Source organism: Anguilla anguilla, chromosome 13 (assembly GCF_013347855.1).
Source record: "Anguilla anguilla isolate fAngAng1 chromosome 13, fAngAng1.pri, whole genome shotgun sequence".
Classification (NCBI taxonomy): Eukaryota; Metazoa; Chordata; class Actinopteri; order Anguilliformes; family Anguillidae; genus Anguilla; species Anguilla anguilla.
Window position 1 is genome coordinate 14918562 of NC_049213.1, and position 135592 is coordinate 15054153.

Genomic DNA, 135592 nt, shown 5'->3' on the forward strand with positions numbered 1-135592 from the left:
ACATAGATTTGCTTCATGAAAGGCTTTGCAGCGCCCAGAGCTTGTTTGCAGCGACGTGGAGCGCGAATCTGCAAGCTCGACATAAACACCCCGGGCAGGACTGTAACGAAGCGCCGTCTTCCCGCCATCGCCGCGGACGCCGAGACGTCAGGGCGCCGGCTCTACAAGAAACCCGCGTTTTGTTCTCGCCTATTTGTTTACGCTTTCTCGGAAGAAATGTCTGGGTTTTTTTTTTCCAGCTTACTTTCCTGACAGAACACCCAAGGTACAACAAAGCAAAGTATTCACAAATGCATGTTATGTTGATGCCGTGCTTTTCTGCATTTAAGTGGCATAAAACGGGCTCGTTCGAAAGCCCGACCTTCTCTCCTGTGTAAACTAAAAGAGGCAGCGATGGCATTTCTTTCTGCTTTCATTGTAGCACCTTAACATTCATTCCATATTAAAGGTTTGTTTTTGGGCAACTGATAACTAACACCATTGTCATAGCATTCTGAATACAAGATGGCTTTAAAGGGGCTTTTTCAGTCAATTCAATTCATTAAAAAAACTATCAATTAAAATATGTGATATTTGTATTCACAGCAGTGAAAAAATATTGCAATATTTGAAGTTGGAAATAATCCATACAAGACACTGTAGGTAGTATCACAATATTTCAATAGATTTTCAGTATACTCAGCTTCCATAGTATTCTGATTTGTTTCTTGCTAAATGGGTATCACATGCTAACATCTATTTAGCTGTCATGCTCGCCTAGCACTATGGATCAGCAAGGTTAGCGCACGCTCATTATACTGAGAGTAATGACAGTATCTCAGTCGTAGCCTTCTCGGTCTGGCTCACCCCCATCGGGCTTTGGAAATAGCACGCGGCCATGCTGGATGACGGTCCTCCAGGGAACCTGATTTGGGAGCACCTGGACGCTGTGACAGGGGAGTGATTCTCCTGGCGCCATTTCCCCTGTGATGTGGCATTTACAGCTCCCGGTGTTGAGAGAAACAATGCTAATGGTGTGTCTCTACAGTGCCACTCCATTCTGAGAACGGGATTGATTGTGGTGTGAGGAACCCAGAGGGTTCGGTGTCAGTGGTAAGGCCAGGTGATCAATGCGATTCTAGAGACGATGGCGAGGGGGATTGGCAAAGTCCATGTCTCAATGCCAGGTGCTGTGCCAAGCCTAAATACCCGGCAGAGAAAATCAATACACTTCTATCTGGCTTTCAGTATTCATCACTTCTGCTTGTATATTGATGGTGCACACACATGCACGCGCCTACACACACACACACCAGTGTCAAAAAAATGTCAAAGAAATCTTTTTTATTTGCCTTCTGCCCTGCCGTCATTCATGTGCATAGCTAGGCCAACAAGGATGTGCCATCATGTTTTGGTTGAGGTCGGCAAACACTGCAAATCAAGGGAAACCTTCCTATCGGTGGCCTGCTTGCTGAAATACGAAGACAATTATTCTCCAGCAAGACCCGGGAAAACAATGTCACTCGGTGAGAAATTCAAGGCCAAACGTCAGTACGGGTAGGAAAGACACTGGACAGGAAAATGGCACTGTCAAGTTTTTGCATTTTTACCCCAGACAGTTTAGATAAAGCCGCCAGTACGAAGTCCCTTAGAAGACTCGTGACCCAGGCACGTCCAGGTTTCCGAACTGACAGGATGACAGATTAATCTACCCACAGGAACCCCATTCTCCAGCAGCACTGATAAAGAGAAGGGCCCACAATTACAGGTTATCGCCTAGGTGACTCTCCTGGTGCGTTATCTTGACAGTTAACACAGAAAGGGTTAGGCACAGCTGCTCTGATTTCTCTACATCAATCACTGAGGGGAAAAAAAAACATCTGTGAGTTTCTGTCATCAATATGTCTGGGATTTTTCACTATCGCCTTTTTTATTTATCGATTCCAGGACATTTTTCTTTATGATTATTTTTCAGGAACTGGCAGGGATGGGGAAAGTTCACAGGCACGGGCACTCAACAGGAGATGCAAGAACGAGCCAAACTGAAAAGAGGGGGTGAGAGGGGAAGCCACAGACATTGGGCCTCATTCACAAAACTTTTCTTATATTTATTCCTACTTTCGTTCTTAAAAACGCTCCTGTGAAAAACCAATTTGGTGATTCGTGACACGTGCAGACCTTTGTTTTAGTGCGTATCCCAGGAGTATAAGGTGATGAATGCTGACTGAAAATTTTGTGCAATCTTGTTCGCATAATTAGCATAAGGAAGCAACCATGAACAAATACAGATAAGGAAAACAATAATGAAACGTTCTTAGAAACTTACACACAGTTTACAATCAAATGTGATCATAAACATGTTTCTTGAATGAGGCCCATAAAGTATAAGATCAAAGAAATGTATCACTCAGTCCACAACATGGTCTCTGTATTCTCATAGTTAGGGCTCCATTCGGTGTGACAACACAACCTACAGTAAAATACTGTCTTCATTTTGAGCAGCACATTTAAATTCATTTCTCATCGCTTACAGATCATTGTGATTTACATCCTCTAAAGTTAACAGTCACTTTGTGTAAAGAAAATAATAAAATTTTCCAAAGATTATTTCCTTTTTCAGCATAGCTTCTATGCGAGCATAGTAAAACGGTACAGTGTGCAATTCAATGAAACTAAAAATAAAGTTTGCTACTATATCACAAGTTTTACAGCTTTTCAGTGAAGCTATTGAATGAAGAGTCAATAAAACCATGCCATTTCTGAATGTTTTACAGACTCTTCATTCAATAGCTTCAATGAAAAGTTATAAAACTAATTTATTATACAGTAGCCAACTTTAATTTTAGTTTCTAAAGCACACAATAGGGGTGTATATGTAGTTTGTGGAGCACCCATTGTGAGCCTCTAGTTCTTGTATGATGATATCATAACTTTACTCATCACAGAATAAATTGAATAAAGCTGTCGCAGTCTTTTTTCATATCAGTTTAGTATGATACAACTACAGAAAGGCCATTGCTTGCAAGGTCTTTAATTACTTTTTCAACTGTGTCAATGAAATGTACAACACAGAGAAAGAACTGCAGGACAAAGAAGGAACCTACACACAAAACACTGTGCCATTCTGTTTTGCCTCAGAATATCAGCTCATTGAGAATGGAACTGATGGCAGCCATTTCTGGATGCCAAAATAAATGCTTTCACTGCGGTTGGAGCACTCCCAGTTTTATACCATACAGTGCTGTATTTGTGCAGATGATCTCATTATTATGCAAGGATGATAGGTTTTTCCCCAACATATAATGTTGCTTAACACAGTAAAATGTCCAGTGTTAATTCAGCTCTAAGAAAGCATGTACGAGTCCAACAGGACTAAACATTTTACTGTGAAAGAACCCTTCTGTTAGAGGACTGAAGGGACGATTACCATATACTGCATAGGCCGAGCAGCAGCTTGATCTACCTCAACTGACAATTAAAACATGAAAAATATATTTAGTTTAGCCAATTTTTAATTTATCGCGCTCCTCCTCGGAAGATATCGCGCTCAGAATGGAGCTTAGGTTCTGACTACTCGGAGCCAGATGGGGATACAGGCTTAATTACACTTGGAGGGGAGGAGGGGAGGTGGATCCAGCCATTTTGAAAATGTTTTAACAGATGCACACTGGTGGGACAGAAGGCTGGCGCTAATGGCTTCCGGGGAACTTTGTACAGATGAATGGCGCTGCAGCTCCGAGTCGCGCCAGCGCCATGCAGCCCGGCCGATTCTCCTCCTGACTTTCAGATCGCAAATGATCTGTGATGTTTACTTCCTGCCCTTGAGAGGAAAAGGTGTGCTTGTTTTTTTTTTTCTCGTCTGAAAGCTAGCAGGAAAGAGAGCCTTGAGACATCAAAGTGCAACGCCATTAGCCTCGGTTCTGAGTGCACTTGAACACGGACACTCCCGCACATTCGAGAGTTTAAAAAAAAAAAAAAAAGATTTTTATAAATAATCTGTCCTGTCTGAGGGTGTCACATGCTGCAACTTGTGCAACAGTAGGACTTATTATAGGGGATAGCTTCTGTGGCAATGTGCCTGCTTGTATTGTTAGCTGGAATAGTTTCATGATTTCTTTTGTGAATTTATAAGATGCCTTTAGTATCTGGAAAATATTCTTAATGTAAGCCTAAGGTGAAATAAGTCGATGAAATGTGATTTTTGTATATACATTTTGTCATTCCCTCTCTCCTTCTCCCTTTTCCTCTCACTCTCCCTTTCCCTTCCCCTTCCCCCCTCTCTCTCAGGTGATTTTCCATTTTTCTGATTTAAACTTGACTAAAAATCCAGTAAGATGTTTCATACAAATTGGAATCTGTGCGCAAAGTGTGTTGCAAGATACATTCAAATGCATGCAGGTACCAATCAAATGGCTGACACTATGTCAAGAGGCTCTCAGGGAACATTTCATGAAAGTGGTGGTTTGTATAGCATGTAATTTCCCTACAGATTTTGAGCAGGTTGTAAAAGATATCTTGAAAGTACTTTGTAATCAAGCTTGCTGACTTAGCAGGAAAAAGTCTTCCTGTGGCATTACTGATAACCTGCTTGCTAGGCTAGCCATCTGCGAAAATGGTATTAAAATCCATTCTTGTATGACAGGCTCTGATTGCAGTGACTAGTTAATGGTGTGTGCGTGTGTGTGTGTGTGTGTGCGTGCGTGCGTGTGTGTAAGCCTGCTGTGTCTTTCATGATAACAAATCCAAAGATTGTGACAGTATAGTGTATTTTCTGCATTAGAATAAAAAAGTATTATTTTTATCCATTTTTAAAGCATAGTCTTTACATATGGATTATGGAATAAATATGTTTTTAATTCAAATCCCGAATCTAGCCTGTGACTAAAAACTCCTTTAATAAACTTTAAGCCATATTAATTTTGCATCATCCATGTTATATTACGTAATTTCCCACTGTGTATTTTCTGCATATAAATGCAGAATAAAAGTTATATGATTATAATTTAATAGATAATTAAGTCTAATACACAAAAACACACTGCACGGTGCACACTCACACACACACAAAGAGATGAGGCTTTTCCTCATCTGACAATGATAAAATCGAATTAATCGTGCAGCACAGCCTTGCAATAGCACTACAGAATTCAGCAAAGATTAAACTGTGGTGCGTTGAGACTAAAAATCCCTGACATCACCTTTTGGTGAATTATAGCGAGTGAAAGGCCAATTTCCTCAATGGAGACAGGGCAGACCACCTTAACAACCGCTTCTAATTTGTGCCGGGGGATGAAATGTGTTTTGCACACGACTCTCGAACGTGTTATTACATATAAGGCTTTGAGCCTGTGCGCTGGGGTATACTGTATGCTGAACATTTCCACCAGCTATGCTTAGCTTGTCTATATGTAAGTTGAGTGGGGGGGGGGTTGAATGAATGGAAAGGCTCAATAAGATCCAGTCAGGCTGAATCATTTGAGATTGTACACATGGACCCTGCTTTGAATTTCCTGCCTTTATCACACCCGGTGTAGACACTCGCAGTTTACGCCCGTTCCTCCCCAGCAAAGAAGGGTTCTGAGAGAAATAAATTGATGACATTTCATTGTCTTCAAAAATGTGCATCCATATCGCTAATGCTAACCTGGGTCAAAAAGGTTTTTTTAAAGCATATTTAAATGCTTTTTATTTCATTCTGGGCCCTGTTTTCCAAAACCATCATAATGGTAAGATCATAGTACGAAATCATCGTAAGATGCATCGTTAATGTTCGGGCTGTTTCCCAAAACCGTCGCAACTGAAATCTAATTACTACTTAAACCTAAACTGTTCGAACTTAACAAGTGTCCACAGACCACTCTAAGGGCAGGTTTGTCAGACATGGATTAAGCCTAGTCTTTAATCGAGCCTAATCGTTTTCCAGTGGAGATCTTCATTTATTTCATTTTTTTGGCTGGACCGCAACAGCGGGGCCAGCCCTACAAATGTGAATGTCTGTGACTGAGTGAGTGACTGAGTGAGTGAGGGATGAAGTTACACCATTGGTCGGCCGCTTCACGTGTGTTAGGTCCAGCCATATACTAGGTTTTAACCTGGTCTTGTTTCTTTAGTCTAGGACTAGGCTTAATTCATGTCTGGGAAACCAGCCCTTAGAGTGGCCTAGTGCATCAATAGCTCATTTTCAGACCTCCCGGTTAATCTACAGCTGGGCGAAGGACTACAAAACACAAAAATAATGTGTTGATCCAAGAATGTTATACTGTTTATCATAGTTTGAACCTAGTGCTGAAATACGTATATATTTATATAATCTGATGTGTTTTCTCTCCTCCCTCCATAATGTTTGGGTGTCTGTGGTTATTTTCCCTTCGGGTGCCTTTAATAGGCTACGCACGATTGGCCAGTTCCCATCATTTAATTGGATGATGTTATCGGATAAATTATTTTTTAGAGCAGTTAAGATTTCCGTTGATATACATATATGTTGATGTTGGCTAATGTTGGAGGAGGGGACCGTGCTCAACCAACTGAGATGAAGCACAACACCAACTATAAGTAGTAAGTTATTGAGTGTAAACAAACTGCAGCACTTGCTCGTACAATTAAAAATAATAGCGTAAACTATTATTATTGTTATTATTATTATTGTTATTATTATTATTATTTGCCCTGCGATAGATTGGCGGCCTGTCCAGTGTTTATTAGTAAATATAGTCTTCAGTAAATAAACCTTATTCGATTGTATATTGATAAATGTATCTCGATTGCATTATGTTCTTCACAGATAGTCTAATGAATGTCTTCCAAATGAATCCCTAAACCTTTTGAGCACCTAGAGCCCACATCTCCCCCCGCACCCCCCGCCCAATCAAATAACTCCAGTCTCCTACGATGTATGTGGTGTCCAGAGTAATGCACATTCAAATTTAGCATGTTACCTACAACGCATCGTAAGAATGACCTATTAAAAGCTTAAGTTCTACTATTATCGGGAAACAGGGCCCTGGTTGCTTGCTAAGCAACTCAGAATTGAATTTGTCCATGCTATTTAAATGGCAGTCATGCCATGTAGCAACGGTGCTAGGTGCTATTATTTATTTTGTAATGATCCATGTACCATTTTTATCATTTGCTACATTATTTACGCAGTAAACCCTAAAGAACGGGAGTCGTTCATGGGTGGAAAACGATCCATCGGCAGAAAAAAAGACAGACTTAATGACGAAGTTGACAGTTGTGCGCTGTAATTTTACATGGCCCCCCTGAAAGCGTTTGTGTGTGTGAAAATAACGAGCAGCGTTAAAGATGCAGGGGAAAAGATGGGACGCTCCTCACATGCGGCCAATGCAAAGCTTTACAACTCAATAAAAATTCTGATTGAATCTGAGGACTACATACAGTAACATAACGGAGAAGCAGAGTTGGACGTACTAATAAAACTGGCAGCAAAAAAAAAAAAAAAAAAAAAAATCCCACACGGAAAACAAGCACCAGCGTCCTTTATTAATACAAACATATAATCTATTTCTTTCATTACATTACATTACATTCATTTGGCAGACGCTTTTATCCAAAGCGACGTACAAAAAGTGCATTTCAAAGTCTAAGGAACAATATGTCATCATTAAATACAAATAAGTCTAGAATGAGCTTCCTTTGTCTCATTTGGATCAGAAATGATATAGAAGGTGATCATTTTCAACTGAGTATGATTTAATAAAATGTGCTTTTCTGCACAAAAAATGCAATCAAAATGGAAAAATTATCCCTTCATTATAATGAACTAATTAAATGTGTGATACTGTCAGCCTGTTTATTTAAAAAGAAAAGTCTAACTATTTTCTTGAAGGTGAAACAACTTCTTGAAGGTGAAAAAAAACAGCTGAATTGCCATAAGATGGGTGCTAATGAAATGAACACCTTTGACATTTATTCATTATGTAAGTCGCATGGTGATAATTTTGCTATTGTTACACCTACGGTGCTCTTCTAAGTATCAACCATATTTGGCCTTTGCTGTTTTAAAACACTAAACCAGAGTTGAAATCTCTCTATCCGTTGTCTATACCTGCTTATTTCTGGTCAGGGTTGCAGAAGGTGCTGGAGCCTATCCCAGCATGCATTGGGCGAGTGGAAGGAATAGACCCCGGACAGGTCGCCAGTTCGCAGGGCACACGCTCACACCTGTGGGAAATTTAGAGTCTCCAATCAGCCTCCCTTTATGTCTTTGGAGTGTGGGAGGAAACCAGAGTACCCGGAGGAAACCCACGTGTACACGGGGCGAACATGCAAACTCCACACAGAAAGGCCCCGGCTGGGATTCAAACCAAGGACCTTCTTTCTGTGAGGCAACACCACCTCGCACTCACGCCCACAGAGTTGGGATTAAACGTTAAATTGGAGACCCCTCACGTTCTATGCTTCAGTTTGGAATTACTGCCTTCAGAAGGGTGAGTATAACTCAAAGCAGGTGTTTACTCCATTTTTTCTCATCTCAGTCATGAGGAACTGTGGGAGGGAGGTCTCCTCCATGGTTGCATGGTCCAGTTGGGCTGGATTGATTGAAATCTTCTGCATATCCTCTCCGGCGATGTGACAAATCCCCTGGGACGGATCCCAGTGATTCTGGCGAGCAGGGAAGGTTTATCTGAAGCAGACCTTAAAAAAGCAAGAAATGAAATTCTGAAATACCCAGGGAAGCATAGAAAAGAAGACAAAAACAGTCCAAAAAAGGACAAAAAAGTACTCTGTTGCCATGGCAAAATGAAGCTTATAATGTGCTGTGGTTTTAAATGTGCCACTCAGCCGCTCTTGTGAAGCCTTTACCACGGGCAGCACTCTTAACGTTGATTGCAGTGCGTAACTGAAAACATTATTCCCCTCTTGGTGTTGTAAAGCTTCGGCTTCTACCAAATGTCATGACCCTTCCCCTTTTTCTGTTATCATACTGTATTTCCCTACAGTAGGTCTGAAGGAAACCAGATAGGACACCTTCGCTCCAGACTGACGGAATTAAGGCCTGAATTCAATTCACAGTTGACCATACCTTTGATTCAAAATACAATTCATGAGATCACTTCACTAACGCATTTTTGTAAGTTCAACAATCACTAAAATTAGAGTTGTGATTGCAGAGAAAACCATAACATTTGCAAGTATTTTAAAACCCAATTCAGGACATTTTTTGAATGGACACACAGTGTTATAAATGAGACTTATATAAATGTTTCTTTCTCAGTCTGACCTTTCAACTGGTACCACGGTAACGACAGGAGGAATGTTTTAGTGGAATTAAACCACTGAAACAGGAATTCAATTCTACTTACACAAATAGGACACAGACACAGGCAAATGTTAAATAAATATTTAAATGGTTGTTTCAGTCGTGAAATGAGTGGTAATGCGATACTTCCACTGCAACAATAGTTTTCCTTATTAATGTAAATAAATTACTGACAGGTATAATCAGGTTATTAATTGAGAAAGCTTTGTTAATTATATTTTTTCTGTTCCAGTTCCACCGAATCATTAATACAAAAAAACCTCTCAATTTAATTTAAATATTTATGGTTTTTTCAGTTCACAAATTCATTTCTGTCTTCAAAGCTTTTCAGTGAGTGGCCACAAACAATTATATTGAAATGGCTAGCAGCAGAGGGTTATAACAAGGCATTCAAATTGGCTTCACATTTGTACATGTGCGCGCACACACACACACACACACACACACGCACACACACACACACGCACACACACACGCACACACGCACACACACACACACACACACACGCGCACACGCACACGCACACGCACACGCACACGCACACACACACACGCACACACACACACACATGCGCGCGTACACACACTCATTGCTATTTGGTACTGTTTTTAGCTCTGTATAGCTATATGAATGGTAGATTTATGCCATTCAACTGGAAAGATTCAGTATTTTTTAAGAACAAAGTTGTGTGAACCACACAGTATGCTTACTTACTCAGAATATATTCCTCATATTTAAAACCTACCGTGTAGTTCTTAGATAATATATTACTACTAAATTTACTACATGATTTTACAAACAATTTGAACAGCATTAATAACAGCTTGCCAAATGCCTTCACTCCTGACCTCAATATCTGATGAAGTTGAGGGATGAATGTGTTGCATTAGCTAAATAGTTTACCAAATGTAGCTACATACAGTCAATAGTATTAACATTTCTGTATAATTTATTGCCCCCTTCCAGATTTGTTCTTGTCTTTTATCTCAGACATCAAAGTAACTGTGTTGAATAATCTTTTCCCTCTTTTCTGCTTAGCCTACAATATTATTTAATGTGGAGGATTCCCTGAGCTGTCATGTGACATCTCTGATAAGCCATACAGCATCTGCTGTGGATAAAATAGGGATTTACTACACCCATAAATCAAACAATTCTTTTCTTTTTTTTTTCAATGCACTGGACAGATATTACTGTAATATCCTTACTATGGTATATACGTCAAAACAGAAGCATTTAGTTTTGGAATCTTGTATTAGCAGTGTTCAAAGCAAAGGGAAGTTGGCAAAGAGAAGTTAGCCAAGTTTGTATGTAGCTCCTCATGTTGTTAAATTCCAGCTTCCAGCTAAACAACATCAACAGCAACCATTTTATTTGAAATGATGTTCACGTGAATGAAATGATATATGTGTAGACATTGCATGAATAATGCATGAACAGTGCTTGAAAACCATAACAATGAAACACAATGTAAATATAATGTTGGAAAATGGTTCAATCATGGTTCATGGACACAAATAAATTACGTGAACACAGGTAAACTAATTAAAACATAAAGCAATGTTGTTTTTTGTCAGTTTAATTGGGAACACCAAAAAGACATAAATAAATTATGTGACCTGAAGGCCCATGTCATATGGCATATGTCAAAACTTATATGTCTTTCACCTGCATCTGCAAAACCGCACCTGGAGTCAATGGGATATCATTCTTTCTGTTCTTCTCATATAAGTGAATGGTGGTATCTTGAATGGGAGAATACTGTGTAATGGCAAACAATCTTATGTTAGTTTTATCTTTAGAACCATGGGATACCAGAATTACATATAGAGACTCTTAATTCATGTATGTTTGATGACCATGTACCATGACTGGATAGCAGTTTTATGTTTAATTAATATATTAATTTGATTAGCTATTCACAAAGCACCTTTTTCCTGAATATTATATGTGCCTTCAGACTTATAACACACATTCAAAGCCATTTCATGTGAATACCATCAAAAAGCTACCCCCCCTCATTTCAAGTTAGGTATCAATGTTAATTTTGAATGAAAAGTGTTGGTGGTGCTTTACACTGGTGGACCTGCGTTGTCAAGTCTGGTGTAGAACACAGCCCAGGGGTTTGTGCTTCAAGCATGTGTCTTGATAATCCATTGTGTGCATTAATGCCTGATTAATATGTCACAGTGTCAGTGCAAAATGTACTTTATTTTCACAAACTAATTTACACTTGATCCCCTGTCTCTCTCTGCTGACACAACACAACCTGAAATAGCTTCCGTAAGCCACTTTATTAATCCCTTAAAAAAAAAAAAAATTATTAATTAAAAACCTAAAACCTCCAAAAGTCTGCTTTTGCTGAGTCTGGAGAGGTACTTGGGGATAAACATAAAAGTCACTGTCAATGTTTCCACGGCGATAGAGGCTGACACCGTTAAAGTGTTCTGATTCATATGCCATGGTTGCCAGCGCACTTAACGGTCCTGCGGCTGCCTGGGTTACTGTCAGGTGCTCGGCGTTATGACACTCCGCCACGCTTTTACATTTGCATGTCATTACAGTGATTGATGAGATGAAGAAGACAACAGTAAAAAGACCACCTGTTCCTCTGTGGTGAAAACAGAGCATATTTTACCACTATTCGAAGACTCGTTGTGAAAATGTGTACTTTTGTGCAGTAAATTTGACTGCGTTTATAGGCTGGAGTGCACTTTATTGTTTTTAATTTCCATGCCTCATAATACCTACGCAAAGCTTTTTAAAAATGCATTAAAAAAATAGATTATTTGCTGTACATATTTCCACAATGGAAGGTCGACTTGATATCTTGAGTTTTGCTGAGAAAGGAAAAATACCTTTTTGAGTGTGTACGGTATCCTCAATGTATTCTGACAATGGTATTGTATAACTTTACAAAGTGTTCTTACAAAACTTGGGGTCCCTAATAAAAAAGGTAACCACTGGTTGTATTTTTAACGGTTTACCGTGAAGACCAACCTATGCTTTACCAATGATACAAACCTGCCTCAGTATAAAAGTGCCTATTCCCCTCATAATCTCATAACCATGCCAACCTGCAGCTATGCTTCACCAATGATGCAAATCTGCCTCAGTATAAAGGTGCCTATATAATCATCCCTTCACTTGACATTTAATCCAATTGAAGACAGGGCTGAGGAGAGTTCTTTTTAATAGGAACCTTTGCACATTTAATATGACTGTAAAACAAGTCAAGAAATTACATGCTGAGGCAGTATTTTACCATGGTCAAGAGGAGCGCTATAATGCAGCAACAAGGCTCGTAATTACATGCGTAAGCCTCCTGTTGCCGCGGCATGAATGCTAACGGCTTCATAACCATTTGTTTTAATCATTTTTTACTGCTCGCCCCCGACTGCACACTTCGTCGCTCAGGACCAAAATCACTCGACAGAATCTCCAAATTAAATCAAATCTTATTAACTATTAGAAAAGGACATCAGCCAGGGAATCGAGATTCTGCATATCCCCCCTCACTTATATATGCCGCAAGAAGCCTTGGTCTCATGCTGTAGATTGCATCCCATAATACTCATAATGCATATAGAACACATTTTAATATTCCACTTCAGTATTCCGTATCCAAATCAATGTAAGGCTTAATTCCCATAATAAGGTGTATATGGAAAATGTTTTAATACATTTTTCAGTATTCTGTGACAACATCAATATAAGCAGTAATAAGGAACATGCGATGTGTAATAAGGAACATGCACATGCAAATGCAAATTTTCAGTAACCGTAAATAATTCTATTATATATAGAACATTTTACCATGTACTCTATTATATGTAATTCTCATAAATAATTTTAACAGTTATTATAATTAAATAATTATATTGGTTTTAACCTATATATTTTACTAAAGCAAAACATACCCTGACTTGTTATGTGGCCCTTCAAAGTTGACAGAGAAATGTTGTGTTTTACACATTTACATAAATCCTCTGGCCTGATCCTTGACCTTGGAAGATATTATGCAAGTTCTGAATCCTGAGAATATGGATCTCTCATCATAAAGGAATGAGGTCTCTCATTCATAAATTTAATAGAATATCTGGCTACATTATCCCAAACTGCTAGCATTTCTAGATGGAGACATTATTCACAATGCTTGGCATAGACAGCCCTCTGTACCAAACGTTTATTGTAGACTCTGACCTAGATTCAATCAACATTCTCCCATAACTTCAGACTGGATTCAATCGAAATGTTGTCTTTAACAATTTGGAACCATATACAGCATGTAGATACGTGTGTGTGCGCTTTTTTTCTTCAATAACACAGGTTGGCTGATATTGACAATTTCTGAATATGCCAAGTTTGAGGACAATGTAGTAATGAGAGTTGTCCAACCTTGGTGCATGCTTTGCGTCATAATTTCTGCTCTCAAGGACAGTTTTCCATCGATTTTCACGCACTGCAAAAGATCACTAATTACTCAGAACAGAGGAGAGTTCAGTAACTCATTCATAACTTTGCATGAGCCAATTTCTAACAAAATGACTCCTATGATCTGACTGTGAACTATGAATTTTGAAGAATAAAGGTATGCTACTTCTTTAAAAACGTTGTTTGCATCCCAGGAATTGATCAATTATGTAAAGCCATCACTCTTGTCTTTTTCAGTTCTGTAAAGTTTGGAAACTTCTCTCTTACTGCGTTTGCTCAACAGCCAACAAAGTAAGGGAAAAAAGAAACCCATTAAATAATGTATGATTGCCTCCGCCTTTCACTGCAGCAGTCTCCTTCCCCCTGACATTTAATTTGTCTGGAAATCAGCTACCATACCGGCTGATTATGGGTGCCAGTCTCTCCCGACAGCACAAAATCAAAAGGCGGGATTGCGGGCTTCAGTTCGTTCGCTCCGGTGCAGAACGTTCGGCTCCGACGTCCGAACCGTCGGCCGCGCGCCGCCCCCTCACAGAACACAATCGCGCGCGCGCGCGCGGTCTTCCCCCGTGCCTCTCTTCGTATTGATTTCAGTTCCGGGGGGGCAGTTGGGTTCTTTTATCATTGTGTCAGGCGGGGGTTGATGGAGTTGCTGCGAAAATCCTGTCAGGCTAGCTTGAGCAATCTATTAATGAGTAAAGGCCAGTTTTTTGTTTTTTTTTGCCCCTGTCCTGCATCAAATGGAGTCCCTTCCACCCCTCCTTTGCTTGTCCACTTCTCCATCGCCAGTCATTTCAAGGTCTAACTCAATGCGTCAGTTTTCCCTCAGCCGAATCTCATGGTTTTTTAATCTCGCATAAACCCCTGTTGAATCCCACATCTGTGTGGGAGAATCTCGTGAATTGCGTCCGTTTTATGTAGCCTACATGTATGCATCTGATAGCATGCATGCCTTTATATAAAGGATTCATTTTGAGTTGTATCCTGGTTACTATGCTCTATGCTTCCTTTGTTAAATGTATGAACAAAGCGTGCGCATTCATCAAAATGTATTCAATGTATTCAATGGCATTAAAGCTTGACACATAACTTGTTTTATTCAAGTAGGCTAAACTGTTTTTTATTTATTTATAATAAATCATTCTAATTTCCTGTTGTCTAATAACTATTCTCAGCTCACATCTATATATTACAACATTCTCAGCTAAATCCCAGGTATTACACTTCAAATACGCAAAGGACGCATGAATTCCTCTTCATCTTTTTTCCGCGAGTGCTACACCATACACAGGTTTTTTTTATTTATTTATTTTTTTAGTATTTTTCAGGAAGCGTTCTACTTGTAAAACTTTGACAGCGACGGTCGTCTCTGCAGGCAAGGCATCCACTTTCTGCAGAAAATGAACCGTCTGGATTTCCAGCCTGTATGGTTTGCTGTCTGGCTTCGTCACGTAGGCTGAAAGTGTGTCCCGTAAGGACTGGGCTCCAGGCCTCATTAAGAAGCACCCCGTTGCTCATATCCAGAGGAGCCCGCTTTTCCGTAATAGGGCAGTTATTTTTTGCTGTCCTTCAGCATTTATGTGATGATCGCTGTGATCTTGTGCAGGTTTTGTCTGTGCTATATAAATGTGCAGTATTAGCTTTTTTTGTGTAGACCCCTAGGACATGGAGAGCCTTCACACGAACACAGATGTTCATTATGCTTTTTTAAAAGTTACATTTCTTTGCAAATACACTTTTAATAGTTTGTCAGTATTATTCATCTTGTTTTAGTTTTACTTTTTTTATCCATTACCACTTGCACTGTATCTGCAATCTTATATGTATCTATATTTTTGTCATTTTGTAGTCATGACTTTAAATAACATTTCAGTTCATTTCAATGTGGGAAGGAAATGTGTTAGGCTATGGTGTAGAGAATGGGGGCCCAGCCCTGGCCCCAGAGAAGTGAAGGGCCGTTTCTCAGAACTTCATCTCCCAAATAATGCATTTTATAAGCAGTGAATTTCGCAAACTGAGCTCACCTGGTTTGTCGGGCTTTTATTTGTCTGGTTTCTGATATTAGGGTGAAACAATAAGCCTCAGACACAGCGGCTTTTCACAACCAACCCATGGTGTAGAGGAAATGGTGGACAGGGAAATTTTTAAATGTTTCAATACTGCCCTCTAGTGGTTACATACCTCATTGAATTACAGAAAGAAAAGGTCCCGGGTTCAGTTTTATTTTTAAATGTTCTTTTCAGACACTTCCCTATAATTCACTTGCTCCTTTTAAACAAAAGGTGTTGTCTTCCACCATGACGTCAACACCACTAATCTCATCCCTCTTTTAAGATCTATCTGCCAGAGTTCATTACAGCCCCCTCCAAGTGCCCATTAATGACTTTCTGCGAGCACGGTTGGCCAACGAACTTATATGGTCTAGAAAGAATATCCTCTTAAATCTAATGGGATGAAAAACACGCACAAAGAACAAACCACAAATTCTTATAGAGTCATTATTTTCTTTAGCATTCCATTATAGACAATCAATTATGTGGGCAATTGAAGGGAAGGAAAGAATTAGCTCAGAGAGTCTTGTTTATCTGGGGCAAGGGCACAGATTCTGCCTACTCGGGTGTATTGATTTATTGAAAGCGTTTGGCATCATAAAAACAGGCCATTTTTTTTCTAATGGCCAGGTAACTGCCAAAATGAAGGGAACACGAACACTAATGCACCCAATTTTAACAAGGATCACAATGGAAAGAAGTGCATGACTTTATCCTTGACCCGTGTTGACCTTTGCTTACCTTTAACCATATTTCCATGCATGCATCTTTGATTCATGCTTTTAAAACTATTAGTTAATGAATGAATCCAAGTCCCTCTCTAAAGTTCTCAATAGACCATTTTTAAGCTGCCTGCTAAGAATTGTGCCTCGGTTTTGTTTGGCATCTCATACCAATGCATGCTCATCTCAGTCGAGGAGCATGCGCTTTTGATTACTGCTACCCTTCGCTGATGATGCCAAGGAATACCAACATCGCCTTAACTACTGTTCCCCCTAAAAAGAAAATTCAGCAGACTGAAGCTCCTGCCAGACATGGCCTAAGCACTACTACTCTTTTCAGTGTCATTGTAGCCAATGAGAAACTGGCAAACAGTTTCTTCTTTGTGTTTATTTCAAACCAACAGAAAGGTGCATACCACCCCCTGCCATACAGAAGTGTGCAATATCACACCATCTTATTATATGGTTGCATTAAAAAAAAAAAAAAAAAAAAAAAAATTACCTCTTTCCCATTACTAAATCCTACTTTATGACCTGTGTCTCTAAGAAAACACCCTACGGACCTCCCAAGAACCATCCCTCATCTGCAAAATTTTACACAAATCCCATCCCCCACCCACAAAATCTCACCCAAATTCTATCCCCCACCCACAATCTGTCACCTAAATCCCCATCCCTACCCAGAAACTGTCACCCAAATCCCCATCCCTACCCCACCTCACACACTCCATCACAAAATCTCTCAAAGGGAAACTGGCCACACCCAACATTTTTAAACACAATCTACACACTCTGGAATGTTACGCGCTCAATTAACTCAGGAACCACACCTTTGTGGAAGCACCTGTTTTTAATATAGTTTGTAACCCTCGTTTACTCAAGTGCTTCCTTTACCTCTGTGGTTCTCAACTTCAGTCCTGGGGACCCCTGTGCATAGCAGTGTTCACTCCTGCCACAATTGCAATCCCAGAATTCTAACAAGCTGTTCATTTTTCTTAATTATGCTTTTAATGCTTTGAGGGATTATTTACCCTCTTAGGCCACATTACATTAGCAATAGCAGTGCATGCCAAGAAGAATAAACGTCCCATGTTCACATTGAGCTATATTGCAAATTATTACATAAAGGGAGGTACAGAAAAATGTACTAATCAAATTGAAGACTCGGGTGAATGAACAGGCTCCTAATTGGTGAAAGTGTGGACACATGGGCACTAAAATTAGCAATTTGGTAGATAATGAAGAACTGAAAGGCAAAGCAAATGATAATGAGCCAAACCTGCACTGTGATAACAAGTTGATGGGAAAAAAATAAGAATGAACTTAAACACAACCTGAACTGAACTTCTGAACCACTGCTTTATTTTGGCAGTTACTTGTAATTCCTGGTGGTGTGCGATTTAACCCGGTATGGTTCATGTGACATGTTGTGGTATGGTTTATTGTCTTTACATTTTTTTCTATTTTACATCTTCTGAATGGCTTAGACCAGTGGTGTCAAACTCGTGCCATGGAGGGCCGTGTGTATGCAGGTTTTCATTCCAACCAATTAATGCTGCCTTAATTGAGTCCAATTACTCATTCAGCCATATGCGTTTAACTGCATTGAAGCACAGAATATAAGAAAATTTTTATTTAGACAATGCAGGTCACCATAGACGTCGGGTCACCATTGTGCACAAACCTGCATCCCTAATTCAGCAAATAATTTAACTAATTATATAGTCAAGATCTGAGGCTGGAATGAAAACCTGCATACACACGGCCCTCCATGGCACGAGTTTGACACCACTGGCTTAGACAATGAACTAAGACTTTCATGATTAAAATTTGCATTAGAAAATAATCTGATAAAACCAGATTATATTACACCTTGAAGATCTCTTGAAATATGACTTCTATGTCAGAACCCATGATGCAAGCTAGACCAATCAGGTCATTTTTCTTTAGGCAACATCACACAATTGTAGGCGCACATTATCCTATATCCAGGGATTTATTTGAACGTTCGGATAAGTATAGCACGTCACCAGTTCTCCATTATATAATTCTGTAGTTATATCGATCACTTATTGTAAAAATACATCTGTCCTGGGCCCACATCTTTGGGTGTTTTGGCATTACGCACAATCTGAGTGCAATAAATCCTTTGCGATGAGATTCATACCATGTATTTTATTTGTCAGGAAATTTTGTTTGAGATACTACTACCAACCTTCTTAAGGTCTTCATTTATTAAGTTGCCGTAGTTGATGTTGACGTTAAATCTGGAAGAAAAAACAACCTGCTGACAAAATATTAAATAACGCAACTTCCGGTTTTGTAAGCGTACGGTTGCTACGTGTAAGATTCCTGTTGTGTGTGAGGTACTTTCACCTGAAGCGACGGGGTGTCTACAGCACTCTTTTCGCAGGGTGATCTACATGTCATAAAATGTAAATTATCCTTCTGTACAGCTTAATAATTAGCCATTCAGAATGCACCTTGTTCACGGATTTAACAGTCACGCTCCGCCCTGGAATCACAGCCCCACTGCTGCTAAGGCAAGCTCTTGTTTGGCTGTATCTAATATAAGGATTGTATAGTGTAGTCATATGTAGTCCTCTTTCAATTATATATTAAAATATAGATATAATTAAGATATATAAACAGAGTTTATGTGATTTCTTTACTTCGGTACTGGACTTGTTCAGCTATTGAATCCTTCAAGGGACTGCAGTACAGAAAGTGCTGTACTGCCTGATGGAGAAGGGTATGCAAATTAATGCAATATAAAAATATGCCATTTGGAAGATTTAGTATTGACAACCAAAACAAAAATGTAAACCTTAATTTACTTTGAAGGTGAAAAGAAGCAAATTTTCATTTGTTGATGGATCAACCAACACCAACCATTTTATATAAAAACACTCACATGTCCAAGAATTTATTTTTATAATTTATTACACAATAAATTAGATACAAAATATTAAATAAGCAATAAGTTTCACATGTGAATAGTACAGTATATGAATCACGGGGTATGGGCTGTGACTTTCTTTCAGGGTGTGGTAGGCCTATTAACTTAATTTAAAAAAAACAAATGCATAACACCCAAGTCACACATACATGCACGTACGCCAAAAGAACACATTCAGTCAGCAGTCAGTGATGGGTACACCTAAGCAAACCACTATTGAATTGATCTACCATTACCTCTGTATATTTATTTTGGTTCTTTGGGCAAATGTAAGTGCACCACCATGTACTGCCTTTGCTAATCTGCGTGAACTGAGATTAGCAAAGTGAAAGCCAATGGAGAGAAAGAACCCAGGAATAACAATGGCGCTGGAGTCCTACATCGATGATACAATGATACAGTTCAGTGCTTGCTTGAGTTCTACAGTTACATCTTTTCAGATTCAGTACAGAGGTTTTACATCCGAGATGTTCACACTGTTTGCAAAAAGGGAGGGTGATTCCACTGTTATAAACTCACGTCCATGATAACCAAGAAAACTGACAGGGAACATAGTAATCTGTGCTTTCCGATGGATAAATATGAAAAATAGAGAAATACAAACAGTGAAATACAACATTAAATACAAAAATAAAAAGTATGTTTTTGTAAAGTGTGGAATTAAAATGGCAAACTGAAAAAATTCACCCTCTGTGGTGGAAATGGTGGAAATATATGTTCAGTCATTTGGACTGTGGCAAAGTCCTCAGGCTCATTTGGTAGATCTGGACCGAGGCCAGTGTCTATGCTGCTCTCACCAGAACAGTCGTGAAGCCCCTTATCACAATGGGTCTGTTTTTCAACACCAGGTTGGCGTGGAGCATCTTCGTGCCTGTCGCCTTCGGGATGAAAAAGGCCACTTCCTTCATGGTTTCCCCCGGCTGCAGGCTCACGCTGAGAGACAAAAAGGAAACAGGTGTTTGTGTGGCTTTGGCTAATGGGACGACCGTTAATTTGGGGCTCGGGGAAGGCGAGGAATCATGAGACACACTCCGTGGGTTCTATATCTATGTTACATTACAAGTTGTGATGGGATTCTATGCAGTAGTATATATCGATGTTAGAGTACATTCGGTCGTAGGATTAAGCTACAAGTGCCTTCCCATATTCGCAATATATTCCATACGGTGAGTGAATTTCACCATGTGGTGGGGTCATATTTTCCATATCAAAACAATTCAACAAAGTTTCCTGATTTAGCAATGATATATATCCAAAGACCTCATCTCAGCATTGTAGTCTCACACCTCACATTTAAATTTTCAAATTCAGTGGTGAAGAGAAGTGTTAAAAAAAAAATCATCGCCGTGGTTGCGCAATCGCAACTGATGCGTCACAGGGACATTCACGACGCTCCACTTTGCAGACTCATAACGTAGACATGGATGTGAACATTGCATGCCTCACCTGCACATCTTGTTCAAAAGGAATTTGTGTAATCAGCTGCCAACACTAACAATCGTGCTCAGAATAGGATGCGTTGGTCCTTCAAGCATGTGACATTTACAACAGGAAACAGAAATTAAAGTAATCGTTTGATAAAAATACAGCTGTGACGCGCTTTTACCTTGATTGCAATTTTCCGGGCACTAAACCGGCTCCCATTACCGTCAGCACGCCGCTCACGGGGACATGGAAGGGGTTTCTGAAGACGAAGCGAGCTTCATTCTTTTCGTTCAGCGCGACGCGATCGCCACCGGTGATCTGGAGGAAGTAAGTCACACATAGCTCAGCCGACTAACTTCAGAAATCAGCTCAGAATTCAAGCAAAAACACATGCATGAAACACGCCGGGGATTCTACTACATTTCTCTGAAAGAGTATTTTTCTCCAGACAAGGAAGTTACAGTATAATTGCAGTCGTCGTGGTAGTCAGTGGGAAATCATTGCAGTCAAACGACAAGTTCACTTAGTGGGTAGCTGACTCCAGCAAACCGCTGGTCCACAGTCATTCACTACTACCATTGTTCACTACCCATAATTATTTTTATATTTATTTCGTTATGTCTTATGCTATTTTTACAACTTGTTAAGTAGGCTCACCTGAATGGAGATCCATGGGCTGGTGATGTTAAACTCCTCTGTGGCCAGGACTCGTTCGTGACTGGCCACGTCCTGCATCACCACAGCGAGGTTCACCAGACCGTCTCCCAACAGCATCTCCTCATACTCGGAGTGGGTAATCTGGTGCACGATGGTCTTGACTGTTGACGAAAGAGAAAATTAATGACTGGCTGATCTAATTCTTATCTGCTCTTATCTCTACTGACCAAGACTAATCTGGTCAGTAGGTTCCAGGAAATTGAACAGAGGCTACATATGGAAAGGTCCCGGACATGTAACCCGAACATCGACGAATCTGCGCACAGGTAGACGGTGACGGAGAGAAAAATGTACGTTCTGCGTGGTGAAATTGCAGCCACACAGTCACGCACACACCTACACCACCAGCGATAACACACTGCAGGGAGGGGTGGGGAGGAATGCAAATTCAATCCTACCAAAGCCCTACCAAAGTAATCTCTTAAACCTGAATTTCCACTGTTATAAATGACCACTGTCCAAAACATGCCCTTCGCAAGTCACCTTTGAATCGGGTGTCAGCAAAACAATTAAATGATAATAAGGCTGCTCGCTGAATTGACATTTACCTTCATAGGGGGCCAGCTGTAGCATGTTGTGAAGCTCCCAGAAGGTCTCCAGTGGGCTGCTGTTGTAATCCTTGGCCTGTGCATTGATGTGTTCATTCAGGGTTCGAGGGGAATTCACCTTGTTGGTGACAGTGACGGAGAATGAGATGGTCTCCCCGGCGACTGGCGTCTTGACCAGCTTCAGGGAAACGGCCAAGGTGTGCTTTCCTCCTGCCAAGGCAAACCGTGAATCCAAATGATTCTCCAGAACCCATACTACTGAATCGCCAGTGATCATTGTTATGCATTCCAACATAAATGAATCCAAATGTATAACATCCATGAATATTCCTACCCCCAAATGCACAATGGGAGACCTCATAATCGGTAAGGGGTCGGGGGCTTACCTCGAAGAGTATATGATCGTCTCAACCTTGGACCTAAAAAAAAAGAGATAAAATAATGATTAAATAAATAGTTATACCATAGTGGTACATAGACATTTAGCTGAGGCATGGTATGTTCTTGTAATACCACAAGCATAAGTGTTTGTTGGTTGATGAAACAAAATAAAAAATAAAGAAATACTCACTTTCATCCGCTCTTCTGTTTGATGGCATAACGGCTGTAACAACATGTAAATAGAAATGTTAGAGCAGCTATTGATACGTATGTGCTGAAATCACTAGAAATCCCATTTGACTTTGTCTGAAATACTTTAAAAAAAAAAAAAAAAAGGTAAATAAATAACACATTTTTTAAAATTCTACTGATATTCAGTAGAGGACAAATGAAGGTTGGAGTCCTGCATATTTCAGTTACCTTTCAGAAAGCCAGAACTGAACTGGCTTCCAATTTACACACTGACCTCATGGCAGCCATTAAGAGTAGACCTCTTTGAATATTACTGTACTAGCTGTACTAGCTCTTTTACTAGCCCTTTGCACAATTCTGAGCGGCACGATATGAGAATGGTGCTAAGGGCTGCACATCACACGCAGGTGTGGATTCAATCAACATCTTCCATTAAAGTCTCATAACGTTTTTCATTTCATTGCTTTGCAAAGGCGCTTTGGCAAGTTGATTTTGGTGAACGCTTCACGCTTTCAATTCATTTGTGAGCCGAAATAGGGGGCGCATGTTGATTGGATCCAGGCCGGAGTCAGACGGGTGATTGGTTGGTGATCTTTCTGCGTTACCTTTGGTGTTTTTGTATGCACTGGTGACGTTGAGGGGCCGGGAGGAGCCCAGGCTTTTGGTGCAGATGATGGAGCCCACTCTCTCAGTGTCCACGCTCCGGGACAGCACCTGGCCGTTCTTCACGATGACCGTGTGCACGTCCGCGTTGACCTCGGCGTAGACGAAGGGGACGTCGTAGATCACGTCCAAATGACGCTCCTTGATGCCCTTGACGGGAGAAGGGCCACAGCAGAATATCCCTGCAGGGGAACGGAACACTGCCGTTAATCTCCTCCCTGAGGCTAGAGCTAATAAGTAGCTTAATATAGGTGGTTTGCTGCGGCACTCTAATATTGAAAGTCCCATTCCTTTTGTTCCATATTGATAGAGGGCCTATCTGCTCTGTGCCATTATTACGCCCAGTGGATCAAGGTGCAGCACCGTAACCCATAAGTCTGCAGAAGTAAACCCTATTATTCCAAAATATAGCCTAGGTTTAATAAATATAGCCATTTCCTAAAGGAACATTTTTACTTGATCGGCCATCTGTGCATGTAGCAGTGAATCCGCTGGTCAAAACCGTCCAATTAGAGAGGAAGTAATTCCATGAATCGTGTTAAATGTGTGAAATGTGCTTTTCTGGTGCAACACAACTACCAATTTTACAGATAATATATTTCATAGTAGATACAAGACATACCACCAAGGACATATACCAGAGAGCATAATGACAATACTCAATACAACACAAATACAGTCCTAAAGTACCTGACGTAAATTTAAAAAAGGCTCCACTCAACTCATGAAATCTGGAGTTGGCAGTGAAACAATAATCAGGTTACAGCTTGCAAAGAGAAACTGTTATTTGTTGATCACACAAACACTGACATTACATGTTTGGCAGTTTTATAACGTTTTGGCAAACGGTCAACTGTGTAATGTCCAAAACTTTGAGAACAGGTTTGATTTGATTGTGGTGCCAAAGCACAGGTCTTTGAACAGCGCTGAGAGAAACGAATTCTCATGACTGTTAATCCGAGTTGTTGATGTCAAGCCTTTGCCAAGGGGAAAACTGAACAGAACGCTGTTGTTTTTCTGCAGTGAACGTATTTTGACTTGCCATTGCTTCGTTCCTGGGGAGTTGGATCCAAAACTTGCCATCCATCAAAGCCAGATCCTAAGTCACGACGGGTCATCCAGCATTCAACCCACACATGGAAATTCCTGGAAAAACGAGAAATACGGGCACATAATTACTGAAAAAAAGAAAACTGGCAGGTAATTATCTTAGTAGAATGAGGAATTGCTGTTTCCATGGCTCCACAAATTTTAAGGACCTCTAAGCAGATAATTACCAAATGCTGTCTTTGCTCATCTGTAGTTTTTTCCCCATCTCGTCATAGTATTCCTCAATAACAAGGTTGCCATTGGTGTCGTGGGCAGAGTTGAAGTTGGTAACGACCCTGCATGGAATTCCCAGGACTCTCATGACTAAAAGAAGAATAGTTAAAAATGTTAAAATAGACTTCTGCTTTCTGTATTCAACATACTTTTCCATTCATTTTAGTACCAATGGAAGCATTACTTTTTAAATGTCTTAGGCAGCATGAGATCAATTGTTGACGTGAATGAACCATGTTATACGAAACTATATCACTCGCATTTTAAGGAATGGCAGTTTCTTTAGCCTGAATTACAGAAGTGCATACTCCGTAAATTTACAGATCACAATCTATTTCAGTTCCTACTGGTGAGATGCATAAGGAAGGTTCATCTCAACAGAGGGATGAACGACATGCAGAACGAGAAACGATATTGGAGGAGGAGCTCGGAGTCAAGCTTACCTGTGCACATGACAGCTGCGAAGACCCAGCACTGGCCATAGTGCACTGGGCTGAACTTGGATTTGGCCCACTGTTTCAGTATGTCAGCACTTCCCGTCCACTCCGAAGGGTTAACCCCGTTTTGGAAGACCCCAGACCAGTTCCCCTTCAGAATCCCTTTGTCGTCTTCACAGTTGATCTGACATAACAAACAGTAAACCCTTGAGCTTGCAAGAAAATAATAATAACAATAAGCAACCCTCTCCACACCGTTCATATTCAAAGGGTGTCCATGAAAAATGCCTACAAAGAAACTCAGAATACGAGTTATCGCATAAAACAAGACCCTTCCCGTTTACAAAGATAAGGACCGGCTCATTTCATCACAAAACACACAACAGCTGTGAACAAGCAACAAGCAAACATTCACTGATGTAAAAATGCAAACTCACTGAGTTTTTAGGATTGAGTACAAAAACATCAAAATAGCATTGTTGAATAAACTCAGTGAACACAGTTATTCCAAGGTCAGGATTTAATCAACAACCGTGATTAAAGCAACTGTGTTCAGCAACCGTGAACCACAAAGCCAGACTTTGTTGATGAAAAATGAGTAACACTTGCATTTATTTTCAAGTTAAACAGAAGGACGCATTGTTCATGGCTCGGAGTGCTTTTCCCCCCCAACCCTTCCCAGGGGTCCTGACTGAACTCTCACCATCGCGCACACCACCCTGCTCAGGTACACTGGGTCTGAGCGGCGCAGGTAGTCCATTTTCCAGTTCCTCTGGTGCTGTGGACTGATTTTCAGAAGGTCAAGACAGATCTCCAAGATTCCTTCTTCATACTACATTTTTGTTGGAGGGTGGAGGGAGAAGAGAAAATGTAAGAGGGCAAAATGATAATATAAATTTCATGTAGTAATTGACAATATTTCAGCTTTTTTTTAAGGGAAGCCTTGTCAGACTGACCTGGCCGAATTCCCATGGTCTCGGTACCACGTTCTTGGAGGTACCCACATACAAAAATCCAATGTCATTTGTCACACATTCTTCTCTCAGTTCCTCGTTTTGAAGGTACACTGAATCGGCTGTGGAGACGTGAGAGAAAAAAGGATTGGGCAATGAAATTAAACTCGAAGTGAACTTTGCGCAACTCTGCAGAGGCTTAGCAGTCTTGGCACAAAGTATGAATTTGCTACATGCAAATATGCGGTCTCTGATAGCAGGGGTTTTCAGATTTTCAAATCTCCTTAAAATTGACCACGGCACTCTGTGGCTGAGGACACAAACTCAAGACTACTAAAGAAGGCTGCAGTGCAATAGGTATTTAGTAAAATATAAATTACTCAAATACATCTTACTAAATTACTAAAGTACATGTTTTTATGAGTTTCTGTGAATATGCACTAACGTTACGCAGTCCACACACAAGACGTGCTTACCGGGACACCAGGGGTTACACAGCAGCACAAACTCTCCGATTTGGTAGCTGCACTGCCGGGGCGTTGCCAGGACGTGTACGTGCAGCTCGTAGAGCCCGATGGGGGCGAAGGACGGGGCAAAAATTTTGACGGTGACAGTCTGGCTGCGAGCAGAGGTACCCGGCTCAATCTCAGCACTCCACTGAGAATAAGCGGGCGGCTTCGAGAAGGTGGCGGGGAATTTCACAAAGAGGCCACCTGCGCAGGGGAAACACGGGATTGGTGATTGACTGCAGCGGTGAAGAAAACAGCAGCATAGTATAATGTTTAGGGAACTGGGCTTGCGACCTAAACGTTGTAGGGTTGATTCCCAGGTATAACACAGCTTGTTTCATTTCAGAAAGCTGAATTGCTTCAGTATCCTGCTGTATAAATGGGTACTACGTAAGAAATGCAAAAAGCTGTGCAAGTTACTCCGAATAAGAGTGTCTGCTACATGCATGTAATGTAATGTGATGAAATCAAGTCTTGCTCCTCTATGGCTCCTGGTTGGCAAAGGTTTCTGATAGTACCTAGCACAGCTTTGAAGACCAGGCTGTCTCTGTCTGGGTTGAATGGCCGACCCTGGAAGAACAGGGTGATCCTGAATGGCTCTCCTCTTCGCACAACCAGGTTTTTGGAGCTCAACCCTTCGGTCTCATGGCTCACCTGGTTGGTCGGGAGCTCCAGGTTAACATGCTTAAGAATCAAATCTGTGCAAAAGTGGGAGGAATACAAGAAAACTGTTATTGCGTACTAAAGCGAAAAGATATTTTGAGAAATTAGACAATGGAAGTTGATTCTATGAGAAAGTATTTTAAATGCATTTTTTTTAACATTTTGGTAAATATGTAAAATCTATTACTGCAAACAATGTTGTTGAAACTGTTTACAACTAATTCAATCTTTTTATATAGACTATGTACATGCACACACACACATATACATATGAGTATTTGTAATCGATGGGTAAACACAGCATGCTTTTGTATTTAAAATAAACAAAAAGGAAATCTCACCTTCCATTAGCTTTTGGGTGCTGTAGTTCCTTGTTTCTAGTTCTTCACTCGTTTAGTAATCTGAATCCCTCCCTTCCCTCCACATGACATATTTAAACCCCAGGAGCCGCCTCCCTATCGGGGCGTGGTTGGGCATGGCAAACAGGTTTCACCAAAGACTAAATAAACTTGCCCAGTCCCTAGTCGATGAGCAATCCCGACCCTAAATTTGGAATATGCGTGCGTCCCAGTGTAGATGACATGCTTGCGTGCAACAGTGGGACCACGCCCCTCGTACCCTCGTTCTCTGAAGCTGCAGACAAAAGAAGAGGTTAAAGGAAAATATATCACACTGTAACGTTAAAAATCTTCATTCCCAGCTTCTGCAACGGATAGCATCTAACACGCCTCCACCAAAGGCAACAGATATACCCTCAAAGGCAAACAAGACTGGACAGGGCTGGGAAAATCCACGTGCTACTCAATGAACAGGCCCCACATTTCACAGTTATATGAAGATAAGATGTTCTCAATAGATTTTATACTGGCATCTGCCATACAGCTGTGACATGCAACAACAGCTTTTCGTGGCATGGCTTGGCATGTGGAAACGTTTGAGACGTCGGCCAAAATCTTCACGTCATTCATGTGTGCTCTTCAGACCGCTCCCAGGCATGCGCTTGTAGTCATAGTGTGTCATTGTGCTCCGTGTCTGCCACTTGGAGATGATTAGTTATGTAGTAAAACAAGATGAAGCTTGTCCCAGGGACATTACACTGGAACCCGCATTGTGAGAGGAAAATTGCTGGAGGTGTGACGGCATGTACTGTACCATACACAGTAAAAGAGTGAGGCGGAATTTGGCCCTTGGTTACATAACATAGCAACGACCATGTTAGTACCAGGGAAAAGCACGTGAAACCAACACACCCTCATTTTTTGACGAAAAAAGGTAATCTTATGATTCATTAATGTTATCAAAAGCAGAGGTATTCAAACTTAGTCCTGAGGATCCTCTGCGTATGCTGGTTTTCGTTCCAACCACTACTGCAATCCCAGAAATTTAATAAGCTGTTAATTTTACTTAAATAGGTTTCATGTTTAGAGGGATTATCTTAAGCCATATTATGTCAGAAATAGCTATACATACAATTAAGATAAAGGTCCCATGTTCACATGGTGCTATATTGCAAACAACTATAAAGAGAGGTAACAAAAATTTTTAACTGATCAAATTCAGGCCTGAGGGGAATCAACAGGCTCCTAATTAGGTTGTCAAACATGTTTAACTAAATCTTTTTTTCCCCCTTAGACTTATTAACACAATGCTTGTTTGGTTCATTATGATTTGCTCAGTCATGAATTTTTCATTATCGACCAAATGGTTAGTTTTAGTGGCCAGTTGTCCATAGCTTCACCAATTAGGAGCCAATTATTTCACCTCAGTCTTTATCTTGATCAGTTAAATAATTTTATGAAGTCGTTTGCAATATAGTAAAACAAGCATAATGTGAACATTGGACTTCTATTCTTCATGGCATGCATAGCTGCTTCTGACATAATGTAGCTTAAGAGGCAGGTTTATTTATTTGTATAGCACCTTTCATACACAAAGGCAATTCGTTTTAGTGGCCAGTTGCTGGGTAAATTATCCCTCTCAACATGAAAAGCATCTAATTAAGATAAATTAACAGCTTGTTAAAATTCTGGGGTCGCAATTGTGGTTGGAACGAAAACCGGCATACACGGAGGGTCCCCAGGACTGAGTTTGATTAACACTGGTCAATCACAATGCCGCCAACGCCAACAGGGAGCGATATCAGGGTGTCGACTTCTCCCACCCAATCTGAGGCCAAGCTATGTGTACTTCTCATAGCTTCAGAGTTGCTTACGGTGGCTTTCACTCGTCACCACAGTGACCAATTATGCCTCCATTTGCACTAAGCGCAGGAACAGTCAGGGCTGATTTGATCCAGCTGCATTTCATCTGCTTACTGAGGCAATGGTTACCTCGTGGGCACCAGCCCAGAGTGCCCCTCTGTTAGCCGTCAGGGTAAGTGGCCGTTCTCTCCCACGACCTTCACTAGGTTCTACTACCTAAAAGCTGACAGTCGCTGTAGCTTGGGGGACAGCAGGGGGAGCGTTGACTGTTTCGTACCTGTGGACTCCAGCAGCTCATTCGGAGGAATTCGAGCCTTGAGGTCCTTCGAATTGGGCATTCCTCTGTCTGCAGGTTCGGTTGGGCTCGGCGGACCCACCTGACTACAGATTGCAGGCTTTGCACGCCGCCTTGTTTTGACTCCTCAGATGAAGTTACTGCTCAAGCTACCACCCCTCATTCACTTTTATTTATTTTTTGCTTTTTTCCCCAGAAACATTTTTGAGCTATTTGTTAACAGATATGGGGAAAATAACAGTCGTACACCCAAGCGTGGGAAGAACTGAGAATATTGTCATATTCTAAGTGAGGCTCAGTTCTTTATCTGTAAAAGCGTGTGAGGGTGTTCATTTCTATGACGCCAGTGACAAAATAATCTCGAAAGGTGTTGGTCTATTGCATATCCCCCAATGACTCACTTGCAATGCTGCTAACCTCATGGGCATGGCATTTTGCCTGCAAAGGTACAAAAGGGACAGTTGTACAGATAGCCTTACTTCTTCAAACATGGCAAAAAATGCTGGGTGCGTCTTTAATTCACTCAGGAACACACAATGAGAATTATCTTAAGGGTCTTATGTATTTGACATGGCAGCACTGAAAGGAATCCCAGAGGTAGAAAATGTTGTTTTCATACCTTGGCGACTGTTGACTTAAAATGACGCAAAGCACTTTTACTTTGGTACACGGTAATGGAACATTGAATAATTCACACTCCTCAGTTTGCGGTTTCTTCTTTCGCAACTTACATTTTTTTCTTGTTTGTGGCCGTGATCTTGAATGGGGGAAAACAAAACAAAATATGGGATGACAGATTTTCCCCCAGGGCAAACGCCTATGACACTGTTTGACTAGGGCCACCAGTCTGTCTCCACCATGACGTGAAGGGTTTTAAACTTGGTTATCCTCCAGGGACACTCTAACAGTAGAGTTAAGAGGCTAATTGTACATCTGAGTTTGCAATTGAGACATTTATAAACAATTAGCTTATTAAATATGGGGAGAGTCAGAAAGAAAAGTGAACATGGATGGAAGTTCAAATGCTCTGATAAGCACATCTTTGAGCCAGTAGTCCACACTCATGGACTCTGGAGACCTACAGGATCTGCTGGATTTCATTGTTACTCAGAACTTGGGTCTGAATTGTCTGCTGATCTTAAGGAAAAAACAAAAATCTGACTCCGTGGCTCTCCAGAACCAGGAATCACTGCAGTAAAAAGAGAAATCCAGTCATATAAAGCAGAGGTGTCCAATCTTATCCAATAAAGGCTACTGTGGCTGCATGTTTTTGTTGTATCCCAGCACTAAGACACATGATTTTTTATCAACTTAGATTATTGAGGTGATGCAGTGGTATAATTGTTTGAGAAGGGGCTCGACAAAAAGGCCATCTGGCTAACTGAGGACTGAAGCACAAGGCAAAAATACAAGGGGAGACAAACTGGTGGCCCAACAAATAGCACAGTGACACTCTGACCGGTCACATTCTGCATGAATGGGTAAACCAACTCAACCACCACAGTAGAAACACAGTAATTTAAACATACAAATCAAGTTTATTCAATCAATAGATTTATTTTATACACTGAAAAAATTAAATTGTTCAATTTTTAAGGAATTTGTTAGCTGAATGACTAAATTATGACTAGCTTGAAAATTGTCATAATGATCAATTTAAGGATCAAAGCTGAATAAATCAGAAAAGAACAGTTAACTCCTTTGGGTGGGGATCCTGATGTTACCTTCATTGTTTTTTTCCAAGTACCTTCAAGAACAATTCATAAATGAAATGCATTTAACAATAGATGTCTTGCCATGCCTACACTATATATTGCACCATGATTACCTGTGTGACAGCAGACAGACTGGGTTGGAAAACAGTGCCTGGTTCTTTTTTTAAGACTCATAGTTATTTCTATTTTTTTGCACTCACACTTTCTACATAAGCCTCTACTTAACATGCAACTTGGTTGTAAGACTGTGAAATAGTTATGATTTTAAAAAGATTTCAATGATCTGAAATGTATATTCCCCCAGTATAGCTAAACAGTAAAACCAGTCCTACCTCGACTCAATCAATGATCAAAGCTTAATAGAAAAATATTTTGTCAGAATATTGTGCTTCCAACTTTGTGGCAACAGTGTGAGGAAGGCCCTTTCCTGTTTCAGCATGACAATGCCCCTGTGCACAAAACAAGGTCCATAAATAAATGGTTTAGTCTGGAAGAATTGGCTGACCTGCACAGAGCCCTGACCTCAATCCCATTGAACACCTTTGGGATGAATTGGACTGCGAGCCAGGCCTTATCCCCCTACATCAGTGCCTGACCTCACTAATGCTCTTGTGGCTGAATGGAAGCGAATCCTCACAGCCATGTTCCATAATCTAGTAGAAAGCCTTCCCAGAAGAGTGGAGAAAGTTACAGCAGCAAAAGAGGGGGTGGGGGGCAACTCCATATTAATGCCCATGGTTTTGGAATGAGATGTTAAACGAACGCTAATGGGTGTGATGTTCTGGGTCCCACATACTTTTTGCCATGTAGTGCACATCCTTAAAATATACAAAAATAAATAACTGGAGTTAATGCATCGTATCTTTCTTTCGTTATTATGCATCACAGCTTGCCTTCTGGTGTCATCTGAGAGAAAAAAAAATATGTTAACCGACCTTATTCATTTGCAAACAATGCCTCAGATGGTTCTATTTAAATTCACTGATAATGATACTAGGTGGACTGACTGGGATGTTGAGCGGCTATAATGAGCTATCCAGTCTATTTTTATATGCTATTCACAAACACAATGCACAATCTTGTTAAGGTGGTAAATTTACACTCCCACAGCCAGTCTTTCTATCAAACTATTGCACTAAATAACCATGTACTAAATACACACTATTTGACAGCCATATAACATTGGATTTAGAACTAGACACAAGAGTTGCACCTGCTTGCACAGTAGGGAAGGGGTTCCCAAACTGGGGTCCAGGAAGGAGTCTCAGATCTTCATCTATTATCACTTCATTTAACCTCAGGTTTGAAAGAACAAAAAGTACATCCTCATAAACATTATGATCAATGCAATACATTCCACATTTCTATTGTGCAAAATACTGACGATGATCTCTATTATACGAGGTCCCATTTCTAGGCGTTCACCATTTCATTGAGAACCTCAGGGAAGCTGTTTTAGTCTGGGGACCCCTGCAGTCGGTGTTGCCAGATGTCAAATGGTGAACCCATCCAAAGCCATTTTTTCCCGTCCAATAACATTAAAAATGTAGTCCAATTGGGTGGGATTTTGCCCAATCTGGCAACACTGCCTGCAGTATTAAACTCACTTGGTGCAAGTCTTAATTACCACATGCCACCTGATTGCAGCCACTGTATCCTTGCATGAGGCTTCACTTCAGAGCAGGTGATGGGAGATGAGGGACGCTACATTGTGGCATGCTGAGCCGCACCGTCGGCAAATTTGCCAGCATTGTTTCAATAGATCCTGAAAGGTTTTTTTTTTTTTTTTTACCCTATTTTCCTTTATGTAGACCAGAAATACTCAAATCTGGTCCCAGAAGTCAGTTCAACAGCTATAGATCTTGTTGGGCTCCTAATTAGTAGAGTCAGGTGTGCCAAATTAGGGTTGAAATGAAAACCTACAGTGTGAAATGATTGGGCAGCACTAGCTTAGACAAACCTACTTATTGAGATGCATGTCTGTGTTTGGCTGACCAGTTTGGCTCCCAGTCCCAAAATTCACTAGTCTCCAAAAGGCAGACAGGATACTGTCTGTAGCTGTAGGCTGAGCCTCGAGGCTCATTCCAATTGTTTATTTCAGCCGCCATTGCATCTGTTCCTTTCATCCTTTTCTAATACGGAACGTGAAAAATACTTGAAATGAATGTCTGGAATCCTGCGTGCCAATTTCACATATTCCAATTAGTGACTGGAACAAGCCCTTGGTGATGGGTTCTTCCAGGTCCCCTTTGGCCAGGCTCAGGTCCAGCCCTTCCTTCCTGGCGTCAGGCCATCTGGACGGCCACCCCTGGAGGGTGAGACACAGAGCCCGATTCGCACCCACACCTCGACCTTGAGGACTCCGGACCAACAGGTTCTCCAGCTCTCCAGGCAGGGAACTGGCACCGGTGGTTACATTCCGACAGTTAAGACATGAAATTACACGGTCCTTTAGCTTACCTACTGCAGAGAATGGCATTTCAACTTTCAAAGGCTTTTCAACAGTCAGTACAGACATAAACAATGAACATACAGTACAGGCACAAGACAGAACAAAGATGACAAAGGTTAATGTGGCCTGCCTCCTATAGAAAATACAAACTAGCAAAATGATTAATTAAAAAGGGGATGAAGGTAGGTAAGAATTTAGTGTCTAAATCAGCGATGAATGACAGGCAGTCTATCCTTTTTGGGAATTAACGTGTCTCTTAGCCGCAATCATTTATTTTATCTGATAGTCACAAGCTATACCTGCAGAATGCACATTTACTGCCATCCAAAACAGGAGCAGACTTGTCAACCATTTTAGAAAAACTGAGCGAAAATAATTGGTTGGAACAAAACCCAGCGCACACCCTCCCAGACGTGAGTTGCGAACCCCTGTTCAGTTCAGCTGAACACCTTGGAAGTACAAGATGGAAGTACAAGACAGTCGCAAAACTTACCCTTTAGATCTTGATCATTGCCCTAAATGTATGGATTAATAGAAATGGTAAAGTAGGCTATATAACAAGGGTTGCTGACCATCAATAAAGCAGGATAAAAATAAGATCAATTTCCCCAACATTTCATTTTCCCTTAACTCTAAATCTGAGGGAGATTCTCAATAAATAAAAGGTAAATAAACACAAGTACGAACCAAGAATGTTGTCTTCCTGCTTTTGCATTCAAGAATTTATTTATCACACTTTTGCAAATGTGTAAATTAGTTAGCAGCACAGGGTATTTTCAAACACATTCTGCATTTTGTTTACACACCAAATTACTGAAAATGAGTGTGATTAATTTTTAAAAATTGATTCACCGGCCCAAACATGTACCTGGAATGCAAAGTTCTGGTATGCACTATGGTCTTCATTCCCATAAATCCACACTACTCTACTCTAAGGAAAAGTGCCTTTTTAAAGGAGACCTTCATCAACAGATTTATGCCGTGTTAAATTGAAAACAAATTCAGAGTCGGGTAATGGGCGTTTCAGTTCATGACATGCACATAGGTTTGTTATGGTTGCTGGAACACAAGATGAATTATGTCTCCAGAGGAATCTAAACAAAAGTGCCTGACCGTCAGAGGAGTGTAATTCTTAGAAAAGCTGTATATGCATGTCCCACATTTTACCTCAGCACACTGCATCTTCAGCTCACACACACTGCCGAGTATCAAAATGGAATTAGGAGAACATCACCATTCACCAAAATACTGCCCTGCGGCCTTGACCCAGGCTTTAATGAATCCAGGAGAGGCATAATAATTAATGTACAATCACACACTATACTGAAAAACACAGAAATTATTATACAATGTGAATATATGAATTACAATATGTACAAACGGTGACGTTTGTGTGCATCTCTGAAATAACAATGTTACCAAAGCGTAACAGTAAAATAATTACAATTAAAATCTAGTGATTTTTTTCCTCATTCACACATAGTAGCTTTATTGCTAAAATTTAAGAGGAGTGCCCTGCTTAAGTCACATTCCATAGATGCTACAGTTCCCATGTTCAAAAGAACAAGAAATGCATACAATGCATCGAGTATGACCTTGCACACCAAGTTAATTTTTAATCAAACGTTCAAAATGAACGTACTTATGTAAAGTACTTCAAATGCAAATTATCTGATATGTTAAGGTGTCCAACCGTTAACGTACGTCAAGGTGCAAGACCACATCCCCTTTCCGTAAAAAGTTTCCAGCTACTTACATTTAGCCTAATAATTAAAATGCCTGTACTAAATTTCCTCTGGATCTTTCAGGATAAGAAGCTTAGCTTTACTTCTGGGACCCAGTCCTTGGCTTGTTGTAGATAAGGAAGTCGGAGATGTCGTGCCACATGTTGCTGTCGTGGTACAGGTAGTTCATGGAGGACTGCAGCGATGGTTGCAGGGTGTGGGGGTGATACTCGAAGAGCCAGAGAACGACGCCCCACACCAGAGCCGCAAACAGGGGGAACGGATCTCTCTTCGGCTGCGGCACGTAGCCTTTCTCCACAGCCAAGCGGGACAGGGCAAAGAGAATCCGAGACAGCAGGTACATGTTGATCTGTGGGGCGAAAACATGATGCGACAGAAGAGATATGTAAAAACAGGTTGCTCCGAGATGAAGGATGAATAATTTATGCAGAGCGCCAAAGGGTCCAGGCAGTGAAAGGGGAAGGGAGATTCATAAACTCAAAAATGGGCGAAGCTACCGTAGTATCAGTGACTCGCTGATTTATACCAATCGTTGTGGTTTGCCACATAGAGCAACCCTTTTTTCATTGGTCCAAATACGTGAGCGATTGACCTCATTGAAGCCCCACCATTCTGGGGTTCATGAAATCTCACTTTCCCATGACAAGTGCCCCCCCCCCCCCCCCCCCCCAAAAAAAAAAGAAAAGCAAATTGGGTCAATCTGATCAGCCATTTTGCTGTATTCATCACAAATGCCTTGTGTTTACCTGGTTTCAGGTATTCAGCTGGGTTTAAAGTGAAATTTCTCACCTGGCTGTTGATGTGGTTGTTGTCTCCAAACACCAGCCAACCTCCAAGGCAGGCCGCAAGGAAGGACTGAGACTGCAGGCTCTTCCCCTGGACTCTTTCTTGCAAGGCCTGAAGCCCCTTGTATGTGAATACAAAGTAGGCCAAGTTGCGGGAGTGAGTGTACGTTGCCTGAGCAATGGCTTTCAGTTTGTCTTTCAGGCTGTCACCCAGGCGGAGGAGAGAAAAAAAAACAAAGGTCATTTTCTTTTGATACTTTTAATTTAAATGTATTTCTTATGTTGTCATAGAAATTAAAGTCATCACCCCTAAACGAGCATTAGAATTGGCAAAATAAAATAATACATTTCAAATCTGGAGACAGACGATGCTTTTTTCATGTTGTCTGTGTGTGTGTAATTGTGGCTTTTCTGAAATTCAGTAAGATACTTAAAAAAGAATAAGAGACAGGCATACCTTCCACTTTTAAACAGAAACGTCATCACAAGGGCGTGGGGGGCTCGGATTTTTGCTCCATATCTAGACAATAGAAGATGCACAAACAACATAAAACGCACTTTAGTTTTTACTTACACACTTCAATTGAGCATGACGTTTTTAAAGGAGCAATGCAATGCTTAAATATATGCTCAGTGGCCACTTTATTAAGTACACTTATCTGGCACCTGGTAGAACCCCCTTTTACCAGCAGAACAACCTGAATTCTTTGCGAGCATGGATTTAACAAGGTGCTAATTCGAAGGGATTTTGGCCCATTCTGACTCAATAGCATCATGCAGTTCCCGCAGATTTTCCAGCCACGCATTAACGCTGCAAAGCTCCCTCTTCACCGCATCCCAAAGGTGCACTATTGGATTGCGGTCTGGGGACTACGTAGGCCATTGCAGTAAACTGAAGTCACAGTCATGAGATGGCACGTGCTTTGTGACATGGTACATTATCCTACTGGAAGTATCTATTCAAAAAAGGGGTAGACTGAGGCCATAAACTGGTGCACATGGTCAGCAACAATACTTAGGTATGCTATGGCATTCCACTAATGCTCAGTTGGTATTAAGGGGCTGAATGTGCACCAGTTTCCAGTCTTCAATCATCCAGTTTTGCAGATCGCGTGCCCACTGCCTCACTGTCCTGCACAGCAACTAAACCTCTTCACCAAACAGCTCCTCCACACGACTCGCTGTTTGGAGGAGCAGCTTTTAGAAAGGGGCCACTGAGTTCAATCTGAATGATTAACTGACTGGTGTGGACACATTCTGTGAGTAATGGTCTGCTCTACCCTACTTAAGATGATGGTCAAAATGCATTATTTAGTTCAAAACTAGGAACGTGTTTTAATTTTAATGAATAGCTGGCTAGTTGTTAGTGCTGTTAGTGCTATGATCACCGGACTATATTCACTACGGTTCAAACAATGACACCAATCCACTGACACTGACAGCCACTTGGAAGTAAACAGCAGCCGGTTAGCTAGACAGCTAACGTCGTTAGTAAAAAAAAAAAAAACATAAATAACAATGAAACTAGGAGGCCATCTTTCTGGCTGAAACGGATAACATCCCGAAATTAGTGCATGGGGAAGGAAAAGATCAAGGTCAACCAAATAGCTAACTTGGTTCAGGAAACTTTATTCCTCCCGATTGGATCGCTAGCTAATATTAACTGGTTCTCTGCAATAAATTCATGACCAGAATTCACTCTCCGAGCAGCTGAACATGTTATACAAAACATCAACAAAACTCACACGGCTCCATTTCTGAATCCTTTTATAATGGCAAGAAACACCTTATATTTTTCCTGCAGAAGCAAATTGTTTACTGTGTATAAAAGTGTTCGGAAATGCTCGGAACCAGCCATTGCTTGAGATTTGGTTGCAGTGGTCACTTTTCGCGTAACACACTACACACAAAACAGGTGCAACTTCAATCTCTGAACGTTTAGAAATCCTGCGCTTTCAATTTTTAGTTCCCAATACATCAAAACGTAAAATTATACATTTGGCTATTTTACTTTTGCCACAAAAAAACTATAAAACACCAACCAAATTTAAACGAAATGTTCATAAAATTTGTTTAGTCTTTTAAACTGAATTTATTTCCCTTTTCACCAAAACACAGTACCTTAAATAATGTTGCAACCTCAAACTCCTAAGAATTCTACATGGGCTATGCACACCCTCTGCTGGAGATAAATTCGTAGAAAAATTGGAAGGACACGAATGTACTGTATAATTTAAGCTTGTCTACCCATATAACCCATCATCAGTCAAGGGTGGGTCGGGAGCACCCAATTTGGCTTACATCACAGAAGATAAAGTTCCCACACGACGTTCCAAGACTGTTAATAGATTGCAAGAAAAATGTTTGACCCTGGACCCTGCAATGTTGGAAAAATAGTGTATATTAGAATATATTGGAAATTGGGAATACTTCAAATTAGTCCCATTCCTTAGAAGTATTTAATTGCCTATTATCTGGCATCATTCAACTACACAATCTGATACATTTGCATGGCCACACAAAACAAAATCACCAAAACAGAGCAGTTTTTCTTTTAATCTGTGCAATGTAAAAACATGCCAGAAAGTACCTGTACATCAAATTTGCAGCTAGGCTATGGAGCATTTCATTGGTCCCCTGTAGTAGGGTGCATTTTTATCCCAGTAGACTTCATGTCAATTACATATTACCTCGAATGGAAGACCATCACTTTTTTCATCTAGGAATTTCAGAGGCAATTTTGCCAGTCGACAAGGAATTAAAATCTAGTGTCAACATGCTCAGTGTGAGTGCCAGTGACCAAATGCAAATGATCAGGAATAGCTGAAGGTGTTTGTGTGTGTCTACAATCTGACCACAAAACAGCCAAGTGACATCTGTTAGAAAAGACAGAGAACAACTTCACCTTCGTATTTTATTTAAACTTCTAACCAGATTAACATTTTACACCAATTCTCTTCCTGTACAGATAAAATAGTGAAAGAATAAAATTAAATAGCATTTAAACCATTAACCCTTGTTTACTAAAAGGTTAGACTTTACAAAAAGAATTACAGGAATTCATTATTAACATGATTTACAGCACTCATTTAATATACAGAGGGGGGGGCGTTAGTACAGAGTTTCACAGGAAACCTTTGACATTAATACCCATTTAACTTCTGACGCAGCATTTAAAAAAAATCTAAATATGCTATTTCACTGGGAATTGATAATATATGCCTACAAGTTCATTCCGCAAACTAGCATTCCTTAAAGGTCGATTTCCCTATTTGGACAAGGACTGCAGAAAAAAGGTTCTGCTCTGAACAATGATTGTTGGGCATTGAGAATGCAATTTTACTTTTTGAACGCCATGTACTTTTCCCTGGTGCGCCAAGTGTTTCTCAATATAGATACTACACTTCATGCGCTCTGGTAGTGTGTAATTAATGTAAAGGCAATCAAAACTGAATTAATTCTGAAAGCACTGCAGCTTGTGGGCTTTGTCCTGGAAACAATGGTTTGCCACAGTGCCTTGCAATGACAAATGCCGCTGTCACATTTACACGGTGAGTAATGCAATCACTGTTGAGAGCCTCAAAGGGCACTTGATTAGACACTCGACAAACATTTAATTTTTCACATCCAGTGCTTGAAGTAAAACTAAAAAATGGGGTCATTCATGCCGTTCTGCTGAAAATGTGCAAATCCATTTGAGTATACATAGCTAGATAAATAGTTGAGTATCAACATTTTTTTAGGCTAGGGGGACCATCTTTAAATTTTATGTACACACACGCGCACACACGCACACACGCACGCACACGCACGCACACGCACGCACGCACACACATGCACATGCATGCACACACCCATATGCAATAGGACACAGTGGTCTTTCCCCCTTCTCTTCAGATAAGCCTTGTCAATTTGATTTTGTGCATAAATTCTGTATTAAGCTTTTGATACAGCCAAAAGAAAAGCCATTGACACTAACCCCTATGAACACATGCCTGAGAATGGAGGAAGAAGAAGAAGAAAAAATGACTTCATAACTGCATGGCCTACCATTGTGAATGACTCTATAAAGGGACTTTTTCACAGTACTGCCTTGTCAGAATCCAAAACTAAAATAACCCCATCTGATTGGATTCAGACCCATGTGACATCTTCACCTTGAATTCCCTGTCAAAATGTACAATTAAAATGACCTCCCTGTGTTACTTCACCTCACAGACAGACAGTTCTGACTATTGGGGAACCTCTACAGATAAGTTACTGTTACATCCAAGCTATTCTCTTAATACGTAACACAGGTAAACAGTTAGAACTAACATCACAGAGAGAAAAATATTGTAGGGCCCAAATGGACTATTCCGAGCTCATAGCTACTTAGCACGCATGATCTTTCCTGGACAACACCAAAAAATAAAATAAAATAATAAAAAATAGGAAGCAAGGCCCTTCACATCTATGAACATTGCCGCCACACCCATTTATACAACACTTAGTCTAAAAATATATTGATAAAAGTGTCTTGCAGTTTTCTGTAATAACATACCATTTCTGAATATTCATTCATTCATTCACGACGCAACTTGATTCAGGACACGCCCAGCAGTGTTTTACCTGAAGGAGCTAAATATCCTGTAAAGGGTGGGTTACAAGACCCCAAAATAGTTAGCTCTATTAAATAAAAGCATTTCATTGCAATGGCAGTAAATTGAGCTTCATTCTCCATGAACGCATGCAGGTGCGCTCGATGACAGGTTTCTGCTATTCCCCCATCGTTAGCAACACCTTCAAACATCGCAAACCCTTATAAAAATAGTTCAGTGTATACAAGGGCACAGAAGTAAAACCATAAACGTCAGCAAACGTTAAGGAGTTGCGCTCATTTTTTTTTTTTTTTTTATATCATGAAGTCATGTTGATTTGTCTCCAGCTATCCGTTATAACCGCCTTGTCCAAACTATTTTTTCTGAGCATGCAAAACCTCATTAAAAAAATAAAAATAACATTAAAAAAAACCTCAATTTAACATAAGAGATTTTGCATTATAAAGTGCTTTCTTCCTTGGAAAATAAAACAAATAATGGATATTAAGATATCAAGATTTTCCATTTAAATATTTAGCTGTAGCTACTGCAATTATGTGGTTTTAACAAGTTTGATTAAACTTTGGTCAAATCAGTGGCTTTTGGATCAATCAGGTACACTGAAATCGAAACTAACACTATCGAAACATGATCTCAGCTGTTTTTGAACATTTAAGCAAAAATAAACAGACATAAGCAGTACATAAATGCTTTAAAACGGAACATAGTTCATATCTGTGTCAGAAACGAAAGGTTTTAGGCACGGACTTTAACAGATAAGTGACACTACAGTGTTGCAAATGACCTGACAAGGGGGGGGGGGGGGATGAAATAAAATAGTGAAAATGAACAAGTTAGGTTTACTCAAAGCCATCATGATCCCATTCCATTTAATACTTTGTCAAAAAGAAACTTTTTGATATTATTTGAACAGTCTGGTGGTCGGGGGGGGGGTTGTAGTGCACCGTTTCCAGATGACCCCGCGCGTACCGTGGAGTTTGCATTCGCTCCGAGACATGGTGTGCTGACGATGAAAGCCCCCCCCCCCCCCCCACTGTGTACTGGGTCCAGAAGTCATAGCAGGTGATGATGGACAGAACGGGATTCGGGAGCCCCGCGTCCCGCGCTCCCCGTCCTGACGGGTGTCCACGAAGCAGGTCCTACGGGTGAAAGCGGGGGGCCAGGTAACCGAGGAGACCGGGGCCTCTCCCCTCCCTGCTGAGGACGACCCGTAACCCATGGCAACGCCCCCCCAAGTTGAAAGGTCGAACCGGGAAGGGACGCCCGGCGGCGGGGGCCCCCCCGAGACGCCTGGCGACGCCCGTTACTCCTGCCCGAAGCCTTCCGTTTCCTCGATCGCAAACATCAGCTTCTCCTTCATCTGCTCGTAGCTTCGGTAGGGCGGCAGATCCAACCGGTTAAAGCTGGTTTTGAACAACAGGGGGGAAAAACACACAAATAATATTATACGAAAAGATGAAATGGAAATCTCGATTATGACAAATAACAAAAAAAGACAAGTGCCCCTTATTCAAGAATAAAAACAGCAAAATATATAACATATAACGTAACTTTTCAGCCAGCAAATGCCAATAGTAACAATTTTTCCAAGCACTGCTGCCATCAAAAAGTATTCTTTAATGATTATATTAACAAATGACATGATATCAAGCCTATTTTATTGACGTCAAGTTTTCCATTCCGAAAGCAGTAGGGGTGTGTTATACTGCCATGTACAGGATTTGGTATTGGCCATTTGGTGACCATGTCTTTTTTTTATAATTTAAAAATGTGTTAACATTTCAATCAGTCTAACTTGAAACACACATCCCTACAGAACAGGCACTATACTATGCAAGACCTCGGGCACTCACGTTTACAAATAACAAACTTCACATCTAACAGAAATAATAATATTTATTTATTTATTTATTTATTTATTTATTTATTTATTTAATACATTTTCAAATATTTTACTTATTAATATTTAAAATATGAATAAAACCTTTTCCTCGATTTACATTGTTTAAATACTTTGACATGCAAGTACACAGTTTTATCTTGTGAATTCAAGGACACTTCAACATCAAGAAGAAAGTGGCTGCAGAGGGATTTGTAATTAATGGACTGGACTTTAAGTTCATTTGAACGCAGAGGGTGTGCAGCAGTGCGTACAGCAACCTCACAGCTGAGCTTCCACCTACCATGTGTGACTCCTGGGCAGCCAGTTCTCCTTCCCTACTTTTTCAATGCAGAACTTCTGAGGACCGTTGCTCCCTGTAGAAAAAATAAATAAAGAAATAAGGACAGTGTCATTGATACGAAGCACCATTCAGCAACTGCAAATAGCTCCCCCTTGTGGAAAAACGTCAGCCTGCTAAATGCGAGCGAGTGAGTCAGTGGGCTCTTTCAAATCGCTTATTTTATCTGTCCCGGTCTCCTCGGTCCTCAACAGACCCGGAAATCAAACAAGGGCCGCCATCTTTAAGGGCATTCCAACCCGCTAAATGGTTCTAGATGTTCCAGCTAGGAGGCACCCGAAGGATGCTTCGTTAACGAACACGAGGGCATTCTTTGCAGAAGATTTTTTTTCCCAGAACGCGTGATCGTGTTAAAAAATGATCGACCTGTGGATGCACCTCCCCCCCATCTACCAGGTCTGCAACTGACGTCGCTTCCTACTGACGTTCGACTGAGCGAGGACATTCTATTTGCCTGTTTCCTCCGTCCTCAAGTCCTTAACTCGCATCCTCTTTTGGGTGGAGCTCAGGAAGCGAGGAAAGGACGCAAGGAAAAAAAAAAAGCAACTGCAAATAGTCCCTGGAGTTACAAGTCAGGCGCATGAGGTGCTTTGCATCTAAAAAGATCAGAAACAGGAGCCGGCCTGATGCACAGCGCGGGAGACGGCCATGCGGGTGTGCCTGGGCGAGGGGAGGTGTGGTGGAATTAGGGTTACGGGAGGACCCGCTTCCGCCGACTCTTACTCACCCATGAGATCAGCGAAGCCCCCGACGGGCAGGCGGCAGGTCCCCGTGACAAACTGCAGCAGTCGCATCCGCTTCTCGTTGTCCATTTCCTTTATGAACTGCGGAGGCAACAGCACTAGCACGTTAGCACATTAGCACGCACGAAAGCAGCCGTTGCAAAGACCTGCACATTTGTTTGCGCTAGTTTCTCCTCAACCGAAAATGCTTTTGCTGCTCTGCTGAACAGCCATTAGTTCCGAGAAGCGCAATGAAACAATGCAATGCTAGGAGAGGGAATGCAAGGTCAGTTTTGGAGTTTCTACAGTAGACATCGGTCATGTGACTGATGAAGGAGATTACACGCCCTCATTCCTGCCTGCTCGGGTGAAGCAGCTTTATACACTACTTCAAGGGGGGGGGTAAACAACCCCCATGTTGTTTTTTTCAGTGGGCCGGCGCTCACCTGCCAGAACCAGAGGATCTGCTTGCTGCTGCGGGCGTAGTGCCGGTAGATGGTGTTCCTCTGCCAGTCCGTCAGGTCGATCTCCTGCATCCCGCACAGCATCACCTGGGGGGGCGGGATCAAGCCCTGCGTTACGCCACCGCCGCCGCCGCCATGCTAGCACGGGCAGTAAACGCCCTGTCCTGAATCCACCTCCATACTGCTCTCACACTGATCTGCCTCTAAGTGTTCTTCCTTTAGCAAGCCAATGCTGCTACTGTACTACTAATGTACTGAATCAATGTGGCTCTGAATAATATTATCCTGAACACCATGCAAGGGTGGGAAGGGAAAGAAGTTGGAAGTTCCCGTACAGACACTCTGATGAGTAAAGAGCAATTCTGATGTAATCCTGGGATGGCAACGATGTGGAAACATCATCAATTAAAGGGAACTGTCACTAGAAACGATACAGAAGAGAGTAGTAATTTATTAACCTCTTTCGCACGGCTCTTTTTTCAAAATCAATAGTGCTAAATTATTTGCATATAAAAAGGCTGAGGCCTTTCTTTATAAACAAAAAGGAGGGGTGCACTATGGGAATGCTGAATCAATCATCAGTCTTCCTTTGGATTCATCACACTTCCTGGCAGCTGACCAATAGAGAGATGCTCTTAATTTCCCATCCTCTGCCTTTTGGGTCCGCATTTCCCCAACCCTCCCCACCCAGTGGAGGTTCCGTTCAGTAAGGGGCCGTAAACCTACCTCCAGCTCCTTGGCATCGAAGTACTGCAGGTACTGCTGCGGGAGGACCTCGTTGAAGCCCTCGAAGAAGGCCTGGGTCTGCTCCTCCACGCCCCTGGACAGCCGCCACTCGGCCACGAGCCTGGAGGAGGGGGTTAGACATGAAAACATTTCCTCCTGTAACGCTGCCACCGCCGCCCGTAAGAACGCCACGTTAAGCGAGCTGTCGTCTTTTATTAACCCACGGAAATCAAATTTCTTTTCCAGCGAGATTTACGCGTCAGGAAAGAAACCTATGAGCAAACCTTTGATCTCGGGGCCTTGAGGAGCAGAGAACAAATGCGAAGGAGGAAGAAACACTCCCAAGACTTTGCTTCAAGCCATAACCCCTCGTCTTGCCTTCCTTCCCTGAGGTAAAAAAGCAATGCCAAGGAGGTCAGAGGCCTACCTGATGTACTCCTCCTTGTTTTCCTCAGTGACCACGACATTGCTTCCGTCTGGCTTGAGCTCGTGGGTGGTGACCTCTCCCAGGATTTCCTTATCCACGGAGAAGTACATCTCCAGACCGCATTCCTCGATGTCGTTCTCTCTAAACGCAAAACCAGGAACGCTTCCTTTTACTATCACGAGCACGGCCATTGCGAATGAGGAAGATTCACAGAAATATTATTTGCCAGTAAATGTTTTTTAGGGTAACAGTTTACAATAAGGTTGCAAGAATTGGCATTAACTAATGTAGTTGTTAACTACTGAAAACTTAATCTGTACAGCATTATTAATGTATTTGTATTTTAATAACGCACTCATTTTCAAATTGTTTTCAATTGCCCAGACGACAGACTAACTCACTTGATCCAGATAAGGGAATTGTAGAATTCGGGATCGATGGATTCCAGATCTTTCAAGCCCAAAGGCTTGTTCAGGATGCGTTTATAGAAAGGCAGTGAGAACCCGGTGTCAATGAATTTCCCGTGGAACAATGCCTGGAAACAAACACAGAGAACAATGTCAAAATCCTTTTTTGACGTACATTTCTCTTTTTCACAGGGATCCCACACTTAGCAGTGCCCTAAATTCAAATTCCAGACCCCATAAAAAACTTTACAGCCCACTAGATCACAGACCATCAGTCAAGCAACAAAAAAATGGCCTAAATATCCCCGAAAATACATGATGAATCAGGTATAATTCATGCAAAACTAAATGTGCCCTCACACAGACCATTAAGTTTTTCTTGATGGTCTCCAATCAAGAGAATCAAATATGCTATCAACATCAAGACAAATTGTCTTCAATAAATTTCCCATCCCTAATTTTATCTTTCAGAGAATTTTCAATGAGCATGGGCAGCATCCTGCTTCCAATTCCACCGAGAACGCAACAGAACAACATTCGACCGGAAGAAGCTCACCATAGCGATGAAGCGGCCGATGAACTTGAAGTACTTGAGGTGGTCCGGGTTGATGTAGGAGGCGGGGTTGATCTGCAGGCAGTAGTTCTCCTTGCCCGCGTACTCGAACAGGCAGTACATGGGGTTCAGCACCTCGTGGGACAGCAGGAAGAACCACTCTCTGCACAAACGGCACACGCGCGCGCATGTTAAACTCATCGCCTCCCGAACCACACCTTCAATCAGACGCAGCACATTCACATTCAAGACGCACACGCCAAACTTTGCAGTGCTAAGAGGGGAAGAGAACTACTAACTCTGCAGTGCTGAGAGGGGAACAGAACTACTAACTCTGCAGTGCTAAGAAGGTAACAGAACTACAAACTGCAGTGCTAAGAGGGGAACAGAACTACAAACTCTGCAGTGCTAAGAGGGGAACAGAACTACAAACTCTGCAGTGCTAAGAGGGGAACAGAACTACTAACTCTGTAGTGCTAAGAGGGGAACAGAACTACTAACCCTGCAGTGCTAAGAGGGGAACAGAACTACAAACTCTGCAGTGCTAAGAGGGGAACAGAACTACTAACCCTGCAGGGCTAAGAGGGGAACAGAACTACAAACTCTGCAGTGCTAAGAGGGGAACAGAACTACAAACTCTGCAGTGCTAAGAGGGGAACAGAACTACAAACTCTGCAGTGCTAAGAGGGGAACAGAACTACAAACTCTGCAGTGCTAAGAGGGGAACAGAACTACTAACTCTGTAGTGCTAAGAGGGGAACAGAACTACAAACTCTGCAGTGCTAAGAGGGGAACAGAACTACAAACTCTGCAGTGCTAAGAGGGGAACAGAACTACCAACTCTGCAGTGCTAAGAGGGGAACAGAACTACAAACTCTGCAGTGCTAAGAGGGGAACAGAACTACTAACTCTGCAGTGCTAAGAGGGGAACAGAACTACCAACTCTGCAGTGCTAAGAGGGGAACAGAACTACAAACTGTCTGCTATCTCCCCCCCTATCCCGCATTCCCACAATTTATGCATGTTGAGAGGGGTCTGAAACATCTGACTTTATTCAAGGAGAGGAAACTTATCATTTGGCCTGTCTCCCAGCTCAGGTGTCTGTAATGCACCTACTACGCATTATCTCAAATGCTTCACTGTCCCCAGAAATGATCGGTATAATGCGGTGGTAACTAACCCTGTTACCGGAGATCTACTGTCCTGCAGGTTTACACTCTAACCCTAACAAAGCACATCTCCACATTCAACAGCTGGAGAGCTCATTGAGCTGCTAATTAGTAGTAGTTTGCACGTAGAACAAGGTGTGCCAAATTAGGGTTGAATTTTTTATTTGGACTTTGTGCAGCTCCCCCCCACAGAGAGCGAAGCCGGTGAACTTGCCTCGCCACGCCTCCGTAGTCCAGGCCCTCCTCCCCTGGAAAGATGATCCAAAGCCTCCGCCGCAGGTCTTGTGGATTGAAGCTCATTATCTAAAGCATCCAGTCAGAATGAAAAGCGTGAGTGGGCCGTCTTATACTGACCGGATCTACGCTGTGCAAACAAAAGCCATCACTGAAAACACAACAAGAAAACCAACAGCAGAAGAAAGTAGTTCTTTAGTTACAGAATTGCATGTAGAATTTTTTTTAATACTGAACCATGTATATGATAAAATAATACTAATAATACCATTTACTAGGCCTATGTGATGTAGTACCCTAGAAAAGCACAGGATCTGTACCCGCTCCAAGAGTACCAGAATTCCTTGCTTATAAGGTCTGTCTTGTTCCGTTTGGTGAGAATTGGACTATGAAGCGCAACAAAGCTATTTAAAATCTGAAAGCGTGAGAGTCAGGATACACGAAATCTTCTACAAGACGTGCTGTGTGCCATCATATAAAAAAATAAGCAAGAAATTGACGGCAGCCAAATAAAAAATTGGAAGGACAAAGGTGCACACGGTTGGTCAGTTAAACGTGCCGTTAACCAATCGGCCTCATCCCCTGCCCGCAGCCCAATTCCGCGGCCACGCCCGAGAGGCTGCTCACCTGCTGGAAGGAGTCCTCGAACAGGGTTTTCCGGGTCACAGTGATCTTTATGTGCTGGGGCAGCGACAGTTGCTGTGCGGAAGGGAGAGAACAGAACAGAAGGGGATAAACCGTTAGCATTCTTTGCACGCCGCCGTGAGTTAACCTGCCTGTGACACCACGACCACAGTAAAGCAATGACAGTCACTGGCACAAATACAAAAGCATGACATGTTAACTCTGAATAACATCAATATGTTTTTTATAAATACAAAAGGGTTTTTTAACCCTTGCAACACAAGAGAATGATGTATGAGATTACTTTCCAGTTAAGAGAGGAGGCACTAGCACCAGTGTTATTAGCAGTGTCTCTCTGGAGGAATATAAAGACTTGTCTATTTCAGAAATTGGACACCTACTTGACACCAGAACCTGAAGTACTGGACCTTGGCCTTGAAGTCTCGTACGTAGGTGATCTGGGGCCCGTTTTCCCTGGGAGAGAGGGGTTGAGAGGGGGGGGGGGGTGAGTCGCTGAGGCGCTGACCTGTGCTCAAACTAGTTTTCGCCTAGTTTCGCGAAGCGTTCTCCCACAGAGGTCGCGGAGGAGATACAACTCACGTCACTGCCACATTCGGCCAGCTGCTCGGGTGTGAGCTCTGAAAGCGTTTCACCTGCCTGCTATCTGCCTCATAATTAGCACAGCCGCTAACTGACCCCTTACATATTACTGTACATTAAACTGCATCGGTTTAACGGAACTGCTGGATCTACGTCATGTGGTAGCAGCTTCACTGAAAATGGTCTTGCGTGCCCCAGTAATCAAGAACAGGGTTAAATATTAGCTTGCATGTCAAATACTCCCACGGACATTATATGAGCTGACAGTCGTTCAGCTAAGACAAAAGCGGCAGATTGCAATCGGCAGAAAACAGGATATTCCTGTAGCGCCAGAGCCAGCTCGGCAGACAGCACCTGCGCCTTCCCACGGATAACATTTGCATGCCCGAAGAAGAGAGTCCGGACTCACAGGAGCGCCGCGAAACCCTTAAACCCTTAAACATTCAGCGGGTGGACCCGGCGTCAGCGCTAACGTGCTAATCTTAAAAGACGCGTGCTAGCGTCAGCGACGGGCGGCGGCCCAGGTGGGAGACTCACAGGGACGACTTGCCGGTCCGGGGGTCGATGTACGTGGTGGTCCTCCGGTTGTGGTCCACGAAGTAGGGGATCCCGTCCACCGTGAACCTCATCTCCCAGCCTTCGGGCAGCGGCTTGTCGTTCAGGAGACTGAGGGAGTAAGGTCGTCGGGGGTCAGAGCGTTTTTTTCGTTCGTTTGCCTGTCTAACCGCCACCTTTTAATTAGCGCAAACGGCACCGCGAACGCTTTGCTTGTTCTCACGCAAAGGAGCTGTGCGAAGATAACTGCCAGGAGACGGCAAACTGAAAAAAGCTGGTTGATTAAGAGCTCAATCAAAACGAGTTAATTAACAGCTCGGTTGGAGCTGAAGGCAGTAGGCCCAGGGATCCCCCCATGGTGGGCCTAAGGGCAGGGAAACCGCTTCATTACAGCAGAAGAACACATCTCGCATTCACACTGCCCAAATGACATGGTCTGATCACACTCGGCTGAAACAGCAGCTCTGAAAACGTGCACAGTAATCCTGACATGTAGCAGTATGGAGCAGTCCCACTGACCATGCGGTAACTTAAAGCTAGCTTCCTTATATTACTGATTGCCAGTCTCTGTTTGATGACATAAATTCCTAATTGCCCATCTCCTTATGATGACACACATTCCTGATTTGCTGATTCTTTTTGATGGCATACATTACAGATTGCCTGGCTCCTTTTTATGACATGCATTACAGACAACCTGTCTCCTTTTGATGACAAACATTACAGATAGCCTGTCTCCTTTTTATGACACACATTGCTGATTGCCTGTCTCCTTTTGATGACATACCCTTGAGTCCGTGGGTCCTCCCACTGGGTCGCCCGTGTCGGATGATGCACAAAGTACACCCGGCCATTGGTGTCTGTCCTTTTCTCTATGGTCAAACAAACACGCACAAATGATAGTATTCAAAACAACGCAAGGATAACCTTCATAAGCCTCCTTCAATGCTCTCCCTCCACTTTACTGATGCTCTTGAACAAGTATACTTCATTATAATTAGCATCAACTCAGGAATGAAGCTTAAGTGACTACGTGCTCGGTTTTAGATGCTAATCTTAATTCACATTAAGCAATACTGAAAAAGCTGCAGCCGCGCGGTTCCAGTTATAACGCGGTTGTGTGCGGCGAATGTGAGGCTTTACCCCATCCGTGCGGCAGGGGTCCGAGCGGGTCAAACTCTTTATTTGCCGTTGCCGGGACTTGATCTTGGAGCTGGAGTAACATAAACAAGGAGGGGCGGGGAGGGGGATACATCGACATGAGCAGAGGCAATGCATGCACGGACCCGGTCCCCAAACACAGACAACCTAACTTGTGTGAAACAGTCAAACATGCAGGATGAACCTGCAGCACTGGGGTGGTACAGTGGAGAGGTGCATTAAAATCACCCCTGTAAGTCCATTCAGACAGGCTGCGATGGGTGTAGTATCACTACATTACCCATGTCATCACTACTGCTACAGGTGAAGTCACTTCTATCAAAAATCTATGTGAAAGATCACCTGATACCAATCTGAGTATCTGGGCGAACCGTTGCTCAGCTCCAACATGGCAACTTGAACGAACAGTGACCCAGTCCTAACCCTAATATGACCTTGACCTGCTGGGCGGACGGTCATGCAAGCTCAACATGGCAACCTGGACGAACGGCGACCCGGTCCCAACCCCAGCACGACCATGACCGGCTGAGGCGAGCGGTCACCTACCCCGAATATGAACCGCTGGTTGAACTGCTGCATGGCCCCCTGCAGCTGGTTGCGCTGGAGCTGCCACTCCTCGTAGTTGCGCACGGACTCCACGGTGGGCCGCTGCCAGGTGGTGGTCCGGGTGATGTGGTCCACGTAGTAGATCCGGCCCATGGGATCCACGCGCCGCTCCCAGCTGCAGAGAGGGAGGGGGAGAGCGGTGACCCTACGTGCAGGAAAACCTTTCCCCCTGTTTCTCACTGCTAAATCCCATAATACCAATATGGGCATAACACTGCCTCACCGTCTCTTCATACAATAAACAGATCTCCTCTACACATTCTGCAGTTTGAATTATTACTGTGGGGACAAAAGTATCAACGTGGAAACAGAAGGATTTACCGTGGTGGGACAGAGGTATCACCGTGGGGGGACAGAGGTGTTACCGTGGAAACTGAGGTATTACTGTGGTGGGACAGAGGAATTACCATAGAAACTGAGGTATTACTGTGTGGGACAGAGGTATTACCGTGGAAACAGAGCCATTACTGTGGAAACTGAGGTATTTCTGTGGGGGGGTGGGCGAGGTATTACCCTGGGGGCAGAGGCTCCGGCCTGTCCCACGTCGTCCTCTTTTCGATGTGATCCACAAAATACGTCCTGCCGTTCTGGTCTACTCTCTGCTCCCATCTACCAGCAGGCCACAAACACAAAGACAAAATAGTCAGCGACAGCAGGCCCCAAAAGCAACGCGCAACTGGGCGCTAGCATTTGCACCTGCCTTTAGGCGTTCACCTACGGCCTTCACAGGTTCATATACATTTAGACGCCCTTATGGAAAACCACCACAAAAGCAATTTAACAGCTGTCCATCTCTAGGACAATGGAGCATCTCTGTGGAGCTGCAGCTCTATTCATATAACGAGACTCATGAATATTCCTGCAGCACGTAGACAAAGGTCCTTTCTGCTGCCGCTATCGGCTTCTGCTGCCTCACAAACTGACGCTCACTGCTCACAGTCCTTAAAGTTAACGATGTGTCACAAAAACAGAAATGCTTTTCAAAAGGGGGAGAACTTGGAACTAACAACGAAAAATGGCTTTTAAATTTGCCCAGACAGGAGAAATCCAGTTCAAGATGCCTAACTCTAAATCCACCCAGAATGAGTCAGCTGGCGACAGACAGAGTCGGTGCTGGACAGTCGGACGCTACATCTAGTCCCCTTGATGCAGGGCCTCTGTAGTCCTGTGGTTAACCTCAGTTCCTTCCCTTTGAGAATCTGAGGGAACCTATGGGCGCCCTTCCTAGACAAATTTCCCAGGAAGCACGTCCCCATGCTGGCCGTGTACAACAGCATCCCACGGTGCCGTGCACTTTTTCTAAATTAAACAATAATTCAAAAACACCATTTGCCATGAAAAAAAAAAAGAATTCACAAAAACTATTTTCAAATGAACTGAAAGGACATATATTTTGGGGCACACTTCATAGATCCCCTGTAGCAATGTAGACCAGGGACATGCAGATCTGGCCCTCAAGGTCAGCAGTACTGCGGCTTTTCTCTTCTGTCTGACAGTCCATAGTACAACGCTGTCACTGATTGACCAGAGGTTACACTCCCCTGGTACCTAGTGCGTCAGGGGGGAGGGGGGATTCTCACATGCGTCCGAGACTTTGGCTTTAAAGCTTCTGAAAACGTGCCGCATTAGCATGTACAATGGTGCAACAATGACGCAGACGTAGAGCCCTGCAACAGAGCCATGCAGGGCCTGTGGGGTCTGAAACAAAGACGTCGGGCGCGATTCAGATTTACTCTGTTAGGGGGGGGTTTGGCCTGTCCGAGCAGAACGGGAGCGAGGCGATTCGTTTGTACTGAAATTAGGACCCTGACGCGGGACCCCTCGCAGAATTACAGAACCGTTCTGTTTATTCTGGTCTGAACTCTGAAACGCAAATGAGCAGTTCCCGTTATCGATCACGTGCATTACTGTTTATGCATGAGACTGAATGCTGTCATGTTTATATGTGCGAGCGGAGGTCGATTTAATACAAATATAATTAGGCTTTAATGGAGTTGCTTGTCATTCAGCTGAGAGAAGGTTAGGTTGTGTTTATATAGGCTAATTTGAAGTGCATATTTAAGATGAGAGATCAAACAATCACAAAGAAAGATGCTGCTGTACCCCACCCCCCCCCCCCCACCCCCCCACCCCCCCACCAGGCAGATCAGGCACTGCGCCTAGGGCCCCGCCTTCTCACCCTGGACCCCGCCTCCTAGTCTTTCTTTGACATCGGTTTCCAAGCAGAAGAATCAGAAGGTGTCAATGCTTTGAAGGAGCCCCCAAACAATTTTTTGCCCCCAAAAGACTAGGGACGGCCTGTATGAGCCTCAAGTCTGAATGTGGACAGAACTGCTGCCTTTTAATAATCGTCCAAAGAGTCCTTCAGAGTCTTCACCATCCTGGCGTTCGTGCTGCCTTGGCTCGGAAAGTTCTAGAAAGTGACCTCCCTGAATCCGAAGGCTGAAGCAGTGCTACGCAGTACCTACCCAGGGGGCAGCGGGCCCGTGCTCATGGGGGCGGCTCTGGAAGAGCCCGGGGTGACGCCGGCCCCCTGCCTGGGCGCTGGTGGGCCGGGCTCGGGGGGCGGGGGGTTGGGGCTGTTCTCCGAGCCGTCGGGGGCGGGGGCGGGCGTGCGCGCCGGGGTGCCGCCGCTCGGAGCTTCGCTGGCCTCGCTGGGGGCGGAGCTGCTGGACGAGGCTGCGGGAAAAGGTAGGGCTTAGCGACGGCTGGCGTGAGAACGACTAACCGCGCCCTCGCGCGCACACAAGAGGAGAGACAAAGCCTGCATGGGCCTTTAGGGATGAGTCATCAGGGCACAGGTCTGACAGACACACAGAGAGCATACTGCACTACATCACATTACATTACACAGCATTATAATACATTACAGTCATTTAGGCGACACTCTTATCCAGACCAACTCCAGAGCAAAATTTCTGCATTTTCACAACGTATCCATTAATCCTCCTCAGACCCTGTAGAAAAGTACTGTCATTTTTTGAGATAATACCAAGCATCTTGGACGACAAAAACACGTTGCAAATAAAAATTTTCAAAAATATAATTTTATTTTTATCGCATGTAGAATATACTGTTATATACAGAATATACAGTAGAATATATGGTTCTTGAGATTAAGACCAGAGACTCGTGTCCCCAACAGGGGACAAAAGTGAATTGCCAGGCGCTAGCAGGATATACAGCTGGATATATACCTCAGCAATTCAGGTCTAGTACTTTGCTCAAAGGTACAAGGGCAGTGTCCTACATATGAACTGAACCCGCAGCCTTGAGTTTACAAGCCCTTTTCCCTTACCCATTATTCCACACAACTACCCAGACCACGAGAATGAGGCGGGGCCAAACCTGGAGAAGAGGTGGGTCTTCGTGGGGTGGGCGGGGGCGGGCGGTCGGGCCGAGGGGGCCGCGAGGGCCTGGGGCCCCCCGTCGACAGGGAGGGCGACCCCGTGCCGTTGGCCGTCCTCCGGCCGTTGGGAATGTCTTCCAGGCTGTCGATGGAGGGGGAGGTGTCCCTGCTCGTCCTGTGAAACGGACCGTGACACGTTACACTCCATTACACTACGTTACATTCCTTTACGTTATGTTACATTCCATTACATTATGTTATGTTACATTCCATTATGTTACGTTACATTAAATAAATAAATAAAATAATGCATCCAATTACGTTATGTTACATTCAATTACGTTATGTTAGATTCCGTTACCATATGTTACATTCTATTACATCCCAGCGCTCAGTAGTTGCTCTTATCCAGACTTTCATAAGTAGAGAACATCAGTGCAACTCACAGGAATACCACCAAGAAGTCACAGAGGCCCAAATATGATCAATGTGTGTAATGTTAACCTAACAAACCAATATGTACTGTAACTAACAAACTTACCATTACACAGGTAACTCTATCTTTACACAGCTCTAACTATAACATTACCATGTTACCCACTCCACACCTCAGCTGGTCAACACAAAGACGTGCTGGAACAACCTGAGCGACGCCATGGCAACCAAGGAGAGGCCGAGGGATCTCCGGACAGGCCGCAAATGTACAGCCACCCGCCCGCTTGCCTGCGCTGTCGCTGCGCTTACCGCTACACCTCTCCCTCTCTGAACAGACGGCAGAGCGCGCACAGTCTCAGGGCCCAGCTCAGCAGCGCCGCGGCGACGAGCAAACGGAGAAAAGCAAACGCTTCGGCCTCAGCCGCGAGACCGCGGGGGACGCCACGGCTAGCGCTTACCTGGCAACGGGATCGCTGCTCAGTCCCGAGTCCCCGTTGGGCAGAGCACCTGTTGTACGGGAGAACAGTGTCAGTTTAAAACGCGACAGCTCAAGGGCCTGCAGACAGTCGTTTCCACGCCTTTCATAGTGCCTGTTCCTGTGAGAAATCTGTCTCACTTGAACACGCACTATGTTCCTGCTTTCCTATTGTTCCTCAATAGCAAACGCTCTGCTAAAACAATGCACGTACCGTAGACTATGAAGAAAAGGGGAGGGGGGGGGGATAAGTACATAGAAATAAATGCAAGTCTAGTAACGGTGAGTGAGTGTCGTCATAAGGCCGCTTTTGGAAAGAGGAGCGGAAAGGGACTGTTAATTGGCTGCGGTCTCACGTTAATGGCCTCGTGAGAAGGAGAGGGAACAGAAGATTCGGAACAAAAAGTTAACGAGGTAAAAACGTCGACGCGGACGATGAGACAAAAGGGGAAAGACCTTTTCATTTCACATCCTCCTCCGATAAAAGCTAATGTACCGGAAGACATTGAGCGCGACGTCGTGATGAAAAACACCGCAGACGGCGAGCGGCGCAGGTGAGCAGCCCTTAAATAACCACGGCGTTACACCTGCCTACGCTTTTACAGAGCGGTACATAACGCCCCCAAGTCTCCAGTTGTCCTTACAGGCACTTTTCACATCGCGTCATCGTCATCGTCGTCGTCACTACGACCACGCACGTCCGGAGGACTCACTCAGGTTCTCGGCGTCCGCAGAAGCGAACGTTTCGGGGTCCACCTGCATCCCGTCCAGACAGACGGACAGGTCCCCCACCACGTCCGTCAGGTCCCGGTCAGTGCTCAGCTGCAGGGTCTGCACCACCTCGGAGACTGGAAGGAGAGGCAGAGATCTCAGCCCCACACCAGTCAATCAATCAATCAATCAGTCAATCAATCAGATGGTCAATCGATCAGTCAGTCAAATAGACCTCTCACCCGTTTTTGGCTTACCTCTAGAAAATGTCCAAAAGAACTGTGATAATCCATTTCAAAATGCCATTAGACAAAAATAAATTGTTCCACTGATTTATTGACCAATCAAATTCAGGTAAAATATCAATTAAGCCAAGGGAGAAAAACAACAAAGAAACAATCCAAAAAGCACGTGGCACAGCTCACACTCAAACTGACGTAATCACTCTTCATATGAACATAGACAAACAAGGGGTTAGCCGTTAGCCAGACCCAGTATAACTATTGAACTCTGCTAACAATTGCGCAGTTAGCTGTAATCCGCAAACGCTTCTGTTCGAGTGTCTTTTCCATCTGCTCTGAGAGCAAGGCTTCATGATGGAACAGCGCAGATCACATGCCCAGCGCATGCCAGACATCTGTGAATGGACCCTTTGTGTCGGCAGCAAGCCTCCTCGCTCGGCCTTCGGGTCGTTACGGCAACAGAGCAGTAAGCCACGACAGGGCCCGTGGCCTCTGTTCCTAAGCTCGCGGTCATAAGATTACAGACACGCTCAGACAGAAGCGATCGCCGGTCATGCTAAAAAGAAACGACAGCATCTTATTACAGTATAGTATAGTACAGCTAAAAGCATAGGACAGCTTATATGCTCCAATGTCAGGGGACGATTTCTTAGTCAAATGAATTATCTGAATATGTACGCGCACGCACACATACACACGCATGCACGCACACACGCACGCACCATAGAGAACCCGGAAGTGAATCACTCACTCTTCATGTTGTTCGATTTCAGGGTTTCGCTGACTTCCAGCGTGGCCATTCCTAACAAAACGTCCGACTTCAACGTCTGGTGGCTCCATACCCGGAAGATCAGCTTGCTGAAGGGCGTGACGATTCTGTTCGGGGGAGGGAATAAAAGACCACGAATAAACTCTGATCTTTGCGAGTCGTGCTGTGTATTGTAGTGAAAGAAAACGCCAGGGCAAGAAAGCAGTTTGGCGTTATGTTATAACTGGGCACAATGTAATCATTTCCACAGCTGGAGGCTCATGTGCAGTGACCCTGGCAGAACTTAATGTCATATAATGACGCCAGTGGAACTCTATAGTAATGGCCAGACGAATATCTATGACGCAGAACCGAAGTCTCACAATTTAAGTGCAGTGGTTCCAGCCTGCTCTTTCCGAAGCCTTGCGTTCAAATGCTCACAAATGCTTACAAGTACAAAAAATGCAACATATAAAAGAATATTTCACATGGAGAGCAAACGCTACAAGAGCTAGTGATACACTAAGTAACAGTCATATAACTGCCACCATCAAGGTGCATGCCTCAAGACCTACAGGATAATGAGCTCCTTTTATTATTATTATTATCATTATCATTAAATTGAATCATTGCGGCGTAGCCTGCATGGGTGAGCTTTTAGACATTTGGGGAAAAGGGCCGGTGAATCTGCCTCCCCCCGTCTGATAGGGGAAGGTGGTCCCACCGTGGAGGGGGAGGAGGGGGAAGGGGGCGGACGAGGGCAGAGAAGAGATGGGACAGCAAGCTAGCGGGAGGACGCTGGACGGAGAGGACCTTTTGGAGTGTACTATGGTGTAGTCATTGCCTAGAGAGGAACTGGCAGCACCATCGCAGCTCGGTACCCCAGCCTAAAACAAATATGAACTGAATGTGGGCAGCCGCTGGCCAGCAATATTTTCAAGACTGCTCTGAAATGCCCAACTGAAGACCTAGAAGGCTGGGTAATAAATAGTGAGGTCTGGGGCGGGAGTGTATTATAATAGGTAAGGAACTGGTCTTGTAACCTAACAATTGGTCTTGTAACCTAAAGGGTTTGATTCCCGGGTAGGACACTGCTGTTGTACCCTGGAGCAAGGTACTTAACCTGCATTGCTTCAGTATATATCCAGCTGTATAAATGGATACAAATGCTATGTAGAATGCTGAGCAAGTCGCTCCGATAAGAGCGTCTGCTAAATGCCTGTAATGGGAGGTGACTGAGCGAGAGCAGCCCGGTGCTGGCCAGTTTGGCGTTGGCAGCCATATTGGCTCAGACTCTTACACTGTGACTGGCTGCTTCCACTTTGGGCTGTGCGTGTTGTTGCATTTCTCCGTCTTCTTGGACTGGCCGTCCACGGCGACCTCCACGTAAGGGCTGGGCCCGAACCAGTTCTTTTTGTTTTCCTTCAGCTTCGCCGACAGCACTGCACACAAGAAGAGCACAAGATAGCCATCAGTTATCAAGAACAACAAAAGATACCAATTCAGTGCGCGTGCATTCAATGCGGGCCTAGAAACAGGTTTATTTATTTATTTATTTAGGATCCCCATTACCAATACACAGTGCGCAGCTAATCTTCCTGGGGTCCGAACATAAAATACATACAAGATTATAGGTTAACAAGGATCCCGGTTCACGAAAAACCCCCGACTGTTTGAAAAGACTAAGGTTTGTAACGAAGGTGGGACAAAGCCAGATCATAAGTGAAGTGGCATTCGTCGAATGCACTGCCGTTTAAAAGCCTGTGTGAAACTGAAAATACTGCGTCAGCACCGCCAAATGTAATGTCGATCAATATTAGACCAAGTAAAGACTTCTCGGCTAATCTGGTCTAACACAAATAATGAGTTCATCTGAGTCTACTTCAGCTTGAAGGATCTCGCTTTCTCACAGAAACGGGGGGTTCACAAACCCCGCGAATCGAACCCGCAGTCGGGCCTTTGCCCGTTTCTTCGCGTGAAGTACAACGTAGCTAAAGCTAAGGTCGCTCTTGCTCTGAGGGAAGAATCCCGCAGAGGCGCAGGGCCTGTCATAAAGGACTTAATCAGCTCAGACTCCCACAAACCCGCAAGCTAAATGGGCTTTGTAATAAAATTCTAAAGACGTGCCAAGGCCCTATTCCCTGGTGCTTGTTTAACGAGAGCAGCGCAGATCACCCAATCATCGCTGCTTAATGGGAACGGCGTACATCATCCCGCTCGGCGTCGCCGCAGAAGTCAATTTCAGGGCTCAATTAGACCTTCGAGAAAGGGCCCGGACAAGTCAATATGTTGACTGAAAGGTAGCGAATAACGATCGCTCAAACACTGGGCTTTAGGCTGTTTTCATCTCGTTTTTCAGGCATAAGCGATTGCGAGTCCTAGCCTTAGATGACATCGTACGACGGTGGCGTGCGGTATAATTATGGCAAATTGCACATGGCGACTTGGACCGAGGGTGTGCTCGCAGAAGACAGGGTATCAAAACATGTCCGGGACAACTGCTCAACATCCTTTTATAAGCACACAAATGACAGTGATTAAGCAGCTTCCATGTCCATGTTTGAGGAAATGACAGCTGCTCCAAACACTGTGACCCCAAGAGTGCTTTATTAGACTTCAAGAATACTGTAATTCCAGCCTTTCCCATCTATTGATTTAGATTTGCCCCCACCCAAAAAGATTTTTTGTAGGCCTATTTAGCTGCTTAAACTGTGCTGTTCAAAAAAACATCATAATAGCATTATTATTATTATTATTATTATTATAGCTTTCATCCCACCTGGCTGAACGGATTCAAATGCTGACATGTGAATCACAACCAGCCAGGTATTGTGGAAAATTCCACTAACATAAGACATGTGCACCGCTTACAGTGGAAGTTCTTACCATACACTTTTGAGAACTATTATAAAATTTCAGAGGCCTGGTGGCAGAGAACATGCAAAAGTGCTTCGAGCTGGAGGAGGAGACGCTGGCATGTCTAACAGCGCCAGAGCCCACGGCGTACAGGCGAGTAGCACGTCTGCCCACTCGCTGTGCCGATATAGCCCAGCTGAAATAGCCCAGCCGATATAGCCCAGCCGATATAGCCCAGCCGGCGCAGCGCCGCGGTCCGTGGACATCTGGTCTCGGCACCTTGGCGCTAAAGCTTGGCCGCTAGCGAAGCGGAGGTGATGGTACACGGCGGCCCGAGAACCGCCGCGGGAACAGAAGCGCTGCGACGCTTTGGCACGACGACGCCCACAAAACTCAGGCGTTTTCGATGAGCCATCGGGCTGCTTCCACACGCAAGGTCACATGACGGGGGGCTGGGTTAACAGGGCTGTGGATGTGCGCTGTAACGCCATCGCTTTTCCCCACAGAAAACGGTTCCTTAAGCAGCCGTCGGGCTGTCACTTAAATTACACGACTCGACTCGAAACAGGAAATTGAGAACACTTTAATTTCTTTAAAAAAAATAAAAATAAAAAACCCCACCGAGGATCTGAAGCTGGGCCTTCATAGTGTAGCCATTGGTGGAGCCCGGTTTGGCGGCACTACAGGACATAGCTGGTCGGGGTCGTCAACCTGCAACACACACAAGGACACACTCAAGCAAAAAATAAAAGCAGACATTGCATGTTTCCAATGATAAAACCAACAGCCCGAATGAATGGACCCCATATTTCTCAGCTCAGCACAGACTGACCCAAGACTGTAGAACACAGACAAAGATTACCGCCGATGCAGCGATTTTCACAGGGAGTGTTGTAATTGGCTGCCTTGTACGTCATGGGGGGAAATAAATCATAAAAAGGGGGTCGTGTACCTTCGGTCAGCTGATTACAGATTATGTGTATATGACATCCTTCGGTAAGACGGGAGTTACACATCTACGCTCGCCTTGGTGTTGCCGGGCGCGGTGCCAACGTTGGGCTGAGAATGCCGCCAGCGCTGTGGTGTATTTGGTGTGAGTACCAGCAGATTTCCCACGGCGCGCAGGACCATGGCAAATTGTGGTCACTCACTCACGGACGACCTTTGAGGGACGTTTAGTAGGACGCCATGCACAGGTGGTGCCAGCTAAAATGTGTCTGCGGAAGTGAGTTGCGGTTCCGCGGGTCGGAACGGTTCCGTGACCGTTGGCTTCCCTTCTTAAAAAACAAAGACAGCTGAGCCAAATCAACCCCTTTACTGCCATCCGATTCGCTGATAATCGCTCGCCGGCCACGCCCGTTTTTTTCGCAATGCTTTCCGTCCACGATGGCAGCTTTTATGGCCCGTGACCCCTGAGCAGGGTTCTGAAACACGTGTACAGCACGCGTCGGGGCTGAGGTTAAAGATCTGGGGTTAAACATTTGGCACAGTCTGAATTATGATTTTGACATTTCTCTACAGAATTAAGCTGTTTAGGCTAGCGCTCATTCTTAATGAATTGCTGAGGCATGGTTCAACTCAAAACAGTCTTCTGGGGAATTTAAGAGTCCGTTTATCACTGCTAATTTGGGTTGGTTACTGCAAATCAGCTCCAATCATAATCAGCACTTGGCCAGTTTAAAATAGAACACTGAACATTGAACCCATTAATTTAGGTGAATAACAGCGTTAGTGTTACAACGGTATTTATTTGATTATGAAAACCGGGTTCCACAAGCTTCTGCCACAAACCAAAGGCATTTAGGCAAAAAAAAAAGACCTCTTTGCTCAACTATGACTCATGTTAAATGCAAGGGCTTGTTTTTTTTCCGTTCACAAACCTAGTGTTTTGCGAGTTCAGCAACTGCCAAATTTTAAGAAATACAAAATGTACTAGCAAGGAAAAAAGTAACGCTCATATCAAACAAAGAAATAAATAGTGAGTGAAACCAGGCTATTGTGTCCCTGCAAGAAGAACCCAAAGCAATTATTTTTGTATTTTTTAAAGAATTTTCCTATTTTATGTCCTTTCTTAATGTAAACATTGCTAGTCAGGCTGTGTTTCTTGTGCCATTTCATTAAACAATAGCTGTACCTGTGCACAGGAACACCATCATTTTGTGGCAACTACTGGTCCAATGATGTGTGTCCCATTTGATCAACTGGTCTATGGAGGCTTTCTCCTATCACAGCAAATGAGGAGAGAACCCTCCATCACCTCTGCACAGCATAAGAGATGCACGATATTAAAAAGATAATACACAGGAACTTGCCACAAGTGGAAAAAGCAGATGATCAGATGGTGATCTCTACAGGAAATAGATCATCTGCTGACCTCCACCGCATACGGAGTTCCCAGCACTGTCGCAGGATTCAGGAAGGATAATGTTGAAATCCCCACTGACCTTACACTTGGGACCCAAATATAGCTCAGCCCACACAGAATAGCAAAGTAGGGGTGGCAGTGAAGTCTGTATGTAAAGCTGTTTGACATTACATGGACAGGATTTCATAACATATTTTCAATATAGTTTAGATGTCAAAATTTGCCAAAGGTTGCGCTACATTTCTGAAATCTTCAATTTCAAAAGCCTGTGTTATTTGTGTTTCAAACAAACCGTCATTATTAATAGCTATGTATTAATAAATCAAGCAAAGGTGCATAAAATCACTAGTTGGTTGCCAATTTTTAAATCTGAAGAAAAACTTATTACGTGTACTTACTACTCAGTAATATTGCACTAAACAATGACCAAACTGGCTAGCTTTAATTGTAAGTTAAGGGGCCAGCTAGCCAGTAGCCACATCAGATAACAGTATAAAATGGCAGTGATGCCAGAGCCTGCATATAGGACAGTTACTTAAGCTGCAAGCCGGTTGGCTTTTCCAAATATTATGTAATGAGGTAGGTAGCCAATTCTACTGTTGCCTGCATCAGATCACAAATCAAATTTCCACTATGGTTGCTTCAGCTTCTGGGTGTTTGTTTTGTTTACTTAGTCACTGTGAAAACCAAAACGTACAATCTGAAATTAGCTTGTCGTTCAACATTGTTGCCGTTGCTGTTGTTCGCTATAGATACCAAGTTTTATGTGAATTTTTATTGAGGACGGGTTAATGTCACTCTGTTTCCCAGCTGTTTGTCGGCTAATATCAGAAAACGCCGAAGGTTTGGCAAATCAAAACAGAAATCTCTTCATTCAGAACTGAATTGAATGTCACCATCGGTACGCCTGCATTTTGAGAATGCAGCAAGGCACCATTCTTTTTTTTCTGTATTAATGTGACCTCTGAATTCTATAACCAAGCATAAGAAAAACAGTGGAACAAAAAGGCAATTGACAACTGAAAAGCAATTGGAAATATTAAAATATATATTTTTTTTATTTCCTTGATTTCCTTTGTCATTGCTTTATAAGTGGCTCAGGTAGACTATAATCATGTCACATTCAGTGAACAGGCTGCGCCTGATAAAAAAGAACATTCCAAAGTATTCCATACACCAGGCCTGCATTTTGGATGTGCTACATTTTATCATCGTTTCAGGATGCTCTTCATCGAGACCTGTTGCGCGAACATTGTAGGGACTTAATTAACTTAAAGCTACTGTAGGAGTGTACTGTGACAACTTTAATCAAAGTTAGTTTGAATGAACAGTTTCTGCCTTTATCTACCTTCTCTCCCTCATTATCATTAGACAGTTCTAATTGAATCCCGGCCTGTCCGACTCACAGCAGAACGTCTGGGAAGGTGAAGAAGGGATTCAGAAGGCAGGTTATTGTAGGATATCATGGCTCAGTATTGACTCCCCTGGTCGAACAGGCGTAACCTGCTCACACCAGCTAGTTTGGCTGTGCTGTCCTCCAGCTGAACCGTGTGTTTCGGTCCGCAGAGCATGCCCAATTTTTCTGATGGAATATTATTTTATTGTAATTTTATTGTACATAATGTGGGGTAAATATCTCCATGGACTATACTTGTCACTTAGGGCACGGAAAATACTCTGTGTGGTGATATGGTAAATGGTAAATGGACTGCATTAATATAGCGCTTTTATCCAAAGCGCTTTACAATTGATGCCTCTCATTCACCCATTCACTCACACGCCAACGGTGAAAGGCTGCCATGCAAGGTACCAATCAGCTCATTGGGAGCAATTAGGGGTTAGGTGTCTTGCTCAGGGACACTTCAACACACCCAGGGCCGGGGATCGAACCGGCAACCCTCCGACTGCCAGACAATGCTCTTACCTCATGAGCTATGTCGCCCCCGAGCTATGTGATGAATGTAAAATTTCCCTTGGAGTGATGATAAAGAGTAACATTTGTAAAATGTCATCCTATTCGCATGCATCAAACGATTACATAGTCTAGGGTACAGAAAAACAGAAGTGAATGATTTCATATTTAAGTAGGCCTATGTGTACCACTGTGTGTCACAATGTTTTTGCATAACTTTTCAAAGTGCAATCAATGTTCCATCATAAGAGGCAACTTTATAGGCTTTATAGGCTAATGCACAAAAAGCATTTTATTCATTTTAATAAAGGTTTGGGATACGTTTTTGGACCCCTGCATTACATTACATTCTATTTGGTAGAAGGTTTTATCTAAAGCAACGCACAATTACAATTATGTGCAACTGCAAGACCCTTAGACCCCTATACTGATGAAAACTCCCACTTAAACATGATGCAAAAGTGAGTTTCAAGAAGCAAAACAGTTATGAAATATGATAGTGAAATGTGATTATTTCACCATTTAGCCTACAGCAATGCACAATTTAGATATTTTGGATAGATTTGGAGACACTGAGGGACACCAGGGTACACTGCTTACTTTTTGCTTCATAGAATTTCTGCACATCACCCTCATATTTTGCACATTTCTGGTCAAGGAGTGTATGATCCAGGACATGTATAGTTTTACCAGTTTTATACATGAGATCTATCAGTATTTCATTTCAAACTAAAGGAGAACAACTTCATATTTTCATTTTCGCAAAGATAATTGCATTTGTGGCACTTTATTTCTACCTAAATTATTAATATAAACTGATATAATCTAATACTAAATGTAAATGGTACAAGTGTCTTGCTTCATTTAAGCCATTCAAGTCTCTCTGATACTCGCTTCTGGAGTTATAAAGCCTTAAATAGGACACAATGGAAATGGGTGAGGGCTGGCCTGATTAGGTATCAGCGTGAAGGGGTTAAAACCCAAAGAACACAGGCTAAGGGAATGGCTCCACTGAATCACAGCTGCGATGCTCTTAATGCTCAGATGTTTTTTTTTGTTCTTGAACACTAAATATTGATAACAGGTGTGCTGTCTCAAAATGCCTGCTGCCTGGGTGCTCAGGCTGCCACAAAACAATGAATCATTGAGGAAAAAAGACCATAGCATGAAGCTATGCAAATCTTTTACCTTTGCTTGAGAGATAAACGCCGAAATGCGTCAGCCACAGCCAAAAACAAAATGCTGTCTATGCAGTGATGTCTCCTTCTTTCCCCAATTTAAATTTAGTGTGCCGCAGTTTCAACAATTTCATATTGTACTGTTTATTTCTTCATCGTAAATGAAAGAGTAATTACATTACATTTAGCCTATTTAGCAGACGCTTTTATCCAAAGCGACATTTTAAGCTATGCCATTATTTAAACATTTCTTAAATAATATCATTTGGCAGAAAAAACTGCTAGAAAAACCTTTAGGTGCTGCCCTCTATTGTCTGAAATTAACTTCAGCATTCCACTCTGGCCCCTCCCCAATCGTGACGTCAACGTACCTCTTTGGAATTACCACTACGTCATATACATGTCAATCAAGATATCCAGCTGGAAAATTGTCGCCACCCACAAATTTGTGCATTGGCTTTTTATTATGAAAGACGACTGTCAGCACTCGATTGGTTAGACACACTGGTCCTTGGTTTTGGCAAAACGGTTTCAAAGTGAAGCAGCATTTGAGATGGGAAATAGGCCATGTAATCACCGAATCTCGATTCACGTAGGCTCTGCATCTACCAGTTTGGTCCGGGTTTCATGAGCCAGGCGCAGATGCGCTGTACCCAATGAGACGGACACACCTACTCCGCCCACCCCAGGAGGCAATTCTCAGAACTGTGCAGTAAGCAGAGCCAGGCTGAAACAAAGAGTGCAGGTACTCTTTAAAAAGAAAAAAGCTGACTGGCTGGTATATGGGACCTACTGGACACAACAGGGCGTGTCTACAACACCTACTGTCAGGAAAACAAACAGGATGGACGCGCTCGGAGTCCATGCCTCTTTATTCGCTACAAAAAAAACATGGGATTCAAAGCCAGGTACTCCAAGACTTGTGCTAAACCTAAATGGCTGATCTCAATAGTGAAAGAATTTGATAGAATCACATTCAGTAAAAAAAAATCCTGAATGTGATGTGAAATCCCAAAAGGGACTTGGGTGGACTGATGGATCTCCGGTGAGCTTTTACCATGGTTCCTTTTCCAAATGCCTTGGAGGGAAGGTGAAAAAGCTCAAAGGCCACACGTGGTTTCCCGACTTGAAACGCACGCATGGAAGCGTAATCACAGACGTGCGCTTAAAGGTCACGCTGATGCGCTACTGTGGAGTCCGTACCAGTCAGGAAACGGCCTTCCCATAAGAATCACACAGTTAGCCTTTTCGCTGATGAAACTGAACTTGCGCGTTTGAAGCAGGACGAGAACTTGCCAAGGTGAGGATAGATCAGTTCTGCAAAGCGCATGCGTCCGAAAAAAAAGCAACATATAGGCCTAGACACAACCTGGTGGGTCTATCAGATATCCTATTACCAAATATTATCTCTACATTAGCAGTTTAACGACATCAATCCATTTGAGTAGAGGAAAACAAGCTCCTTGTTAACAGGTTTCTCATTAACACTGGCTCCACAGAATTCCTCCAAGTACATGCAGCCTTTTCTTTCTTTGAGTCTGCAAGTACTGTAAAGTGTCATTAAGCCTGACAGGGCATGGAGCAGAGGGTAATCCAAAGTGCGTCCAGCGAAACACAGCCGTTCCTTTCTCCGCCCACAACGCCTCCCACCACTTTCTCCTTCTCAGGGCTATATCCTATGACCGGGTACACGGGAGAAAGTGAGACAGTGACCTGATCGATCCAGAAAGCGGCCGCAGAACTTCCCCTGGTCCAATTTATCATGCTTATCGTGATCTTTATTGACCCTAAGCTTTTAAACACTAGCCTATGCAATTCCCTGTCACACTTTCCTTCTGCTCGTCTGAGGCTTGGATAAACTTTCAGCATTTAAAAGTTACTAATTTATTATTGCCTGTGCGTTGCTAAAAATCTGTCGAGAAATGCCCCATTCATTGTTTGCTGGGGGGGGGCACCGATACATGATTTTACTAACTCTGTAGCATGACTATGCAGCATAGCAAAGGATTCATTCAATTTCCAAGTGTCAAAATGCTTACGGTTAAAAAATATGAGAATATAAGTGCCATATCATTTCTGCAAGTGGGATTTAGCCCTTGTAAGCAAACGGCTAAATTAATGTCATCCGGTTTTCTTGAAATCCTGTCTTTTTTGCCATCACAAGTAAAATCACCAAGTCGTTACAGCGCACATACAGTCCCATTTGCTTGACTGCAGAGTATTCCAGATAGCCGAAACCATATATACACACTCATCTGTGAAGTTACTCTCTCAAAGACAGAATTCAGATGGATTCTTTGGAAATGACGCGGCGTAAACGGTTGGTTAGTGCCAGGCTACCTGAATAAATTATGCATGCCATTGCATTCGGTAACATCACCCAATGCAGCCCGGCCTCGGACTGAGGATGTTGAAGGTGCAGACAGAGGAAGACATTTTCAGGACAGCGAATGCAGGGCAATCCTGTGCGTTTCAAAGCACGGGATTTGGAGAAGAGATTAACAGCTTAGCGGGGAAGAGGATCTTTCATTTTCCACTGCCTCTGTCTGATGTTTCTTCCTTTGGCCTTCTTCTTATTCCTTTACGAGTGTTCTTCTCGGTCCTTCAAAAACACATCCAGTCCAAACGGCATGTATAACAACTATCCAAACCTTAAAAATAGTTTATATTTCAATATAATTCATGTGCACCGGTAAGGTTTCTGAACAACTATGAAAAAACTATTATTGCTATTCGAAGCTGACAATCAGACTCTGCACAACCCCATACCAGAACTGTAAATCTTTGAGTGACAAAACAGCCAGACATGCTCTCCTATCACCAAACAAAATTCTAATTGAAACAGATGTCAAGCAAAATGAATAAACCTTTTTTATGAGGAGGTATGAGCATGTATGAACAGTCCTGCTCTTGCCAAAGTCAACCAAAAGTCATTCATTCGGTACTACAGAATGAACTATAAAATGAGGCTACATAAGGAAATACAATTTGCGTGGCTTGAAGACATAAGACAATCAATGGAATCTTGCCTTGTTGATAAATGAAACATTGCTCGCATTGGGGACAGCTAGTTTTCACTGTTTTGATCAAACACATCAGTGAGTAACAGTAACCTAGTGACAACAGAGACACCATGAGGGTAATCTCCACTCGGCATTGCAAATAAACAACTTCTCTGGTTTCCCCAAGTGAGATTCACCAGCTCCCTTTAAAGAGTATCCAGGTATGTCAGATACTTTATGTACTTTCACTTTATGTACTTTGTCTTCACTTTCCAAGTAGCATCCTTATATCACTTAATCTTATTGTCATTAATAACCGTACTATATTCTGCAAGAGATGGGCTGTTTCATGATTTATTCTTAAAAGACAATCTTACAAAGTTTTGTGACATCTATTTATATGTTCTATGCAAACAGACTCAGCAGAAGTAAGTAGAAAGACCCTATTTATCTATCTGTTCTTTAATTAGATATGCAGCCAGAATTCATGTTGCTTCCAAATTACTGCACTTGCCAATTTTTGCAACATGGTGTCACAATTCACTGATACAACTGACAAGACTCACCCTGAATTATAAACTGACAGAATACAATTCACCGACACAACTGAGAGATTCATCATCCTATCCTATAAATTCGCAAACACTGCAAACAATAGAAATGTAGCTATGCTGATACACTGATTTTTCCTACAGAAACAGAGGTAGTTCGTTTTTTCCCCCACTTCTGTGGTTGAATGTGCTTTCCCGTTATTGCTCAGCTGTATTTTAAGAACACAGCAAAGAAAATATTGTTCTCACTTGGTTAACCATCATTTTGTACGGCTAAATTTCATATACTGGCAGCAAAACCTCAAAAATCATCAAATTACATATTTAACTCTTACTTGTCCACATTGTGAATATGCACGAAGACATCCATAGACGAATATCCACATAGTCACAAAATATGCATTTATGACGCATTTCATAAGCCTTAGGGTCAACTCTTAAATTATTATTTTGATATTTACGCTACTGTGTAAACAAACCTCTGACGAGGAATGGGTGGAGTCTTCTAAAGAGCACTTTGGGAGTGAAACTAATCACTGTTCATCGGAGCTACAATACCGGTTTTTCTCTTATGACAAACAATCATTAGGTGGTGCCTGGGATGGCTGGTTTCAATAAAGTATTACCATGTTTTAGGTTTCGCCTTAGTGCAAAAAGAAATGGAGGAGGTTTTCAGACCATGGTCGCATAATTTATAACAATACTTTTTAAATGTTTAGTTAAGTCCTGCCATGCTCTGTGTTGTGTAAGTGTTATGATGTTTTGTAGATATATCGTGCTGTTGTTAAACTTTAGCTAGAAAGCTAATACGTTAGCTACGAGTTAGGATAAGCAATCAGGATGGATAGGTGTCACTGTTCCAAAAAAGTACATTCCCCCAAAATAATAGCATATTGCATTGCTATCCCTGCTAAAGACTCCAAGAAGTGTTAAAGGTAGTTTTAACTAGCTAGCTAGTTAACGTACGCAAGCAATGCTGTTTGTTTACTAGTAAGTTAAGTTAGCTGCTGACAGTAGCTAACTTAGCTATAAATGTAACAAGCATACGCCTTCATTACTCTACTGATGACATGCCACTTTAATGTACTGCTTACTTGGCTACAAGCTAAAAAAAAAATAAAACAAGCGCGATATAGCTACCTGGAACCATTTTGGTAAACTACTAACGACCGTTACGTTATGGCTGGGTTACAGCAGGCTACTTAAAACTAGCTTGTGCAGGTTAGCTAGATAGCGCAACGTTATATTTAACAACAGGGAAAACAAACATTTAGGTTAGCTAGCTAACATTAGACCACTGACCGGCAGAGAACCACGGCATAATTCGACAAGTTACCTACCGTTACTTTTCTAAGAAATGAATCAGATTACATACCTTGCCATAAGGTTTGGCAGGTAGGTACCGAGCTACCCAGCAGACAACTTATTTACGAACAAACTGACTGGCTAGCCAGCTAGCTAGCTAACGAAAACCAACGACAGAGAATACGGAACAGCTAGCCGGTGCTAAGCTAGTCTATACGAGGATACCGAAACAGACCTCAAAATTCCGGCTGCCTCGCTAACGTCCTTTGAATCATGACTTACCCGTATCCGAAGGTGGCAGAAATTGATGATGTATATCCCACACGGCCACTAAAAACTAGCTAGCTACCTAGCTAGGTGTTTTGGTTTAGACTCCAGTTCACGCAAAGGAAGAAACTTCCACCATCTTCGCAACCTTGTCACGTGACAAATGCAAGGTGGGGTGCGCGTAGCACGCGCTTCCTGCGAGCCTCATTATGCAAAGATAACATATTTAAACAAGATGTACAACTGTTAATATCAATCAAAACCGGTCAAAACAAACCTTCTTCTACTTATTATTATTATTGGTTTTAATTTCTGTAATTTTATTATAATTTTTATTCTTATTTTTACATCTGATTCTTTTAACCTTTTCCACTTTATATGTCTTAATGTTTTTGTTTTACCTCCTTTTATCTATTTGTATGGCACTTTGTTTTGTATGCTTGACAGATGCTATATAAAGTTATTTATTTTATTTACTATTAAATGGAATAGGCTAATAATTTCCAATGAAAGACTGTCTAACCCCCCACCGTGAGCAAGAACATGAAAATACTGCTTTTTGTAATAGAATATCTTTGCCATTCTTCTTACAGAATTGTATGCTTGGTTAATTCAGTTAATTTGAAGAGTCTGGGACATTCATTAGTGTACATGCATGCAATCAAAAGCACTGCATTATTTGTGAAAAAATAAACCTAAGCTACATAAAAAAACTATGCATACTTAAAAATGATCATCTCACTAGTATTTAAACAATAGAAAGGAAAAGCATAATTAAACAGTCACTGCCAGTGATACTGTCTTAGGTCATAACCTCAAATAAAAGACTTCAGTGCAAGCTTAATGTGAAGCCAAGGGGATAATTAATCGTCAGATAACACACTTTCATTTTATCTGAACACTTTTAGTAAATCATGAAATATGGAATCATAAACAAACTATACCTTAAAACGGAAAAAAGTTGCTTCTATTTTCATGAGGACCCTGGGGGAATTATGTGCAGTAACTCAGAAGTGTGGAATCACTCGCCATCTTTGGATGGAAAGAAATATATATATATATATATATAGCCGCAAGCGGCGATTCCAGGGTTCAAGCCAACACAGACCGTTAGAAGGTGAAAGCTGTGAAGTGCAATAAGAACTAATCAGAATCAGAGTAATTGTACTAGTCAAGTCCATTTATACATACAAGGAATATGACTTGACACAATATGTTCATTCTCAATGAATGCATGAAAAGGATTAATTGCACAATAAACTAACAGTAGTATAGGACCATCATCATCATGTCATGCAAGAACTGTAAGAAATAGTCATCATATCATACAAGAACTAAATAAAAAATAAATGACGGTTTGATTGTGTCTGCATGAAAACTGTTTAATGATGGGTCCTGGGTTTGGGAAAAGGGAGGCTTCAACACACTTATAATTAATGGCTATATTTTTCTGTTTGTAATTGTTATTTATTTCACTGGTGCACTTGAGATGCCACATAATACCAGGATATACCCATACTCATCCGAGCTAAATCCAGTTCCAATTTACATTCTTGAATGGTCATTTTTAGATGTGAAGCACCTTTATGACTGGCAATGTCACTAACTCACTCAGTCAGTAACTCAGTCAGTTAATTAATGGTTCTTGAGGCAAATTTGTAGAGTGAGGATAGATGGATGTCTGTAGCAAGTTTCGTGTAAATCGGACTCACGGAGTAGGAGTTATGACTTTTCAAAGTTCAAAATTTTGACCTTTAATTATAGCGCCTCCATCAGGCCGATTGGGGTCATATTTCTTGGGCAGCACTTGCACATAACTTCCAATCAATGGGCAGAATTTCACGTCTCTACCATTTACCACCTCATACCATCATGTTCTGAACTGCCTCAGTTTGACAAGCGTACATTAGGTCTATGACTTCTGTATGTCCGCAGGCCATTGTTCTTCTTGGTGTCGTGTGATGCTTTCAATGGGAATATTTCTTTCTGAAAAAACACCTGTATATTGTTCTGGATAAGAGAACTTAAATTATTATAACGCTTCTTTAAAAAAAAAAGAAAAACAAATCTGCCATTGCTAACACTTATCTTAACTGCAACTGTTTTTTCTTTAAATACAGTGGCGACATGTTTTACACATATGAATATTCATTTATGATATTATGCTACCTTTACATATCATGAAGCAAAGAAACATACGTATGCTGAATGGATTTTTTTTTAATTTTTAATTTTTTTTTAACCAACTTCTACAAAACAGTCAGTTGCTGTGTGAACAGTTTTAGAAAATATGTCATCACAGGCATTGCGTCATAGCATGCACCCATGCCAAAATTAACCAAAGTGCATAATCGATACGGATATATTTGTTATATGACCGCATAATGGAATTAATTAAGGTCTATGCATAGTGCTCTCATGGAGCAGAGGTAACCAACCCTGTTCCTGGAGATCTACCGCCCTGTTGGTTATTTCAACACTAATTTGGTGGCCTACATTTGATTATACTAATTAGCAACTCAAAAGCTCTATAGCTGGTGAATGAGGTGCGCTTTGTTAGGATTGGAATTAAAACCTACGGGAAGGTATATCTCCAGGAACAGGGTTTGGCACCCCTGCCATGGAGAATATGAGCAGGGCGGTCCAAATTTATGAGGAGCTAGTAGGAAACTTGGCAGCCTATTTAGTAGGCTGCAGTTTCTGTACTCGGGCTAGTTACTTCCTGACATCAAGATCCGAAATCGGAATGACTCACCCTGCAGAGAATTAAAAAGAAAACATTACACCAACTTACAAAAGTAAAACATTTTGTGTGCGTTAAAACCGGTAGGTGGGGCTCTTGATATATTAATCGAGATCAGTTCATCATTAGCGCATCACTTAGGCTGCAGTAGTATTCTGAAAATAACCACAGACTCGAACTCATACATTTTGTACCCACTGATATCATGTGACTGGAAACATATTAAAATTCAATTCAATTCAAATTATGGTTTCACAACAGACTCACACAAATAAGCGACAATAATGCTTTAGGTACGCACTTAAAATAAACAATCCTTCCTCCAATGCAAAGCATTTATTAACTAAATATCCATTCTCCTGAAAGCTGTCACGTCGCTTTGTGAAAGATAGAGACGCTCCAGCAAGGTGGCAGCCAATCATATGTGAAGAGGGTGGGGTTACCGCGGAAAGTTGCTATATTGCAGGGCATCATCGTAGAGACAGAACCCGGTGCCTCAGCGTCTCATAGACTGCCTACCAAGACTCAATATTTAAGTTTTCAGTCAAACGACGAGAGCATATCAAACGGTGTGTTCGGAGCATATGAATTGAGGCGAATAATATTCCAAACGAAGATACGAAAAATGATGGCATGCACGGAGATGATCACTATGTGTCTCCAGTCAGCAAAACAGCAGCACCTGTACTCAAAGCAACAACAGCAGCTACTGCAGAGGAACCCTGACCAAGGACTTTCAATTTTGCAAGACGTAAGTAATGAAGATCTTTATATTATTTTTTAAATCGCTTAATTACAGACACTATTATGACTGCACTACTGCCCACTAACGATAGCCATTGAACCCGTTATCTGTGCAGCGATTAAATAAATATGAGTCTCCTATACACAGACAGGTTACATTTATTGACAGACCCATTATAAGGTTGCACATTCAGTAAAAAATAAAATAAAATAAAAAATAAATGTGTAAATAAAAAGAAACTTGCTGAATAATGTTCTACAGTTTAAATGACTACATTACACCGAGCTATATAAGAAACGATGGTGATAATGAGTAATAATAATGCATATATATTGGAAATTGCTGCATGATTTTCTCTAACACTGCTACTTAAGTTATATTGCTTCTGTAGAAATGCATACTTACTGCTACTTTAGGAATTTACCAGACAGGTTAATTCAGAGCAACTTACTAAACTTTTATTATTATTTCTATTTATCTTTTACACCGAATCAATTTATACCGCTGGATATTTATTGTATAAAGGCTAGCACTGCAGTGCCGTATGTGGGAATCAAACCTAAAACTCTGAAATGGCAAGCCCAGTGCTCTAACTATTGTTAGCCTTCCTCTCCATCACTGTCTGCTTTTCTACCACAACGCGCAATCGTCTGGTCGCCCACAAATGTTTTTATTTTTATTTTGATTAATATTAACACAAATTGTAATTAAAAGAATACGTATAGTTGTTATCCAGTTATAACAGTCAAACACAAAGCTTCAATCTGTGTTCTGCCAAATGGAAGCTTGTTCTTGTCCATGGAGTTTTCAAGCGTTCCAACAAGCAGCTGCTTTAATGGGATTTTATGGGATTTTGTTAGAGGTTTGGATTATTCACATGCAAAGTTGATTTCGGAGCATCTTGCGTGTAGCTGGACACACCTTACTGCTCTGATTAAACTCAAGAGACCTGTGTCTGACGTGCACAGTACCACGCGCTGCCACCGACTTCCTGTTGTGCGGAGCTCAGATAGAGGGCTGCATCTGTTTCCTCCGTGTCCTAATGTGCAGTAATCCAGCCTCAGTGGGGGGCCCAGAGGCCGGGAACTAAGCTTAGGGCCCCAGGAGCCACGGCAGGCACGTGTAACAAACTGTGTATGTAGGTTTGGTGGCGATAACTAACGTTTCCATTTCAGTCCCGCGTCGACAGGTTATTGCTGCCGCAGCGTAATCATCTTAATGGCTCAGTTCACCTTGAGCTGTAGCCTAATACCGTCTAGGCCTTATTTAATTATTTATTTGATTTGCTATTGCGACTTCATTTCTATGGCGTCTCTCGTTTGGTCTTAAATGAAATGCTACCTGAGGTCAGAAACTGCTGATGACAGGCAGAGAAACAGTGAGACAACACAGATGATGTGTGAAACAGATTCTGCCTCATTTCTTTCCTCTGTAACAGTATGTGGTGGAAGCACTTAGTAGAGCAGTGTCTGGCTGTTGCATTGTTGACCAGTACTGCAGGGTTGAGGAGATGTTCCATGGTTAGGTACAGCATTAATTGTAGCAGAGCAGTCATGGCTTCTCAGAAGAGGGCATTTGTTCACTGCTGACATCATTTCTGACTGCTGTCTGTGGAGCCTTTTAAAAAAGAATGACAGGCAGGTCAGAAAATTTGTTATGACAGGATTTTTATTTGCAAAGAGCTGGGATGTGACATCACATCTGGACCCTTGACCTTGTTAGTTTAACAGATTTTCAGTTACCATTTTCTTAGTGGAGGATGTTTGAAGTATTACGTAAGCAAGGAGGCTGAGATAAATGTAAATAATGTGATGTGTCACTGCCAGAAGGAACATTGCTGGAAGTGGAGTCATGAAAGTTTACGGGAACCTTTATCCAAGGTTCCTTGCTATTATCTCACAACAGTCTTAAACATTTCTGCTCAGAACATAACCACAGTAATTTAGAACAATGTGTTTTAGGTCAGGATTACAGGACATAGACCAAATGCTACAATTTGTTGTGTATTTTAGTCTCTAGCATATGTGCACTTTTGAGAAGTCTTTAGTATTACAATATTATGCAAGAAGCTTTTCTTACCTGCTTTTTATATTGTTAAAAGCTATAATTTTCCACATCTCTCGAGTGGGATATCAAGTTATACTGTGTAAGAGGGAGATTGCTCTGACAGTGGGTGCATGCATTGTAAAGAATTGTGACTCAATACCAAAAGCTTTTTGCATGTTTAGCATAATTTGTTCAAATAATGGAAGCTCCCAGGGTTTACTGTTACTGCTGCAATATCTGTTTTTTTTTATTTATTGAGAAGTGTGGTGAAGTACTCAACAAGTGTAATAGCAGCTACTAGCCTGTATTGCTTTTGGAGCAAAACCAATGATATATTTTGCTCATTTGTTAAAGAACTTTTAAGAAAGACTCAAGGTAAATTATATAGTGAGCTCCATAATGTTTGGGACAAAGACATATTTTTTGTTTCTTTATTTGGCTCAGTACGCCACAATTTTAGATTTGTAGTCAAACAATTTGCATTTGGTTAAAGTGCCCATCCCCAGCTTTTATTTTTTTATATTTTGGATTCACATCACTTTTTATACATAGCCCACCATACTGTTTGGGACTGAACAGTTTCACAGGTGCTTCTGATTAGTCAGGTGTGTTCCTTAGAGCAGGCATGAGAGAGCTTTCAGTATCTAGCCTTGATCCTAGGCTTTTTAATTGCCTTTGGAGTCTGTTTCTGTAATTTGTCAACCTGTGGACCAGAGTTGTGCCAATGAAAGTCAAGGATGCCGTTATAAGGCAGTTAGAGGCTTAGGCCAGATCTTGTTCTTATTAAGAAGAAAGAGAGCACTGGTGAGCTCAGTAATTGCAAAGAGCCTGGTAAGCTAAGGAATAGCTCTGTAGTTGGTGACTGAAGAATTCTCACCATAATGAAGAATAAATCCCAAACAACTGTCCAACAGATCAGAAACACTCTTCGTGAGGCAGGCATAGGTGTGTGAGTGACTCCTGTCTGCAGAAGACTTCACGCACATTATTATAGGCTACACTGCAAGATGCCAGCTACTAGTTAACCATGAAAAACAGGATGGCCAGGTTACAGTTTGCTAAGGAGTGCCATAAAAGAGCCTGCAAATTCTGGAAAAAGGTATTGTGGACAGATGAGACCAAGATTTACTTGTATCAAAGTGATGGCAAGAGCAAAGCGCAGAGGCCAAAAGGAACTACTCAAGATCAGTGAAACGTGGTGGGGGTGTTATGATTTGGGCTGCCGCAAGCACTGGCTCACTGGTCTTCATTGATGATGTGATAGCAGCAGCACAATTCATTCATAAGAGTACAGAAACATCTTATCGGCTCAAGTTCAAGCAAATGTCTCCATACTCATTGCACGGCACCTCACCCTACAGCAAGACAATGATCCCAAACATACTTTTCAAATTTTCATTTTATTTTTATTTTTCCATGTTTTGAAATGACTTCATTTACATCAAAAGGAAATTTTATAGTTTGTGTTGTTTCCATATATGTGGTAAAACTAATTATAAAACTAATCATAATTATAAAACTATATCTTGTGACTTAATTAACATTCAAATCCAATAAAATAATTGATTGAATTTTTGCTGAATTTTTAATAAAAAATGGTGCGGTTTCACTCCATTTATCGCAACTGTCAAAATAGTGTACATCCAAACCATGGCTGTCTTGATACAAACGGCAGGATTTATTGATGGATACCATTCCCTCCAGGGCAGTGTAATGTTTCAGATTAATTCCTATCCCACAATTCTCAGCTTCAGGGATATACAGTATGCTGTGACCAACAGGCCACACTTTGCCCCATGCATCTCTCCTCAGTAGAAGGTCACATGGTCTGGGGACTACGAATCCCACAAAATCAAGCGAACTTTTCACAGAGGAGACATCACCATCACCAATTTACCATTTTTCAATCCTAGAAATAATTCAAAATAGAATCGACAGCAAAAGAGGATGCGTTAACCAACAGTGCATGCTATAGACCAAGGATATCAAAAAAACATTTAACTGGCCATTAAATACCGGCTACACGGTCTGTTTCCAAAAATATCTGGCCTGTTGGCTGCTCGTGCGTGATTCATTCTGAATGATAATTTCCAAATATTTAAGTGATGATTGCAAACCATGCCAGATGAATCAAAATAACCTATTCCATTGAAGCAGACGTTCTCGGGGAAATGAATATGGGCCTAACTCTAATTTGTTTTCGGCAGCCTCATAAGCTTTGTCTCGTCATTACCGTCTCAGATGCTCACCAACACAGAGGGATAATTTCGAGGCTTCTCGAAACGCGCCGGGAAAGAGGATTTCCAGAGGTCGTTGTTTTGTCATTTAGCGACACTTCATGAGCCAGATAAAAAATGCACATATTGCAGAAGGCGGATGGGATTATACACGCTGCTTCTCCCTCTTCTAAAACCTTTTTTTTTTTGCGATCTCCCTCTAAGCCCCCCCAGTGCACCTCTTAGCAGAGAATTATGTCAGTAGGGCTTAAGTGTCCCACTGTCTCAACACCTGCCGGAGTGACATCACAATGCATGCACTCTGGGAAGCAGAAATGACCTTTCCTGCGAGCTGTAAATGATGCATTATTTCCAATTTGGCTGCGGTAGATAGAACAAGCTGGAGAGCAAGATATGAATATTGCATTGGAGGGGGAAAGAAAAAAAACCTGCTAAATACCCAGGGTGCTCACCGTGATTATTTGTGTGAAATCAATTTACAAAATTAGCACGGAGTTCCACATGAGTATTTTAGTCATTGCACCATTTGTGGTGCCTCCGCTTGAGAGGAACTAAACATTTTTAGTTTTATTTTCTGATGCAAATAAAGCTAATCTGACAGTGTGAAAATCTCAGCAGACTGCCAGCTTTGGAAGATGCGTTCAGTATTAGAGGAAGTCCATTTTAGTAAACTGGGGATGTCTGCAACTCAGGGAGGCAATGGTGAATGAGTTTGGCATACCAGCTGACCTTATCATTCATAGTCAATGCATTTAAATTCATCTTGCAGGCCTTCAAATAACCAATGAAAAATAAATGTAGCTGTGAGATGTCAGCCATCAGCCTACAGCTGGTGCCGCAAGGATGAGCTTTCATTTGAATTTTGTGACAACTGATTGCTTTTGCCTCTGGAAAATTGTGCCCGGTTGTGAATACATTGGTAGCCAAACAGATTCTCTCCTTAATGTATGATTTGCAGTCCCTGTAGAGGCAATGGGGGAAGGTAAACGATACGTACGGCTGTGGGTGAGTTAGGTCAGAAAGGGGGAAGGCAAGGGCATCGCTTTACAGATTTCTGGTTAGAAATAAAAGCTTCACGCAAACGTTGCCACAAAAACATGAACCGCAAGTAATAGGTGACTGCAGGCACTTTCCCCCTCATTTTACACAGTTTGGGAGAGGCTGGCAGGAGGATAATAACAGCGCAGGTGTTACTTTACATTAACAGCATGACCTCAGGGTCACCATAGACGTAATGTGCTGGCAGGATGGTGGGAATCTTCAGCGACAGTGGGGTGAATGGTAATTTAATTATAAGGGAATTCCGAACACAGCAGTGGAATTGTTGGGTGAAGCTTGTAGTACAATTCATATTTGTATGAGGAGCTTGAAACTGTGTGTGCGTGTGTGTGTATATGCGTGACGTTGATTGTGTGCATGCGCGTACATGTGCCAGTACATCAAAGTCTCATTGCGTGTACGCGGGTGACTTATCATGCGCGCATGTGTGCGTGACTCATCGTGTGTGCGCATGTGGACGTGTGACTGCATGTGCGCGTGTACCTTTCTGCTTGTGCAAATGATTGCCCGTTTCATTCGCTGAGCCAAACTTGTCCCCCTGCAGATGTCGTCGTGATTCTGAGTGGCTTAAATGCTGATGGCATAAGTAGTGCAATCTGTGCTTTCTATTTAAAACACACACTCAGAAAATGTGCCCTAGCCCTCTTTTTCAGGACATCGCAGCTGGTGGTAACGTTGACTGGATGTCGTGCCAATATCTCGGTTAAATGGCTGAAAATGCGTAACTTTGTGCTCTGAAATTAATTGCAATCAAATCCATTGCTGGTAATGGTGTGGTTATGAATCTTAAATGGTTTGATCTTTTAATTAATTGTAACTGTAAATCCAGTGCTTCTGCATTGGTGATATGCAACGGATGGTGATCTCCAATATAGTTATATGGTACATGAAGCTTGAAACAAGGGTCTGAACGCTAGATAGCACAAACCCTTCACTGGTAACATTATTTGTTGGAATAGCCATCCCACTTTGCATTGTTTATTGTACCCTGATAACCTCGTTAAATTTGGCACACAGATTAGTATAATAGCATAGTAAGGTTGGTTGAAGTGATTTACTCCTGAATAGGAGTATGATAATTCAGTCTATAATAAGTACTATATATAGTCAATTCTTTGTGAAAAATTGCAATGGGTGATGTGAAAGAAACAGGCATACTCGCTGTCCTTGTATTTATTTATTATTTTTGGACAGATAGAGTCTGTTCAAAGGCAAATATTACACAGTACATTATAACTCTGTCAGACTAATGAGAGGGTTTGCTGAAAAAGCCCTTCTTGAATCGCTAATTGCCTCCTCGGATATTCCCCCTAAGCATCCTCGGCCATCAGACTTGTAAATCGACAGACCGAATATTTTAAAAGACAAGCGTCGAGAATATTCATGTTCATGTCCACGGCCATTTAGATAGCATCAAAAAATCTTTTACACCATTTATGGATTTTATGTCACGAAAACATATGTGCTGAGTCCTGATCACATCTGTGCTGACTGTGACCCTGCAGCCCCACAGGGTTATAATTGGCTTTAGCATCGCGCCAGGAGGGAAGGTTTTTTTAGCGCCAGGATTGTCCTTGCGTCATTATGCGCTGGTGGCTCTTCTGGTCGACTGGCTGCGTGTACTCCTGGGGCCTGCACCAGCTGCGCAAGTCCTGCGCTCTTCCAACATAATGACTGCGCAGCTCAGCTGGCCGACTGCGCTGTAAAGAGAAGTGGTGACAGAGTGAACTTCAGAGGGGAGTACACACTTCTCTGCACTCTCCCTTATGGAAAGAGCATGCTGCCAGGACGAGACAGACACAGAAATAAAACTGTTCCCAATATCTCATTGTTTCCAGCAGAGAGTAGCTTGTTATCTCGATAACGACTCCTTTCGGGTTGTAAGGGGGAGAAGTAGTTCAGAGACCTCATAAATCTCTACACAGGTGTTCCCCAAGGTCCGGTCCTTGGTCCTCTCCTTTTCACTGCCTGTTCTAAGTCTCTCTTTATATAGTTCTGTCAGCTCCTGTGGTAACATTTCCTGTCTGTTTGGGCACCCTAGTGGTGAAAAGAGCCTCCCATTATGGTCAGAAGAGCAGAAACCATAACCGTCTTCTGATGCGGGCTGAAAACCCACCTCTTCAGACCGAATTATGGCTCCCCTGACCCTCTTTAGCTATCCTCCTCCTTCATGAATTTTCTTTGATGATAATGATGTTATAGGTATAGCGCTGTAAAGGTAGGCTGGCAGTATTTATACAAGTTTACTTTATAACTTTACACTTATTGATAATAGATGGAATATCTGTGACTTGGTAAATATAACACTGTTGTATTCCTGAGACTAACACTGATGTTCTTCACTTTTGTCTGCTAAGTGACTGTAATATCATGTTATGCCTTAGAAACACAGTTAGCCTGCATGCAGAGGGTGCCTGAGACAGACTAAATGTGGCAGAATAAAAAGCAGGAATAAAAAGACAGAGACAGGCTGAGCCCTCGTTCTGTGGTGATGCGGTGCCTGGGGAACAGCAGCAGTGGCAGTGATGACCTGTGAGTAAAGTACTGCTCTCACTGTAGGTGGCTGAGTCAGTCCCTCCCATGGGCTCGGCAGACGGAGAGCATTGACGTGATTTCCAGTTGGAGGCTGGCACCAGTGTTGTCCTTCTGACTGGCTTCTTGTCAATCAAAGACGATGTCAGTCAGTAGAGAGAGGAGAGAGATTTCCCTAAATAATGACTGACGTGGGAATGAAGCTGTCTTCAGTTAAAGTTGTGAATAAAGCCCTTTGCGCACAGGCTTTTGTAATAATAATAATAATAATAATAATAATTTCACTGAAAGTATGGCAAGGCTTCCTAAGGTCTTCACAGTAAACAAAGCCTTGGAAGCACAGCAACTGGGAAAGAAAAAATGACAATTTAGCTACAACAGCAACATAGGATGAAAAACAATACCATACAGTACAATACCTGCTGTTTGAACATCTTTAAAAAAGGAAATAAAATACATTTTTGTGATTAATTATCTTTCACGTTTAGGTGTCTTTCAGATTTAAATTGAGCCAGGTTTGCCTGAAAATGCACCATTTCACTGGAATAAGATTCTGACTCCATCATTCCCTGCACACCAGGCTTACAAACCAACCTTTGACAGAAGAACCGATGCCGCAGCATTCAATATTTCACTGGCCTTCGAGGACTTTAAAGGCCTCTTAAATGTGATCCAACCGACCCCGACTGGTCATTCTAGGGCAGGAGTGCTATACGAAGTCACTGGGGTAGACTTCACACTTGACCCTCTGACAGTTTGGCACACGCTTCAAAGGGACCGTTTAAGCTTGTCAGCTCATGTGCCTATTAAGGGGACGTCTCCGCTCCGGCTGCATGTATGAGTATTCGGATAGGTAATTATTAAGTGTATTGGGGGAAGCCTGCACGCTGACCTTTTCCAGTGCGAGTGTGCCCTCATTAACACACTCCCAACTGTTTGTCGTGCCGTTCCCTCCCACTTAATCATCTTTATTCCCCCTGGAAATGAATGCATGGCCTTGCAGTATTCCATTTTTGATTGCTCGCGGCAATGAAAATGCTTCCGTATTGACGGACTTTGATGATTAATTGGTTGGCGTTAATGTATGGACGTAGCGAGGTATGCTATGGGGCGCACTGATCGCCTTAACGGAGGTTTGAAGTTGCGCTTGCGTTCAAGACTGGGCTTTAGCGTGCATAACATACCTTGGCGTTAGATTGAACTTTCTTCATTTTCATGGTCTTTTAGCTGGGCTAAATAGAATGCGTCACATCCACATAAATGTTTCCACCTGAGTGCGTGTCCACTTACAAACACTCACAAAGGGATGCTTTCAGCAGCACCGAAGCAATCATAGACCACAGCACTGAATGGAGTTCTCGAGCCCCTGCAAACGCCTGACAGTTAATCAGGAGTGGCCTTGCTTTTCAGCAATGTGCCAGTCTACAAACCCGTAGTTCAGAAAATGAAAGCCTGCGCGGACAGTAAATATCCAAATTCACTTTTACTTTTTTCTTTTTTTACGTCTGTCACACACAGACTTAAGTACGAACAAGTAAAGAATAGAGCATCCGTTTAGGATGTATAATTTTTGTTTAAGATCAAATTCCACACCTTTGGAGCTGTCAGTCAGCCCGTCCAGGGAAACGCTCACTCTTAAGTGTGGTGGGTGCATGGTCTGGAACCACTAATTTGCCATAAGTGGGAGTCACCCAGGGAGGGGTGGTTTAAATTGGTGGGATATCCTCCCCACCACACCACGCAAGACGTAATTAGCTGATCGATCCGCCTGTCATCATGGTGTTAGTGTGGTCTGGCTGCGAAGCACCGGATGGCTGTACGCAGATGTTGTGGTAATGGCATGGCCCTAAAAATGGATTCGGCTTTTCACATTCCAAGGGAAAAATAGGGGGACGTCGAAAAAGAGAGAAATCAATTTCCTGGCTTTTTTTATCATTTTACTGCTGTGTGAACGTAACGGCAACGTTGATCTGATGGATTTGAAGGAGGAGATGAGAATTCAATCCGCCATGAGGTCTTTAGCAGTTCACCTGAAAAAGAAACGTGATGTATGTATGACCCCATTCTTTTTTTTATTAACATAGCATCATCACTAATATGAAACTAAAGGTTTAGGAAGTCACAACAAAAATCCATGCTGCTTTGAAGGTGCACACCACCAAAGCATTTTCATTTTATAGGCTGTTCTCTGTCCTTGGTATGCATTGGCACAGGTACTTTCATCTTCTCAATCGATTCCTGGAACCCTGAACCAGTTTTTCTCCATTATCTCCATCCTCCCTCTGTTCCTGGCTTTTAACAATGCTCTCTGTTTAGAGAATGAAAGCTCTGGCTTCCCCTGTGAATGGCTAAATGCATTGTATGTCCTCTTAGCCCTGAAGACAACTATGCATTACAAGTAAATTCAAATGGTCACTAGTGCTGTTTTCCCACAGAGGGTCATTTCATTGCTTCAACACTTTAGCCACTACAAGCATGCTAATATGATAAACTGTGCTTGCTGTGTGTTTTTGTAGCAGAACACCAGAGAAATGAGAAAGTTCCTGTAAAGCTTTGGTAACTTCAGTGTTTCAGTTCTGGAGATATGACAAAACGTACTATTTTGAAGTTGTGACAACATCGAACTGAAATATTTTGTTTTTTGCACGAGTCAACATTTTCCTGCGAGCTTGTGTTAACACGTGGTCTGAGAGCATTATTGTTTATTGTTCTGTTAATCATGAAACCTGTTCCCTTTCCTTTCAGATCTTTCGCCGCGCTGACAAAAATGGTGAGTAAATCCATTACTCTGCAGAACTCTTGAAAGGCAGATGAAGGACATATTATGGTTCAGTTTCTATGTGCTGTTTTTTTCTTCTCAAGACTTGCTTGAAATGGCTTGAAATCCTGGGGGGCAAGGGATTGCTCGGTCAGGCACTGTTGTGATATGTAATTCGGCTGTTAAAGAGATTTATTTGGAAGAAAACTTGGCTTGGCTTTCCTGTGGTCTATCGCTCATTGTACACTGTTACAGTATAATGCTTTCTGGGGAAGATGTGAGTCCACACTATAATAGCAAGAACTGACAGCACCAGTCCTGTAACGTATGCTTGTAGCTATGGATAAGATACCACCTCCTGAAATATTTTTGTTGTGGTATTTTTTGGGGGTGTGTCCACCAGGACGGACAAACCCCCCAACCTCCTGCCCCCCCCCCCCCCAGCTCGTGTTTATTTTATCACCACATGATTTTGAGGTGTTTCCAGTGCTTGCCCTCACTGTTTTCAGTTGGACTCTTGCAGCGACATTCAGCGTTTTTGTCTTGGATGAAGACATCAAGTTGGGTGTCATCAACTGAGAAAGTGGTTGTGTTCTGTGGTTGTATTGTGTTACTCCTTCCTTTAACCAGTAGCACTAAGCAGTGTCAGATTAGCCATGAGATATGGTATATTCTACCCTGCCATTCATTGTCGAAACACTGAATTATGTTTGTTTATTGGAGCCAGATGTTATCAGTGATGACTGACGTCTCTATTTTAGGATGGGTTAACAGTGCAACCTTGAGGACGTGATGTTCGCAGAGGCTCAAAACTGCCACCACGCCGCCCACGCGTTTCGTTACGTAAATAAGACAGCTGCCAGAGAGCAAATGGATCTCTGGAAGCGTGACGGTGGTAACCAATCAAACGCCAAACGTTGAAAACGCCTCATGCTTCCTAGAAGTCCTGAAGCGCCTTGGATTTCATGACAGCACTTGGGGACGTGACTTTAAGAAACTGTCCACCATAAGATCTGCTTAAAGAAGGGAGTCTGGTGAAGATGTAGGCCTGGGTTCAATCAACGTTCGTCCTTAACTTTAACTCAGAAATAAATGCAAGTGTTAATTTTTTTGTATAATTTACAGTTTACAGTTAGTTACTTGGCAAACGTTTTTAGCCAAAACGACTTACAGCAAATAAATATTACATGGTAAGCAACACCATCATAGCTAGAGATGACAGTTAAATCAGTGTTACCATTTTGGTGCATGTCTCAGAACCTGCATATTAAAGGCCTGCATAATAAAGGGACTGTTTTTTATTTAACAATTTTTTTTTTCATTTTTCATTGAGGTGAAGTCCTGACAGATTGAAAGATGGATTTTTGGGTGTCTCGTGGCATATCCTGTAGAGCACTGTCCACATACATGCTCATTATGAGCCCTGATGTCGGTGGTTCAAAATCTGACCGCACAACCTTTGTCACACGTCTCTCCCTCTCTCTCTCTCTCTTCCCCCGTTCTTCTTGCCTGTCCAATAAAGCTGAAAACCCCTCAAAAAATGTTTTTTTAAAAGATGGATTTTCAGACATTTGCAGACAACTTTCTTCACTAACACCATTTGGTGAGTTTATTGCACCTATCAATGAATAAAAACAGAAAAAAGTTTTTAAAAAGATTTTTTTTAAAAACCATTTGTTTTAGCAGTGAGTCAGAGTTGAGGAACGCAGACTGAATTCAGGCCGCGGAGACGCACATTTGTGGGGAGGAAAGCAGAATAGACGGCTGGAAGCGTAACGCTCCCGCTGCTCCTGTTCCTCCGCGGAACGCAACGGCTCCTCCTGTTACTCAGCTGACAGGTTTTCGTTACTTTTTTTCCCTCACAGAGGTTTCTGACTACCGGGGCCTGTCCCTGCCTCGCTGCGTCTGTTGATGCAATCTGGCTGCTCCGGTAGCCAGGCAGCCTGCTGGTGCTCGCTGGCCGCCGGTCAATCACGTAAGAGGAGAGCGCAGATTTCGATGGAGATCTTGAGGACGGGCCAGCCTCTCATCTCCGGTGTGCTTGGGCCCCAGCGTGACGGGGCCCGATTAATTATTGATGCCACAGATTTTTCGGGAGGCCTGGAGGGCAGACTCCTAATGGGCCTCCAGGAAGCTAATTCCTGGAAAGAGATACACTGCAATGCACTGGAGATCACTTCTGACCCTGAGTTTAGCACGTACGATGATCTGACACGAAGAATTAAACATATTAAGCTTTCAAACAAAAGAAAAATATCCTTTTAGCAGCACTGATTATATTTTATACAAAATGGTTCAAAAAAATGTTTCAAATGTTTTTTAGTTGATTGCTGTTTAAAGCATAACAATACTAGGCAGTGCTTTGACTATGATAAAGATGAAAAATGAGTTTTTTAGTTGCAGAGTGTATGGGAAACAAAGGATACTGTGTGTCGCTGTGTTTGAGTAACATACATAGTTTTTAATAGGGTGATATGCACATGACACAATTTGTGAAGACTTCATTGCAAAATTTCATTATCAGGTGATATGTTTCATGTAACAGTGATATGTTTATACAATTTATGTCATTTTAGTAACAAAGGTTTAAATACAGGACAGAAAAAACCTGTCAAAACTGATTCCGCAATGAATGGACAGATTTCCATTAAAAAAATGTTCCAAATGTGGTGAATTTTACAGAAACCGTCTTTTCCTCGATTTTTTCCCCAAAGTAAAAAAAAAGGTGCAGTGGACCTTTCTGGATTTTTGTCTCAGTCTTCCTCATGTGAACTCAATGCTAGGAGCCCCAGTTATGCTTAAACAGCTTATCTGCCTGACTGCTAAATTTGCTGACCAAGTGCTAGCATAGGACACAGCAGCCCTCTATCACATTCACAGTCACAACAAAGCTGCCATTGACAGTTGATCCATTCTCCTTAACGTGGTTCAATGCACACACACGACAGAGCAGGCCACTCAATTCCCCAAGGCACTTCCTGCTTACCACAGTGACTTTACATGGGGCACACATTGCTTTAATTCTGATCAGATTCTGAGCTGGAACAGCAAACACAAATGCTATGTTTTAATCTTTCTCTTGTATGTTGAAAGTCAGGAAGACTCTTTTCCTCTTATCGCACTGTCACAAATCCCAAAATGAGCAGAGATCAACCAATCAACCAACAGCTGTTGACCACTATAGGCTATCAATCATCCAGCAAAGTATTAAAATTAATAAACTTGAATCCTTGCTTACAATCATGTTGGCTGGTCAGTAAAGACACAGCTGTCAGAAACCATAGCAATGATAGAATCATTTAAAAATTGTAATAATAATAATAATATTAATAATAATATAGTCTTATATTTCTTATTTCTTAGTCTAATAATTCTTACTTTGAAATAACTTCTGAAGATGAATTGTCAGTTTCAAAATAACATTCAGACTAATCATTTAAACCTGATATAACATATGGCTAAATATAATTATTGTTTGAATCGAGTGGATGTGCTTACATTACCTCCAGTTAAAGACCTGAATTTAATGAGCTCGAATAATTTTCACAACATGTTATGCAAGTAAAATGCTTTCTTAAATGTCCTCAATTAAATATAATTTTATACACTAAACTGAAAACATTAACCCTTTAATGACCAGCTCGACTGAGCAGTATCATTTTCATTGGGATTTACTGGTGCATTTCGATTTTAAACTTTTCTTAGATTATTACTATTAAAAAAAAAGAATTTAATTGAAAAATGCGATAATAGGGTGCTCATTTCTGAATCTGTTATTTAAAAGCAAACATAAGATAATATAGCCACTAATATTTATCATATTAAATGTAATTAATCTATAGAAATCTATAACCTCTTGCTCCAGCTTCAGAGTGCCCTACTAGACCCTTTCATTTCTATGCACTTCTCAAAGAAGTAAAATATTATTAATTAGTTCAACTAATCACATACATATCGCAATGACTGTATAAAGACAAGATTGTGTATCTTTTAAGTGATTGCGCAAGTGAACCAACAATATTTCACTGCACTGTTAGTTATGTGTGTTATGTGTAGACCAGAGGTCACCACTCTTTTTTTTAAGCCCGAGCTTCATTTGGAGCCAATTCCTAATTCGGATCAGTTACAAGGTAGGAAACAGGATGGACCAAAACAGACGGTAATAAAAATGTGTGCATGGACTGAATCGAATGCAGAATTAAGATAAATACCCTGGCACAGGGGACCGAATCTCTAGCAGGTGTTTATTCTCACTACGTGTGTAATTCATTCAAGCTGTCAGGAGAGGAGGCTGGATGAGGTTGCGCTGGTAGGTTGTTTGGGATGAGGGGTGATGTCCAGGCAGTTAGAGGTTGTTCTGGACAAGCGATGAGGTACAGTTGTGTCGCTAGTTAGAGACTGTACTGGATACGCGCTGAATGTGATGGTCATGTATTTTATACGGTGTAGTACATAAGTGTTTGGAAGGTGACACAATTTATGTTGCTGTGACTCTGTACTTCAGCACATTGGATTTGAAATGAAAGAATGAACACGAGGTTAACGTGCAGACTGTCAGCTTTCATTTGAGTGCATTTACATCCATATGGGGTGATTCCTGTAGGAATTACAACCCTTTTTATGTACATAGTTCCCTCCAAGATATGGAGGTATTGAATTAAAATGAAAGCTGACAGTCTGCACTTAAACCTGATACACATTGTTTTATTTCAAATCCAATGTGCTGCAGTACAGAGCCAAAAGCACAAAACATTGTGTCGCTGTCCAAATACCTACACACTGGACTGTACATTGCAAACTTGAGCCGCCCATCCAGAACTCAGCACCATCTGGAAGACCAGCAGTTGCCTAGTCCAATCTGGGGAAGTGAACCCCATTAATCCATGGCCAGCCTGTCGAAGTGAAACTCCTATCCCCCATCCGATCTACCACACCCCCGCCCCCCCTCCCCGGCTCTCTCTCTCTTAATTTAGTTAAGCGTTTGCTTAGGCACAGGAACACTGCCATTACTCAGTGACAGAGTGCTTTGGCAGTACACTTGGCCAGCACGTGCGCTTTTATAACATTGGATCTTGTTGACCCTTGAAGGGCCTCAAACAAAAACACCTGTCAAATCAATGATTTCATATGTCATATATCTCTTGTCATATACATTCTCCTAAGGCCCACTGATTCTTTTTTGTCCCCTGTAGGGTACACAAGTCTCTGGCCTTAATCTAAAGAACCTGAATGCTGAATCCCACACTACATGGGACATCCATTTGATAAAAGGACTAAATAAATAATATGCTTGAAAGTATTTTCACTGCAACTTGTCTTTGTCACCCAGTAAAATTGTACGATATCAAAGAAATGAAAATACGTTTAAAAAACTACTTTTTTTATGCTGGGTCTGAGGAGGATATGAGGAGTGTGGGCGTGTGCGGTCCTGGGGTGCGGCAAACTGCAGAGCGGTATCTCAGCCCTCGTTTTGCCACTTTCACGATCAGAGTATGCGAGCGGGGAGACCAGATTATTACTAAGAAAAACTGCGCTTCACTGAGGTTCACAGGGGAGAGCCCGGAGGTGTTTCAGCTTAAAATATACTCTCCAGGCTGTAGACACAATGATGAGACCACAGGGGCTGAACGGCCAGTTTGCATAATCAACCATCTTGTATTCCTCTTACAAATAATAAAAAAAAGTATATATATATTAATGTTCATGTATGGTAAGTAGCCGCGGCAGAATAAACCACTCCGAGCCTCATGGTACTAGTGATATATACCCTACGTGCTCCTGCGGTGAAAACAGTATAAGGCTGCCTGCATATATATCAGGAGAGCTGCACAGCTTGCCATGGTTCATTCTTCTGTGGGAGATGGATCAGGCCAAAACGAATGAATTGAAGGGGATATATCTTAGTAGAGCGGGAAAGAATATTTCACGTGTCAAGAAAGTATATCATGTCAGAATGAATACATCACATTACAGAAGAAAAAACATGTATCAATGCCACATTGAATATATCATAAAAATATATAAATGTCAAATTGGATATATCATATCTACCTCTGGAGCACATCCCTTCCCTCCCATCTCCCATAGCTCCTGCTCCAATCTCCTCCTACTCTATGTTATTGCTCAGAACAAACGTGAAAAACCTTCCTAAGGCTTTGAAAACCAAACAATTTAACATATTCCTCTTGACGAATATCTTGCATATATGGGCAAGTCGTCTATGAGGGCGATTTCAGCACATAGAATTTACGTAGAAAGGTTAAGAGAAGCTATTTTTAAGTGCCCTGGACCCGGATGTTGAACTCTGTAAGTTATCATCTCTTTCCATCTTGAGTTATTACTGTCAGATACAGCCTTCACTATATGTAATGAAAGAATTTGGCCTTCCCTCAAGATTCAATTGCAATGAAAGCTTTGTTGCAAATGGTTTCTCGTGCCAAATGCGGCAAATGGATGTCACCTTATCACAAAAAAAAAACAGCAAACGATTAAGAAAATAGCAAAATATGAAGAAAAAGAGCAATGCCGCTTTCTCTTTGCCTTATGAGTCTAACTGTCAAATGAAAAGCAGACACATTCTTGGTACATTATATTTGTATGTACTTCTTTTTGGCACATATTACATCGTAGGCTGCAGCATACCGCAATGCGTGCATTAACAAATGTCAAGAATGCAAGAGAAGGACGGTTTAGTTGTACGAGCCGTGTCACCGCGTGGTCTCCCTCATTGTCAATCCTCAAGGCTCTTTAAAAGAAAGCATCCCCGACGGCAACTGTTGCTATGACAACAGGTTTTGCTCTCGCTTTTTTTTTTTTTTTAGAGAGAGCGAGCCAGAGGCTGAGAAAAGAGTGATACTAATAATGGGCAATACTAATAAATGATAATGTGTGTAACAAAGGCCTTCATTTAAGAAGGCGTCTGTGAAACGGTGTGCCTGTCACTTAGAGAAGTGGAAAGGAAGTGTCCAAAGGCCCGTGTACTGCTGACGTAAATATGGTACTGTGCGAAGAGTATGTGTGCGGAGGAGTCCTCGATCGTCACAGGGAGCACTGAAGTTTCTGACAGCACCCTTTTAGCATTTTGTTGTGCGCACGTTTTGGACATCCTAGTGAAGTGTTTATTAAAATGAACGCGAGAACCTATAGACTTAGGTCCTGGTTTATAAGAAGCCAGCTGTGTCCTCATAGCCCACCTAGTCTCCGTACCTGCCTAGTCTATATGTCTCTGTCTGGCCAGTCGATTTTTAATTATTAGGATGTTATGATAAATCCCTATGATCCTGTTGTCGATAGTTGCATGTACTGTACCTTGCTAATGCTTTATGTCAGTTTGTTTCAGTAGGCTATGTCTATTAACACTAGGTCCGGACTAATTACTTGTTTATTTTATGCATGATGTATTTCTATATATAACTAAACTGGATTATTTTGTCTGTTTGCCCTGGGTTCCCATGGGGTTATGGTTTGTGAATTGTATGTTTTTTTTTTTTTGTGCCACATGCATGTCATGTTTACTTTAATTGGCGCTGCTAACATCATGCCCAGGGACGGAAGTTGAAAATTAGCCATTTGACTAACACTGGCACTTTTACAGTAATGTTGAATATTGTGCACTGTCTGTAAAAAATTAATTAAGAAAAATATTCTGCCTGCTGAAATAAAAACTGGGTAGTTAGTCCCGTCAAAGTCGTGACCGTTTATCGGTGTAGCCGGTGGTCAGACAGGCCTCTCTCTATCGCGCTGCTGAAACATTCCAAACCACGCAATTCTGGACAGATAACGTCAGTCTGCTCTGCACGTACCCTGCTCCAGTAAACAAACCGCCGATTTTACAGACTGCAGGCAGCCGGTGAAACAAAGCAAAATGTCCAGATACAGTGACTGAAATGGCATTTCATTGGACATTAAAGGCATGTGCTGTTACATCATGTTCATGAATAAGAGATCTCAAGTGCATTTTTACCACTGGAAGTTAATGCTGTGTGATTACCCTCTTGCGCATCTTTGAAAAATATGCATTAATCGAGTGCACTGCAATTGGAAAACATGCACATAAGGATATTGACATTCTTTACAATGGCTCAGTCCATAACATTCATTAAAAGGCAAAGCAAGCAGAACGGTATAATGCAATTCACATTTGAATGAAATGAAACATCTGCACAGGTGTTGGGAATATTCCAGTGACAGTTATTTTAGATGCTGGCCTTCTGTTTCCTTTCCAGATGACGGGAAGCTGTCCTTTGAGGAGTTCAAGACATACTTTGCAGACGGGGTGCTCAGCACAGAGGAACTGCAGGAGCTGTTCCTCAGCATTGACAGGCATCAGAGCAAGTGAGCATCACTTTACCAGCACTGCTTGCTCTCCACTGGTTGGGCTGCATCCAGAACACATGTGCCAAAAAAATCTATATTTTCTGAGTAAATATTTAACGCATACATTTCATTCCAGTGTCATGTCATTTAGGTTATTGATTGTTATTCTTAGCTGATGATAATGTGCACACACACACGAGCGGACACACACATGTACACATACACGCACGTACATACACACGGACACAAATATGCATGCAAAACACACACAGACACACACTCACACACACACACACACACCCCAAAAAGCACATTACTCTACTGTACTATTCCTACATGTCTACATGCATTCATACGTACAGTATGTGAACGCTGTGGCTGAGTGACAGTTAACTGAATAAAAGAGGATCGACCAGAAGCTGCTCTATTCATCTCTTTGGTGTGGGAAATAAAAAACGGAATAAGGAAACAATACCGACAGAAATACCAAATAAAAAATGTAATAAAACGGGGGAAATGGAAAGTAAACTTCTCACACGGGGTTCATGGTCGAACATCATTCCAGCTTGTTTGTCAGAGAATAACTGAGGGCTGTAGAGAGCCATTCAGTGAAAGAGCTGTGCTCAAACGGCACTGGCAGCAAACTGTGGCTTTAAGTCAGCAGCAAGCAGCACCTGGGCTGAACGGTCACCCTCAGGTGTGCATACCTGAAGGCTGAGCCGCCATTGACAGATCCTGAAAGGCTTCTGGGCTTTTAGGTGCAGCAGGAATTTGACTGCAGCCATATAATTCCTTCCAACATAATTCATAGATTCATACAGCACATGTATACATACATAGACACACACTCTCACACACATAAATGCAAACCTCTATGTATGTACACATACTGTTTGTGCCTAAATTTACTGAAAGTAAATAAGCAGCTAAATTCCCCCTGAACAATGTAAAGGATCACCACAGAAACTGATGTAATTCCATCCACTTTTTATGCAGTGAAATTCATTAATCTTTACATACAGCAGATTTTTATTGTCTGATCCAGTCAGTAAGAGGGGGAAAAGGCAGTTTGAAGCCCGGAGAGAGTGGTCTTGCCATGCATATTAATTAACCGCAGGCCCACGGAGACGGGGCGGCGAGGCCTGACGAAGGATGGTCCGTTGCGTCTGGCCGTGTCCTAACAAGAGAGACTGTCACCTCCTCTCCATCTGTTAATTGCTCGTCAAGCGGGAGATGACGGACGGCTTCGTACATCAGTTTCCATGGTGCCCACGTAGCCAGCTGTCTTCGAAAAAAACATCGAAACAAATTTACGACTGTGAAAAATATATGGTTCTTGATTCACCGTTGCTTGAGCCTATCCTATATAGTGACATAGAAAAGAACTTTTTCTATGGATCCAAGCGGCGTAATGTAATTAGCCTACAAGTGACAATATCCAGTTATGTGTCCTTAAAAAAAATAAATAAATAAAAAAAAATAAAAACCCCTGCATGTTAGTCTTTAGCATCTGAATTTTAAAACGCAACATAAATTATTCATAAAGAAATAAAGCAGACTTTACAAGCAATCGGAGGTAGAGCAGCGAAGGGCGACAGTCACAGATGTGCTGACGCTGCCGATGTCACACGGTCCAGCCGTGGCCGTCGAGAGTTACTCTGCCCTCCGGGAAGGACACTTTTCTTCAGCAGTAAGTAATGGCAGGGGAGGACAGGCACGGGGCGGAGGGGCGGGGGTGGGTTGGTGGGAGTTCAGCAGATGGAGGCTGTCTGTGAATTCCGATTACGCTAATTGCTAACGTTTTAATTCTTAATTCCAACGCTGCCACTGTGAGACTTTTAAAGCTGTTAAACTGTCAACGCGGGAAGAGTTTCACTCCAAGAAAGGAGAAGTTCTTACAAGAGACACACAGTCTCAATTACTGTTTGTTCAGGCCAGTTTATTTTCTACATACAGCATCCATATAGCACTGAATGCGGTGTATCGCTCCGCTTTGGGTCCCGATCAGTGGTCCTGATACATAGGTGATTCAGTTCAGTGGTGAATCTGACATGCTCGGATTGGTCAGTGATTAATGTATACCAGACTCTTTCAGTCCTTTCCCGTCACATGGTATGTTATGGATTCTTACAACACAATCCTTCACTGTCACCTGTAGTAGTGTTTCCACGGTTTCCACCCACATATTAATCTCTTAATCTCTGTTCTGTCCTCTATTTCCTGTTGGCACATTGAAGTGTGCTCCTGATACATTTTAATCAAGCGTGCCAGAAGCAAATGTTTCACCTTGTGTTTTAGCACACTTTCATGATCTATGCGTCATACGGATACTTGAATAAAAAACATTTTGTTGATTTTATTTGAATTTCTGTCTATTATATAATTAAATAATATGAATATTCCATTATGTTTGCATCAGTATAATATTATTGGTTAATGTATCATATTACCTTTATAAACAAGAATGATATGAGATCAGCCAGTTGTTGTGGGGGTGTTTTGAAATGTATGAGAGCTGATTCAGTTGATGTTGTATTATAAAAAAGCACTGAGTATGATACATAAAACCATACAATGAGTAATTATCAATACAGAATAATCTCTGCCTGTGAACATTTTCTCTCAGCACATGTTCAGCATGTGGTCATAGGTACAGTGTTTGTTAGCCAATATAATTACTGTTATGTTATATGCTATGCTACTGACGCACATTGTCTTACTGAAAGCACTGTTTCATTTGCACACCTGCAAATTATTTGATCGTACAAGGAGGCCCAGTTGATTTAACTGACAAATTAGTCAAGGAAGTGTAGTGAGCAAACAAATAAACCAGGAAGAACAAGGAAGGCCATTCCTTTCATTCTTGTATTTCTCTGGAAAGCAGAGGAAGACCAAGAAGAACTGCCAGTGGGAAAAACAGACATTTGATGCAGATGCCAAACTAATTCAGTCTGTACACTGACATTGGCTGTCACTTATGGGATTTTATATGTGAATAAATCCCCCCTCCCGCACACTTCCTGGGGACACAGGGCTTGGGGCATACATGATGCACATAAAACATTCATGGGCACTTTGTGTGTCTGTGAAGAACAACCACTGTGACTTTGGCTGTGGGATTGTAGCCCTCAGCCCTAGTCTGGCAAACCACAGCGTGTGCTGATTTTTTTACTCTGCACTTAATTGATCGTTTAAAGCGGCTGATTACAATGTCAACTCGCCTGACCTGGACTCTTGGGTCTGAATCTGTTGCTGATTTTTAAGTGAAAAAAGCAGTAGGCCCTCTTTGTCAGTCATTACCTTTCAATGAGGAAAATGGGCTTCCAATATGACAGTTCCATTTTGTAACGGATCCTGAGAGGTTAAGAGAAGTCAGAAAAATAATGGCATTGCCAAATGCAAGCTTCAGAAGCAAACAGAAAACAATAAAACAGGATTGGTTTATTGACTATGAAATTAATGTATAATAACAATGTACTACAATACAATATAATGGGAGTTAATATACTAATCAACCAATATCATATTAATCACCACCATTTGAGTTCACCCCAGCATCTAAACCTAACTAGGGTTCTGTCATTCAAATGACTTAACTATTTCACCGCTTCTAATTTCGGAGCTACATGAAGAAAGCATGTGTTCCCAAAGCAGGAACCTTTAGCCAATTCCTCTGTCAGTAATGGTACCTATGCAAAGCTAATCAAAAGTATACAAAAATTTCAGTGTCCATTCCATAACTAAGTCTTTTGTAGCAATGCTTTACAGCTGTGAGATATTTTTTGATCTATTCTAGCCCCACTCTGCCTCAGTGGAAGACCTAGACTCAAAAACCTAACAGTGTCCATTACAGGTTACAATCTGTGAATATCTGCAAATGGGTTTTCCTTTCTTTGCTGACAGCCACCTTTTGCACCCCCTATGACCCCATTATCCCACTATTGTTCGCTTGTGATGAGATGAGAAATCCCAGATAAGTTAAGTAGATGGGTTGAGACCCATGAATGCGGTGGGAAACGCCAGCCAGCAGAATTGGATCAGAAATTAGTGAAATTCATTTATTTCACACACGGATTCAATGTAAGCTCTGTTATATTTCCTGATATTGGTCAAGTTTATGCCTTGAGCACTGTGCAATGCCTATTTATATCTGTATTGTGGTGGTGCTTTGTCAGCCCAGTGTCTTCCATTTGTTTGTACACTTAACACTAAAAATAACAGTCTGATGGCACAATTGTGTTGCTTTAAATCTTTTCCAGAGAATAGTATGCAGATGTTGTATTCTGTGACAGTGGTATTCCAGACATGAAGTACTTCTACATTCCGTCAGCAAGTTTGTAAATATTGATTTTGTGTCACTTTGGAGAGTTCTGCATGTACATCTTAAGTATGCTCTGAGAGTATAATGAACTGTGGGTACTTGTCAGTGCAGAATTTTAATTTCAGTTTTCTGCAGTTTCTCCTAGATGGTTTCCCAATTAAATTAATCTGTGGGGAATATTTAACTACACCATTGTCGAATTAACCATCTTTGTTATGATGGAGTCTATTTTAGAATTCACGTCACACTTCCTTTTATGTTTCATAATTGGTCAGTTCTTCCGTTGTTTTGTGCTCTGTTAATTATGAACATGTTGTTGGTGGTAATGAATGGCTGTGATGCCAAATTAGCCATTGTTCTCAGATGTTTCTCATAGTTTTTATTATGAGGTTATTGTTGATCCATGTCTGCTGATTTGGCTTTTGGAGAGGACCGAGGGTGTAATTTTCCAAATTAATGCTTTTGTGGGCTGTGTGGTCTTTCCCAATCAGTTGTCTTTCTATTTGTCTTTTGTTATATCCATCATGAACATATGCGCTTTGACATTGTGGTTAATGGAAAGCAATTGTGGTCATTGAGTAGTTTGCCTGTGTTTTTAGATAGCAAAGCACCGAGTGTGTGTATTTCTGTAGCTCCATGTATCTTATTGCCAATTTAAGTGACAGTTTATTGTGCTAAAACCCAGCCTATTAGTGAAAAGTTGGCCACCTGTATTCCAACACCATTTGTTCGAAAACCTTTGCTGGAAATTCACTTTTCCCAAATCCCATCATATGAAGGGAAAGATCCAGCTTGTTTTGAATTTGTGTTTTTCATTGGTTACAAAGCAAACGGTTTTCATTGATTTATACTCTTTTCATACTGACAGTCTCTCGTATTTACTGATGAAATAAAGGTGAAGGGATAGCGTATTTCAGATTTCCACACAGATTGAAAAATTGGATCATACATCCCTGCTGCAGACCTCATTCAGCCTGTTCACTGTTGTGGAGAGCACATAACCTTCTGCTTTAGAGTCTGTAATTGGTCCATTTCCCTGCACCAAAGTTGAGCTGGACTCACACTGTTTGAGACAATTACACTCTGACCTCACATTGAGCAGTACCTAACTTTTTCAGAACTTGTAGATAGCAGTCTTCAGACTTATAATTTGCCTCAGTTTCATTTAACTTTTTTTTCCCTGTCCCCTTTTGTTTCCCTCTCTTTCCATTTCAGCAACCTCGAAACAGACAAACTCTCCGGTAAGTTGGAATAATAGCAAATTGAACAACAGGTAATGCACGGTTGACACACAGTGCAGAAATATGCCCCGACTTAAATGGTGGAATGGCCTCAGATTCACACAGGCAATGTACATTTAACAGACACCACTTACCACTGGGAAAATCCCCCATAGGTTACAGTGCGACCCCCTCATATCACTCTACGGCCTGGCCTTAGATGAAGAAAAGTACCCATCTATCCCTGGAGTGAGGCCTTGTCTCTGCCACACTGACAGATGCTTCAACAGAGAAACCAGTTACTGCAAAACAACTAACAGGAAGCAAATTTAAGTGCCCAAAACCTGTGGCTCTGTTTACGTGTGCAGCATCAATTGAAGGTTTTTTTTAAAGTATTTTCCTTGCTATTGGTATCACAGAGCTAGGAGCTCTAAAACATGTCAGCTCCCCTTTGATCAATTTAGAGTGTGGGCAAATTAGTTTCATAGATGTCCCCCCTGAGGACACTTTGAGGCACTATGAATATATTATGTATAATTAGGACATAGATTCCATGATAATGACAAAAAGCAAGGTCTGGAGGTTACTTAAAGTTGCAGTATGCAAGTTTGGAGATATGAGAGAGAACTAGATTTTGATTAAAATGTTCCATCCTGTCGCATCCCTCTTCTTCGATCTCCCTCCAAAGCCCCGCTTTCCAAACACATGCATGCTTGCAACCGGACATCTGAGTACTTGTAATTTTTGCTTGTATGAGACCCAGACGAATTAAACGTCGGTCAAATAAACAGTTTTAAAAATAAACGCATCCGGAACTGTGCGACCTGTTTTTTTTTTGTTGTTTTGTTTTTGCTTGAACAGCATTGGTAGCGATAAACATAAATCTAGCCGGTGAGGTACAGAGGTAAGGCGGACAAATCACCATTCTAAAACCGGAAGGCAGCATTCCCATGTAGTCTCAAGGACTATCGGTGAGGCTGCTCCAACTGTAGTCGCACGACCCCAAAAATCCTACTCATTGGAGACTCGATAATCAGGGATGTGAGAAACAAACTGATTAAAACGTTGCGCTTTCCTGTCGCGACTATCAGTACTCTAACTGATGAAATCCTGCAGGTACTACAAAGACACAGAGCCATTGAGAAGATTGTTGTTCACGTGGGCTTAAATGACATCTCGAAACAGCAGTCAGAAGTTCTCTAATTGGATTTCACTCATTTATTGGACTCTCACTTGAATGTACTCAAACACAAGCGTATATCTACAGTCTTATACCAATTATAGGCCGAGGTAGCTAGCACTTCACTCGGGTTCTTAGTCTAAACACATGGTTAAGCTCAACATGTGTGGCACGAAATGTTAATGTTAACGTATGCTAGCCAGTAACCTGCTTTACAACATCTCTATTCTACCCATGACAATCACCACAAACGGTAATGACAGCAACAGGCTGCAAAGCCTTCGGTCAGCACTAAAATCGGTCGTCAATACACTGAACAGAAAAGTCTGGGAAATGAATGAGCTTCTGAATAATTATGACAGGTGATGCACTGCCTAACCATATTCTCTCTCTCACATGCACTCAGCGAACATTACTAGAAAACTTAGCTGAAGCTCAGGTAACCATGCCACTCTTCAAAATATTTTGGTCATTAATAATAGCTGGTGGCAAAATTAATAAAAAACTGAAGGGCTCAAATGAGCATAATTTAATTACTGTGAACTGCATTACTGATGAGAAATATACTTATGAGCAAAATTTTTCCCAGTTTCTGAAATGTACTGTTCTGAATGTCTGGTCATTAACCAATGGCCAGTTAATTGAAAATTATGCATTAGACCATCTTTTTCTTACAGAGACATGACTTGGCAGCAGTACTAATTGAAACCGCTCCCCCTCAGTTCAAGTTTTTTAGCGTCTTTAGAATGAATAAGAGGGGTGGTGCTGTAACCTTTCTGTATAAGGACACAACGTAAGCAAATTTCTCATGGGGACTTTTCCACTTTGGTCAATCTGTTCTTATGCTGGGTGTCTACAACCCATCTAAACATAGTGCAGCTTTTCTTGATGAGTTTGGGGATTTGATCTCTAAGATGAACTGATTTTATACATGTCTTAATAACTGGCGATTTTAATATTCACATATATACTGTATGTTCTCCCACACACATCTAAGTTCTCCCACACATAAATATAATCACATTTTGGACCTGGTTATTTCGCACGGCTTAGACATTTCAGCCCTTCGTGTATTAGACATTGCAATTTCTGACCACTATTGTGTCTTTTTTGAAATGTCAGTGTTCCAATACTGAGAGTAATAAGGAGGACAATCACCAAGCGTTGTCTTACTGCAGACTAAGCTGCGACCTTCATGAATCTCACGTGTACTGTACCTCCGGTGCCAGATTGTTGTGACACATTAGACACATTATAACTCCAGTCTAACTGAGTGTGTTAACGCTGTAGCCTCATTGAAAACTGTAATGGACTCTGGAAAAGCTAAAGCTCCCTGGAGGAAAATATCAACCATTTTAGAATGAAAAAGAGTCTGCAGGAAGTCAGAAAGGCTATGGCGGCGTACAAAACTAACAAGTCACTATGATTGTTAGAGATCACTTAAAAACACTAAATAGGGGAATGAAATATGCCAGGAAATACTACTTCTCAAACCTGATCAGACGATGACAAAGATGACCCAAAATTTATTTTTTCCACTATTGCTAGATCGACTAAGTTCTCCATGCACGTATCTAAACTTCTCAACTGACAAATGTAAGAAATTTACAACATTTTTAATGAGCAAAACACAATGTTCACTTTCAGTCATTAATTTTGAAACATTAACTAAAATTATATCAGTCTTAAATCCCTCAAGCTGCTCTCTTGACCCAATACCCACCAGTTTCTTTAAACAAGTCTGCACCATTGCTGAATATTGTAAATCAATCACTGAAAAAAGGAATTTATCCATCTAGATGGAATCTAGATCCAACCATGCTTAGTAACTTCTGGCCAATCTCCAACCTTCCATTTCTAGGAAAAATAATTGAAAAGGCCATTTTTATTCACTTGAATAATGACCTTACTGTCAATAATATTAATTAAAAACTCCAATCTGGCTTTCAGGCTGGCCACAGCACAGAAACAGAACTTCTCAATGTGTTAAATGATCTGACAATCAAGAGTGACTATTTTGATTCTACTGGATCTCAGTGCGGCCTTCAACACCGTTGGTCACCAGATTCTACTCAGATATCTGCAAAACTGGGTTGGCCTATCGGGCTGTGCTTTAACTGGTTCAGATCCTACCTAACTGGCCGTGAATACTACGTGACACTGGGCACCTGTCTTTCTAAGTGCCACGCCTTATCTTGCGGTGTCCCCCAGGGCTCGATTTTAGGACAATTATGGTTTCATTTATACATGCTTCCTCTACCTAGTCTAATTTTAAAAACTCTCTTTCCATCAGTATGCATATGACACACCGCTGTATTTGTCTTCAGCACCGGATGCTTGACTGTATTAATGACATCAATGCATGGATGCCCAAGAACTTTCTTCAGCTAAACAAAGATAGAACTGAGGTGCTTGTTATTGGAAACACGACTCAGGACAGACATTCTGGTACATCTAAACTTTATGTCCCTGGAGGTCAAAAGCCATATTAATAACTTAGCTGTGACATTTGGCTGATATCTATTTTAAGATCCACATCAGCAATTTCTGCTAGGCAGTATATTATCACCTTCGCAATATGTGATATGCTCTTCATTTCCGACAGTGAAAAACCTGCACATGTTTTTGTGTCACCTCTACCGGATTACTGCAATGCTCTTCTATACAGCCTACCCAAATTCTCTATCACAAATTTACAAAGTGTTCAAAACACTGCTGCCAGTATTTTGAGCACGTTTGGATCACATTATGCCAGTTCTCAAATCTCTTCACTGGCTGCCTGTGTTTTTTTTAGAATCGATTTTAAGAATTTCATTAATGTTTAAATGTCTTCATGGTCTTGCCTCTCGTTATCTTGGTGTAGTTATTGTCATGTATGTTTCAGCCAGGTCACTCAGATCATCTAATACTAAGACTCTGGTCATTCCTACAATACGGCTGAACAATATGGTTCAATTCCTTTTTGGTCATGATCTTTTCTTTGGCATTCTTTTCTTGGTTTTTCATCAGTATACACCATTGTAGTCAGACATAACTGGTTATTTTGGCAGATTTTTCTCTGCCATGCTTGTTTTGTTTTCTAGGCAACTAGCTAGCAAGCTGTAGCACTGTCTCTGCGAGATCTCTGCTGTGTTCTTAACATGATTGACAAGCAGGTAGGCAAGCCTCTTTACAGAGATCTGTCCTGATTGGTTAAGATTCAAGCGTGGTGAAATTTATAGTGGCTGATTTCAGAGCCTGGGGCAGTCAGAGAGATCAGATTTGTTTCTGAACTTATAATTATATTAACTTATGATTTATCGATATCTGCCGGGATGTGAAGGAAATTTAACCAAATATGAAGTGTTCTAAAAAAAAAAAAAACTTATACTGCACCTTTAATTATTAAGTTACTATTTAACTAGAATACACGTGTAATAAAGCCCATATTTCTAGAAATATAATTTTTGTTGCTGTTGTCATTCAGCTCCCATTCGAGATTATCCAGATACTGATTTCTTAATCCTTACTTGTGTCTTATTACTGAAGACCTAAAACGTACACACACTTAAGCTTACAGATCTCAAGGTTTGTATTTTGCTTGACATCTACTGCATGCACTCTTGGGGGGTTTAACTTTCAAACAGGTTATTCCTGCAAAATGGAATGACAATATATCAGGATCTTTCTCCTGGCTCCCAGAAAACTATTTTCCACTGGTATCGCATTGTTCTTGAAGCCCGGCCAATATTTCAGTCAGACTCTGAGATTGTTTGATGATATGTGGCAAAAGATATATCTTTTGTCATAAAAGTTTTCCAAGTATTATTAAGGAGCTCTCATGGGAGAGAAATCCTATTTATTCGTAAGGCAAATAAAATGATAACCGATGAGGTTACAAATCAAAGGATTTTTGACTTCTCAAAGAAAGAAAAATGTTTGCATTCAAAAAGCACTGACAGTCACTGGAAATGGATAAATTTTAAAATATAATGAATGAAAAGTATAGGCTAAACAAAAAGAAAGACTCATGATTCCATACATTTGTATGTATTTAGCAAATGTTCTTATCCAGAGCAGCTTACAAGGTAATTCAACATCAGGAGTGAACATTCAACACTGGCAGAGTCAGTGATTAACTTCAGAGTGCCATGAAAACAAGAATATGCATTGTAAGAAATAGACCACAGAGCATACATCTGACTTAGCACCCGGCCAGAAAAATGAGTGCATCGTGATAACACATCAATATTGCTATATACCCAGATTACTTCTCTCAGCACCTGGGGGAATACCTGAATGTCCTCTCCACTTTGGAGAAGCTGAACCATGCCATCCTGAAGGCCATGGACAAAACCAAAGAGGTAGGTATCAGTCCATCAGTTGAATTGAATACATTTTGAAAGCATTTTTCTGAAAGAAATGAATTCAGTAAAACTGTCTGGTTGTCTGTGTCAATTATCAGTCAATGATATAAGGACCATTTCTTGTGTTATGACTGGACAAGTCTAACCAACGTTCTCATGCTTTCTTTGTCTTTTTTGTCTTTCAAGATTCATAAGATAATTCCGTAAAATGAAACATACTCTAAGGGGTCTGGCCTTAATTTCCAGAAAGCAGCCGCAGAAAGGATTAGTTTGTAATTGCATTAATTTTATATTGCACAGCTGTTGTTCATCTTACAATCGTCTGTTTCCTTCAAAACAGCCTAAATATGCTACAAAAGTGAGATCTTTGGCAACAGAGCTGGTCCGTTATCTGTGACAGCTGAAAACAGGCCTGTCCTATTCCAGTCTCAAAGGGATACTGGGAAAACGGTGCCTATCGTCGCTAAGACTGTCAGTTTAAAGCCCGGACTGTCACATTCGAGGTCCTTCAGCTGTGACTGAGCCAACAGCAACGCGCAACAAACGCTCTCGGCCGTCTAAAGACACACCGCGGCTCGACAGCTGTGTCGGCTCCCCCTCCCGGCGTTTCCATACGGGCGTGCCCACGTGACCGGTGATTTCCCCCACGGGTGGCCTGTAGCCTCTTCACGTGTTCCCCGAGTGGGCGCACGTGCGGGTGCGAGGTCACAGTGGGGCAATCTCGGCCAGGGGCGGAGGCTCGTGCAGCGCACTCCCCGACGCGGGTGGAAGACGAAGCCCGTGAGGAGGAGGGTGAGGTCTGGAGTTTTTGCGCCATTCCGCTCGTTGATGCTCCGCCAGAGGCGTCGAGCTCGCACCTGCTGAGTAGAGCCTGGGCACAACCATCTCTGTATCACCCGGCTTCCCTCTCACATTGACAGCGGCCAATAGCAGGCTCTCTTGTAGCACCAGTGTTCACAGCCTTATCACCATAATTTAAAATGAGATCCCTTGGTTTGATTGAGCTCTTCGCACGGTTGCTGTGAAGCTCTGGATTGTACTTCCGTAACACTTCTGCGAGGCCAATATAAAAACCCATTTTCCTCTCTCACCTAAAGCTTTACGTAGCTTATTGTCTTTTCTGTTACCATGTTTCCTGTTGTCTAGGTTTCCCTTTGTTCTTTACCTTTTTATTTCATTCTGTGTTGTTGACTGTTTCCCTTGTGTAGTTATGATTCTGTATCGTGGATCTGGAAAGACTCTTTTTGTCTGTCATCCCAAAAAACCTGAAAGAAATATGAATGAAAGCCTTGGTAGCCACAGGCTTGGATTCAGCCAATGGTTGTGATAGGCCTTGACTTTTGCTTTGTTCAGCGTAGACCCACTTTCATTACTTCATTGTATGGGCATTGCCAACCTATGTTTGTAAAAAAAAAAAAAACCTAACTCCATTAAAGGCCAGTGTAGATTCCAGGCCAGAGTAATTCTTCCATAATGTTTAATCAAAAAGTATACAGTGTGGTTTTCAAATGCTATCACTGCTGTCATCACTATCCGAGTGGATTTGAATGTATATATATGTAGGGGTATGGAAAGGAAATCTGCATTACGCAGGAAACACTGCAAGGGACGAGCCCCAGTGCAGCAGAAGAGCTTCATATAATATAGTGACTCAGAGACAAGCTCCTTTTCCCAAGGATTTTTCGCCTTCTTTGAAAGGGGCATCAGCCGAACCACCGAAGCATGTCGGAACATGCACAAATAAAAAAAAATCTCTTCAGCAGAATAAAAAAAAAAACTTCAGCGGAATAAATCCATGCGCTGAGCTGTAATTAGGGGACCATGCCTCATTTTCAAAGCTGACGCTGCCAGTAATTCTGCGGCGTTCCACCACAGTAAATTACAGAATTGAGTCTGGCACCTTTGGTCTGCTGCTCCAGTGAAAATCCTGCTGCTAAATGTCAGTGTCAGGGACGTGAAATTGTGAGTTTTGTAGTTACAGGGAAGAATTTTGACCAAACGCGGGGCTTCTGAAAATTCTGAGAGGGCCCAGCTGTCTGTGCAGTTTTTCTTGTTTGAATTTCTCTCTCCACTATGTGGAAGAGCTGTTTATTGAAGGCCTGGGCCTTAATTGGCCATTTGCAGCTTCTATTCACAAACAGTGTGCATATGTGTGAGAGTGTGTGAGTGTGTGTGTGGGCATGTATTACTATCTTTGTGAGAACCAAATGTCCCCACAAAGATAGAAAGATGAGGAAAATTACGCAAGGTGGGGACCTTTTGCTGGTCCCCACAAGTTCAAGAGGCTGTTTTAGGGTTAGGACTTAGGGTTAGGGTTAGGGTTACAATTAGGTTAAGGCTAGGGTTAAGGTTAGGCATGTAGTGGTTGGGGTTAGGGTAAGGGTTATTGGTTACGAAATGAATGTAAGTCAATGGGAAGTCCTTACAAGTATAGCAATACGAACATTTGTGTGTGTGTGTGTGTGTGTGTGTGTGTGTGTGTGTGTGTGTGTGTGTGTGTGCGCCCATGGCATTAACCCAAAGCAGTATTAACAACCACTCTACATGAGTTCCTGGTTCAACTTTTAAATGGTTCCTAGTTTCCAAACTTTTTAATCTTTTGTTCAGCAAAGCAAAGCAGCTGGCAGTTTCTCACAACCTGACTTCTATGCATCATTAGAAAGGGGCTACCCAAATATGTATTCTTCCAAAGGCATAACCTTATTTTTTGATGAAAAAAAAAAAAGATTCCTTGAAAAGGAGACTCAAGATGTAAAGTTAACTGCGTAGCTAGATATGTTAGTTAGACATATCTTTTCATTTGACGCTCTAGCTACCATATTGTAACACGACTTGCAGCAATCTACACTTTGCTAGCCAAATTAAGCCTCTCGCTGACATGTTGTGCTAAAGGCGGCAAGGCATCTTCCACAGTGACATCATCTTGAGGTGGATCAGGCTTCTTGGGCTCACATATGGCCTCACCATATAAATTTTACAAGCACCAATTCCTGCCATGCTAACTACGTGCATCTGCTGCAGAGAAGTACAGTGTGCAACCTAGCAACCAATCACAGTCGTGCGTTTGTGTGACGTCTGTAACTAATTTGCATATCAATGGAACAGCCACACCATCCTGTAAACCAGGTTCGGCTCAGAGACAGGGCTGGCAAAAATGTAGCAGTTTTCAAGGTTGATTGATTTTTTGCTCATGTTAACTCTGTCCCATAGTTGATGGAACGCACATCTCTACTATTACTTGAAGATTTAAGATCAGGTTTCCTTTAGATTTAAGGATTTGGCAATCCGCTGTATCAGGGCCAAGGTAACAAGAAAATGTGTGGTACCACAGTTTGACTCTTAGCAGTAGACATAGCCAAATGTGCCAGCTATAATACAAAATATGTTCCATTGTAGTCGTTTGTTAATCATAGTCCATAAAGAGATTTATCCAGGAGATAAGGGACAGAGGTAAGATGGCTTTTCTGTGGTGTAGGTTGGTACCCAGTAGAACCATTCTTTGAAAACCTATTCAAACAGTGACTTCAACTAGTCAATGGATGTGAAAAAATAGGTCATTGCAGGATTCAAGTACCCGATCTCTTAGCCACAGAAGAGAAAAAAATATATATTATAAGTCAAGTACAATGTAATCATCTTTCATTCAAAAGTGTATTATGAATGGGCACATAAAATGTGGAACAAGGGCATAGTCCTACTCTGCCAGCAGTGTGAACTGCAAATCATCAGTTGGTGACAACAAGGTAAATGATGTAATCACTTGCCGTCGCTGGCACTTCCTCGTATTATCATTTTTAAAATGATTAAAATTGCCTCGAGGGAACGCTCCTATTGTCTGTGTGCTAAATTTGAACTGGTGCAGAAAGTCATTTATTTAAACTTGAACGCTGGTGGTATTAAATGTGATTCACATTATGAGCGTAAGCGCTCGGCAGCGAGAGTCTTTTGATTGCAAAAGCCATAGCAACAGCAGCAGCGGCTAGATTGCCTTTGGGTTCAGTGATGAAAGAAGAAAACACACACGCAAAGAACAAAAGGGCTCATCTCCTGGCTTTCCCCAGAAAATAAACTTGTGCCGCGCGCGCCGCCGCAAATTGGAAAACAAGGCTCTCGCTACAGCGCCGCGGGGGAAAAAACGAGACGAGAAAGAGCGATGTTGGAGTTGTTTACGGCCAGCTTCTCCCCACAGTTCTGCGTCGCCTGATGACATTTGGGTCAGAGTAACAGGAGACGTGTTTGGGAAAGCTCTAGGGGTCTCTTCAGTGCGTGGAGGCTGCGGTAGACTCAGAATGCTTTTTTGAAAGCATTTTCATTATGACGTTCATCTTGAGCCGTTGCAGACTCTCCTTCCTTTCAATGTCATCCCTGTCGTCATGACCGTCGTCATCGTCAATCAATATCACTATCATCGTCAGGATTATCAGCAATAAATATCTTCATCAATCAGTGTCATCCTCAATCATTGTCATAGTCAGTATCTTCACCAATTACTGTCATCCTAAATCATTGTCTTGACAATAAGTATAATCAATCATCATTACCAGTCACACCATCATAAATTAGTATCAATTGACATAATGAGCAACAGCAACAAACCAGGTATTGGTAAAACAATAAAATATAATTAAAATAATGGCAAACACCCAGAGAGCTGTTGGGAGTGATGTAGATATATATATATATTGCACTTGTACCACATGATCTGGCATGCCAGGCTAAGACATCACAGGTTAAATGTCCCTACATTTCTCATTTAATGTAGCGTGTAATTCAGCCCTCCAACAGCCTCTTATGGGCAGTATTTCTTTGTCTTATTTTAGACAGCAGCAAATGGGGGAAACAGCTTGAAATAAGAAAGGAAATGTAATTGAGTAAGTTATGGAACAGGAACAGGCATAGAACTACATGAACACTGATTCATGGGAGTAGTGTGACACGAGCTTGAATAATCCTGCAGGTTTATAAAAATATAAACAGTTCTAGCTGTATTATAAATTATGTAGCTGCTTCTTAGTGCACCTTTATGTGTAGTTTCTAAAAAATGACTGAATCAAATTTAAACCTGCCGTCAACGATTGCAGGTCCATAGCCCGGAATACCTTCAGTTCTAAGTAATTCTAAAATTTCACATGGGACTGCCTTTATATGTTCCTGCTTAAATGCCATGCATTTTTATATGAAGAGTAATACAGCTACAGTTAGGTAATACCTGCACTCTACATATATAAAATAACATTGAACTTCCATTTATTTGTGTTTGTAATAAGTAATAAAGTTAATAATGCAACTCGTAACAACCTGTTGTTATAGTGATGCATGCTCTGTTTGTTTCATTTATAATACTGGTGTGGACTTGAATATGGACCAAAATGTTATGAGAAGTGTCTTACTTCAGAGCTGTCTTTCAGGAAAGCTCAATTGAGCCACTGTGCTAATGATGAACGACATTTTAAAATGAATGTGGTTATTTGCTTGCCATTCAACATCCCTTGTGACTGTAAGACAATGGCTGCAGCTTAATTACCTAATGACAGCTCCACACTTTCTTTTAGTTTGGGTGTACTGGCATCATCCATCAAAGTGCATACAGTAATCAGGAGTTATATAAGGATTATCTAGGTAATAGATCCTCTCCACAGTGGCTTATGTTGTATGATTAGTGACATATCCTATTAAACTAAACTCAATATATTATGCTATATATTCTAGGCCTATATAAATGTCTTTATATTGTAGGTGCATATTATCAAACAGTTAAAATGATTATTAAAAACAGAGCAACGTAGGAGTGTACTTTGCTACAAAATGGTGGAGAATCATAATCATCAGTATGCTTAAAACATAATTATACAGAATAGGGATAATGACCTGCTTAATCCTGTCATACTTGGAAAGACAGAGCACTATGAACTAGGAGACAAGCATTACACACTAGCATTTAGGAAGCTATCACTGTGCAGAATCATTTAGGAAATGATCATTACAAATGGAACATTCAGGGAAGAATCATAACCGATGAACATTCCAGATGAGAAATGGGTTTTTTCTGTCGTGATGCTAAATTGAATGGATGACTGGTGAGTTAAATGAGAAGAAAGTGAATAAAAGCGTTTCATAAAGGAAGAAACACAAATGAGATTATCAAATAATAATTATTATAAATGGGATACTATTTAATAAGGGAATATGCATTTTGGGTAGCTTCAGATTAAACATCCAGGTATAATGCTGAATCTTGTAACTTCCATGTTTATTTGAGCAAATGATACAGAAATACATTGGCATGGTACTCCAGTCCATCAGTATATATGGGAGTGTCTACAGGAGATTCTTTGCTCATTTGGCTTAGCTGTCTTTGTTAACACACTGAAAAAAAGCACAACAAAGGCATATGTAAGAATCTGGGTAATTAAAAATTTCAGCAAAATCAGGTGCATATATTTTAACTATATCATGATATCCATCCAAGATACCTAAGTTTAGTCCGTTTGCTACTTTATCGATTTTTTTTCATTTTTGACAAAACTGATTCGTAATCGAAATTAGATTTGATTTTGTTTGAACCCTTATAAACAGGAGAAAGATCTGACTCCTCCAAGAGAGGAGGGGGGGAATCGTTCTCAGGGATCGTTCATAAGATCTTTGTTGTTGTTTTGGACCTCTCCGTCTCCTCTTCCCAACTCCAGGAATACCAGAGCTCCTCCGTGCTGGGCCAGTTTGTGACCCGTTTCGTTTTGCGGGAGACCGCCAGCCAGCTGCACTCCCTGCAGACGTCGCTAGAGTGCGCTGTGGAGGCCGTGGAAGAGCAGAGCTGCCCGGGAAGGTAAGAGTGGCACGTCTGCTCGCCCTTGAGAAAGCCAATCAATGGAAAAATGTAAGTGAGTAGAGCTTCTGAACATAGCGGTGCTTGTCAGTCAAGGTTTTACAAACAGCGAATGCTTGTTGGTGGCTCTCAATCAAGAGAATAACATCTTTTATTAAGACCCGGAATGGATCATTACAAAGCACTGAGTGTTTTTTTATGTCCTCTGGTTAAGTACATAAAATACATACTAATGCTATGTACTGCCTACACCTATTTTTAATTCATGAATATGGTATAAATCAACGGGGGGAAAAAAAACCCTTTGCAATTGACATCAAGGGGAACCTGGAAATGGAGATGCAGTGATATGCCCAGTGATTTCCCATGCTTTAATTCACGAGTGGCTTATCATTCCCTTTCCATAACCATGTCATTTGGAGAAGAGAATTTAAAAGAAACTTTGAAATGTCCGCTGAGAGGAAATGGCTCGTGATGCGAGGAAAGCCAGTGCTGTGGGCGCAGTTAGGACCCTGCCCACAGAGATCAATCAGTTCATCTGACACAATTAGGACTCGCTGAATCTGACCATCTGTCTTTTAGCTTTGGCCGGCTGTCTGGTTTGATTCTCACGTAAACCTTTTTTTTCCTTCGGTTCTGCATGATCGGCTTCGGTAACGGTGCGAAGCGACCGCTCACTAAAATCCTTCGTTGAGGATTAAAGACACCTTCAGACACCTGGGGTTCAGCACGAAGAGCGATGTGACGCACTGACATTTTAAATTTAGCATGCGCATTTACCCGGAGTGGCTTGCGCACGTTTCGTTATCACGTTTACCCAGCTGGCTGGTTATTTTGCCGAAGCGTTCAGCAGTTTTGCGACTTGCTGGAGGGGGCAACAGCCATTCCCCCGTCTGGGAATCGAACCCGAAACCTCTGGGGTTACAAGCCCAGCTCTCTAAACATGTACTGCCCCTCACCGCGTTGTGAGAAATTGGCGGGGCAAACTAAGGGTCTCCTCGGGCTTCCTGACCTCCTGCAGGTGTCAGTCCACCTGCAACGATCAGTTGCATTTGTAGGTTTGTCTCCTTGCTGAAATGGCCTGTATCGATCCGGGCAACCGCAGAATCTCCTTCACTTCGCGGTCCGGCAACTGAGCTGATTAACCACCTGACAGATGCTGGGCGTTTGGGGGGGTGATGGGTCTGGGCACATACACTCCACCCAGCTGCCCCTCTGTCCGCCCCTGGCTGTACGCACACAGCGGGGGGCTCTCCCATTGGCCGGCGGCGGTCCGTTGCGGGGTCCATGGAGACAGATTTACACCTCGCCGTCGTGCCCTTTCGGTGTCCTGAGGACAATCCGCCATGAGAGTCTAGGAGTAATAATCACTCTCCTCTCTCTGACAGCAGGTACCACTGCACACCAGCCACAGCTCTAGAGGGGGGCCTCTGACCTTAAAAATACTCACAGCGCAATAAAACGGGCTGCCCAGAGCTCCACTGCTCGTTTTCCCGCTCGTTTGCCTCGCTTCGTTAGCACGTTGCGCTCTGAGGGCGGCTCGCAGCTGCACGAAAACTGAGCTCCCTCGTCTTCCGCAGGAAGGACGTGAAGAAGCTCGACGACCAGTCCGCACTGAGGAGCACCAGGAGGTGCGGCCGCCGGGCCCAGAAGAGCCTGTGTCTGTCTCCCACCGACCCCTACTCGGGCATGCTCACCACAGGTAACGCATGCGCGCGCGGGTACAGTACCGCCACAGCCACGGGTGTGAACTGCGTTCTGCAAACGGACATGCAGCGGTGCTGAGCCATGTCTCATCACTGTTAAGGACATAGCAATGTACGCCAAAGTAAGAGTTAATATCTACTACCTGTAGAGTGGCCTTTTAGCAATTAAAATGCGCTTTGGGGGGGCTGCTGGGCGGCTCATCCAGTGCCAGATACATGCCTGCATGTGATGAGTGAGGAGGCAGGTGTTGCCTCAGTAAAGCTTGTATGTTTAATCGTGTACCCCTGATAGGAGTCGCTGTGGAGCCAGACGACCACTGGAACTCACAGATCAACAGACTCCAGCAGCTCATCGACAAGCTGGAGTGTCAGGTACATTTAATATTCAGGAAATCAGCAGATGCATCTACCCAGAGCTACTTACACTGTACTGCTTAAAATTTGTCCCCTCATATATTTATACCAGACCTGGGTCAAATACGTAGTTGTTTTAGATTCAAATTGTCTGTGCTCTATTGATCTTGCCTAGTGCAATTGAGCTTGCCAATATGACCAGAAAGCAGGGTTTGCACTTTTTGAGAGTATTTCATTGGTTCCAATACACCAGACAATATCAGTAAAGCGCAGAACAGCATTTGAATCCAAAACAAATACGTATTTGACGCCAGGTCTGATTTATACCGAAGTAATTGAGTTTCGGTACTTAGCTCAAAAGTACAACAACAGTGCCCCACCTGGGAAGTGAGCCAACGACTTTGCAGTCGCTTGCCCGGTTCTCTGGACGTCATGTCGTGCCGTCATTCAGACCGACTCCCCACCCCTCCTCATCTCCTTTGCCGGAACAAAAAGCACCCAGGATTGTTGGTCCTCAGACACAATCAATGCTCAGCTTATTCGTTTAAGTGGCACGTCTATTAGTTACTGCGCTCGTGCCCAAAACAGGCCGCTGTAATTGCCCTTCAGGGAAGGGGACGGCTTCAGGACAACATTTCCTGCATTTAAACTCCTGGCCGACAGTCGGAGACGCGGTGCTGCTGGTGTTAGTAATACTGCTTGCGGTCATCACCGCTTTCTCCCGCTTCCTCACTTGATTGCTGATTTTGATGCGAGCGCCGTTTTAATTTTCTTTTGCCAGCTGCTTACAGGTCACAAATTGCGCTATTGTTCTGTGCGCTAATATTAACACTGGGCTTTGATGAAATCATAAGTATATTTTTTTGGGGTGAAATGCATTTACAATACAGTAGTTATAGTCTACTCAATAATAATCATCATCATCATCATTATCTGATTGGCTGTAAATCAATATAGTGATAAAGGCTATTTTAAATTTCAGCTACACTGAAAAGCTGAAAAGTTGAATGTGCAATGTTACCAACGAATGTTTTATGTAAATTCCCAGCCTAGTGTTTATGCATTCTCTTCAGCTTCCATTTCTGTTCAGCAGTACCCTTTCCAGACTATGTGGAAATACATGTACATTTTCCAGACACCAGTGATTATAGTGAAACATCGTATGTTTGTTTTGGCTTTGTTTTAGCATAATACAGACGTGCTCATGGCTACACATTGCCAGAATAAAATGCCAGTCCCTCCCATGGGCATCTAATGAACGCCTCTTATTACGTCCCTGCTGAAGCAGGGCGATATGTTAGTTGGAGGGACTGAACGGTTTGCTGTTGCTGTGGTTTCCTGTGAGGCAGAACCCCACCCCCCCCCACTAACATTTGGAAAAAGAGATTTTCTTCAATCTTTAGTTTAGTGAACTTTTTGTCCCTGCTTTTACCAGAGCCCGAAACTGGAGCCCCTGAAGGAGGAGGACACAATATCCAGCTCGTGCCGATCTGTAAGTGTGCGCCCTAGGCCTTATTTTTCAGACGCATACCACCGTAAGGGAAGATCATGTCTGAGAGCGTGTAAATCCAGCTTTGTGACTGACAAGGGTTATGCACGCGCCCAACTTCTGAATTTTCACGAATGGGAGTACCAGCTGAATGCAAGTCTGTGTGACTGAAAGTACTCACGTCTAACGTACAGCCGTGACTTCACACTCGCTCAGGTTGGATTTTAAGTCGCTTGGATTCATTTCTGTGTGCTCACACGGTTTTGGACCACTGGACATTTTAAGCATAGAATTCAATGCACTAAAAGTATGTCTTATGCTTAGTGTTAGGGCTACTATTCATTTTAAAATACTATTGACACTGTCCCTAATATCCATAGGCAGATCATTCCAAAGAAATGATTAAGCATTTTTAAGGAATTCCTGTAATAATTTGGGACCTGGAGTACTAAGCAAGGACACCCCATCCTGGACTGTTGACCTGGAACAAAGATCGATTTTTGCATATTCAAATCTATTTATGTATTTTTTTTCATGGATTAATTTTAGGGCCAGTTAATGTAACCTGTTAAAAACAAAAGATTACATGGATTACATTATTTAGCAGCTCCTGGGAAAAGAGCAGTTTGTAGCTGAGGTCCTGTTTGCTCTTCTGCTTCCCTTGTTAGGCAGATTAGACACGGTGGAATGGACACAGTGCAATGCGCTGATATTTTATCTCTGCCGATGCCCTTATCCGGCCCTTCCGGGAGGATTGTTTATACCGGAGCATTGAGATTAAGCACCTTGATCAGGAATGTGACAGCAGTGTCCCCATCTGCTTCTCTGATTTAATTCACTGAGCCCGCCCCCCCCCCCCACCTCCAGCATTGCTCACTGTCTCCCAGCCCAGATAATGCCACGCTCTTTATCTCCCCTACCCGCATTACAACGGCCGATACCCGCGTATGAACCAGGACGTCAAACAACGGGGACGGCACGTCTTTCATTTCCTCAGCCGTTTTAGCGTTTACGCCGAGCTTTCGGTTAACAGCGCGAGAACGTCCGAAACAGCGGCGGGCACGGCGAGCCGGTTTCCTGTCACGCATCCTTGGGTTGAGCTAGAGCTGCGCTGCGGAGTCAGAGATAAGCAGGCCGCGCGCTGGCGGAGTCACGCACCTTTAAATGATTTATTTAGTTATTTGCTATCGGAGCGGCGGCGCTGCCCTACATTGTGCCGTCTCCCGTCCCCGGCTCGCTCTCCGCGGTTCTTATCGTAGCCCTGGCGGTCGAGCGGCGAGGAACCGTGCCCTGTTCTCTGCCCCCAACAGAACATCCTGCTGGTCCAGAGACAGCTGTCAGTGGCGGAGAAGGACGTCAGCGAGTTCCAGCGGGCGCTGAAGAGCTACGCCGACGCCACCGCCGACCGGAGTGACAACTTACAGTGGGTCCCCTCCGTCGAGAGGCCGCCGGGCCTAGCATGGGCCGCCCGAGGGCCGACCGCAGACCGGCATTATACCCGATATATCTTCTGATGGCTGCTCCTATTAGAAAATGACACCACTGACATCTGATCAATAATAGTGCTTTGAATTTGCATGTGGGAGAAATTGCTAATATGAATATTGATGGTGATAATAATACCACTGCTAAATGATGATGCATTTATTTATGTAATATATTTAGAACATGTTGACTCTGAAGAATGACCACTCCTGTACACATACTATGCACAACAAAACATCATCCTCACTTTTAAACAGTGAAACTCATGAATTGTTTACATGAGGTATGAGAATTGTCCGACTCCTGAATAGCACTGATTATCGAGTCTCTCCCTCTTCACACAGTGTGTCCATACAGAAGCTTCCGGAGAAATCCTGCTTCATAATGTATGAGTTCTGGCAGGACCGTCTCTCCTGGATGAGGTGGGTCGGGGGCTCGACACAGGTGGCATCTGGGGGTTTGGCTGGCTGGTGCCTGGCGTCTGATGAAACATGCCTCTCTCCCGCTGAGCAGATGGCTCTTATCTCCTTTCCTACCCACGATGGTTATATCCTCACCAGCTGAAGGAAAACCACACTGAAAAAATGCCCTACTTTCCTTCTTAGTAACTTTCTTAGACGCTCAAGTCATTTTCCAGTGTCATTTTTTTTACACAACACAATGCATGCGACCGACATTCATAGATAATTTAACAAATTAAAAAGCACCATGTTGTATCTAATTATAACACTTGATATTGAGAACAAATTAATGTCATAATGATAGCCTATTAGGAAAGATTAAGTCTTTCCTGAGCTGAAGTTCTACCGTACAAATCGATTTGTGACTGCAAATTGAATTGGTGGAACCTGCTGACTAATGATAGTGATTTAATGATAATGACCTAACAGCACTGCAAATGTGGAAACCTTCCTGTAAGGCTTACACCACAGTGCATTGATGTCATTGCCCGAAACAGTGAAATGCATGCATCTTAGGCATACTGATTGGAGCAGTGCTGCATGTGGGGCAGTGTGTCATTGACGTGAGCGTGAATCACCGATTCCTCTGTCCGTGTCGTCCTCAGCCACCTGCAGTCCAACGCCAGCAAGGCATTCCAGCGCTGCATCATCGATGTGCTGGAGGACCCGGAGGTCGTGACCACCATGCTGCTTCCAGGTGAGAGGTCAGGGCAGGTCATGCGCCAGCAGGATCCCAGCTAGCATGAGCTAGGAGAACATTCGGGTTCCCATTTGGTTGTAATGACAACACTGTTCAACACTGTTCAAGTATTAGAAAATAATTCTTGTCCTGAAGCATTGTTCTAAATAGCTGCAGTCCAGTGTTCTAAATAGTTGCTTAAAATAAAGAAAACTGTCAGCCACAGAGAAAAGTAAGTCTGCGGTTCACTTCTTGTTGTTTCCATGGAATCATTTTTTGGAACTTGAGTTTATTGATATAGTTAATTGTTTTACAGTCATAATTACTGCATGAAAACTACAAACGTCATTGCTTGATGTATTAAACTTGTGCTGGTATCCTTTTTGAAACTATTCTTAAGCCCAAGAGTCAAACAGTAATATTTACATTTGAAATGGTTTTGGCAAGGCATAGCTTAAACTCCTGACAAACGGGGCATCGTTGACACGTTTTTCGGCGCTTAACGAAACCTCTCATTTTCAAGCTTCCTGGTGGATAATGAATAACAACTGACAACGCTAAGCAGCTGGCGTCACCGGGAGCCAAGACGCGAGCGAGAGGATTCCAGTCTGCACCATGCTCGTTCCAGGCCATTAAGACATCGTTAAGTGTGTGTGTGACCGCATCCTGGACTACGCTGAAGACGCAGAGCATTCGCTTCCTTTCTCCTTTCCGTTTGTTTTTTGAAAAATGCAAGAGTGAGAACGGTCTTTACACACGGATGCGTACTGTACGCTTTCAAAAGGCCAAAACCTGTTTGAGTTTAAGTCTTGAAGTTATTTTTTGAACATCTCCATTCCAGGCACAAACAAATTCAGTTTGTGAATTTGACACCTTTGTTATGAGGCATTTGGATCTGTTTGATGGCAGAAGACATTTTCTAGGATAGGTCAGTACCATCCATACAGGAAGAAAAAGCAATCATGCAGGCGCGACACAATGATACTGTACATTGTGGTTTTAACAATCCTAAATAGCATGATTGCTGTTTGTGTCATTATGGCTACTTTTGTTATTGTTGAAGCAAAGAGGTCTGAGGAAGAATTCAGCCCACCATGAGGTCTGAATGTAGGGACTTATGGCCATGGTTTTGAATCAAATGTAACCTGGAACAGGCACTATATGGCAACTGCACCAGTTTAAATACAGCTCTGTAAATGAGGTTATAGAATATGCAAGATGTAAAATAGTATGCATTTTATGTCACTCTGTGCAATGCGTATTCACCGCTGAGGAACAGCATAGCAACAACGATATCTTAGCTTGGTAGCTAGCAGCTTCTGAGAACAGAGCTACACCAAGTATTATGCACATTTCAACTTTGCCTAACCTGTTTTCTGTTCTCTATTGTTGACATATAGCTAATCAGAATAAAATGACGATCTTTCCTGTTAAGAACACCTCATGAAATATTGATTTCTGTGCTTAGAGATTTTACATTCATTTAACTTGTTAAGTGAGTTCTGTGTCCTAAATATGATTAGATTGTGTAGGCGCTGCTTCAGAATTTCCCTTCCCTTCTGACAGAGGGATGTTTTCTGTACGGGGACTGTTTGTGTATTAATTACAAAATTCAAAGCATGGCTGTGTGCACACATTAAGTTGGCTGATCAGTACACTGCTTCACACTACCGTCAGCTTAACAACAGAGTTTTCTCAAAGGACATAGATCTGAGTTTCATGTGTTCTGTTGAGTAGATTGTTATCTGGATGAAGATGTTCGATGCCCTCACATCTCACAGTTGGTATTGTGTCAGACAGCACAACTATGAAAAGTAAAATGTAATTAAGCTCATAACCTTTGGTCCAGTGCTGGTTTAGCTGTAGCTATGGCTCTGACACGTTTTTCTTCTCCCGGTTAAAAATAGGGACTCCTAACACTGCATGTTTGTGTGATCTCTGTGAAAGCACCGTGGCATTGTAACACTTGTTCTGTACTTGATGAATCATCAGCAGTCTTTTCGGTTACCTTAGAATCACCATTGCCGACAACTAATCCAGAACATTCTGTCACGAGGTACAACAATTGACTGTCCTTGATGGCAGCTGCAAATTGACCCGTCAAAAATGTTACCTTTGCTTGCATATTTACTTAAGACATTACCTGTTGAAGCCATCATGTTCAATGCACATCTGTTGCTTTTTTTTTTTTTTTTCTTTCTTTCTTTTGTCCCTTGTAACTTAAGGTTTTAATGAACATGACTAAAAAAAAAATTGTCAGGACGTGAAGTTAATAAAAGGTAAATGTTTTGAAATGCATGTTTTTCTGTAATGTAGATGTCATTGCCAAAGCCAGTCACTGTGGCTATTTCATTATTTTTGGTTAAATATCACTTGGAAAGCACATTGGAATCTTCTTCAGGAACACTGATGACAGACAACCATAAACAGTGAATAATATTTGAACAGAATTTGAAAGAGCTTGCCAGCCAGTCTGGACAGATGCATATTTACCAGTGTACACACATACAGTACACACTCACACATTGTCCTCATTAAGATTTTACTTCCAATATGAGTGCATTGTTAACCCATAAATTCAACTGTTATATGCATTAGCCTAAGGCAAAACATGACTGTTTTGATGAGCTGAACATGACAATTTCTGGGGGGCCATATCAGTAATTGATATTTCACTGGCCGTATTGGCTGATGTCAATAATAATATTTTACATTGCGGCACAATTGAAAATTGCCACCAAGTGTCTTCATTCATGGAAGTGGATGAGCACAAATGTGAACTTAATTAAGAAAAGGAAAAATTATGTTGGTATAACAATACTTAAATATGCCTACATAATTATTAAGCTGGGAGCATGAGTCCAGAGAGCCATAGAGTCACTGTATAGCTTTTCTTGTGAGTTTGGTTTGTAAAAAATAATAAATAAAAAAGGTTCAGGTGCAGATTAGGTTACGTTTTTAGCATGCCATTTTTTGCTTGATTTAAAGCATCATCGGAGCATCAAACACAATGTCTCTGGTACATACATTTTCAGTTATCATATCACCTTTATGCTAGCACCAGACCAATACCTATACGTTTGTTTAAGCTATTATCGGTCGATTCCAATACAGCCTCAATATTGTCACGAATATATTTTTAGGTTTAAATATAACATCCAGAACTATCATTGTATGAATGAAGACAGGAAGGGTATTCTCTGGTTTTTAAACTGTCTGAGAATCAGTCCAGTGATGTCTTATAAATATATCAATTTGATTAATTAAGTGACTATGTGAGGTGTCATATATAAATATGGAAGTTTCTTCTGGATTTCCAAAAAAAAAAAAAAAAAATTTTAGCAAGCCCCTTGCTATGTTTTATGACTTGTTGGGAATGTGATCATAAATTAAATCTTAGCTAACAGGATACACAGTTCCTACACAGGAACATCTCTGTGTCCTTCCAAGTGATGTCAACGTTAACCGATCTTATGAATTAATATAAATTCCTAATAGGTTGTGATGTAATTTGCAGTACTGTAGGTGACCCACTACCCCTGGCCTCTTGCAAATCATGCGGTTTTGTTCTGAATCTTTTTTTATTGTTATGGGTTGCTGCGGAAATCGAAGTGAGGCCGAAATCGGCGAATGGTTTATTGTGTTCTGAGCTAAGGCTGGTGGGTGGAGCCACCTCCCTATTAGCTGTAATCATTGGTCAGAGCCTGCTTGATTTGGGTTACCTGTTGCTAATCAGCCACAGAGTTTATATAAGCTTGCTTTCTTTTCAGTCTTAGAAGGGCTGAGACTGGTGTCAGGTTAGCCTCCTGGTAATTTGTGATTCTTCTGACACATAACCACATTGTATTCTTTACTGACAGACATGGTCTTTGTCTAATTTTGATTAGTATTTGTAGCTTCTGTTGCTCACATCAGTTATAATAAGCTTAGGGTGTAATTGCATATGCAGCTCTCATGCTAGAAGATTCAAAGCAATACTTGGGTACTTGTTTGCTCATTAGAAGAAGGAAAACTCAATCTTAAAGCTCTAGTGCACTAGCCAGTGTTGTGTATATTGAACAAGAGGTTTGGGGACCTATTTTACATTTCTACATATAAAATCCTGAAGACAAATCGCCCAGTAAACATTTTCATGGTGAAAAGTCGGAACGCCATCTAGATGTTCAGGCGAAAATCCAGTTACATTTGGTTGAAAAGTGAAAGTATTCTCATTGATTACATATGGTCCCAACTGGATTCATGTGTGCTGTACACTGTTAGAGTTGAATTAACACTGGACATTTACTGTATAGGACGTAGCCATGTCATATCTGCTATTGGGTTATATTGGGGTTAACCTCATCCTTTAATGAAAAATGTCTCTCAATCTAGATTTCTACCCATCTAGATTCCGTCATTTGCTCACTCAGCAGTCATCTGTCGAATACACAGGGTGACAAGGTGTACCAATGACGTTTACCTTAGTGGTTGGGGGATACGAAACTTGTGCACTGGGAAGTATCACAAATAAAATATAACACACAACAATGCTGGAGTTATGCATGCACTTCCATAAACTTCTTACTGTGATTTGCTTTATTTCTGGAAAATAAAGCTTCTCACCTCAAAATGAAAGTTATAGCAATATCAGCACTTGACAGGAGATAGTGAATATGATATCAGTCTTTGCTATTTTTTTTAAAGAATAACCTTGACCTGAGATGATCATTGATGGAAAAACTATAACTAAAATATAACTAAAATAATCAAAAAATATATATTAATGTGTACAAATTTTGATTTAGGCTGGTAATGAAACCCCAGTAGAAATTGCTTGAAAAGCAACGTTACAATCACAATTTTTTTTATTTGAATTTATTGGTGTCACAATGACAGAAATATGCATGGCATGTTTCCTTCTGACTTGTATAAACACTCAGAGGGCATACAGAGATGACACTGTCTGTATACAAAGATAGAAACATGGCAGTGGGTGTGACTTAAACCAGAATTTGTGCAAACAGAAAAGGCCAGTTTTCTAGCCTAATGTGCATTACAAGTATTGTGCTTTCAAAGCACTAAACTTTCTGCTGGATTTGATTGGTTCAAGGCAAGAGCATAGCTGACTAAATGCTAAATACTCGCAAAGGCACAATTCACGGATTGGTTAAAATCAGCAGGTCATTAATTTCACACTACTGCTACACCCATTTTAGGGTTAATGAAGCCCAAGCTGCGTGTGGTTTATGAAAACTATTATCTACAAACTGATACCAAAGTATAGCTCAACTCAGTCAATACAAGATGGCATTCTTCTAATCACATACCACTGTTGACCAAAAGGCCTACCACTACAAATATGCATAAATCCATCCGAGTCTAATTTTGGGGGCCATACACTATACCCATTAGGCTGTATTTTCAACTGGGCTGTTTGATTTCTCTCTATTTTCCTGTGGTGATTTAAAAAAAATCAATTTAACTAAAGCTTTCCCCTATAACATTAATTATTTGATCTGTTATATTCCAAGAAAGGTGGGAGATGAAATTATGCTTTCATGTTGCTCTATATTGTGAAGGCCTTTCAAATATCTTTAAAAAAAAAAAATGTATCAGAGCTGTATTCATTACATGCTCATGATTATCAACCTTTGAACACCTTGGAGTCAGGCACAAAAGCAGGGGCTTAGCTAGCATCAAAAGAATGAATACCCAGCTTTCAAACAGCCTCACATCTTCACACTGTAATTACTTTGAGCTTCTCTGCATTTGTGCCTGCAAATTTAATGTTGACCCTATAGATCCCAGGTGCAGACTGATCAGCTCTTATGGGTCTTGTCATTGTTAATGATTAGGAACATCAGGGTGAAAAAAATCATAAAAATGATGTGTGCAAAAGTGTTTTTCATGTGTTTCCAGTGTTTTGAATAGGTAGCTTCTCATTTCTTTATTCCTTCAAAGTGTGCATCCACATGCGACTCAGACTTCAGGAATACAATTTATTTAACCAGTTAATTCAACTGAGAACTTAATTCTCATTTACAGTGGTGACCTGGGAAATAAGTGGGTGGGGTATTTAAACAACTGTGTAGCCAATCAAATTTAAGGGGTGGGCGGGGTATTAGGTGGCCAGATGTAGAGTGTTGCCCCAAAAGAATCTGCAATTTTTTGTTACAAATTTGTTAAAAAGTTATTTATCCACGATTTTGAGGGAATAATTCTGCTTCACTGCAGTCTCATTTTCAGCCTCAGGAAATGATAGAACCCTTAGAAACCTGTGGCCCTAGGGAGCCATCAGCTGGAGGAGTTATAGACCTTCGGTTTCACTGAGATACTGCAGCAAGCCAAGTCCTTTCAGCTTATCTGTCCATTATGGTGTTGCCATGAAAGGAGAGAATTGTGAACCACAGGCTTGGATTCAATCAACGCCTTCAATCTCAATTAAATTCAATACATTTTTCATTCTCTTTTTCTCTTAGTTTGCCAGGTTCATCAAATCACCAAAAACTGTGTTTGTTAAGGAAGAAGATAAGAAACAATTTGGAATGATTTTTATCCAAGGCAACAATCTCATAGAATTCATGTTTTGGTTTTTGAGGATCAGAGGCTGTATGTATAAACACATTAAACTGTAAATGGGCTGGAAAAAAAGGCTGCATCTTAGTGTATTTATGAAGCTGCTGAGAATAATATAGATGAACTTCAGAGACAGACTGTTACATGAAAAGTGCGCCGAATAAAATTGAAGGTAAGTTTCATGGTTTGTATTCAAAAACTGCCCTTATTAGGATGCCCTACATGAAGCCTAGGGGCTTTTTTAGCTGGGGTTAAGTACATTTGTTCTGTTCTGCCAAATATATAAGTCCCAGATGCTGTTTTATGATACTGGCAAGTTGAATATTGAGCATCGTTACAAACTCAGTTATATTATATTTGCAGTAATGGCTCATAGTTCACCAGTTACTACCATCTGACCTGTGTGGATTGTGCCAACTGGCCCTGCTTTGTCAATTTAACCAACTGTACAGAGGGTCTCTATTTTCTTGGGTTGGAGAGAGCTGCCTGTGTATCTGCAACCTGAGGAACATGGGATGAATAGAAGCCACATATTCAGCGATTCATTTGTTTTATTAGTTTCCAATATTCCACAATGCACTGGAAATAAGATGGTATTGCAGCTGTATTGCAGTGTATTGAAGTATGTATGCTGAAATGGAGGTCCACAGTCCTGTAGCTCCATATGTTGCTCCAACAGCTGTATATTAAGACATTAACATGCAGCTATTGACATGGAACTCAAGCCAAGCAGGGTAATGTTTAACAATGATCTTGTATGAGAAAATGCACCCAAAATGTGATTTTGTAACATTTGCTTCCTCTGCTTTCCCACATTTTTGTTTAATTTATTTATGCATATTGCGATACCACAGAGCACATCAGAAAATTAGGCAAATGTCAAATCCAGACATAACCTATAGAACTGCTTGTCAGGGTGCCCGATATAAATTTGATGTTTTGTACCATTCTGCCATCGGGTTTGCCACAAATGTGCCTTTTAAAACTCATCACTGCGCTGTATTCCTCAGTAAACTGGCTATTATTGCATACCCATTGAAAAAAACCCACTGGCTTTTGTTCATCTATAAAACCACCTTTAGTCTGTCCCCTCCTTGCCTGTGCCACCAATTACAACCCACTCTCTCCACCTACAACACTCGCTTAGTCCATTATCTTCTGTTGAAGGTTTCAGAATTCAGCACCTTACTTGGTCACTTATCATTGCAATCTGTTGTACCCTGAGACTGGAATGACCTTCAAAAGGCCGCTCAGCATCCGTGGACTCAGTTAAGGACATTGTAGATACCGGCAATTGCTTCCCAACTTTTTAACATCACCAACAGCCTGTTGATTTTGTGTCTGTTCCATCTTGTTTAATTGCTTTTATCCCGTTTTACCTGCTTCCAATTACTGTTCTGCTTCATTACTGTTTTTAGTACTTGGTTGTGCATCTCATGTGCTACTCTGTCATCTATTCTCCGAATAGTAGGGAGAATTAAGTGAAACACATTGTGGCAGATAAAAGCAGGAAAATTGTTACACATCTCCCTTGGGTGATCCAAAGACATTCTAGAAGGGATGCCCAACATTTTTTAAACAGGAAGTAAATTTAACAAATTCAAAATGGCTACATATTTGTTTGCCGATTGACCCAAAACCATTCAAATGTACCATGACTTTTTAAATTTAAAATTGTATTTCTACAGGCAGCCCTTCAATTAAATTTGTCCTCTGTCTTAAGGAAATAACACCTCTGCCCCATTTCTGTGGGCACCACAGATCTCCTCCACCCTCTAAGCAAATCACACACTCCAGTCCAGAGAGTCTTTAAATAGGCTGCTGATTTTTAGAGCCTTTAAAAAGGCTGATGATCAAATTATGCTATGTAGGCTTATGTTATATTGATATCACTGGTACTGTAAATTATTTGGTCTCTATATTAGAAATCTAATGCAGAATGGGCAGAAAATGGGGAAAAAAAAAAAAAAATAATTTATAAATCAATTGCTAGAAAGCCAGATATTTATATTTGTATTTATTTGTACAGATAATTAGGAGTAGCATTTGTTTTTTGTGTGCAAATTCCCATGAGGTAGTAAATGGTGAGAGGTGAAATTTTCAACAATAACAGATGTGATTTTCAAACTCAGAAACAAGGGATATCTTTTCCAGTTGGACAGGTGGTGATGCTATAATTGAAGATCCAAGTTTTCAGCTTAAAAATGCTATCTCCTACACTGTAACTCTGATTTAAATCAAATTGGTACACAGAGTGTGGCATGTATGCTCCATAACTTGTCAATTGGACTACCATGCTTCACCTACAATTTTTCTTGCCATTTAGATTTTTGAAAAACACATTTTCCTCTCCTCCTACATAGTTTAACCAATTTACACCAACTGTGGCCAGAAGCAAGTATGGATCAAGCTCTTGAGTTCCTCTTAACATAACAAATCAGTGTCCATTTTGAAGATATTAGGCATAATCTAAAAGAAAACATAACTCCATACAAATGTTGGATTGTTATGGAATTTCAAGTTAAGGGCTGTTAGATAAGTATGTGTACAACAGCAGACCAACCTACACCCATAGAGGGCACAACAAATGCCAAGATTGCATCTCATAATTGGATGGACCAAATGTCATGAAAGTGATTACACATGCTTTGGTGCCTAGTTATGAAACTTTTATTTTTATATTTAAAATGTCCAAATTAATTTGGTCTAAGCTAGTGACTTTGAGCTTCCAGTGGCCTGGAAAATAGTTGGCAGTGAGTTTTGTCTGTATGCTATATATATTTATATATTTGCCAAAGAGTATATGTACCAAATTGGGTGCTTCTATTTGCAATTTAACAATTTGGCCCTCAAGTCATCTGCCCCTGTAGTGGGCTTAATATTTAGTCCTGGGAAGATGTTAACAATAAATGACAGACTATGACTTCTTTGGTGTTTTAAGTTAAGCTTCATTACCTACTTCTCTAATCATTAAAATATGTCTTTAAATGACCTCAAAACATATTTTGCATTTGTATTATAGTATTCATGATATTTACCTCGTTTTACACAGATTTTCAATGGGTTTTCTGATGTTTTCAAATGGTACCAATGGCTTCAATAAGGGTTTAGGGCTCAAACTAGGATTCAGCTAGGGTTAGGGTTAGGAAAACTAAGTCTGAGGGTTGAGGCAAATATAGGGTTGTGTTTAGCAGCATGAAGAAAGGTTAGGACATGGGTTTGTTAATGATTTTGAATGAACAAAAAAAAAAAAAAAAAAAAAAAAGTCTCTACTAGCATGTGCACCTATGACCATAGAAAAGGTAATAAATGCATGTTTTTTTAGGAAGAACCTTTTTTTGTAAATCACCTCATACATATTTTATATTAGTATTATTGTCTTCATGTGTGAGGGAGTGGGGGTTTTGGGAGACCAACCGCAACTGAACAGGGGGGTTCTTTAAAGCTATTCACCAAAGGTAGAATAACCACAAAGTCTCAAGAGACAAAAGGACAGCGGAAAAATAACGGAAAGGAAAACAATACTCTTAAGGAGAGTATCCCAAAGAAAAGCTCAAAACAACCCACGTACTGGGTAAAAAGCTAAAGCTTAAGGAGTATGAACTTTCTGAAAATAAAACTAAACTGCCTGAGCAGAAAACAGAGCAACTCAAAGAAAAGACCTCGAACCGAGGCTGAAAAGTAACACCCTGAAGAAAGTATTCTGAGTTTAGGTTGTGGCACTAACTTGTTACCAACAACCTATTAGCTAAAGACTGTTGTGCTAATTTTATAGCCACAACAATTCACTATTGCAACTCTTTACCTTTTTACCTTTTTACCTTTTTACCTTTTTACCTTTTTACCTTTTTACCTTTTTACCTTTTTACCTTTTTACCTTTTTACCTTTTTACCTTTTTACCTTTTTACCTTTTTACCTTTTTACCTTTTTACCTTTTTACCTTTTTACCTCGCTTGATAGATTACCGGCTCCCGTGCAACGTAAGTGACACTGAAGCACAGCTTATCGGCTTTCTCGAGGTTTAAATAGAACGCCAACAGGTGCAAATTGTAAAAAGAAATTTGCATGTGTATAATTCAATCAACAAAAATGGAGAACTCAATGGCCGTAATAACTGAAGAAAAGGCGCATAAGAAAACAATGACCGTAATAACTAAAGAAAAGGCGCATTGAAACCAATGACCGTAATAACTGAAGAAAAGGCGCAGAAGGAAAAGAAATGGTGGTATCAGCCAAAACCATGACATCATGATATTTACCTTGTTTTACATCAATTTTAAGCATGAAAAATGTGTAATAAATCCATGTTTTTTTAGGGAGAACATTTTTTGTTTTTTAAATGGCCTCATACATATTATTTTGTATTTGTATTATTGTCTTCATGATATTTACCTTGTTTTCCATCAATTCAAAATTGGTTTTCTGATGTTTTCATACGTACCAATGGCTTCTGAGGGTTCCAAGTCTGAGGGTTGAGGCAAGTTTACGGTTGTGTTTCACAGCTTGAAGCAAGGTTGGGACATGGGTTTGTTAATGATTTTGAATGAACCAAAACATTTCTCTAGTAGCATGTGTTCCTATGACCATACAGGGTCATTTAGGGAAAATATTTTTCTTTTTTAATCCTTGTTCTTTTACCCCACTGTCCCACCCTACCTTTTACCTTTTATCTTTCACCCTTAATAGGCTTCTCTGGCTCTTGCCAGGCTGTCATTGTAAATAAGAATCTGTTCTTAATTTACCTGCCTGTTACAATAAAGGTTAATTGATGAAATTAAATTCACTCTATGTATTCTGACTGAAAATAGTCCAGGAAAAAAAATCAGGACAGTTAAGTGTAATGCACTTCTTATTGTCCACTTATACACAAGGGCTCAAACACCGAAGCAGAGTATATAATTGAGGTCATGAATAAAATTAAAGTCAAAAATGGAAAAAAGGGCTGAAGATTGGAACACATTAATATCCCTCCGAAGATGCAATTAATTTGCCTCATAGATGCAAGAGGGAATTCTTGAAACTAGAGCAGCATTAAATAAATATGCTTGCAATATCGATTTGACAGAGTTGTCAGTATTGGGAACTGGGTTACTGCCACACACTTAAGAGTACAAACAACATTTAAAGAGAAGTTTGGTTGCAACCTACAGAACTTGAGAGGAAAAACATACTTATTGGCCTTCTCCTGTTCATTTTCAAATATTTGATGATTTGCAGCCTTGTGATTTTTGAAGAAATGAGACAGATCATCGATTTCATGCAGTGTGAAATGTGCCATTGCTTTTAATAACACCAAGGGCTCTATTTTCCAGCCGCTCATGGTGTGTTGTGAGCCGTCGCACTGGGAAAGTGGTATTTTCGTCATGGATTTGGATGTGCCTGAGCCGTTGGGTAATTTCTCAATTTGCCGTGCGCCAAAGGAGGAGAGTCGTTGCTGGGGGAGGGGTGGCGGGGTGGGGGTGTCAGTCAAGATCGAGCAGCGAACTGCAATTCTGGTGCAGCTCATTATAATTTTCTGGTCAGACCAGGTCTACAGTGTAAATCGCAGCTCAGTGTAGGGCAGATTTCAGGGCTTTCCCATCCAATGCACCCATAATCACAGCTCATTCAAAAGCCAATCAATGGTTTTTGGGAATCTGTCTAATTATCCCACAAGCAGGAAAAAAGTATACTTTGCATTTATTGTTCGTTGTCCTTTTTTAAAATGATTTTAATACCTCTATTTATTTCTATTTTTAATAGTTTATGGCTGTTCTTATACTGAACTGTGGTCCCGAGGGAACTGTATTCTGTTCTTTGTCTTACACCCATCTGTAATGACACATTAATAATAGTAATAATAATAATAATAATAATAATAGCAACTTGAACATTTTTCATTTTAATTGTGTGCCTGTACTTACAATGAATGTGTGCTCCATGATCCACAAATAACAACATTCGCATGGATATTAAAAAAGGTTATCTTAGTAAAAGGCTTAACAATTGACTAATTAGGCTGGTTACACCTACATATGTATCAGTATCAGGCCTGATATAATGGCTATGATTAAGTTATTTGTGCATGACGCACTTGGGAATTAAGGAGGCTGTTTACAGAGACAATTTGAGGAAGATTTGATTAATCGAAACAGAAGGATTAGCCTGTTTGTTAAAACAGAAAAATCTTTGTTATATTTCTGTGATTTATTTGGTCATATGTCTATTTGGATGACTATTTCAGTTTGAAGGCATAATGGAGTACATAATTGCTCACCACAGGTGCAGAAGGTATAAAGGTAATAATTAATTAGCTAGCTAGTTAGTTAGTGATGGTACTATTGGGACAGAAACATTGTATAACACTGTATCTAATCTCATATCAATATCCGGGCCAAACCAAACTAAAAGAACAAGCTAAAGTAACAAAGACAAAAGAAAGTAAAACGGCAGCCCAGGTGTGTGTGCTCTCTCCACCAGTCGGCGCAGCTGAAAGCAATCTGCCTCTCCGGCGGAACGAATGCCACAGACAACTTTGGCAAATGGATGAACTGGTACCTGTGATTTTCGCCAGTTCACACATACATTTGTCCAAATGCACGATTAAATGCTTTATTATTCAAAATGTGTGAGTATAATATCACTGTATAATTTTGTTAGGAGCCCTAGACCACAGAACTTTAATACAACTGGAACATAACCCTTAATTCAGGGACTTGGATAGCTGTTCAAGTTGTAATGCAATTCTGTAGTCCAGCGAAGCATGCTGTAATTGACCCATAAGGTTTTCAACTTTGATACAGGGGTCTGCAAGGCAGGAAAGGAAATAACAGTGATTAATATTTATTATCCATATTTTCTTATTCTATTCTATTTTCAGAACAGAAGTTCCCAATATTTTAGGTACTACTTCCAGGTTGTCTTTTTTTTTTTAGTAAAGTACCTTGACTGACTCCCCACTCCCTTCAATGCAATTGTAAAGCAATTCCTCTTCAGCTCCTCTTAAAATTTACTTATTTACTTATTTATTTGAGCCAATCATTGTATCTATAAGGAGCACTAGTCCAGTTGTCAATGTGTTGCAGTGTGGGATCGGAACCACAGGATGTTCTACTCTCAGTCAGACTGAAATATTTTCTTGTCACACGTCCACTTTTCATTTCCAAGAATTCAATAGTGAACTATATGAGCTGTCACCATAGAAGATGTTTTAGTTGCCGGCAGAACAACACTCCAAGGAGATTAAAGGAAATAAAGAAACAATTTCCCGCTGCAATTAAAGTGGCAGCATTCAGAGGGACACACATGATTCACAATCCTTTGAATGATCCCTTTCATCAGAAATGTCTTTGTTCATGTTAAATAGTCTTCTTTCCTCTGCCTCTTACTCACGTCTTGAGATTAAAAGACATCAGCTTTTTACTAGTTACATCTGACAGGATCGCATGAAATGAACTTTGAGATAAAAGTCTTGTAAAACAAAATAACATGGATTTCTAGCAGCTGTCATTTTTAGTATAGGAAGACATTAGGAAAGCAAAGATTCTGCTGAACAAAAAACATGCCCCTGAAGAGGTTTCACGAAATCCTTTTTCAATAAAAATTTGTGAACTCCCAAAAACTTAAACTTAAACCTACCACCTGAGGGATGGAGCAAATTGGACTGATCAAAATGGTGTGAACACTGGAACTACCTTTAATCCGGCCCAGTTCAGCATCAGAATCTCAGAACACAACCACCACTGCAGTATAGCAAAAACGCAATATCATTAGGCTATAACATTCATTGGCACTGGCAAGGAAATCAGGTGGCCCTTATGGAGCTAATAAACCATAACTTCTAAATGAGTCCAGGGATGCACACAAAACACTGTGAAGAGGGGGCTAACTGCTTTTACAAAAGGACACTCCGGGCTAATCCTGCACAATTATAATGTTCACTGAAACTGTCTCACATGGCTACTTCTCAATGTCACAAGTCACATCATAATGAGATGAGAGGTGAGCTGAGATACACTTCATTAATCCCCAGAGGGAAATCGACTTGTCCACCAAACTCAAAGGCGCTAAAACAACAAAAAATACACAATGGGATAAAAGATTAAATAAAAACAGATATGAAAGTGCAGATATAAAACTACTCAAGGGCTGAGTGGCCTTATTTAGTAAGCAGATGTCCTCAGGTAGGAAGAATCTTCTGAATCTTGTTGAGAAGCCTGTTTGACCATTAAACCAGTTGCTGAATATATTTTTGCGGTCCATGATTGTTTTATGATGAGAGTCCTGGTTGTTATTGACGATGGCCCCGACTTTGCACTCCATCTTGTCTCTCACTGTGTCCTCCAGTGAGTCCAGGGGGAAGGCCAATGATAGAGCTAGCCTTCCTTATCAGTTTTTTAATCCTGCAGGAGTCCATCTCCTGGTTGCCCCCTCCCAAGCATAAAACTCATAAAAAATCATAAAAAAACGACGCTGATCACAACACGATAAAATGACAGTCGCTTCCTGGTACAGACATTAAAAGATCTCAATTTCCTGAGAGAGCAGAGCCCAGACTGGCCCTTTTATAAAGTGTGTCGGGTCCTAAAGCAGTGCCCTGTGGTGCTCATGTGCTGCGGTAGATTGTAACACTGTCTCAACAGTGAACGGGCTGTGTAGGTCCAATATGCAATTAATAACAGCGCTGCAAAGCTGCACGGGCATGAGTTTCCTCCCAAGGATTGTATTGAAAGCACTTGAAAAATCTAAAAACATTGTCCTGACTGAGCTACTGTACTTGCCTTCTCAAGGGGAATGAAGCCTATTTAGCATGAACAGGAAATTGACGTAGGTCAGGGTAATCTAACCCTTGCTGTTTTAAGTGACGATAATTCTTTCAAAGACTTTCATTGTATGGGGAAACCAAGAAAAGACCCCTCAATTTGAGAGGAATGAAGGAAATACACTGAAGCTGAGCCACCCTCCCTCCTCCCAGCCCTAAACAACAAATGAAACCAGGTTACACATATACAAAACAAAAGCGCGGGGGCACTTAACACGTTCTCCCCCCTCTCCGCCAGAGAGATCCCCCCGTGGGGTCTGAGCTTGGGAGCCGGGCCGTGGGGAGAGGCGCCGCAGCCGGCGGTGGTGAAGCTGGGGTGACAACTAGACCGCAGCGGCCACACACAGCACGCCCTTAACAAGTCCACCGGGGAGCCACGCCTAAAACACTCCTAATAATTGGTGTTTCAACAGCAGTGGCCCTAGTGACCATGATGTCAAAAATAGCAACCTGGAATAAGGCGCACACCCTGACCAGACCTCTCGAGCTGTTTTCTTTAATGACCTAATCGCCAGCACCAAAAAGAATAGCAAACGGTAGCATCTGTAACAGACCACTGGAATAACGGGTTACACATACTGTATGCAGCATGCGCAGCTGCAAATTGCGGTTCCTTTATCTCTCGTGGGTACTCTTGGCTCTGCCTTTTTAAAGCCTTTCCCAGAATCCACACAGAGGAGGCACGGGTGAGAGCAATTGTCTCAGCAACAGGCTGGAGGCCGCAGTTCAAGTTGCTACCCCACCCACTCACCACAGTGTTTATAAGAGGAGACTGGTAATGCTGTAACTCGCTGAGTTGGCTTTTAAGTTAGCCACTCTGCTGCTACACTCTTGAACAAAGCCTTTGACCTTTGCATCATAAATCTTCACTGGAAAGATAAGGGCAAACTGCTAATCGGTGGTAGACATTACAGGAAGCTTTTAAAAGGGTCTGGATGATATAGAACGGGGGATGATCCTGTCTCACCCCGTCTCTCGGATAAACCGAAGGACACATCAGTTTGAGGCCCACAATGACATGTTTGTTTGAAGACCTTTCTGAAACCTGTGTGGCTGGATTGAAGGCTGCATGTGGTATGGCTGTTCATTAAAATGAAGTCCAAGCTCTGCTGCTGAACCTAACTGACCAAAAAAATGTCATAACTGACACCGTTTTGACCTATTCCAGTTTCTATATGATTTAAAAACAGTTACCAGTTGAGTCACCAGTACAAAAAAAAAAGTAAAATATATTAAAAGTTTTTTTGTCTTGCAATAGTGACTCAACTGTGCGTCACCTACAGTATGACTAAACAATCCAGAAAACGAATATTTTAGACATAATAAAATAATGAGGCTGAAATTATTTTGATGGTAAACTGTCGCCGTAGGTCAAGAGCGTGATTAAGCTGAGGAGAACCATTTCATCTCCAATTGCTACAGCATTTGCTTTATCCTCTCCAGCGACTTCACCAGACGAAGCAGCTAATGCACTAAGCGTGAACATTCACTGAAGTGTTTCACGCCACTGGTCCATCTGTTTTCCTGTCAAAATTGGAGAACTGCGAGAGGCCGCTTCCAGATTTACTCCATGGGGCTATGGCTAGTCCTTCAGCCAGAGTGCTGTTCTCAGAACCATCCTAGGAGGAGCTAATTTGAACCTGACAATCGAATAAAAACAGCAGTTCCCCATAAATGTGCTTTTTCCTCCAGCACAAAGGCAATGAGGTCAAGCAGTTTTGACACAAATTGTGTAGGCCTATTTTGAGCTGTATAAACAGTAGCATACAGCGCAATGCCCCACAGGGCTGAAGGCAGTTATGGTTAATCAATAAAGTGGTTGAAGGCCAAAGCAGACACATTTTGGGGTTGAACAGATTGACCAATTGGACTACACCGGTCCTTTTCAAGCAGCCAATATTTCTGTTTTCTCTGACTCTAGCGTGCAATGAGCAGGCACTCAACGCAATACAGAAAAAAGTACATATTCCAGGCTTGGAGAAATATCCAAATGTGTAATGTGCAGTCGTGCGAGTAGCTGATCGTATCACTCCCAAGTCTTTCTGAATATCTGCACGGGCCGGCTTCTTTCCGGACCACGGCCGTACAGCCAGCCGCGAGTTCTTTTCACTCTGCAGTCGAATGCTCCACAGTTAATGCGCAGGCAGACAGCACCATGAATGCAGGTAGGCCGACCTGTTCGGAGAATCAACTCACCGTGACAGGATGAAATGGAAAGCAGTATACCCTTCCTAGTGAAACTCACACTCTCTGCTATGAATGATGTGATTCCGTCACGTCACTCATAACAGGGATATTGTTTTGGCTAGACGCGTAATCCGACAACCCCAGACTATAACGCACACGGTGCAGTTTATTAAGTGCCATGGAACATAGCGTTTAACTTCGCTAAATATTCATACTATGCCATTTTAACATGTTGTATAAATTCTATTGCGACCTTTCTCATGTGATCAGCCGTATGTCTGAAATGAGAGGCGTTTGGTCATCAGTTCGTTTGTATTCAGCCTGTTCCCTCACAGATAGAATTGACTTGCTGGTAACAAAGACCAGATACGCAGTAACGAGTTTTTCTCACAGTGTCTATCGTAGGTGTTCTGTTCTATTTAAGACAACCTCATGAACTGTGCGTGCATTATGCATAGGCAGATGATGAATCATGCATTATTACAAATTAAGATCAATTAAGGTTCAGTGGTAGAAGAGATTTCTGATTCCTCAAGTTGTATTTGTTCCTGCAAGGTTAAACTTACTTGGATCATCTACCCTCCTCTCTATTCGTAATATATCGCAGCCTGTATAGGCAACATGATTGAAT

At 41.7% G+C, this 135592-nt stretch overlaps 4 protein-coding genes across 4 annotated transcripts; 1 reads left to right on the top strand and 3 right to left on the bottom strand.

Moving 5' to 3' along the window:
* Positions 1 to 19450: 19450 nt before the first annotated feature.
* tgm5l (transglutaminase 5, like) lies at positions 19451 to 27956 on the bottom strand. The gene is made up of 15 exons (XM_035387299.1): positions 27582 to 27956; positions 27096 to 27275; positions 26545 to 26781; positions 26072 to 26190; positions 25819 to 25947; positions 25122 to 25299; positions 24633 to 24768; positions 24398 to 24501; positions 23298 to 23537; positions 22691 to 22723; positions 22506 to 22538; positions 22120 to 22329; positions 21512 to 21672; positions 21036 to 21172; positions 19451 to 20362 (listed from the first exon to the last, which is right to left on the bottom strand). Exons 1-15 carry the CDS (start codon positions 27586 to 27588, stop codon positions 20212 to 20214), a joined length of 2055 nt encoding a protein of 684 aa, XP_035243190.1. The 5' UTR covers positions 27589 to 27956; the 3' UTR covers positions 19451 to 20211.
* Positions 27957 to 34596: 6640 nt separating this feature from the next.
* pxmp4 (peroxisomal membrane protein 4) lies at positions 34597 to 38347 on the bottom strand. Its single transcript, XM_035387054.1, has 4 exons — positions 38179 to 38347; positions 36891 to 36953; positions 36438 to 36636; positions 34597 to 35997 (listed from the first exon to the last, which is right to left on the bottom strand). The coding sequence occupies exons 1-4, from the start codon at positions 38289 to 38291 to the stop codon at positions 35728 to 35730; spliced, it is 645 nt and encodes a 214-aa protein (XP_035242945.1). The 5' UTR covers positions 38292 to 38347; the 3' UTR covers positions 34597 to 35727.
* A 986-nt stretch (positions 38348 to 39333) lies between these two features.
* On the bottom strand, positions 39334 to 71071 carry LOC118211380 (E3 ubiquitin-protein ligase Itchy-like). The gene is made up of 24 exons (XM_035388551.1): positions 70934 to 71071; positions 60960 to 61049; positions 58783 to 58924; positions 57486 to 57610; positions 56495 to 56629; positions 55765 to 55813; positions 54871 to 55046; positions 53991 to 54201; positions 52036 to 52131; positions 51463 to 51637; positions 50899 to 50968; positions 50543 to 50627; positions 49738 to 49866; positions 49002 to 49074; positions 48604 to 48675; positions 47957 to 48045; positions 46577 to 46736; positions 46015 to 46148; positions 45614 to 45754; positions 45187 to 45307; positions 44443 to 44547; positions 44002 to 44098; positions 43218 to 43290; positions 39334 to 42437 (listed from the first exon to the last, which is right to left on the bottom strand). The coding sequence occupies exons 2-24, from the start codon at positions 61027 to 61029 to the stop codon at positions 42338 to 42340; spliced, it is 2628 nt and encodes an 875-aa protein (XP_035244442.1). The 5' UTR covers positions 61030 to 61049; positions 70934 to 71071; the 3' UTR covers positions 39334 to 42337.
* Positions 71072 to 74042: 2971 nt separating this feature from the next.
* LOC118211596 (N-terminal EF-hand calcium-binding protein 1-like) lies at positions 74043 to 120685 on the top strand. Its single transcript, XM_035388932.1, has 13 exons — positions 74043 to 74412; positions 85026 to 85050; positions 93264 to 93372; positions 98891 to 98916; positions 104321 to 104418; positions 111108 to 111244; positions 112825 to 112946; positions 113243 to 113322; positions 114740 to 114796; positions 116104 to 116216; positions 116623 to 116700; positions 117345 to 117436; positions 117942 to 120685. Exons 1-13 carry the CDS (start codon positions 74287 to 74289, stop codon positions 117968 to 117970), a joined length of 1092 nt encoding a protein of 363 aa, XP_035244823.1. The 5' UTR covers positions 74043 to 74286; the 3' UTR covers positions 117971 to 120685.
* The last annotated feature ends 14907 nt before the right edge of the window (positions 120686 to 135592 follow it).

Bases quoted from the DNA above. Each gene is read 5' to 3' on its own strand.
- LOC118211596 (XM_035388932.1), top strand. From the start codon at position 74,287: ATGATGGCATGCACGGAGATGATCACTATGTGTCTCCAGTCAGCAAAA. The intron at 114,797-116,103 runs GTAAGTGTGCGC...TGCCCCCAACAG, and splicing joins TATCCAGCTCGTGCCGATCT to AACATCCTGCTGGTCCAGAG. The intron at 116,217-116,622 runs GTGGGTCCCCTC...CTCTTCACACAG, and splicing joins GACCGGAGTGACAACTTACA to TGTGTCCATACAGAAGCTTC.
- tgm5l (XM_035387299.1), bottom strand. The intron at 22,539-22,690 runs GTGAGTATTTCT...CTTTTTTTTTAG, and splicing joins AAACAGAAGAGCGGATGAAA to GTCCAAGGTTGAGACGATCA. The intron at 21,673-22,119 runs GTAAATGTCAAT...TTTCGTCAACAG, and splicing joins ACAGCTGGCCCCCTATGAAG to TCAAGACCATCGTGCACCAG.
- pxmp4 (XM_035387054.1), bottom strand. From the start codon at position 38,291: ATGGCTGGTTCCGAGCATTTCCGAACACTTTTATACACAGTAAACAAT. The intron at 36,637-36,890 runs GTATGCCTGTCT...CCTGGGTGACAG, and splicing joins TTTCTGTTTAAAAGTGGAAG to CCTGAAAGACAAACTGAAAG. The intron at 35,998-36,437 runs GTGAGAAATTTC...TTCGCCCCACAG, and splicing joins ACAACCACATCAACAGCCAG to ATCAACATGTACCTGCTGTC.
- LOC118211380 (XM_035388551.1), bottom strand. From the start codon at position 61,029: ATGTCCTGTAGTGCCGCCAAACCGGGCTCCACCAATGGCTACACTATG. The intron at 48,676-49,001 runs GTAGGTGTCCAA...CCTTCCGCACAG, and splicing joins ACTTCAGGTTCTGGTGTCAA to CAACTGTCGCTGCCCCAGCA. The intron at 45,755-46,014 runs GTGAGTTAGTCT...TTTTGCGTTTAG, and splicing joins AATTCCCTTATCTGGATCAA to AGAGAACGACATCGAGGAAT.